The 142,654-nt window shown below is 47.0% G+C and overlaps 1 protein-coding gene across 1 annotated transcript; it reads right to left on the bottom strand.

Annotated features, from left to right (window-relative positions):
* Positions 1–26,015: 26,015 nt before the first annotated feature.
* Positions 26,016–138,469, bottom strand: LOC115466378 (zinc finger protein 82 homolog). Its single transcript, XM_030197575.1, has 8 exons — positions 138,398–138,469; positions 115,646–115,748; positions 93,631–93,757; positions 67,435–67,545; positions 55,030–55,131; positions 47,810–47,923; positions 28,412–28,507; positions 26,016–27,915 (listed from the first exon to the last, which is right to left on the bottom strand). The coding sequence occupies exons 2-8, from the start codon at positions 115,724–115,726 to the stop codon at positions 26,804–26,806; spliced, it is 1,743 nt and encodes a 580-aa protein (XP_030053435.1). The 5' UTR covers positions 115,727–115,748; positions 138,398–138,469; the 3' UTR covers positions 26,016–26,803.
* Positions 138,470–142,654: the final 4,185 nt, after the last annotated feature.

Here is a 142,654-nt window from a genome sequence, read left to right as displayed (position 1 = left end):
CGATACTATAACCAGTTCCCAATCCATTTCCACAATTGACCTTGCCGCAAGGGTTTGCCATCAGCAGTGCGGAATCCATTACGAGATCACTGATCCAGCCATCCTGAACAGGCCTGTACTACATAAGCACTGTCACTGTATATCATTAAAGGAGGCACTTATGACATGTCTATATGTACTTCTACTTATCATTTCTATAGTGCTACTAGATGTACGCAGCGCTGTACACTTGAACATGAAGAGACAGTCCCTGCTCGACAGAGCTTACAATCTAATTAGGACGGACAAACGGAACAAACGAGATAAGGGAATATTAAGGTGAGGATGATAAAATAAGGGTTCTGAACAAGTGAATAAGGGTTAGGAGTTAAAAGCAGCATCAAAAAGGTGGGCTTTTAGCTTAGATTTGAAGACGGCCAGAGATGGAGCTTGACGTACCAGCTCAGGAAGTCTACTCCAGGCACATGGTGCAGCAAGATAAAAGGAACAGAGTCTGGAGTTAGCGGTGGAGGAGAAGGGTGCAGATAAGAGAGATTTACCCAGTGAATGGAGTTCCCGGGGAGCAATGTAGGGAGAGATGAGAGCGGAGAGGTAGTGAGGAGCTGCAGAGTGAATGCACTTATAGGTCAATAAGAGAACTTTGAACTGTATGTGGAAACGGATAGGAAGCCAGTGAAGTGACTTGAGGGGAGGGCTAATATGAGCATAACGACCCTGGCAGAATATTAGTCGTGCAGCAGAATTTTGAACAGATTGAAGAGGAGAGAGATGGCTAAGTGGGAGACCTGTGAGAAGCAAGTTGCAATAGTCTAAGCGAGAGGTGATAAGAGCGTGGATGAGGGTTTTGGTAGTGTGCTCAGAAAGGAAAGGGCGAATTTTGCTGATATTATAGAGAAAGAAATGACAGGTTTTAGCAGTCTGTTGAATATGTGCAGAGAAAGAGAGGGAGGAGTCGAAGATGACCCCAAGGTTACGAGCTGATGAGACAGGAAGGATGAGAGTGTTATCCACAGAAATAGAGAATGGAGGAAGAGGAGAGTTTGGTTTAGGGGGAAGATAAGAAGCTCAGTCTTGGTCATGTTTAGTTTTAGATGGCGCTGAGACATCCAGGCAGCAATGTCAGACAGGCAGGCTGATACTTTGGCCTGGGTTTCGGCTGAGATTTCTGGTGTGGAGAGGTAGATCTGGGAGTCATCAGCGTAAAGATGATACCGAAAACCATGGGAACAGATCAGAGTACCAAGGGAAGATGTACAGATGGAGAAGAGAAGAGGTCCCAGGACAGATCCCTGAGGTACACCAACTGATAGTGGGATAGAAGTAGAAGTGGATCCATTATACACTAAAGGTACGCTGGGAGAGATAAGAAGAAAACCAGGAAAGAACAGAGCCCTGAAATCCAAGTGAGGACAGCGTATCAAGGAGTAGGCTGTGATCAACAGTGTCAAAAGCAGCAGATAGATTGAGAAGGATGAGGATAGAATAGAGACCTTTGGATCTGGCTAGGAACAGATCATTGGAGACTTTAGCAAGCGTTGTTTCAGTTGAATGTGGACATATGTGTTGTAACACAACCTGAACAGCTAGTACTTCTGCTTTCTGGACTGAGGCCGATAGTAAACCAAGTGTTTCTAGATGGAACTAAAGTCTTAGCCTCCTCTAATGGTGGTGCTGAGGGACACTGCAAAGGAGAGAGTGCTGATACTCTTGATAAGTCAGATGTAGTTGGACCCCGTTTCAATTAGGGCATGGGCTTTTACTGATATCAGAATGGACTTTTTTGTTCAGTACAACTAGAGTCCATTTGGGCCAGTCTTGTGTTTGAAATGTGTGAGCCAGTAAAGGCACCGGAAATGATATACTTGAGAGGCATGTGACCTGAACAAATAGAGATTTTTGGGCATCTCCACAGAGATACTAGAATGTCTGAACTGCCCAAACAGCAGCTAGGCACATTCAGTATATCTGCTCTCCACATCAGTCAGTTTACGTGATTTATAGGCTACAGGGCAAAGTTTTCCCTGTTGGTTACGCTGGAGAAGGACAGCTGCTAAGGTGGCTAACTTAATGGTAAAGCTTTTAGCAGGATCTGGATACATTAATGCTGGCGCTTGTGCTGAAGCATTTTTCAACTGAGACAATGCTTCATCATGTTCTTCAGTCTATTCCCAGTGATTTTTCTTTTCAGAAGCTTATACAGGGGGATTGCAATATCAGTATATTGATAAATGTAGGAATGGAGGAAACTGAAAAACTAATAAGATCTATAAGGAATGGACAATGTGGGGAGCTGGTGCCTCCAGTAAGGCCTTATGGGTATCAGCTTGCCTCCCACTGGTCCCAACTATAGTTCCCAGATGTTGAACGTATTGTTGGACCAATTGAGCTTTATCAAGATTTACCTTTAAACCTGTTTCCTGAATTAATGCAAGGACCCTTTCTGTGCGACTCTGAACTTCCTCTCTAGTCAATCACACAATCAGAATGTCATTCACATATGAATGAATGTATCTTCTATCCTGCACCTCCAACCTGTCTTGTATTTGAGTAACATGAAGGTAGCACAGGGTAGGAGAATTATGAAAGACTTGAGGAAGGCGGTTAAACATATATTGTTTATCCTGGAATATAAAAGCAAATCTGTCTTGGCTTTCTGGATGAAGTTGTATAGCAATTTACCAAGTCAATTACAGAAAACCATGCACTCTCTGGAGATAATTTATTAAACTGGAAGCAAGCAAGAGTCGGGAGACGGAACGTCGTAGAAGAGATTTTTAGATTTTGCTTTAAAATCCTCCGGGGCCGACGTGGCGTCACCCACTTGTGAGAATATCAGCCTGCTTGTCTTTGGAGAAAGAGTAGTTACTTACCTGTAACAGGTGTTCTCCGAAGACAGCAGGCTGCATATTCTCACAAGTGGGTGACGCCACGTCGGCCCTGGAGGATTTTAAAGCAAAATCTAAAAATCTCTTCGACGGCGTTCCGTTGCACGAGCGATCACACTGCGCATGTGCGCACACCTCTTCCCGCTCGCTGTGCAGACACGCCCCTCAGTTAAATCCAAAAGATGGAGGAGACAACTCCAAAAGGGGAGGTGGGTTTGTGAGAATATGCAGCCTGCTGTCTTCGGAGAATACCTGTTACAGGTAAGTAACTACTCTTTCTCCAAAGACAAGCAGGCTGATATTCTCACAAGTGGGGTATCCCTAGCTTCCAGGCTTACACAACACAACAAACAATGGTCAATTGAGTCTCGCAACGGCGAGGCCAGAATAAAAATTGACCTGAAAAGAAGAAACATCTAAATGAGTGTAGCCTGGAACAGAACAAAAATGGGCTTAGGAGGGTTGGAGTTGGATTCTAAACCCCAAAGAAGTTCTGCAGCCCCGACTGCCCAAACCGACTGACGCGTCGGCTATCCTGCTGAAGGCAGTAGTGAGATGTGAATGTGTGGACTGATGACCACGCCGCAGTTTTGCAGATCTCTTCAATAGTGACTGATCTTAGATGAGCCACCGACTCAGCCATGGCTCTAATTTTGTGAGCCGTGACATGGCCCTCTAGAGTCAGTCCAGCTTGGACAAAAATGAAGGAGATGCAATCTGCTAGCCAAGAAGAAATGATGCGGTTTCCGACAGCAACTGGCATTAAAAGAAATAAATAACTGGGCGGACCATCCGAGGGAGCTCGTCTGCTCCACGCAAAAAGTGCGCAGCTTGCTTTCGCCAGGGCTTGTAAGATGAGGGAGAAAGAATGTTGGCAAGACAATTGACTGGATCAGCTGGTACTCCGATACCAGCGCCAGTAAGATCTGCATGCGGAGAACTACTCTGTTAAGATGAGAAGTAAGGTAAGGCGCTTGAGCTACTGGAGTCTGAAGCTCACCGACCTTACGAGTTGAAGGAACAGCCACTAAGGAAAACGACCTTCCAGGTCCAATACTTCAGATGGCAGGAATCCAGAGGCCCGAATTGAGCTTGCAGCAGCTGGATGAAAACGACATTGAGACCCCAAGATACTGAATAAGGAGTGATAGGGGCTCTGACCGAAGCAGAAGAGCCAACTGTCAAAATTACTGGGGGTGCTAAGTCCAACAGAAAGAATCCCCCCTAGACACATACAAGGAATTCTCTCAATATTGGGGGAGAAATAAACCTGTCATGAAGTGGACAGCTAAAGGCTGACCTTTTACACGTTGATGATAAGCTCTTATTGCACGAAGATGAATACTGACAGAGTTGGTCTTGAGACCAGACTCAGACAGGTGTAGAAAGAACTCAAGCAAGGTCTGTATAAGACAAGAGGCAGGATCTAGGGCCTTGCTGTCACACCAGACGGCAAACCTCTTCCATGAAAAAGAATAACACCTCTTTGTGAAATCTTTTCTGGAAGCAAGCAAGAGTCGGGAGACACTCTCTGGAAAACTCAACGAAACCCACACTCTCAACATCCAGACCGTGTGAGCCAGAGATTGGAGGTTGGGATGTAGAAGTGCCCCCTCGTTCTGCGTAAAGAGTGCTGGAAAACATTCCAACTCCAGAAGAAGAGGGAATCCTATCTGACGCAGCTAGAAAGGAGCAATCAGAATCATGGCTCCACAATCTTGCTTGAGAATCAGCAAAGTCTTTTCCACCAGATGTATGGGAGGATACGCATACAGAAAGCCTGTCCCCCAAAGAAGGAGAAAGGCATCCGATGGTAGCCTGCCGTGAACCTGCAGCCTGAAACAGAACTGAGGGACTTTGCGATTGGACTAAGTAGCAAAAAGATCCACTGAGGGGGTATCTCACTTCCGGAAGATCTATCGAAACTATAGGCATGCTCAACAACCATGACTGTAGCATTATCCTGCTCAGCCTGTCGGCCAGACTGCTGTTTACGCCAATTAGATAAGTGGCTTGGAGAAAACATGCCGCGTTGCGGGCCCACCGCTACATCTGCATGGCATCCTGACTCAGAGGGCAAGATCCAGTACTCCTTTGTTATCGAGTACATCACAACCCGATTGTTTGGTTGAATTAAAATAATTTGGTTGGATAGCCAGGAGGGATGCAACCTTCGTCAGCAGCTTTTGACTGAGTAAGGTGGACGGGACGCCTCAGAATCAAAATGGAGAGAATTAACCACCTCTGAGGGGAATTCCGAAGACTGGTGAACAGTTGGGTTACATCCTCTAGATACCCCAAACTTGATACCACTGGGAAGCTAGGATGCACTGAACGGATGTCATGTGCAAAAGTGCCATGGGAGTTACGTGAACTGTGGAAGCCATGTGTCTAGAAGTCTCAATATTTACTGTGCTGTAATCTGTTGAGACGGGTAAACATCGTGTTAAGGGAACACATGCACTCCCAGTCCATGAAGATATGCCGCAACAACAGCCAGGCACTAGGAAAAACATACTCTGGATGCAAAGAGAGTGTAAGTATTCTGTAAGTCCAGAGAGCATAACCAATCGTTTTCCTGAAGTATGGGAAGAAGGATGCCCAGGGAAAGCATCCTGAACCAAAATCTGTTTAGGCCCCTTATGTCTATGATGGGACGCAACCCACAAGGAAGGACCTGGAATAGAATCTCAACCCTTCTTGCCCTGGTGGAACGGGCTCGACTGCATTGGCACTGAGAAAGGCAGAGAGTTCCTCTGCAAGTACTCAGTTTTGATGGAAGCTAAAGGATTAAGCTCCCAATGAACAATGTGGAGGGTTTGATTCCAGATTGAGAATGTATCCTAACCGGACTATTTGAAAAAACCCACCGGTTGGAGGATAAAAGAAGTCACCTTTGGTGGAGAAAATTTAAACTCCCCCCCCCCCCCCCCCCCCGACAGGCAGATTGGCCGGTACGGACATTTTTTTTTTTTTTTTTTATAGTGGCTATGCTGAATTGGAGCCAGTCAAAAACCCCTCTCTGGTTCCTGCGGAATAGCTGCAGGGGCCTGATTAGGTGCACGCCGCTGACTAGAACGAGCGTGCTGAGGCATAGCCTGAACCGGCTGTCGAGAAGTAGGAGTACAGGTACGACCCCTTAAGGCACAAGGAAAACTACTCTTCTCTCTAAAGAACTTCCGAGATGAGGAAGTGTATGCACAGCATATCTACAATTTTCTGCTGAGTCTCCTCCTCCAGGTGAGAGGCACACAGTCATGAGAGTCTGCGCATCACTGTACCTAGAGCAGAAATCTAGGTGTTACATTACAAGTGTCGAAAATGCCCTTGGACAGGAACCTGCGACACACCGTGTGCTACCTGACCACTTGGTGAAAAGGTTTAGCCTACTCCGGTGGGAATGCTCGTAAAGATCTGGCAGGACTTGATTGTGGACGCGATCATGCCAGCCTGGTACGCCATTCTCCAAAAGAGGCTAAGGATGTATGCTCTGGCTCCGGGGGCGCCGAAGCAAGTTCTTAGAACTCCTATCTGTTCTGAGTGGCAGAAGACTCAGGTGAAGATGGTAGTCCAGGACCTCGAGCATCTGGGCATTGGGCTGATTCACAATCTCCACTGTAATGTCAAGACAGATAGAAGATCTAGAGGATTCTCAGCAGAGAAAACCCCATGACCTTCATGTTCATCAGATGAACCATCATTGAACTGAGCTAACTACTCAAACCGAGCAGCTCAGATCCCAACGCGTCCGATATGGAGGCGCGGTAAGTTCTACGACGGGGTCGAGAAGTTGCCCCAGTAGGCCGCGAACACCCCTACCAGAGGCAGCATCGGTGAAGGAGACCAGGTGAAAAGCTAGATGCCGCAGGAGGCGGTAGCACCCATGGCATCCAATGGTATCCATGGTCCTGAAGCCAAAAACAAAATCTGGAAATGCAAGGGAATCGAAACCAGACTGCCAGATGATTTCCATAACAGAGATGTGACCGATGGTACCGATAGTACCCATGGCATCGACGGTACCGATGATACACATGGTACCGATGACCCCCAGTACCAATGGTACCCATGGTACTTGGTACCGATGATAGTCATGATATCTGGTATCGATGGTACCCATGACATGTGGCACCGATGGTACCCATGATATCCGGCACCAACAGCACCGATGGTACCGATGGTACACATGGTACCGACGGTGCTCATGACACCCGGTACCAATGGCACCCATGGCACTGATGGTACCTGGTCATGATATCTGGTATCGATGGTACTCATGTACCGACGGTATCCATGATACCTGATACCCATGGTATCCATGGTACCGACGATACCCGATACCGATGGTACCCATGGTACTCGGTACCGATGGTCGTGGTGCCCATGATACCTGGTGCCGATGGTGCCCATGATACCTGGTACCGACGGCACCCATGCCCCGATGACATTCGGTACCCATGGTACCGATGATACCCGGTGCCGACGGGACCCATGGTACCGATGATACCCGGTACCGACGGGACCCATGGCACCGACCATGGTACCAATGTTCCTGGTACCGATACTCCTCGGTACCGACACACCGATGATATTCGGCACCGACGGTACCCATGGCACCGATGGTACTCGGTACCGACGGCACCCATGGTACCGATGATACTCGGTACCGACGGTACCCATGACACCCGGTACCGATGGTATCCACGGCACCGATGATACCCGGTACCGATGGCACCGTTGATACCTGGTACCGGTGCATCGACGTCCAATGCCAGGATACCTCCATAACAGAGGGAGCAACGCTCTCGGCACCGACTGATGTCTGAAGCCCGGATACCTCCATAACAGAGGGAGCAAAGCTCTGGGCACCGATGGTACCGGCACCCGCTGATGCGCCCGAATGACCTGCCAAGCAGGAGGCGCCGAGGCAGGTGGAGACCTACTCGATGCATAACTATACCCAGCGTGCATCGGTCTCTGTCAGACTCCAGAAATTGATCTCCTTCGGGCATCCCTGACAAGTAGCATACGTCTCGTCTTTGAGACACTACTTGCGCTTCACAGGGAGATGATCCGGCCCAAGACACATCCGCCGATGCGCCCGAATGACCTGCAGAGCAGGAGACGCCGAGGCGGGTGGAGACTCACTTCAAAGGTTACACCACTGATTTTGTGTCACCAGGTTGCCCATTCAGTGGCTGACCAGGGTTGCACCTACTTAGGCTCCTGCTTTTCTCCTGTGACATACACCTTCACCACTTGTGAGGTTTAAAGACAGTGGTGTGCTGAAGCAGGCTCTCACAGCTCTCGAGAACCATTTGTTAAGTTTTAATAAATGGATTTCTAAAAATGTGGGCTTGTTTTATTTGCTGGCGAGAGAGAGCCCACAGATAACAATATACCAGCACTTTTATAAGAAAAAAGAAAAAGAGAAGCTTAAATGCTTTGTTTTCATTTCAGGCACAGCCCCTTGTGACTCTGGCAATTACTTAACTTTTCCTTGCCTCAGGTACAAAAAGTACCTGTATATATAAGCCACAATGAGCCTGCCATTGAAAAAGTACAAATGAAAAAATAAAAAAAGAAATTTTACTCCGAGGACCTGAAGAGCCGTCCGAGAATCCAGCAGAGCTCCTATGAATTCGAGTTTCTGCACTGGGAGAAGATGGGACTTTGGATAATTTATCACAAACCCCAGTAGCTCCAGGAGGCGAATAGTCATCTGCATGGAGATATGGGAACACGTGCACCCCCAGCCTGCGAAGTGCCGCTGCTACTACAGCCAAGCACTTTGTGAACACCCTGGGCGCAGAAGCGAGCCCAAAGGGTAGCACACAGTACTGGAAGTGACGTGTGCCCAGCTGAAATCGCAGATACTGCCTGTGAGCTGGCAGTATCGGGATGTGTGTGTAGGCATCCTTTAAGTCCAGAGAGCATAGCCAATCGTTTTCCTGAATCATGGGAAGAAGGGTGCCCAGGGAAAGCATCCTGAACTTTTCTTTGACCAGATATTTGTTCAGGGCCCTTAGGTCTAGGATGGGGACGCATCCCCCCTGTTTTCTTTTCCACAAGGAAGTACCTGGAATAGAATCCCAGCCCTTCTTGCCCGGATGGCACGGGCTCGACCGCATTGGCGCTGAGAGGGCGGAGAGTTCCTCTGCAAGTACCTGCTTGTGCTGGAAGCTGTAAGATTGAGCTCCCGGTGGACAATTTGGAGGTTTTGAGGCCAAATTGAGGGTGTATCCTTGCCGGACTATTTGGAGAACCCACTGATCGGAGGTTATGAGAGGCCACCTTTGGTGAAAAGCTTCAACCTCCCTCCGACTGGCAGGTCGCCCGGCACTGACACTTGGATGTCGGCTATGCTCTGCTGGAGCCAGTCAAAAGCTCGTCCCTTGCTTTTGCTGGGGAGCCGAGGGGCCTTGCTGAGGCGCACGCTGCTGACGAGAGCGAGCGCGCTGGGGCTTAGCCTGGGCCGCAGGCTGTCGAGAAGGAGGATTGTACCTACGCTTGCCAGAAGAGTAGGGAACAGTCTTCCTTCCCCCGAAAAATCTTCTACCTGTAGAGGTAGACGCTGAAGGCTGCCGGCGGGAGAACTTGTTGAATGCGGTGTCCCGCTGGTGGAGCTGCTCTACCACCTGTTCAACTTTCTCTCCAAAAATATTATCCGTACGGCAAGGCGAGTCCGCAATCCGCTGCTGGATTCTATTCTCCAGGTCGGAGGCACGCAGCCATGAGAGTCTGCGCATCACCACACCTTGAGCAGCGGCCCTGGACGCAACATCAAAGGTGTCATACACCCCTCTGGCCAGGAATTTTCTGCACGCCTTCAGCTGCCTGACCACCTCCTGAAAAGGCTTGGCTTGCTCAGGGGGGAGCGCATCCACCAAGCCCGCCAACTGCCGCACATTGTTCCGCATGTGTATACTCGTGTAGAGCTGGTAGGACTGAATTTTGGCCACGAGCATAGAAGAATGGTAGGCCTTCCTCCCAAAGGAGTCTAAGGTTCTAGAGTCCTTGCCCGGGGGCGCCGAAGCATGCTCCCTAGAACTCTTAGCCTTCTTTAGGGCCAAATCCACAACTCCAGAGTCATGAGGCAACTGAGTGCGCATCAGCTCTGGGTCCCCATGGATCCGGTACTGGGACTCGATCTTCTTGGGAATGTGGGGATTAGTTAGAGGCTTGGTCCAGTTCGCCAGCAATGTCTTTTTTAAGACATGGTGCATGGGTACAGTGGATGCTTCCTTAGGTGGAGAAGGATAGTCCAGGAGCTCAAACATTTCAGCCCTGGGCTCGTCCTCCACAACCACCGGGAAGGGGATGGCCGTAGACATCTCCCGGACAAAGGAAGCAAAAGACAGACTCTCGGGAGGAGAAAGCTGTCTCTCAGGAGAGGGAGTGGGATCGGAAGGAAGACCTTCAGACTCCTCGTCAGAGAAATATCTGGGGTCTTCTTCCTCTTCCCACGAGGCCTCACCCTCGGTGTCAGACACAAGTTCACGGACCTGTGTCTGCAACCTCGCCCGACTCGACTCCATGGAGCCACGTCCACGATGGGGGCATCGAAAGGTAGACTCCCTCGCCCGCATCGGCGAAGCTCCCTCCGCCGACGTAGTCGGGGAGCCTTCCTGGGAGGCGACGGCAGCCGGTACCCGCACGCGGCACCGACGCCGGAGACCTCACCTCGGGCGATGGGCCAGCCGGCGCCACGCTCGACGGTACCGGTGGCGCAAGCACCGCCGGTACCGGAGGGGTAGGGCGCAACAGCTCTCCCAGAATCTCTGGGAGAACGGCCCGGAGGCTCTCGTTCAGAGCGGCTGCAGAGAAAGGCATGGATGTCGATGCAGGCGTCGACGTCAGAACCTGTTCCGGGCGTGGAGGCTGTTCCGGGCTGTCCAGAGCGGAGCGCATCGACACCTCCTGGACAGAGGGTGAGCGGTCCTCTCGGTGCCGATGCCTACTGGGTGCCGACTCCCTCGGCGACCCAGAGCTCTCGGTGCCGACACGGGAAGGAGACCGATGACGATGCTTCTTCGACTTCTTGGAACGAAGCATGTCACCGGAGCTTCCCGGCACCGACGAGGAGGACGTAGAATCCAACCGTCGCTTCCTCGGGGCCGAGGCCGAAGGAGGTCGGTCTCGGGGGGGCTGTACCGCAGGAGCCCTCAGGGTAGGGGGAGACCCACCCGAAGGCTCACCGCCACCAGCAGGGGAATGGACAGCCCTCACCTGCACTCCAGACGAAGCACCACCGTCCGACATTAGCCGACGAGGTCCCGGTACCACCGACGTCGATGCAGCTGTCCAATGTCTCAGCGCCGATGCAGAGGGCCGATGCCTCGATGCACTCGATGCACTGGCGGCCGAGGATGAAGTTCTGGACGCTGAAGACGTCGATGCACTCGATACCCCCCCCCCCGGTGCCGATGTCGACGAAGAGCCCGAGAACAAAACGTTCCACTGGGCCAATCTCGCTACCTGAGTCCGCTTTTGCAAAAGGGAACACAGACTACAGGCCTGCGGGCGGTGCCCAGCCCCCAAGCACTGAAGACACGACGCGTGCCTGTCAGTGAGCGAGATGACCCGGGCGCACTGGGTGCACTTCTTGAAGCCACTGGGAGACTTCGATGTCATGGGCGGAAAAATCACGCCGGCGAGATCAAAAGTCGAAATGGCGGAAAAGGCACCCGAAAAACAAGGGGAAGAAAACTTCGACTCGAGGCCTAAAAGCGGCCTACCCCGACGACGAAAGAAAACTTACCGGGGCGAAAAAGCTGGAAATAGCGGAGTCTCTTTCCACACACAGAATGTTTTTTTTTTTTTTTTAAACAACACGAAGAACGCGCGAGGTCGACTTTGCAGGGCACGACACGGTGAAAACACGACCGTACCGAGCGCGGACAAAAGAAGACTGACGAACACGAGCCGGTTCGGGCGGGAAGACGGCCGCGCATGCGCGGTGCGCATGAGCGCGCGAGGACTAGCAAAGGCCTTTGCTAGTAAAGTGTTCCGATTGGAGGGGCTGCCGTGGACGTCACCCATCAGTGAGAACAAGCAGCCTGCTTGTCCTCGGAGAATGCATAGAATGTGGTCAGTTTTGGTAATTTTGCAGTATCAGACATATCCAAGACTGACTGGCATTGCATTTGAAATATGGGTCCTAGTGGTTTGGGTCCTGAGACCTCTGGCTGGGACAGAAATTATCCTCGCATCCACAGGGAAGGATTTAGCCGTAGTACTCTAGGTGTCTACGGCTTGAACGACCAGGACAGCATGCTGCCGTCAAAGTGTCCGGCTGAATTTTTCCAAGAAAGGCGACCCCTTGTAACCTCAGACTGGTGGGTTGTCCAAGAGGGGCATTTTCAAAAGGGACGTCCAAGGTTTGATTTGGACATCCTCGCAAAACGTCCCAATCCAGGAGCGGAGAAACCCATATTCTCGAAGCAAGATGGACGTCCATCTTTTGTTTCGAAAATACCATCAGGGACGTCCAAATCCTTAAATTTGGTCGTCCCTAGACATGGATGTTTCTGATTTTCGGCGATTTTCGAAACCAAGAATGTCCATCTCAGAAACCATTTGGTCATGGGAGGAGGCAGCATTTGTAGTGCACTGGTCCCTCTGACATGCCAGGACACCAACTTAGCACCCTAGGGGGCACTGCAGTGGACTTCATAAATTGCTCCCTTACCTTGTGTGTGCTGAGCCGCACAAAACCCACTACCCCCAACTGTACACCACTACCATAGCCCTTACGGGTGAAGGGGGGTACCTAGATGTGGGTACAGTGGGCTTGTGGCTGGCTTTGGAGAGTTCACTGTTTCATCCACAAACGTAAGAGGTAGGGGGGGATGGGGCTGGGTCCGCCTGTCTGAAGTGAACTGCACCCACTAAAACTGCTCCAGGGACCTGAGTATGGCATCTGAGGCTGGCACAAAATATTTTGAAAGATGTTTTTTGAGGGTGTGGGAGTAACGGGAGGTCATCCCCGATTCTCTCCAGTGGTCATCTGGTCATTTCGGGCACCTTTTTGTGCCTTAGTCGTATGAAAAATAGGTCCGGGTGAAAACGTCCAAGTGTTTGTCAGGGACGTCCTTCTTTTTTTCCATTAAGGGTCAAGGATGTCCAAGTCCCGCATTCCCTATGCCTCCGACACGCCCCCTTCAACTTTGGCCGTCCCTGCGACGGACTGCAGTTGGGGATGTCCAAAATCAGCTTTTGATTATACCGATTAGGACGTTTCTGTGAGAAGGACAGCCATCTTCCGATTTGTGTCGAAAGATGGGCGTCCTCTTTCGAAAATGAGCCCGCAAATAATCTGGATGTGATATATCCTTAATTGGCAAAAGAGACCTCCAAATTGTTCTCCATGGGCATCATTCCTCAGTGCCCTGCCTTCTCCAGGCCCATGTGGTGAAGCCTGTGGTCTTAAGGGCCATGTCAAGGTTCACAATGTCAGAGCCACGGCTGCATCAGTAGCCCACCTGGGGTCAATCTGCATTGAGGAGATATGCAAGGCTGCAATGTGATCATTCACATCTCATTGCCTTAAGCAAAATACCTGCCACGAGTTGGTTCAAGTAGATAATCCTGATAATCCAGCAAAATTTGGTGTCTAGAATCCAACTTCACCCTCCTAGAGCCCCATTTCCAGGCTGCACCACCTCCACAACCACTTTATATATCAGTTAATGTTAACTGGATTCAAGGTAGTCTTGCCATTTTCCAAATGAGGAAAATTTTAAACTTTGTCTTTGAATTTAGGAATGCTGTTCTCATGTAGCACTTTACAGATTTGGTTTATACATTTTCAGCTGAAGTGCAGTGGTTTTTTTAAGATGTTGAGTTTTTGAACTATGGGTGCTTCCATCATATTTTCAGGAGAGTGGTGGATGTAATGTCAGCCTATTATGAAAAAAGTCAGTTTGGATTTGGTCTGTTGAGTTTGTCAGCTCAGTCTGAGCAGATTTTTTTTAAGTTCTTTTTTTAAAGAATTAGTTCTTCCCTCATCTTTTACAGCTGATTGGGGAGTACAGGAAGTAATCTCATCTTATTCAGAAGACGTAAAATTTGAGCTTTGTCTTTTGAACATCTGAAAGCTGAACCCATGTAGCTCTTTACAGGTGTAGATGGATTTAATGCTCTTGTGTCATTAGGATGATGTGGCTTTCTAGAAAGATTTTGTTTGTTTTTAAACCTATGAGGCCTTCTTTCGTCATTTTCAGGTAACATTATGCAATCTCAGTCTATTCCAAAGAGGTGCATTTAGGACATTATCTTTTGAACTTATGAATGCTGTCCTTTCAGGAGTGAGAAAGCAGCAAGGCAGGCGGTCCACTAAATCCAATGTAGAAGAGAGAAAGGAGAAACAGACCTTGTGAAGAACAGTCTATTGATATTTAAAGGCTGCCAGGAATTAAAACACATATGCCTGACATGGCTATGTTTCACCAAAAACCGTCTGCATCAGGGGCAGAGTTACTAGCTGGTGTAAAACTTCAAACTTCACCACAACTGGTCCAACAGATAAAAGGTCAGAAAGCTGTGTTCCTTCTTCCTGGGTGCGTTTGTGGTGAAACATGGCCACATTGGGCATATGTGTTTGAATTCCTGGGAGCCTTTAAATATCAATAAAGATGGTTTGTTCTTCACAAGGTCTGCTTCTCCTTTCTATCTGTCACGGTCGTGCCCAGGTTTCAGGCTCTGTCATCTCACCCCCTGGTGGACAGACCTGGTGACTGCATTGGCTTGTCTGTGTGCTGTTTCCCGTTCCAGACTTCAGCCCAGTCCAGTCCGGATCTTCCGGCCTGCCAGACTTGCTTGTCTTGTTTGAGCCTGCACAGCACCCATAGCTGCCTTGTGATTGCTGCAGCTGAATCTCAGCTGCTGCTGGGCTTATTAGCCATTTGGAAACTCTCTGCTTTGCCTCGCCTAAGGTCCCTGGTATGCTGGTGTGCTCTGTGCACTTCTGCCTAGTCCAGTTTATTGTCTGAGATTCTTGCCTGATTTTAGTTTAGTCTTTGTGTAGTTTATCTTGTACTGTATTGCTTGTTTCCCAGTCTTGTTTCTTGGTTGTATGTCTTTGTCTAGTTCTAGGTTGTCTGTGTTTCTTGTTCAGTGGCTGCCTGGCAGCTTTCAGTCCTGTCCCTTATCTATCAGTATTTGTTCCCTCTTTCAGTGGCTGCTTGCAGCTTTCAGCTCTGTCCCTTGTCTGTCTGAGAGTCCTAGTCTAGTATTCTGCCTAACCTCCCTGCGTGTTCTAGTCCCTGTGTGTATCCTGCTGGTATCCAGTTCCGGCCCTGTCCGGTAAGTCCTGCCGGCCACCTGCACTCAGGGGCTCAACTCCTGAGGAACGGTGGTCAAGTGCAGGTGAAGTCTAGCTGGCCTGTCAGAGTTCTGCCTTATCCCTGTGTGGGGTGGTTCTGCCTGCCGCTGCCACTCCTCGGCAGTGGTCCAAGGGCTCACAAACCTAGTTTCTGCTTTTTGAAAACATGACACTATCTTTTTTTTTTAAGATGTTGATTTTTTTTTTTTTTTTTTTTAACTATGGGTGCTTCTATCATCATTTTCAAGAGAATAGGGAATGGAGGAAGCAATGTCAGGTTATTCTGAAGCAAATCAGTTTGGACTTTTGTGTATATTTTTCTTATGAAGGCCATTAGTATGTAGCTCTGACTTTTGTTAGCTTAGTTAGAGAAGTTCTTTTTAAACTTATTTTTTGAACAATTTAGTTCTTCCATAGTTTTTTTTTAGGTGAACATCAAGTAATTTATACAAGCTCTGCCTATTCCAAAGAGATGAATTTGGACTTTGTCCTTTGAAGTTATGAATGCTATGTGGCCATAGATCTTCACATGTTTAGATGGCTTATATGTTCACAAGCTCAATTGGGAGAGTTTTATTTTTTACCTATAAAATTGCTTCCTTCATTATTTTCAGGTAGACGGGTATGTCAACCTATTTGAAAGAGGTAAATGTTGAGGAGGAAGTGAAGTCACCTGGGAGATGGATGCATGGGCCATTGAGCTCCTCCATATCCTTTTTTTTTTTTTTTTTTTGCATGGTTGGTGGGTGAGCATGCACATGGCAAAATAGTAACCCTACATAAGGCTCTGGAGGGGGAGATTGTCAACCATGGCGCTGATTCAGGCACAGGTGGGGACGCCAGGCCAGCCAGTCAGGCTGAGCTGCGAAGGGATCGAGGATCTAAAAACCATCATTATGACTACAACAGGAACTCCACAACATGGTGAAAGACATGGGTCAGCAGCTTAACTAATTTGAGGACTACATTATTGACCATGATGAAGACATTGGGACTTTAGAAAAATGTTGTGAGACCTTGGAAAATAAGCATGAAGACCTGCTATCTACACTGGAAGATGACAAAAAAAACAGGTATGCCACAACAATTTGAGAGCCCATAGGGTTCCTGAGGGCCAAGGGGAGAAGTCTGCAGAAGTTCTGATGCTATCTATATGCCAGCAATTTGTCAAGGCCACTGACCTTGAAGCTGAACTGCCTATTATTGACTTTGTGTGAGTTCAAAGAGCTTTAGGTTCTCAAGCCTTCTGACTGGCCCTGGGATATTGTGGCCCATTTCTTGTAGTTCCCAATGAATGAGTGTACTATGTGATGCAAGGCAGGTGGACCATTGTATATCAGAGAGGCCATGGAAAGGTGCAAACCATACATATTTCTAGTATTTATTTTAATATAGCTATTTTGCTTTTTTTTCAGCTGGGAACAGACTTAAAGGTTGCAAGACATCTATAAATGAGTTTTTTTTTAATGAAAACTACCCTTCTAAGGCTGTGATTTGACATTTGGCCCATGCTAACTTGTGATAAGTTGCTGGTCAACAACTAAGAGCCAGAGACTCCTATGGCTAAGGACATCTGCAGTATCCAGATAAACAATCAAAAGGAGAAGCGGGTAACAGTTGTCTAGGGGGAGGGGTATGCCAATACTACAAGCATAGTGCATAGCTAGTCTTGCCACCAAAAACCTGGGGCAGGTTGCCAAAAAGCATGCAGATCTGTCTGCTTCAGGTAAGAAAGGAGGTGGAACTGCAAAGAAAATAGTAGGAGAGCCTGCCATTTTGCTTCAAGGCAGTGGAAGACTGCTTTTTGAAAAATCACCATGTCGTGGAAGGGTCTTTTTTCCAGGAAGGCACAGCCTCTGCAGCAAGAAAAAACAGATAAGGAAATAACAAATTTTGACTTCTTCTACCTACATAGTTTTCACTATAAGAATTCTTATATTAAATACATATAAAAAATATATATATATATATTTTTTGTTTATTAACTTTAAAACCAATCCTATTGTGTATCACGGCTCTGGAAGTTAATGAAAATAACAATAATAACAGTAATGCAATTGTATTTACTATAACACTAACACTTAAATCTCTATACTTCTATCAGATCTCTTGATCCCTAAAGTTATTTAGTTTGCACAATTTATAATACATTTCTTCCTATAGTACGAACATACATCTAGAAACGGTACATATCCATTGTGTTTCCCAAATCACCATGTCGTGGAAGGGTCTTTTTCCAGTCAGGCATAGCCTCTGCAGCAAGAAAAAACAGATAAGGAAATAACAAATTTTAACTATTCTTCTACCTACATAGTTTTCACTGTAAGAATTCTTATATTAAATATTATATATATATATATATTGTTTATTAACTTTAAAACCAATCCTATTGTGTATCATGGCTCTGGAAGTTAATGAACTTAACAATAATAACAGTAATGCAATTGTATTTACTATAACACTAACACTTAAATCTCTATACTTCTATCAGATCTCTTGATCCCTAAAGTTATTTAGTTTGCACAATTTATAATACATTTCATCCTATAGTATGAACATACATCTAGAAACTGAATCACATTCCCCCATAAACCCTACACAGTATAAACGCTTGAAGATCCATCTCAGACGGTCATGGCTACTCACAGTACATATCCATTGTGTTTCCCAAAACAAACTGTCCTTATGCAACAGAGTTCTCCTGTGGTATCATCCACTGATATTGAAATATTTAAGTTCATTTAGCATAATTCATATGAACAGCTCATTAGGAGCCGTTCACAATGCTGCTCACAAACAGCCATTGATACCTGCCAAGTATACACAGAAATGTATATATCTAACCCCTTGAATGTCAATACTATATAACTTTATTAATAAAATCACTACTTACAAATATTTGTCATCAAAACGTTTTGTGGCGATCCTCAAAAGGAACATCTGCATGGGCTATAACTTTTTAAAGAAAATATGTGCATCCTCAATGACACTGCAATGCACATTGCAAATGCTATTTCATCTATAATATAAACTATCCTGATTTAAATGACCTCTCTCTCGCCATGAATAAATAACCTTTTGCTTTAAGTGAACTAAAATTTGCAAAGCATTACTCCCTCTAGTGGATTTTGCCTGTATCAGCACTGCAAATCTCTATTCTACTAAATGTTGTTGCTCTATCACTACAAGCAATGCCTCTAAATGTTTCCTGCGAATATTGCTAAGATGTTCTGCTATGTTTAATTTTCGATATAGTTTGTCCTGCATACCACTTCTGGCGAGGACATATTACCGCATATACAACTCCTGAATTACAATCAAAACTCCCCTTCAGATAAAAAAAATTTTTTGAACAGCATGATTGTATATTCTATCCTTATTTAATGTACATTGACAATAAATGCATCCATTACAGGCCCAGAACTGTAAGAAATGTATAAAGATATGGCATTTTCATTTAATATATAATAGGCCCTAGCTAAGATGTCGTCTCTAAAAGAAAGCATTTTACTATATCATAGCTGTTTTAAATCATTGCACAAAGGAATCTGTAATAAGCAGAAGAAGGGGGGGAGGCTTGTAGACACTTCACATCTGCAAGATAACTATGAACAAAGAAACTACAGAGAGGAAGAAAGTGAGAAGTCCCAACTACTAATTTGTTAAGCAAACTTTCATAGGAGGTCAGAGATACAGACTTGTTCTATGGAAGTATGCACAGAGAAACGAAGGCGAAGGGGGGTGGGAGAAAGGTACATGCGGGGCTGGTGGTTGGGAGGCGGGGATAGTGCTGGGCAGACTTATACGGTCTGTGCCAGAGCCAGTGGTGGGAAGCGGGACTGGTGGTTAGGAGGTGGGGATAGTGCTGGGCAGACTTATACGGTCTGTGCCAGAGCCGGTGGTTGGGAGGCGGGGATAGTGCTGGGCAGACTTATACAGTCTGTGCCCTGAAGAACACAGGTACAAATCAAAGTAGGGTATACACAAAATTAGCACATATGAGTTATCTTGTTGGGCAGACTGGATGGACCGTGCAGGTCTTTTTCTGCTGTCATCTACTATGTTACTATGTGTCCAATGAGACAACTCAAAGGGTAGGCAAAGAAAGTACGCTGTATATAATCAAGCTGCTGTAGAAGTTGGGGGTGTGTGTATGTGAGCAAGCTCCCAGTTCAGAGCAGCTGGAACACAACCCATGCTTGCAAGGATGGCTCATTTTTTATTTTTAATAATAAATTGCTTAATTAAACTTTGGTTCATCAATCTGATTTTATGAGTCCTATTTTTGTATAGGTTCTCAGGTTATCTGGGGGCTATTTATAACAAGAACCCAGTATGTATGAGTTGCTGATCTAATCAAACATTTGTGACCGATACTATTTCTACTAAATTTCTACCGTGGCTATAGGCGAATTTGGGAACTTCCTGAAACTCCGAATGTACTTTCAATATATCCCAATATTTCAAGACCGCCTTACGTAGAGCCATAGCCTGTGGAGAATATGATAAAACACAAACCATGCTGTTAACATCTTTGAATATGCTTCACTCGCTTATAAGCCTTATTTATGAGTAGCTTAGGATAATTTCGTTCTAGAAATCGTTGTACCATCACCTGGCATGGTACTTAAAATCCCTGCATGTCTGAGCATAATCGTTTTAACTCTGAGAAATTGGCCAGTGGGTATACTGTCTCTAAGGCTCCTTGGGTGATAACCTGAATAATGCAAAAAGTTGGGATCAGTGGGTTTTCTAAACAATGAAGTTGTAAATTGTCCTGCCTCCAAGGAAATAAATATGTCCAACAAATGTATCTGTGATACTCAAAGATGTGATTCAATTAACATGGTTTGTGTTTTATCATATTCTCCACAGGCTATAGCCCTACGTACAGTAACTATATAACTTCTCTCTCTCTATCTATATCTATATCTATATCTATATATATATATATATATATATATATATATATATATATATATATAATTTCTGTGTATACCCAGCAGGTTTCAAGGGCTGCTTGTGAGCAGCATTATGAATGGCTCCTCATGATGCCTGTCAGTAAAACACAGTCTTATGTTGTGTTGAGCTGTTTATATGAATTACGCTAAATGGACTTCAACAAATATTTCAATATCAGTGAATGATACCATAGGAGAACTAAGTTGCATGAGGACAGTTTGTTTTGGGAAACACAATGGACATATAGTGTGTAACCAAGATAGTCTGAGATGGATCTTCAAGCATTTTTATTTGATTTTACTGTGTTGGGACACTTTATTTAGTGTTTATGGGAGAATGTGATTCCGTTTCTGGATGTATTTGCATACTATAGGAAGAAATGTATTGTAAGTTGTGTGAACTAAATAACTTTAGGGGTCAAGAGATCTGATAGAAGTATGGAGGTTTAAGTGTTACAGTGAATACAATTGCATTATTGTTATTAAGTTCATTAAATTCCAGAGACGTGATACACAACAGGAGCTTTTAAAGTTTAATATGATATTTATCTAAGTATTCTTGTAGTGAAAATTATATAGCCTCTGCAGCAACACGGTGGGAATTTTTCTGTGGAATTTATTCTTTTACACAGTTTCCTTTTGTGTCAGTTGCAAGGGTCTCTGGCTACTTCTGGGTTTGAACACCAGAACTACTTGAAATGGCAAAGTAATTGGACATCCATTCTGATACGTCCAGTGATATCTGGTTGTTGGAGTGTGATCACTGGCGTAGTAAAAGGAAGGACAAGCTCTCTCTCTGGCTGAATGGGATGATCCTACCGTAGTTTGGCTCTTCTGGAGGGAAGAACATGTGGAGATGATGTCTCAAGTGCTACAAGCATTAATTACTGAAGAACCCGACTCAAAGCTACCCTGTGGATTTTATCTTAGATTGGATGTGCAAGCCCACTAAAGCCTTCCCTATTCATCAAGTGACTCATGCCCTCATCTTGGCCAGAATCTAAGAGTGTGTGGGATGATCTGTGACTAAGCTTTACTTACTACTCTTTAAAAATAAGGAAAAATTAAAAATGATCAAAATGAATGCCTTAGTAATGGCTATCACAGAGACAATAACCACACTTTGGAAGGTTGAACAGCTCTTAAGATAGGAAGATGGAATAATTGCTTAAAAACCCTTTGGTTCTTCAATTGGAATTCGTTGCCAGAGAATGTGGTAAAGGCGGTTAGCTTAGCGGGTTGTGACCTGGATTGGCCACTGTTAGAAACAGGATGCTGGGCTTGATGGACCTTTGGTCTTTCCCAGTATGGCAATACTTATGTAGTATGTATAGCTTATATTTCTAGGTCATACTTGCTCTGGATACAGCAGGCCAGACAGGTGTCAAAGAGAATTTTAAAGATATAAACCCACCTGGATCCAGCATGGCATATGTAGTGAATGCCTCACACATTCTCATCTGAAGTTTTACCAGGTTGATGGCAAGTGTCTGTTTTGATGAGGAGGTTACTGTGGTTACATTTAACTGGTCAGCAACTAAAAGCCTCATCCTAGTAGGCTTCCCATCCAAGGGAAGCTGTTATTCAGAAATGTATAGATGATTGTGAAAGACCTTGGGGAGGCAAGCTGAGCCTCAAAGGCTACTAAGACAAGTCAAAATGTTCTGCTTGGTAAGTCCAAGGCATAAAGTTCAGGAAGAAAACGGTTACCATCAAGGTAAGGGAGTTTCTGCCAAGTATTCAAGGCTGAGCAACTTCCTTTTGGTTCAACCATAAAAAAAGGGTTACCAGGGTGAATGACCCACAGGAAATGAGAGAACGGCAATGAAAGAGGTAGGGTTTGTTTGTTTTTTGAGTGAACCCACATCACATCTTACAAAGGGGCCCTGGAGGTGGTGAGAAGAGGTTACAGACTAAAGTTTTCCCACCTCACAGATACATATATACCTTCCCTTGTGTCATACTCTGGCAAAGAGGAATGATAGTCATTCCCCACCAACAGTATATAAAAGGACAGTATTCCATGTACTTTGTATTCCCAAATAAAGAAGGTTCTTTTTCTACCCATTCTTGATTTGAATGGGGTAAACCAAACTCTCACATCCAAAACCAAACACTTCTACAGTGATATTCTGTATCAGAGGAATTGCCACAAAAATCTAAAGTAGAGAAAAAAAGACCTCAGTGGAAATGGAGTCACATCTAATTGTAAGGCAAGCCTACATTATATGGCTCACAAAAACTCCACTTACATATGAACCCCAAAATGGTCCTTCAAAAACAGAAAACAAATGGCAAAAACCCATTTTTAATGACTGATGATTATAGTTAGCCATCAATATAACGTAGGCTTGCCTTACAATTAGGTGTGTCTCCTTTTCCACTGAGGTGACTGCATCAGACAGCGCCAGCTCTGCTGCCCTTCTAGGCACTGGAATACTGCCTGACAGGCAAAGCATGGGCCTCCAGAACAGGCTGGAGCATCTCCAGAGTCAACGCAGGTGCTCTCAATATGTTGGCACCATGTGAGCCCAGGAGATGCCCCAACTCCTCCTGGAGTAAGGCCCAGATCTGTTCCTTAAGGTCAGGCACTGGTAAAGGCGAAGGGAGCACTGGTGTGGCCACAGCCTGTGAAGGTGTCTGTGTTGGATTGAGAGTGAGGTCACAGCCTCGGAGAAACTGGCAGGTCACTACCACAATGGGGGAGCAGTCCTCATGGCACCGATGCTTCTCAGGGTCAATGATCCAGATGCCCCAGAGCTCCTGCCACTGTGCATCAAGGATGACTGATGCCAATGCTTCTTCACCTTTACTCAGGGCTTGGCATCAGGGTCCTTTGGTGCAAAAGAGGACAACACTGAATCCAGGTGGGTCTGAACTCAAACTGTGGGCCCACTACTGGCGCTCGACATCAAGGTGGGCAGAGACCTGATCGATGCCGAAGTGTCACCAGTATCCAGTGCAGTTCCAGAGACTATAGGGACCGATGTGCTCGATGTTGATGTCAATGAATCAAACTTGTTGAGGGCAAACAGCCTCTCACAGACCACTTCTCTGGATTTCACGGTCCTCTTCTGCATTTAGCACAAAAAAAGGATAAGTTAATGATCCATGACCTCTCCCCAGACACTAACTTGTCATGGGGGTCAGTGACTGACATGGTCCAATTACATGGGCAATACTTCTTAAATCCACTGGCAGATTCCTTGGACAGCATGGGGAAGATAGCCAAAGCAAAATCAAACAACTCAATGATTAAAAAATAAATAAATACTGAGAAGAAAAGCACGCAACTGGGAACCCAGGCCCAAAATGGCCCTGGCAGGCAGGAAGGAACTTGCACTTGTACGATGTGGGCCTACCAAAAGCTTCTGTGATAGGAATGCTGGGTAGTGTCAGCCCAGGGGCTCAGGGATGTCACCCACATGTCCTTGTCCTCAGAAAATACCAAGATTCCTCTATTCTTCAGCTGGAAGAAGGAACAAGTGTGTCGTATGCTTTCTCCTACTTGGCCTCTGTTAGGTAGGTGACATCTCATTCAGGGTTGGTGATTCTGGTGGCTCCAAGCACTTTTAGAATGCGGACCTGGTTAGCCTGCAGGTAGGGGATAGATCTTCTTTAGCAAGGGCTGGTGAACATGAACGACCCATTTCGTTTTTGTCATATGGTCTGGCCCTTGACTGGATATGTCAGAGGCAAAACGTTATGTGGACACAGTGATTACAACTTTCGTTCAGGCAAAGATCTACCTTGTTGGCCTATGCTAGGATCTGGAGAATCTTTGAAGCATAGGGGAATTTCTCCTTCTTCAGCATTGGTAGCCCAGACTTTGTTGTTTTTGCAAGAAAGGGATTAGCTTTGGCTTCCATGATGATTCAAGAGTCTATTTGTTACCACAGTTGTTTGAAAGAAGTGATGGGTTAATTGAATTCCCATTTGGATTTGGTCATTTTCTCAGGGGTGTGGCATATTTGCATCTACCAGTTCAATATTTGGTTCTGGCATGGAATCTCAATTCGGAGGGATTTTGAGCCTCTGAAGAGAGCTTCCTTTATTTATTTATTTATTTTATTTGTTACATTTGTATCCTACAGCAATATATAAGTGAATCTAATTATATGCAATGTGCAGGAGATAAAAATTTTTTTAGAGGGGAGAAAGACCTCAGAAAGGTGACAAACAGCAAGACTGCTGGAATTTCTCAAAAAGAGTCACCGTGCTTTCTTCAATCATCGGTCTTAATACCCACCTCCTCCATTTGTGTAAAAATGTATTTTTTTACCCAAAATATAAGGGATATACTCAATCCGCTGTGTACTTTGAGTCTCTACAATTTTGGCATGCACAGCGGATGACTGAAGAAAGCATCCGCTGAAGTTAAAGTGAATCCCCCCTTTTTTGTGTTGTTACATTTGTATCCCACATTTTCCCACCTATTTGCAGGCTCAATGTGGCTTACATAGTGCTGGAGATGCGTTCGCAGACTCCGGTGTTAACAAATACAGAGTGATGTTGAGCTAAGAAAAAGCTCATGTGATACAGCCACATAAGGTCATCGTGCAGCGGGAGAATTGTGTTTTGTCCATTCCATATTTTAGTTTTGTTGTGTTGCAGAGATCATGCATTTATGTTGGGTTGGTAGGGTATGCCTTTTTAAAAAGATATGTTTTTAGTGTTCTCCGGAAGTGTAGGTGGTCATACGTAGTTTTCAAGGCTTTTGGTAATGTGTTCCACAATTGAGTGCTTATGTAGGAAAAATTGGATGCGTAAGTTGATTTGTATTTGAGTCCTTTGCAGCTTGGGTAGTGCAGGTTTAGGTACGTTTGTGTTGATTCGGATGTGTTTCTCATTTGTAGGTCGATCAAGTCTGTCATGTAACCTGGGCCTTCACCGTAGATAATCTTGTGGACCAGTGTGCATTTCTTAAAAACAATGCGTTCTTTAATTGGGAGCCAATGTAGTTTTTCGCGGAGGGGTTTTGCGCTATGAAATCAGGTTTTTCCGAAGATAAGTCTGGCTGCCGTATTCTGAGTGGTCTGAAGTTAGAAGACATTACCTTGAAGACAGTATTTTAGATAGCAGTATCTTTAATGAGAAGAGCTCTATCCTGTAAAGATCCCTTTTGCATTTCACAGAGGCAGAAGTTTAGGTTAGGACACTATCGATCCTCTGGAAGGATTCTATGGTTTCTAGATGTGCATATGGCACTTGGAAATCATTAATAGTCATTAATAGGTTGGACTGCCTTTGTTTTATTTGGCAGAACTAAGAAAGGTGAGGCAGCTACAAAGGCAACTACAGCAGGTTGATTGAAACAAACAGCCATTTCTGTTTGTTTTCTCAAGGATCAAGAGCCCCCTCTAGGGCTCATTCAACCAGGGGTATATCAGCATCTTGAGTGGAGACTCATAGAGCTGCTGCTTTTGGTGCCAGAGTCCTGATGGGACTGATCTGATGGGATGCTGCCTTTGGTGCTAGAAGTCCTGGTGGGACTGATCCGATGGGACGCAAAAAGGGGGGCGGGGAATCTGGTCCAGATTCCCATCCTGGTGGCTAAGGTCTTTTGCTTGTTACCATTTAATATTTCTTCTCAACCATGAATCTAAGCTCAGGTCGCTGCAGCTCTGAAGGGATCCTCGAGTGACTCCATCTATGGTGAAAATCCCTAGGTTTCCTACTCCGATAAGTTGAGGTTGGGAAGTACGTGGGGGGGGGGGGGGGGGGGGGGGGGAGACAATGACTCAATATTTGTTTTGTTACAGGAATATTGATGAGCTGTGGTTACACAGTGCCAGTTATAGGGAAGAGCTCTTAATTATGTCTCCATGTGCTATCTGATGGGTCATAACCCATGCATTCTGAACTGGTTTGGCTGGACTCAAGGAAACAAAATTAATCGAGACACCCAATTTTTCTATACTGTAGTCTCACATGTTCCTTTTGTAAAGTGTGTTCTATCATGTGTCACTACTCAAGTACAGTTTTGGTGGTAGTCTACATATCTAGTTTTGACAATATTCATGAGGTACAGCTGCATGTATCAATTAGGAACTAATCATATTTTCATAATTATGCTACATAAAAAACAGGCATCTGAAGAACTGGTGTCAAACTTGATACATATTGCCCTACAACTGTCTGTTTTATCATATACAGTCTGCATACATTATTGTAATAACAACTTTATTAGGTATTAAGAGATGCATCTCTGCTTAACATCTATATCCTCTACAAATCAACTTAGGAAGGAAGTCAATGTTAATAGCTTCAGAGAACTATTTTACAATGAAATAACCAGATACCAAGGATGCCTTCAGATTTGCTGAGAATTTGATTAACATTGGATCCAGTAGTTCAGATGCAGTGAGAACCTAATGAAATGGTGCTGATCCAAATGAGGCCCAGCGAGACTGATTGAAAGATGGGTGATCAGGATGAGATGTCCTAGGATGTAACCCACTCATTATGTTCTCATCTTCCAGCAGTTAGTCCATAATTGGAAAATCTTTCCTAGTAATGTAGTAAGCAAGTTTTCTAATTGGTCTTTTTATATCACAAAGCATAATGCTAGTTCATGTCTAAATGTCTCCAAATTTGGGATATTTTTCCTATCCAAACCATGGAAATGAACTTCATTCTTTAGCTGGACTCCTTCCTTGGTGGGTTTTCTGGTGCTTAGCAAGATGGGAATTCTGAGTGAAGCTCTTCTTACATGTAAGACATTGATAAGGTCTCACGCCCGAGTGTATCCTATGATGTTTGTTAAGAGCGGATTTCTCACGAAAGTCTTTTCCGCAATCGGCACATTTATATGGCTTCTCTCCTGTGTGCACTCTCTGATGCTGGACAAGTGCAGATTTACAGATAAAGGCTTTTCCACAGTCTGCACACTTGCATGGTTTTTCACCTGTGTGCAGTCGTTGGTGTAGCACAAGACCAGCCTTATGGAGCAAGTATTTTCCACATTCATGACACCTATACAGCTTCTGTACATGCGTTCCTGTGTTCCGGGTCTGTTTCTGGGGTCTGTCACTTTTGTGAGTTTGCAGATGGCCCTTGAGATGATGTGAATTTCGAAACCGCTTTTCACATTCTGTACACTGATATGGTTTCTCTCCACTGTGCGTCCTTCTGTGAACGTCAAGATCAGATACCTTCCTAAAGCTTTTATCACACTCACCACAGGCATATGGCCTTTCACCCGTATGAATCCGCTGGTGGATAGTCAAGTTCGAGACATGAGCAAAGGTCTTGCCACATGCTGCACAAGCATATGGCTTCTCTCCTGTGTGGGTTCGGTAGTGACCGGTGAGGTGGTGTAAAATTTTGAAGGCTTTCCCACACCGCAAACACTTGTATGGTCTCTCCCCAGTGTGCATTCTCTGGTGAATTGTTAGCTGTTGTGAATTTTTACAGCTCTTTCCACACTCTGCACACCGATTTAAGTTCTTCCGCTTGGCAAGTACCTTCTTCTGGAGGTTGGTTGTAGAAACAAAACTATTTTGATCTTTGCTGTGGCTCCCACTGTCTTTCTTCTGTGGAACACGCTTTGCTGGTCTGTCATATCCTCCCTTTTTTCTGGGACGCTTGCTCATTTTTTCATTTCCTTTTGTTTTGGGTATGCTTGATGCCTTTTTACACTCAGAAGACTGGATACAGCGTTGTATGTCTGGTACTTTGTTTCTGGGGGTCAGGCATCTTGCGCGTTTCATAAAGTGCTTGCGCTCTTTTAGGCCACTCTTTACTAAAATGAAACAAATAAAGAGTTTGCCATTAATCTCTGCCAAAATTGTTGTAACAAGCAATAATGGTGAGACACCCATCCAACCCAACTCACTACTTTATCCAAGGGCTGGACCAATGTGTGTATTTCCAGATGGATGTTAGAAGTGTCTGTCTGACCTCAAAGGCTTCAGCACTGGGACAATATACTTCTCCTGTGACAGACACCACCTTCCTAGATAACTTGTTGAAGTGGTTGGCTATACTCAGACTTAAAGTTCTTCCTAATATCAAACCTAAAACTCCCTGCTGTAAATTTAAGCTAGGTACAAATTCTAAGTGGAGATGGAAAAAAGACTATAAAAATATTTACATAAAAAGTGAAATTAAATCAAACCAACTCTCATTCTCCCAGCTCCTAGGGTGCAGATTTTTCTGGCTCTTCTTTTGAATTCCCCCAAACTCTCTGCTTCCTTAATATAGTGCTGGCTCCCCAACAGAATTTGTCCAGGTTTTACCTGGTGTGGAAGCACAAATTGTCTCAAGCTGAATCTTACAGGGTGATTCCTCCTCTTCCTTAATCCTGATGGTCTCAGGAGCGAATGACGGCAATCCTGAGATTAAGATATGGAGAATACGTGATGCGGTTTCTATTAAGTCACAATTGCTTATTTGGCATCTTGTTCTCCCTGTTTGTATTAAATCCCTTTTCTCAGGAACAGAATAAATTAATAGGTCTAAAAGCAGAGCAAGGACTAGGGAAGGAAAATAACTGTCATTATTGGGTCAGGAATTTGATTCATGCAGGCTTTTTTGTTTGTTTTTTAAAGACTTCAACATTTATTTAAAATGAAACTCACTGTAACTACTATATTCAAAAGCACAGACAGTAAAAATCAATTTACCTATTTTCCACTGAGAAGTAGGACTGAATCAGGCACACAAGGGGGTGATGTAATTCAATGCTGCCAGGACAGAACACATCTCCTAGAGCTCAAAGCTATTTAATATTAATGCACACATCTCTTTGTGCATGCATTCCCCTCAGATGTTTCCTGTTCTTCCAAATGGATGTGTAAACATGGCACTCCTAGAATATTTTGCTTTTCTCACCATTTATTTTGCAATATCTTTAGTTTCTTTAAAAAAGAATTCGTTTTGTGACATGGAGCCATAACACAGGCCAAACCAAGCTTCAAGCCTTAGCTGCTATTCTTGTGCAAGATGGACAATAATGCCAATAAACTCATTAGCTTAAGGCCCACTCACAAGTAGGAAAATTTATGGGTGCTACACAATGTCCACAAAAGCCAGGAAACAGCTACAGAAACACTACAAGGAGGTAAAGAAGTTCCTAAAGGCCAAGTTATCGTCTTCAGCACAGCTGGCTCTGCTCAATCCAGCAGATCTCTTCCTTCTATCCACTTCTGCAGTGCTTTTAAAAGTCTAGTTGTGAAGAAACGGGAGTGCCATACCTTCAGAGAAGGCACAGGTCTTGGCAAAGACTTTCCAACCTAACGCACAAAAGTCTTTGTCACAAACCAGATTTGAGCAGCAGCAACATCCCAAAGCTTTAAAGTTTACCTCTAAGTGAAATATAGGTCAATAGCCTTTGTGCATATCCTAAGCACAGAGAACGAGGAAGCTTCAGCATAGTGATCTGCATGTAAGAAGATTCATTATCCTTTTAGCACATTAAAGGTTAATGCTCCATCTTTGGTGCCAGACCTCTCTCAGCTATCTATAGCCTGTTTGCCTGCATAGAAATCAGTTCAGCACAGAGATTCTTCAAGTATAACCCAGGCACACAAATTTCATTTTTCTGCAGAAAGCACTATGCTTTCATTCTCTGACTGATGTAGTGTTTCGTACAGGAGAATTCCACAGTCCAAACTTCATTAAGAAGTGTCAACATCAATTTTGAATACAGTGGCAGTCACCAATATCCTCTCTTCTACTAGAATGCATATATTCACAGATTTTGTGAAAGACTACTGGAAGAAAACTCCAGAAGTTATCAAAGTCCAGCTAGCTGAGCACCTTGTGAGTGAGATTAGTTGCCAGTCCCAGGCCCAGATGAAGTGAGGAGGGGTTGGCAGGACTGCATTAAAAATGCAAAAGAAGACAAGTGGAAGGGGAGATCAAAGAAGGACACACTGGCTCGGTTGTCACCTGGGTCAACAAGCACTGTGCTTGAGCCTTGGGGACTAGGAGTTATAGTGAAAGTATATTACTGAGCCCCCAGTTAAGAAGGGGAGAAGCCAAGAATGAAAGCAAGAAAAGGAGGAATCACCATTGGAGAAAGTGAAGTTATTTACCTGTAGAAGCAGGACAGGTATCTTTACATTTGGGTGACATCATCCCAACGGAGCCCAGTGCAGATGCTGCCCAGCACTCTGTATCTTTAAGAGGCTTTTGGCAGTGGCCCCACCGCGCTTGGGTGAGTGCCTTCCCACCCAAAATTAAAGCGTGGGACCCTCAGTAACATAAAATAACTAAAAAAGAATTCAACTCCAAGGAGGAAAGGGTGTAAGGATACCCGTCCTGCTGTCCTTGGAGAACACCTGCTACAGGTAAGTAACTTTGCTTTCTCCGAGAACAAACAGGACAGTAGTATCCTTACACATGGGAATCCCTGGCTATTAGCTACCAGGCTCACTGAAAACAACGCTAGGCCAATAGGGTCTCGCAATAGCAAGACAAACAAATTTAATTAACCTTAAACTTATATACAAGCTGGTTGTGGAGGTGCAGCCTGGCCAGAATAAATGAGGCCTGAAGAGAGTGGAGCTGGATTCTAAACACCAAAAATTCTGCAGGACTGTCTGGCCATTTAATTGACTGTTGTGTTAGGCATTCTGCTCAAGGCAGTAATGAGATATGAATGTGTGAACTGAAGGCACCACAGCTTTGCACATCTCCTCAATGGCTCTAATACTGAGAGCTGTGATATGGCCATCAAGAGTCAGCTCAGCCCAAGTATAAGAACAGGAGATGCAATCTTGGCCCTGGGCTCATCCTCCACTTCCAAAGGAAATGGAATGACATCAGCAATTCCTTTACAAAAGATGGAAATGAAAGGCTCTCCGGAGGAGAATTTCTCCTTTCAGGTGGAGGGGAGGGTTCAGAGGGAATTCCATAGGACTTGTCCGAGGAAAAAATACCTTAGATCCTCCTCTGAATCCCATGTACGGAGGGGGAAAAGTCCTCCCAGCACCGACGCTTCTTGGGTGCTGAATCCATTGACGCCCAGCACCATGCATCAAGAGGGACCAACGATGGCCTTCGCCCGAAGCGGCTCCTCAGTTTCGATAAGGATGTTGAATCCACACATCGCCTCGGGTCTGACGATGGACGGTCCCAGGGGTCCTGCACAGCAGGAGGCCTCGAGGCAGGTGGAGACCCACTTGATGCTTCACTGTTCCCAGTGTCTAAGGGTCTAGCAGCAGTCATGCTTACTGATGCTTCCAATGATGGTGCAACACTATACATCGATGCCGAGAAACTGGACTTGGCACCAAAAATCCTCTCTCACTGAGCCTCTTTTTCATGCGAAGACAGAGAACACAGTTATTGGAACTATGGTCGGGCCCAAGACACTGCAGACACCAAGAATGGGTGTCTTTTCCAGAGGTTGTCCAATTGCACCGGGTACAGCATTTGAAGCCATTAGGAACATTCGTGGACATGGAAGGAAAAACTTTGTTGGCTAAATTAAACTACATTATGGTGCCTGAAAAATGGGCAAGACACGGAAAAAGAAAGGGAAAGTTCTCGACCAAAGTCAAGGCCTAAAAGCGGCTTGATGACGACAGAAAATAAAAGGGAACTTAACCGGACAAAATCACAAAAAAATTAAAGGTTCCACCAAAAGGAACACAATAACTGAAGAAAAACAGCTGAAAGGCACAAAAAAAGCTCTCTAGGACCGAGCAATGTAAGGTTAAAAAATCATGCCCTCTCCTCACCGCGGAAAAAGAACTGAGGAGACCGCTTTCTCACGGAGGGCACGGTGGAGAACATCTGGCGCTCCACAAAGCTCTCATTTAGCTTTCGTAAACTCCAGACCAGGTGACGTGAGTTGGCGTCACCCACTTGTGAGAATTATAAGCCTGCTTGTCCTTGAAGGATCTGTTTTACTCTTTTAGGATCTTGCCAGGTACTTGCAACCTGGATTGGCCACTGTTGGAAACAGGATCCTGGGCTTTATGAACCTCTGGTCTGTCCCAGTACAACAATGTTTATGTTCTTATGTTCTGATTTTTAAAAAGGGTTCTACAGGTGATCTGGGAAATTTTAGACCAGCAAGCCTGACGTCGGTGCCGGGCAAAATAGTGGAAACTATTATAAAGCATAAAATTACAGAACACAGACAAGCATGGTTTAATGGGACAGAGTAAACATGGGTTCAACCAAAGGAAGTCTCGCCTCACCAATTTGCTTCACTTCTTTGAAGGCGTGAATAAACATGTGGATAAAGGTGAGCTGGTTGATGTAGTGTACCTAGATTTTCAGAAAGCTTTCGATAAAGTTCCTCATGAGAGACTCCTGAGAAAAGTAAAGAGTCATGGGATAGAAGGCAAGGTTCTGGTGTGGATTAGGAATTGGTTATTGGACAGAAATCAGAGGGTAGGGTCAAATGGTCATTTCTCTCAATGGAGGAGGGTGAACAGTGGAGTGCTGCAGGGATCTGTACTGTATATTTAAATCTGAATGACAAGTGATGCTAGGGTCCATCTTGGGGATCAGCGCTCAAGAAACGATCTGGGTGTCGTTGAAGACATTATGCTGAAATCTTCTGCTCAGTATGCAGTGGTGGCCAAAAAAGCAAACAGGATGCTAGGAATTATTAGGAAAGGGAGGGGGAATAAGATCAAAAACACTATAAAGCCTTTGTATCATTCCATGGTGCGCCCACACCTTGAGTATTGTGTTCAATTCTGGTTGCCGTATCTCAAAAAAGAAATAGCAGAATTAGAAAAGATTCAAAGAAGAGTGACTAAAATGATAAAGGGGGTGGAACTCCTCGTACATGGAAATACTTTTAAAACAAATAGGAGGAAAATGAAGATACATATCTGTAGCAGGTATTCTCCAAGGACAGCAGGCTGAATATTATCACGTATGGGTCGTCGTCCTCGACGGCCCAGGAGACCGGAGCACTTGCAAAGCAAAAAAAAAAAAAAATCAAAGTCTTCTAGAACGCAGCGTCGCGCGGGACCAACACACCGTGCATGCACAAGCGACTTACTACTACTACTACTACTACTTAACATTTCTAAAGCGCTACTAGGGTTACGCAGCGCTGTACAAGTTAACAATAAGGACGGTCCCTGCTCGGAAGAGCTTACAATCTAAAGGACGAAATGTCAAGTTGGGGTAAATAAGTTTTCTGAGAAGAGGTGTAGTGATCAGGTGCCGAAGGCGACATTGAAGAGGTGGGCTTTGAGCATTGATTTGAAGATGGGTAGGGAGGGGGCACGGCGTATGGGCTCAGGGAGTTTGTTCCAGGCATGGGGTGAGGCGAGACAGAAGGGACGGAGCCTGGAGTTGGAGGTGGTGGAGAAGGGTACTGAAAGGAGGGATTTGTCTTGAGAGCGGAGGTTACGGGTAGGGACGTAAGGGGAGATGAGGGTAGAGAGGTACGGAGGGGCCGCAGATAGAGTGCATTTGTAGGTGAGTAGGAGAAGCTTGAACTGTATGCGGTATCTGATTGGGAGCCAGTGAAGTGACTTGAGGAGAGGGGTGATATGAGTATATCGGTTAAGGCGGAAGATAAGACGTGCGGCAGAGTTCTGGATGGACTGAAGGGGGAGTAGATGGCTATGTGGGAGGCCGGTCAGGAGTAGGTTGCAGTAGTCAAGGCGAGAGGTAATGAGAGAGTGGATGAGAGTTCGGGTGGTGTGCTCGGAGAGGAAGGGGCGAATTTTGCTGATGTTATAGAGGAAGAAGCGACAGGTCTTGGCTATATGCTGGATGTGCGCAGAAAAGGAGAGGGAGGAGTCGAAGATAACACCGAGGTTGCGGGCAGATGAGACGGGGACGATGAGGGTGTTCTCAACTGAGATAGAGAGTGAAGGGAGAGGGGAAGTGGGTTTGGGTGGGAAGACAATAAGTTCAGTCTTAGACATATTCAGTTTCAGGTGGCGGTTGGACATCCAGGCAGCAATGTCGGATAAGCAGGCCGAGACTTTGGCCTGGGTATCCGCAGTGATTTCTGGTGTGGAGAGATACAGCTGGGTGTCGTCGGCATAAAGGTGATAGTGGAAACCATGAGAAGAAATCAGGGAGCCTAAGGAAGAGGTGTAGATTGAAAAAAGAAGGGGCCCAAGGACAGATCCCTGAGGAACTCCAACAGAGAGCGGGATAGGGGAGGAGGACAACCATGAGAGTGTACTCTGAAGGTACGATGGGAGAGATAAGATGAGAACCAGGAGAGGACAGAGCCCTGGAACCCAAGGGAGGACAGTGTGTCAAGAAGTAGGTTGTGATTGACAGTGTCAAAAGCGGCGGAGAGGTCGAGGAGGATGAGGATGGAGTAGTGACCTTTGGATTTGGCGAGGAATAGGTCATTGCAGACTTTAGATAGTGCCATTTCTGTTGAGTGTAGGGGGCGAAAGCCGGATTGGAGCGGATCGAGGATGGCATGAGAGGAGAGAAAATCAATACAGCGGCTGTGAACGGCGCGTTCAAGTATCTTGGAGCGGAAGGGTAGGAGGGAAATGGGGCGGTAGTTGAAGGGACAGGTAGGGTCAAGTGATGGTTTTTTGAGGAGTGGAGTGACCACAGCATGTTTGAAGGTGTCCGGGACAGATGCAGTGAAGAGAGAGAGGTTAAGTATATGACAGATGGTGGGGGTGATGGTAGGTGTGATGGTGTTAAGTAGGTTGGTGGGGATGGGGTCAGAGGAACAGGTGGTGGCTTTCGAGGAGGAGAGGAGATGGGCGATTTCCTCTTCGGTGATAGCAGGAAAGGAGGAGGAGGAGGGCTGGGTAGGTTGGATGAGAGAGTGAGATATAGGCTGAAGAGGAGGAGAGGGAGTAGTGGTGAATTCGAGGTTGATCTTCTGGACCTTGTCACGGAAGTAGTGGGCCAGAGATTGAGGAGAGAGTGAAGGGGGGGTGGGAGCAGAGGGCACTTTGAGGAGGGAGTTGAGGGTGACGAATAGACGACGAGGGTTAGAGCTAAGGGAATTAGTCAATTGGATATAATAGTCCTGCTTAGCGAGGAATAGGGAGGATTGGAAGGAGGATAGCATGAATTTGAAGTGAATGAAGTCAGTAAGGGTGCGAGATTTCCTCCAGAGGCGTTCAGCCGAACGGGCACAGGAGCGAAGGTATCGGGTGCAAGGGGTCAGCCAGGGCTGGGGATTGGTACGTCTTGTGGGCCGGGAGGTGGACGGTGCAAGGGTGTCTAGAGAGGAAAGAGTGGCATTGTAAGTGGAGACAGCTTTGTCAACGGATGTGGAGGATAAGATGGAAGGGAGGAGATCAGAGATAGTAGAGGATAAGGTGGAGGGGTCAACAGCCTGGAGATTTCTGGACGTAGTAGTTAGTGTTGGGCGAGAGTGAGGGGGAGGGTGCTGAAGTGTGAATGTGATAAGGTGGTGGTCGGAGAGAGGAAGAGGTGAAACGCAGAAAGTGGAGGGTGAGCAAGAAGAAGAGAGGACGAGATCAAGACAGTGGCCAGATTTGTGAGTAGGGGTGGTGGGGCTCAGTTGGAGGTTGAAGGAGGAGGTAAGAGTGAGGAACTGAGCAACATATGAATCGGAAGGGTTATCAGTGTGGATGTTGAAGTCACCGAGAATGAGGGATGGGGATGAGGGCTCAAGAAAGACGGAGAGCCAGGCATCGAAGTCGGTAAGGAAGGATGGGAGGGATTTATCAGGGGGGCAGTAAATGACTGCAACTCTGAGTGGCAGTGGGTGGAATAGACGGATGGAGTGAACTTCAAAGGATGAGAAGCTGTGAGACTGAGGTAGGTGGAGAGGTTGGAAGCTGCAGGCGGGCGAAAGTAGTAGTCCGACGCCGCCACCGCGGCCGACTGGGCGGGGCGAATGGGAGAAAAGATAACCTCCGTGGCATAGGGCTGCGATTGAGGCAGAGTTGTCCGGGGTGAGCCAGGTTTCAGTTAGGGCGAGCAGATGAAGGGAATGGGAGATGAAGAGATCGTGGGTGAAGGGAAGTTTGTTGCAGATTGAGTGGGCGTTCCACAGGGCACATGAGAAGGGGAGGGAGGAGGGGGGGAGGAGGGGAATAGGGATGAGATTGGAGATATCGCGGGATCGTTTGCATAATTGAGATGAGGACGAGGACAGGTGTGGGGGACCTGGGTTGGGATTGATGTCACCCGCGGATAGCAGGAGAAGGAGCAAGAGAGTGCGGAGAAGGGTGGGTGAGGAAGGGCGACGAAGGCGACGAAGACGGGATGCGCTTAGGAGGAAAGGGGAAGGGTTCATGGCAGGAAGGAGGTGTTGAAGGTTGAGAGCTAGGAAGGAGGAGGAAGACAGTAGGGATGGAGAGGTGGGGGGGGGACAGGGGTAGGTAGGGGAGGGCGGAAGAGGACAGGGATAGGTAGTGAGATCGTGTGGAAGACAGCGGTGAGAGGGAGAAAAGATTAGGGAGGGACAGGGCAAGGAATAGGATGTGAATGGGGGCCATGGGTAGTGACTGAGGTGTTCAAAGGGAAGGTAGGTGGGCTGGGAGACAGGCAGGTGAGGGTAAGCAGTCGGGCAGGAGAGTGATGAGCTGGTAGGATGATGGGCTGGGAGGCAGGCGGGTTTCAGGGTGGGTGGTAGACAGTCAGGTGATTGGTGGTAAGTCAATGATTGGCTAGTAGTCAGGTTGAGTGGCAGGCTGGAGTGGTTTGAAGCAGGAGCTGGCGGACTAGGACAAGCTGATGCAGACAGACTGGAACAGGCTGGGACAAGCTGAAGCAGACGGACTGGAACAGGCTGTATCAGGCAGACTGGAGTAAGCTGGCTGGAGGAGAGGGCCTGGAGTAAGGGAGTAGCTGGAGCAGGCAGGCTGTAACACGCTGGATCAAGTAGACTGGAACAGGTTGAGGCAGATGGACTTCTCGCCCGCAACGCGAACGTGCTACCTCAGTTTGATAGAAAGCAAAAATATATAACAGGAACAACTCCAAAGGAGAGGAGGGTGGGTTGTGATAATATTCAGCCTGCTGTCCTCGGAGATCACCTGCAACAGGTATGTATCTTCATTTTCTCCCAGGACAAGCAGGCTGATATTACCACGTATGGGGTATCCCTAGCCCCCAGGCTCACTCAAAACAATGAGCACTGGTCAATTGGGCCTCGCAACGGCGAGGACATAACATAAATTGATCTAACAAGAAAGACAACTAAGTGAGAGTGAATCCTGGACCATAACATAAATGGGCATAGAAAGGTGGAGTTGGATTCTAAACCCCGAACAGATTCTGCAGCACTGACTGCCCAAACTGACTGTCGCGTCGGGTATTCTGCTGAAGGCAGTAGTGAGATGTGAATGTGTGGACAGATGACCACGTCGCAGCCTTGCAGATCTCCTTCAATGGAGGCTGACTTCAAGTGAGCCACTGACGCAGCCATGACTCTGACATTATGAGCCGTGACATGGCCCTCTAGAGTCAGCCCAACTTGGGCGTAAATGAAGAAAATGCAATCTGCTAGCCAACTGGAGATGCTGCGTTTTCCGATGGCGACTCCCCTCCTGTTGGGATTAAAAGAAACAAACAACTGAGCGGACTGACGATAGGGCTTTGTCCGCTCCACGTAAAAGGTCAATGCTCTCTTACAGTCCCAGGTGTGCAACTTGTCTTCACCAGGGCGGGTATGTGGACGGGGAAAAATGTTGGTAAGACAATTGACTGGTTCAGATGGAACTCCGACACCACCATTGGCAAGAACTTAGCGTGAGTGCGGAGGACTACTCTGTTATGATGAAATTTAATATAAGCTGCATGCACTACCAGGGCTTGGCGCTCATTGACTCTACGAGCTGAAGTAGCAGCCACCAAGAAAATGACCTTCCAGGTCAAGTACTTCAGATGGCAGGAATTCAGTGACTCAAAAGGAGCTTTTCATCAGCTGGGTGAGAACGACGTTGAGATCCCATGACACTGGTGGAGATCTGACATGGGGCTTTGACAAAAGCAAACCTCTCATGAATCGAACAACTAAAGGCTGTCCAGAGATAGGCTTACCCTCTACATGGTGGTGATAAGAACTAATTGCACTAAGGTGAACCCTTACAGAGTTGGTCTTGAGACCAGACTCTGATAAGTGTAGAAGCTATTCAAGCAGGGTCCGTGTAGGACAAGAAAAGGGATCTAGGGCCTTGCTGTCACACCAGACGGCAAACCTCCTCCATTCAAAAGAAAAACACTTTTTCGTGGAATCTTTCCTGGAAGCAATTAAGACTCGGGAGACACCCTCCGAAAGGCCTAAAGAGACAACTTCTAAGTTCTCAACATCCAGGCCTTGAGATCCAGAGACTGGAGGTTGGGATGTAGAAGCAACCCCTCGTTCTGGGTGATGATGGTCAGAAAACAGTCCAATCTCCACGGTTCTTCAGAGGACAACTCCAGAAGAGGAGGAAACCAGATCTGACGGGGCCAGAAAGGTGCAATCAGAATCATGGTTCAGCGGTCTTGCCTGAGTTTCAGCAGAGTTTTCCCTACTAGAGGTATGGGAGGATATGCATACAGAAGGCCTGTCCCCCAATGCAGGAGAAAAGCATCTGACGCTAGTCTGTCGTAAGCCTGGAGTCCAGAACAGAACTGAGGGACTTTGTGATTGAACTGAGTGGCAAAAAGATCCACCGAGGGGGTGCCCCATGCTCGGAAGATCTTTCGAACAACATCCATGTTTAGTGACCACTCGTGAGGTTGCATTATCCTGCTCAGTCTGTCGGCCAGATTGTTGTTTACACTTACCAGATATGTGGCCTGGAGAAACATACCGTGATGGTGGGCCCAAAGCCACATCCTGACGGCTTCCTGACAGAGAGGACGAGATCCGGTGCCCCCCTGCTTGTTGGTGTAATACATAGGAACCTGATTGTCTGTCTGAATTAGGATGATCTGGTTGGACAGCCAATCTCTGAAAGCCTTGAGAGCGCTCCAGATCGCTCGCAATTCCAGGAGGTTGAACACCCTTTTCCTGAAAGGACCAAACTCCTTGAGTGTGAAGTCCATCTACATGAGCTCCCCACCCCAGAAGGGATGCATCCGTCGTCAGCACTTTTTGTGGCTCAGGAATTTAAAATGGACGTCCCAAGGTCAGATTGGATCGAATGGTCCACCACTGAAGGGATCTACAAAACTCGGTGGAGAGATAGATTACATCCTCTAGATTCCCTGTGGCCTGGCACCACTGGGAAGCTAGGGCCCACTGAGCTGATCTCATATGTAGGCGTGCCATGGGAGTCACATGAACTGTGGAGACCATGTGCCCTAAAAGTCTCAACATCTGCCGAGCTGTGATCTGTTGACACGCTCGAGCCAAGGACACTAGGGCCAGAAGATTGTCTGCCCTTGCCTGGGGAAGATAAGCTCGAGACGTCTGTGTATCCAACAGAGCTCCAATGAACTCCAATTTCTGCACTGGAACAAGATGGGACTTGGGATAATTTATTACAAACCCCAGTAGCTCCAGCAGTTGAATAGTCATCTGCATGGACCGTAGAGCCCCGGCCTCCGAAGTGTTCTTCACCAGCCAATCGTCGAGATAAGGGAACACATGCACTCACAGTCTGCGTAGTGATGGTACAACAACTGCCAAGCACTTTATGAAGACCCTGGGCGCAGATGCTAGGCCAAAGGGCAATACACAGTACTGAATGTGCTGAGTTCCCAGTCGAAATTGAAGGTACTTCCTGTGAGTTGGGAGCACCGAGATGAGTATAGGCATCCTTTAAGTCCAGAGAGCATAGCCAATCATTTTCCTGAATCATGGGAAGAAGGGTGCCCAGGGAAACCATCCTGAACGTTTCTCGGACTAGGAATTTGTTCAGGGCCCTTGGGTCTAGGATGGGACGCATCCCCCCTTTTTTCTTTTGCACAAGGAAGTACCTGGAATAGAATCCCAGCCCTTCTTCCCCTGGTGGATCAGGTTCAACCGCACTGGCCTTTAGAAGGGCGGAGAGTTCCTCTGCAAGTACCTGCTTGTGCTGGGAGCTGAAGGATTGAGCTCCCGGTGGGCAATTTGGAGGCTTGGATGCCGGATTGAGTGTGTATCCTAACCGGACTATTTGAAGAACCCACTTGTCGGAGGTTATAGGAGGCCACCTTTGGTGAAAAAATATCAACCTCCCCGACAGGTGGCTTTTCTCCCAGTTGATGATCCACCTCAGGGAGCAATCACCCGGTCTGAAGCTCTGCCGCACTCTGCATAAGAGGGGGCTCGGATCAACCAGTCGTCCAGATAAGGATGGACTTGTACTCCTTTCTTGCGTAGGAAGGTCGCGATGACCACCATAACTTGGAGAAGGTTCACGGAGCAGTAGCCAACCCGAAAGGGAGGGCTCTGAACTGGGAGTGTCCTCAGAACTGCAAAACGCGGAAAGCGTTGATGAGGAGGCCAGATGGGAATATGCAAGTAAGCTTCCTTGATGTCCAAGGATGCCAGGAACTCCCCTGCCTGCACTGCCGCTATAACAGAGCGGAGAGTCTCCATCCGGAAGTGCAGAACTTTCAAGGCCCGATTGACCCCTTTGAGGTCGAGGATAGGCCGGACAAAACCTCCTTTCTTAGGTACCACAAAGTAAATGGAGTAGTCCCTTGCCAGGGTGATCTTCTGGCACCGGAACGATCGCACCCAGGCGGATCAGATTGTCCAAAGTCTGCTGCACTGCCACAGCTTGACCGGAGACTTGCAGGGAGAGTGCACAAACCCGATTCTTAAGGGTCGGCAGAACTCTAGCTTGTAGCCGTCTCTGATGATTTCCAGCACTCAAGCGTCTGAAGTTACCCTGGTCCACTCGCCCAGAAACGAGGATAGGCGTCCTCCAATCTGCTCTGGGCCATGGACCAGCGCCCTGTCAATGGGAACGAGACCCTGGGGGAGGACCGGAGGAGGCACCTCCGGGACGGCGGTCTCTGCGAAAGGAATGCTGCTTGGGGGAGAAATTCCTTTTGATGGAAGAGGGGGCAGAGGAGCTCGACTTGCCCAGGCAATACCGACGGGCTTCCTGAAACCGTCCTTTGGAGGAACCGGGGCGGGCACCATTGGCCCGAGCCCTGACCTCCAGTAACCTCTTGCCCTTAGACGTGCCGAGATCAGCCACAATCTTGTCCAGTTTGACCCCAAAGAGCAGCTTGCCTTTAAAAGGCAACTTAGCCACGCGAGACTTAGAGGCGTGGTCAGCAGACCAATGCTTCAGCCAAAGCCACCGCCGTGCAGAGACTGTCTGAGCCATACCTTTAGCGGAGGCTCTCAAGACATCATACAGCCAGCCTGCCAAGTAGGCCAAGCCCGATTCCAGGGCTGGCCAATCAGCCCTCAAGGAAGGATCCGAGGGGGAAGCCCGCTGCGCAAGCGACAGGCACGCCCTGGCCACTTAGGAACCACAAATTGAGGCCTGTAAACTTAAAGCAGTCGCCTCGAAGGACGACTTTAAAGCCGCCTCCAAACTCCTGTCTTGGGCGTCCTTTAGGGCCGTGCCACCTTCCACCGGCAACGCCGTTTTCTTAGTCACCGCAGTGATTAAAGAATCCACGGTAGGCCCAAGAAAGGCCTCCCGTTCACCTTCAGGCAGAGGATAGAGGCGGGACATAGCCCTAGCCACTTTAAGGCTCGCTTCTGGGAAATCCCATTGAGCCGAAATCAAGGTGTGTATTCATGCACGTGGAAGATTCTAGGCGGGCGCTTAGTCTCCCGCATAATGGCAGGGCCAACAGAGGCTGAGGGAGAGATGTCCTCCGGAGAGGAACTCTTCAAAATGCACATGGCCTGCACTAACAGGTTAGGCAAATCCTCTGAGCGAAATATCCGTGCTGCAGAGGGGTCATCCGCTCCATCCGAGCGGGAATCCGTCTCCTCCAAGGAATCCCCAAAGGACCGTTGGGAGAACTCAGATACGCTGCCCTCATCTACATCAGAGGAGACCGAGTCCTCTAGGGCCTGGAAGTCCACCCGAGGGTGTTTGCTTCCGGAGGCCTCAGCCCCTTGATCAGAGGGGGGAGCCAGGACAGCGTTTATCATAAGAAAAGCCTGATGCAGCAGCAAAATGAACTCAGGGAAGAAACCCCCTAGACTGTGCACTTCTGCCGCCTGGGCCACGGCCCTAGGCGCACCCTCAACCGGCGCTCGCAAGAGCGGGGGAGAAACATGCTGCGCATCCAAAATGGCGTCCGGCGCGAAACTCCGAGGAGCCGCGTGGGAAGAACGGCGCTTAACTTTGGCCGCTTTCTTGCCGTCGCCCGAATCAAGGGCGACCATAGCATTAACGTCGCCGAGCTCGAGGGCGGCCCAAGAAGAAGCCGTCTGAGCAGAGTGGACGGCCAACATGGAGTGGGCGAGCAGCAGGGGATGGGCGCTTATGGCGGGGAAAACCGCCACACCAGAGGAAGAACCGGGACACTGACCGGACTCCAAACTGATGCCCAACAAAGGCGATTCAGGCTTTGAAAACCCCCGCATCCCCGCTAGACGCACACACGCGGTCCGGGGAGCGAATCTTTGCGCCCTCGCCCTCCGACGCCATAAGCCACGTGGAGACAGAACGGGGAACCCCCTGCCCGCTATAAAAAGGTAAAATTACCTGCTTCTCGCTCCGAGCTGTAACGAACTGGTGTCCCAGTGAGCAGCTGCAACAAACGCTGATATAAACGTTGAAATAAACGCCCTTAAAGGACATCCAAAATTTTTTTTTTTTTTTTAATGGAGCCAGCGGTGGGGGGGGGGGGGGGGGGGAAGGAGGGACCTGGCACCACCACAAGACTGAGATGGAAAGGATAAACTACTTTTCGGCAAAAAAAAAAAAAAAAAACCACATACACAGGACCAATTTCTCCTTGGAAAAAAAGGAAAGACAACAGACATGAGAGAGCCTGCAGTTCCGAAATACACCTAGATGAAGTAATCGTGACCATTAACACTACTTTTAGGGAAACTGTATTAAATCTTAGACCACACTTCAGGAGGATTGTGCTACACTGGGCCTTGAACTTGGTATTGTCGGCCTTATTTTCATGGAAAGATCCAAAGTTTTGGCTTGCCTCAGGGGCTCAATCCTCTTGAAGGGTGGTCCGAGATGCATGACACATCAGGATGTAGCAACGGATGGCGCTGCACTGGACTGACCTTGTAATGAGATGATTGCTGACAATCACACCCTCAGGGAAAACAGCCAAACCCTTATCTATTCCATCCTGAAGATCTCCGCCACATAAGCTTGGAGCACGGCAATAGCCTTGTCAAAACACCATCCTTAATGATTTTCCAAACTCTAACATAAGCTAGGGAGATAGACATCTTTCTGGAACTCAGCAAGGTTTTAATTGGTCTGGAAAAAAAAAGAACCAAGCCATAAGAGAAAAACAAACATGACAATTGGTCCCTGAGAGAATAGGGAGGGGAAAGAGGAGAGTATGAGGATCCTCAATCTGATCCAAGCCAGGTCCTCGTACCACAGTCACCTGGGTCAATCCAAACCTATCAGAATTGCTCTAACCCGAAGGCTTTCGATCCGCTGAAACACTCAATCTATTAACAGCCACGGCGGGAAAACGTACTTCTCCTCCACAGGGGAGGGGGGCATGCTTGCAACATATCTATGCTTGTGATTAACAGCTCCCTAGTGAAACTGAAGAATTGTGGCCATGAGATCTATAACTGAGAAGCCCCATCTCTGAACAATAGTCTGGAAGGCATCCTGCGACAGATACCAGATCCAGAACATTCTTGCTGAAGAAGTCAGCTGCCATGCTGCTGGACCCTGCCATGTATGCCATGGAGAGAGAAAGAAGACATCTTTTTGCCTAGACCATGAGCTCGGCCATTTCCTGAACCAGTGGAAAGATACTTGGTGCCTCCTCACAGCTGTCACACTGTTGGACAAGATGCTGGAATGCCAGAAGAGCCAGCCGAATGGCTCTAGTCTCCAACCGATTTATCAGGATGACTCCACTGTGGACCAGAGACCCTGCGCCTCTTGACAACAGACTGGTATCTGTTGTAATTAAAATCCACTGTGGGGTCTCTAAATCTATGCCTCACTGCAAATGAGGACTGCACAACCACCAAGTCAGACTGTGGTGAACTGAGCGCTACAGCTGTAGCTAGCAAGTCTGTCCGACTGCAGGGGCGCATAAGAGCTCTCACCCAGGGTACCCCCTCAATGGTGGCTACCATGGATCCCAAAACCTACAGCACCTCCCAAACTGATGATCTGAAGAGCTTGAACGACTTGGGAAATCAGCCCAGGGAACTTGCGTCACCAAAAAATTTGGACCACGAAAGTGTTCTCACCTGAATGAAGAGCACTCATCCTGCAGGTACTTGTCCCAAAATTCTGCTCCAAGGGTGGCAGCAAACCTAGATTCCACTTCTTCCACATTCTGCAGAGTAGACAAATGGAGCCATTTGGCTTTCGAAGACCCTTCTAACTCCCAGAACCCAGAGAGCTCTGGCTGGGCAGGAACTGGCAAAAACTGCTTTAAGCAAAAACATTTATATAAGAACAAACTCCAGCGAAAAAGGAGACTGAGAAACCACTGTTCTTATCTGGAAAACCACAGGAGCTCTTCCTTCTGTGCCTGAACCAAAGCCTCCAAAATGGTAGAGTTTCCCACCACTGTAAGTGGTAAAGAACAGCCCGAGTTGGACTCCTCCACCGCTGGCTACTCATCCAGAAATGACTGCTTACCACACAAGAAGTCCAAAGGTACTCTGAAGCCCAGAATCCCTGAATGCAGACTCAGCCCAGGAGCAGCAAAGGCAGCTAACCGAAGACAAAATACACCACTGTTGCGCAACCAGCACAGCATTGCAGCTTCCCTGACCCCATGGCACTCTAATAGCTCCACATGCTTCCCATCACTCACACCCCCACCAGGTCAAACACTCTTGTCAGTGTCCCTGAGGCACCAAAGCCCCTAATTGGCTAGTTTTCTTTTTAAGTTATTTCCTTCTTTCCATAGAAGGCACTAAAGGAACCCCTCCTAAAGGGCAGGGGGTGGGGACCAACGCACAGGCACACTCTAGAGGAGGGCAGTGGGGGGAGGGAAGCGATCCAAGAAATGAAGTGTGCACCTCTTGGGGCAGAAAATCACCAAGTAGCCGGGCCTCGAATCAGTCTGTTGTCATTCCTAAGGTTTTATTTTTTTATTTATTTTAATGGCGCCAAAGTGGTGCACCCACCAGAAGGACTACTACTGGCACAGGCACTCACTCATCTCTGCTGGGAGACTGAGAAGTACTGGCTAATCCAGAGCTGCACAGTCCCTTATAGGATTACATCAATCAGTTGTTCTCAGTCTCCCTCTGCTGGTAGGGAGTACATACACTCACTCGTCAAGTCAGGAATCAGCTTTTCTGCTGCTGCATTGGATTCTTTTTATTTTTTTTTTAAAGAGAAAGTAGACTGTAGCAAAGCAGGCTATAGTCGGGGGGGGGGGGGGGGGGGGGGCTAGGTGTACCCTCAAGAGGCAGCCAAGGGAAAGGGACAGGGGATAGTGCCTTTCTGTGGTTACAATCAAAGCAGTTTACAAATTACATACAGATACTTATTTTGTACCTAGGGCAATGGAGGGTTAAGTGACAAGGAGCTGCAGTGAGAACTGAAGCTGGTTCCCTTGGTTCTCAGGCCACTGCACTTACTATTAGGCTACTCCTCCACTATAAGCCTCCCAAGCTCAACCAGGGCCACTAGCCCACGAGCAGGAATTCAGCACAGATGCTGCCAAGGGAGCCTTCTTTCACTTACTGCAGAAAGAATACTGAATTAGGATAGTGGCTTCTGTCACAGATCTCAATTCTGTGTTCTCTATCTCCACCTGCTGGTAGAGGGTCATAACTCACTTGTCTGGACTGATCTGTTAAGGAGAGCTATATACTCATTTTCATTACAAAAAGTCTTGCAATTACTCTAGAATACGGCTGCTAGATTGATATTTGGTGTACCCCGGTTCGAGCATATGTCCTCATTGTTGAGAGAGTTACATTGGTTGCTGGTGAATTGAAGAATGTGTTTTAAAATTGCATCTATAGTACAAAAGTCAATAACTGGGATGTCTCCAGAAAGTATTTCAAATCTACTGAACATCCCAATTTTTTGATCTAATTCACAGTTTTATCGGTTTTTTAAAATAAGGTTTCTCTCACTGCATAATGCAATTTCTAAATCTATGCTACAATTTACTTTTTCTTATCAAAGTGCCAAAATTTGGAACAGTCTACCATAAATCCAAGACAGATCACGGACCACCTTATATTCTATCCTATTTATTTTCAAATTAGGACAACCTGGGAAGTAACAAAATGATCTTGTGTTGTTTTATTTACTGTATTTCTTTCTTTCATTTATTTATTGCATTTATTCCCCACATTTTCCTTCCGAGTGGTAGGTTCAATGTGGCTTACAGTTATTAACAAGAATAGCAGTTTGCAGGTTCAAAGGCATAGATGGAAAAGATAAGACGTGTTTTCTTTAGGGTGATTAAGTGTTTTGATCTGTTTTTATGTATAATCTTCTAAACTGTAACCTGTACTTTGAAGTTAATTGGTAATAAGGCAGACAATAAAAATACTAATATAGTATAGTATAGTAAGTCACATACCCTTCCCTGTCAATGGAGAGACAGTGTTGCCTAATTTCTGTTCTAAGCCTCATAAGGGCCACCACAGGAAAGCTCTCCACACCATGTACTATACATGAGCTCTATAAAGAATAGAATCTATCAGGAAATTTTACAGCTTAGTCTCCTTTAATCTTAAACTTGGTGCTCCAGTAGCAATAAAATAACCCTTGCTAGCTGGCTAAATTATCTATCCATTTCTTTTACAATCAAACCAAACCAAATCAGAGCTACTGCTACCACCACAGTTCTGAAATCTGGATCTCTAGACCAGTTGCAAAACACCAACCTGGACCTTGCTCCGTATACAGATTACTGTTGGAAGAGGTCTTGCATTAAGCAGTATAAAGCAATCTGTCCATATTTAAAAATTCAACCCTTGCAAGCTTATGTGAGAAGAATACTCTTTAACAGTGGGGCACTCTCATACAATTGGAGCAACATTGAGTTTAAGGGTCACCTACTTGTGTGCCTGATATTACTCATCGACAGAAAGAACAAAACTGCTCACCTGTGACAGGTCTTCTCTGTAGGACTGAACAGGCACAAAATACCATCCATCTCTTTGAAAGCTGAATCAAAGCTTTAAAACAAATACCCGAGTGGTCTGTTGCATGGAGAAGGGAGAGATGTTCCATCCCTGTGCTGGATGATGTTACCTATTTGTGCAACTGATTTAATCCTACTTTCAATGGAGAACGTCTGTTATAGGTAAGCAGCTTTGCTGTTTACCCTAGTCATGCCATCATATACCCTCTCCTCTACTACCCATATCTGTGATTACTTTTCCATTAGCCTCCCTCAATATTACATATAAAATCTTTTACTCATTATACAGCAGTACCCACTCAGTCACCCTCCTTTTCAACAATAGAACAGCATTTCCTTACTCATGTACTCCTGCTCACCCCCCCCCCCCCCCCCCCACAACAGGCATGTAATTTTTCACTTGCCCAGGTCTATTACTCTCCACCCTGATAGCAGGTTTAGGTTTAATTAATCTGATACCACTATACATAACCATTCTAATAAATCAAAAGCATAAGAAGCACTTTTTCACTCATCCACATAGCTATTCCTCACCTTGATACTAGAGGAATTTTCAACACACTTACCTATGTTAGAATTATTTATACTGTCATTTTCATTAGAGTCAGTGTGGTCACTATAATCTGGGCCATTCACTTCTTTAATCCACAGAGAAACATCTGGGTTATAGACCACATCACCTATTATAAATGAATAACAGGTCAAAAACCATAAATATCAACTCTGTATATATGATGCAGGGAGTAAAAAGAATAATCTGACAATAGGGAAAGCAGGGCAGGCCTGTGTGGGATGCAAGTTGACATGGGACAAAAGGACTATGTAGGGAAAAATGACATAGAAGAGTGAAGCAGGTGAGCAACAGCAGGACTGGGCTGATGGAGGGGAGCAAAGCATGAAGGAAATGGTGGGGCAACAGGAGAAAGGAATGACAGGGCCACAGGAGGCAATAGGGGAAAAGCAAAAGCCAAAGGGAAATAACAGTCACTCGAGTAATGAAGGGTAAGGGCAGTGGCAGTCATGAGGGGAGCACAATGACAGAGAAGCAATTAATGGCAGAGACCCTCTGCTCTAAGATCCTGGGGCCACAGACACACTGCTCCAAGACTCCTTGGCCATGCATACTCGTCTGCTCTGCCTCCAAATTTCAATCTGACTTTCCTTCATGGTGCAGCCACTCATCCTCCCACTTCCAACTTTGAAAATGACCCATAGCCCCACTGCTCCTCTTCTTCTCAAGAGCAATAATGGTCCTACTGGGACAAGAGTGGAGCACATACCCACCTTATATAAGAACATAAGAGCTGCCATACTGGTACAGACAAAATGGTCAATCAAGCCCAGCATCCTATTTCCAACAGTGTCCAATCTAGGTTACAAGTACCTGGCAAGATCCCAAAACAGTACATTTTATGCTGCTTATCCTAGAAATAAGCAGATTTTCCCCAAGTCCATTTTAATAACAGCTTATAGACTTTTCTATTAGGAAGTTATCCAAACCTTTTTTTAAACCCCACTAAGCTAACTGCTTTTACCACATTCTCTGGCAACAAATTCCAGAGTTTAATTACACAGAGTGAAGAAATATTTTCTCCAATTTGTTTTAAATTTACTACTTTGTAGCTTTATTGTATGCCCCCTAGTCCTTTACATTTTCCACGTTTAGAAACAGTAAACAAGCGATTCACCTCTACCCCTTTCACTCCACTCACATTATTTTATAGATCTCTATGATATTTCTCCTCATAGGGAAGTCGTCCCATCCTCTTGATCATTTTCATCTCCCTTCTCTGTATCTTTTCTAATTCCACTATATCTTTTTTCAGATGCAGTTACCAGAAATGCACACAGTATTTGAGGTGCGGTTTAGCGATACAAAGGCATTATTATGTCCTCATTTTTGTTTTCAGTTCATTTCCTAATAATACCTAACGTTGTATTTGCTTTCTTAGCCGCCACCGCATACTGAGCAGAGGTGTTTCAATGTATCATCAACGATGACACCTAGATCCCTTTCCTGGAGCACAAAGTTTAAGATCAAAGGAGACTAAAAGCTGTAAAAATTTCCTGACAAGATTCTATCCTTTATAGAGCTCATGTACAGTACATGGTATGGACAGCTTTCCTGTGACAGCGCTTATGAGGCTTAGAATAGAAATTCTGGTCCTCTTGTAAATTTTCACAAACCTCTCGCGATTTAACAACCTTAAATAACTTTGTGTCATCAGTAAATTTAATTACCTCACTACCATCTCTAGATCACTTATAAACAGACTCCTGGGGAACCCCACTATCTACCCTTCTCCACTGAGAATATTGACCCTATTAACCCTACTCTCTGTTTTCTATCTTTTAACCACTTTTTAATCCACAATAGAATATTATCTTCTATCCCTTGACTCTCCAATTTCCTCTGGAGTCCATCATGAGGGACTTTGGAAATGCCTTTTGAAAATCCAGATGCACAATACCAACTGGCTCTCTTTTACCCATGTTTGTTCACCCCTTCAAGGAAATGTAGTAGACTGGTAAGGCAAGATTTCCCTTCACTAAATCCATGTTGACTTTGTCTCATTGAACCTTGCTTACAATTATGCTCTGTAATTCTGTTCTTTATAATAGTCTCTACCATTTTGCCCGGCACCAACAACAGGCTCACCGGTCTATAATTTCCCGGATCACCTCTGGAACCTTTTCTATAAAATCGGCGTTACATTGGCCACCCTCCATGCTTGATTTTAAAGATAAATTACATATTACTAACAACAGTTCTGTAAGTTCATTTTTCAATTCTACCAGTACTCTAGGATGAATACCATCTAGTCCAGGCGATTTGCTACTCTTTAATTTGTCAAATTTCTCCATTACATCTTCCAGGTTTACAGAGATTTGATTCAGTTTCTCTGACTTGTCAGCTTTGAATACCATTTCTGGCACCTGTATATTTCCCAAATCTTCCTCAGTGAAGACCAAAGCAAAGAATTCATTTAATCTCTCCGCTATGGCTTTGTCTTCCTTGAGTGCCCCTTTTACTCCTTGGTCATCTAGCAGTCCAACTGATTCTTTTGCCGGCTTCTTGCATCTAATATACCTTAAAAAGTTTTTGCCATGTATTTGCCTCTAATGCAATCATTTTTTTCAAAGTCTCTCTTTGCCTTCCTTATCAGCGCTTTGCATTTGACTTGACATTCCTTATGCTGTTTCTTATTATTTTCAGTTGGATCCTTCTTCCATTTTCTGAAGGATTTTCTTTTCCTTCACTTTAACCATGCCAGCTCAGGGTCACGTCACATCACGTCATGACCGAAGGAAGACGCTAGGCAGAGCTCCTCCAGACCCTTAAGCTTTTTCCAGCAATTTTACATAGACACCCGACGAGGTTAACCTCAAATTCGATTACAAGAGGCACCCAGGATACCCCTAGCTTACCTTGAATAAGTCGCGAGAGGGAAATGGCGGTGAAAACAGCGCATAGAGAGAAGGCACGAGATAAAGAAAGTGGAGACAAAATGGTGGCGTCTTCCAGTCCCGCGGGCCCTTCAGTTTCATCACAGTGGGTCGTGGAGATAATGGCAGAAATGAGGACGTCCTGGAGGACTTGCTGGAACAACACCTCTCTCCTACAGTTGCTAAGTTAGAACGCCTGCAATCTCAGTTGGAGGAAATCTCCCGCGACTGTGTATCTTTCCAGACCTGCTCGAGTGCAATGGAGGATAGGGTCACGGAGGTGGAGGGGTCGCAAACTCTAATGCACAAAAAGGTGACAGCACTAGAAGCAAAACTGGAGGACCTTGAGAACAGATCAAGAAGGAATAATCTGCAACTAGTGGGCCTGCCGGAGACCATGGCTTACTAAAGAACTGCAGTTGTCAGGGCGCAGGAGCCTGCTACGCATAGAACGTGCGCACCGAGTAGGCCCTCGTCAGGGCTACTACTACTACTTATCATTTCTATAGCGCTATTAGACGTACCCAGCGCTGTACACTCTTCAAATAGACCAAAGGTGGTCATCCTGCGGGTACTGGATTTCATGCACAAGCAAGCTTGTGCATACGGGGAAATCGCTGACTTGCGTATGACACTCGAATTGAGCGACCACTCGCGAGGTTGCATTATCCTGCTCAGTCTGTCGGCCAGACTGTTGTTTACGCCTGCCAGATAAGTGGCTTGGAAAAACATGCCATAACAGCGAGCCCAAAGCCACATCTGGACGGCTTCCCGACACAGGGGGCGAGATCCGGTGCCCCCCTGCTTGTTGATGCAGAACATGGCAACCTGATTGTCTGTCTGAATTTGGATAATTTGATTGGACAGCCAATCTCTGAAAGCCTTTAGAGCATTCCAGACCGCTCGCAACTCCAGGAGATTGATCTGAAGACTTGTTTCCTGGAGGGACCAAACTCTTTGAGTGTGAAACCCATCGACATGAGCTCCCCACCCCAGGAGGGATGCATCCGTTGTCAGCACTTTTTGAGGCTGAGGAATTTGAAAGGGACGTCCCAAGGTCAAATTGGATCAAATTGTCCACCACAGAAGAGAACTGTGAGAATCAGTGGACAGCTAGATTGCATCCTCTAGATCCCCTGCAGCTTGATACCACTGAGAAGCTAGGGTCCATTGAGCTGATCTCATGTGAAGACGGGCCATGGGTGTCACATGAACTGTGGAGGCCTAGAAGTCTCAACATCTGTGATCTGCTGAGACGTTCTGGCCATGGAAACTAGAGATAGAAGATTGTCCGCTCTCGCTTCTGGAAGATAGGCACGAGCCGTCCTTGAGTCCAGCAGAGCTCCTATAAATTCCAGTTTCTGAACAGGGAAAAGATGGGACTTAGGGTAATTTATAACAAACCCGAGTAGCTCCAGCAGTTGAATAGACATCTACGTGGACTGTAGAGCTCCTGCCTCTGAGGTGTTCTTCACCAGCCAATCGTCGAGATAAGGGAACACATGCACTCCCAGTCTGCGTAGCGACGCTGCAACTACTGCCAGGCATTTCTTAAAGACTCTGGGCGCAGATGCCAGACCAAAGGGCAGCACACAATACTGGAAGTGCTGCGCTTCCAGACAGAATCAAAGATACCTCCTGTGAGCTGGAAGTATCGGGATGTGTGTATAAGTATCCTTTAAGTCCAGAGAGTATTGCCAATCGTTTTCCTGAATCATGAGAAGAAGGGTGCCCAGGGAAACCATCCTGAACTTTTCTCAGACTAGGAATTTGTTCAGGGCCCTTAGGTCTAGGATGGGACACATCCCTCCTGTTTTCTTTTGCACAAGAAAGTACCTGGAATAGAATCCCAGCCCTTCTTGCCCTGATGGAACGGGCTCGACCGCATTGGCGCTGAGAAGGGCGCAGAGTTCCTCTGCAAGTACCTGCCTGTGCTGGAAGCTGAAGGATTGAGCTTCTGGTGGGCAATTTGGAGGTCTGGATTTCAAATTGAGGGAGTATCCTAACTGGACTATTTGAAGAACCCACCGATCGGAGGTTGTAAGAGGTCACCTTTGGTGAAAACGTTTTAAACCTCCCTCCGACCGGTAAGTCGTCCGGCACGGACACTTTTACAGCGGCTATGCTCAACTGGAGCCAGTCAAAAGCCTGTCCTTTGCTTTTGCTGGAGAGCCACAGGGGCCTGCCTTGGCGCACACTGTTCACGAGAACAAGTGCACTGGAGATGAGCCTGAGAAGGCTGTAGAGAAGGAGGATTGTACCTGCACTTGTTATAAGCATAGGGAGCATTCTTCCTTCCCCGGAAAAATTGTCTACCTGATGAGGTAGTAGCAGAAGGCGCCCAGTGGGAGTGATTGTCCATAGCGGTTTCCCGCTGAGTGATCTGAACAACCGGGCCGTCTCGACGCCGATGGCGATGTCGAGAAGTTGACTCCCATGCCGGCAGCGATGAAGCTCCCTTCAGCGATGTCGACGGGGAGTCAACCTGGGTGGCAGCCGACGTCAATGCCACAGGCGGCACTGGCGTCGGAGACCTCACCATAGGCATAGAGCCAGCTGCCACTTCCATCGACGGTACAGAGGGCGCAAGCACCCCCGGTACTGGAGCAGACTGACGCAACCCCTCCAGAAGAATGGCTCGGATGCGCTCGTCTAGAGTCACTGTCGAGCAAGGCTGCAGGGTCGGTGCAAGAATCGGCGTCAGAATCTGTGGAGGTCGAGGAGGTGGTACCGGGCTGTCCCAAGACCGACACGTTTTGAATGGAGGGTGAGCGGTCCTCCCGGCGTCGGCGCTTCACAGGTGCCGAATCCTTCGATGCCGCAGAGCTCCCGGTACTGTCCTTGGAAGGAGACTGATGACAATGCTTCTTCGCCTTCGCTCAATGCACGTCATCGATACTCCTCGATACCGACGAGAATGTGGAATCCACACGCCTCCTTGGGGTTGGGTCCGAGAGAGGTTGGTCCCGGGGGGGCCTGCACAGCAGGAGACTTCGAGGTAGGTGGAGACCCACTCGACAGCTCACTGCTCCCAGCGTGTGGTGGTCTCCGGACAGCTCCTGAAGTCCATGCCTTCTTCAGTGCCGATATCAACGACGCCAACCTCGGTACCACTGTCGACATCGAAGAACCGGTCGAAGCTCCAAAAATATGGTCCTGAAAAGCTTTTCTCGACACTTGTGTCCGCCTTTTAAGGCTAAGACACAATTTACATGCGTCTGGGCGATGGTCGGGCCCAAGGCACTGAAGACACCACGCGTGGGGATCGGTACCTGAGATCAACCGGTTGCACCGAGTACACTTCTTGAAGCCGCTGGGAGTCTTCGATGACATAGATGGAAAAATAGCGGAGGCGAAGTCAAAATTCTCAATTGTGCCAATTAAAAAGGCACAAAAATGAGAAGCGCTTACGCACGGCCTAAGAGAGCCGCAACGAAAATGAAAGGAAACTTAAAGGGGCCAAACTAAGAAATAAGTGCCTTTTTTTTTTTCCTTTTAAGTTTTGTATACAGGGTAAAGAAAATAAAACTAAAGAGGGCGAAAAACTCTGAAAAAGTCGACAAAAACGAAGGCTCTTTCTCTGGGCTGAAGAGAGAGACCGACGAAGCAGCCACTCTCCACCGCGGAAAAAGAAAAAACTGAGCGGGACTCTCGCGCGACAGACAGAGGAGTGATTAGGGTGGTGGACTCTGGTCCTGGGGAACTGAGTTCGATTCCCACTTTAGGCACGGGCGGCTCCTTGTGACTCTGGGCAAGTCACTTAACCCTCCATTGCCCCAGGTACAAATAAGTACCTGTATATGTAAGCCGCATTGAGCCTGCCATGAGTGGGAAAGTGCAGGGTACAAATGTAACAAAAATAAAAAAATAAATAAAATACTATCCTCATTTCCAACAGAAGGTTGTCCCATGCATCAACCGCCCTTTCTGTAAACAAATATTTCCTTAGATTATTCCAGAGTCTCATCCTCATTTTACAAACCCTCATCCCAAAGCTCCTTTACCATTTACAGAGGTCCATGTCCTGTGATTCACAACTTAAGGCATTTAAACATCTCTATCGTATCTCACTTATCCTGCTTTTTCTCCAGGGTATACATATTTAGGGTTAAGGCTGGAGTAGATAGCTGGCTATGAGGGGTATGACCAGGATATGAAGCAGGCTATGCTGCGGTTCACTCACTAGTGTGCCTAATATTGCTTGCTGAAGGAAAAAGTAAAGCTCTCTGAAGACTGCAGAATTAAACATGCACAAAAATCCACCCAACTCCCTGAAAGTTGACTGAATTTTAAATTAAAACTGATGGGATTGCTCTGCACGGAGAGAGTTCTCACTCACCGGTTATTAGCTTGTCTCGATTCTCCCTCTCAGAGTGAGCGGGTTCCATTTTCAGACAGTGTTGAACCTTCAGCAGGACATCAGGTTCAGTTAGGGAACTCTCTGTAAAATAAAAGGAATAATATCTAGTAAATTAAGCCTAGTTACAAATGTGCCATATTACTTCTGATACTTGGTCTCTGGCAAAGTTGCCCTGACCAATTGTGTATGACCCAGATTTTTTGATAACCAGTATTACAGCCTGCTAATCAACAAAGATTATCTATTTATAATGATAGATATTAAGTTTCTGGACATCTAAAGAAGGTTTTCTTAAGATCGCATGCACGAAAATGTCTGTATACAATTTTTATGTAGATTTGATAGCAGGTATCACAATCTGCATAAAATCTAACTCTGCGCTATAACCTAACAAATGTCAGCTTTAGCTACCTCAAAATGTAACCACTGGTAATTGGTGATTAAACAAGCCACTTCTATCGTGCCTCAGTGCTCCTATTTACCCCCTTCTAATACAGAGCACATTGTATTGCTACGTATCTGATGATAATTATTAAATGTGATGATGGATAAGTAATGAACAGTATCCAGAAAGTAGATAGATTCAGAAAACCAAAGCATCAGAATCTGCCCATGTTTCTGCTAACCCAGTGATGAACACGCCATCTCTCCCTTACAATACAGGTTCCTCATGGGACCCAGCAGGTCTCGAGCCTTTTGTCATGCAGCAGTTGTATCTAGCTGTGAAGAACAGTGCTCCAGCCTCAAGTCTATCTGGGTTACTGTCCTTTCCTAAGTATTCATAGATGTCTCAGACCAAGAACGAATCCCATCCCTTTAACTAAAATCTGAACAAACTGAAAAAGCACTTTATTTAAATAGTGGACAATGTTCAGTGAAAGGGAAAGTCCTGGCAAAGTAAGAAGCCTTAATATACAAATGGAGTTTTGACGCAGCCTCACCCCACTCATTTGAAGCTCCTCTACCAGTTACACTCATTATACAGCTTTTATCTCCCATACCCTCTTTTCATGTCCTATCACAGGTTGGTAGATCTTCTGATATGTAGCTAGATCAATAATAGCTGAGCTTATAAATATTAAGAACTACTGGGGAACCAACAGTGTTAAACATACACAGCAAAAACAAAAACCTAAGAGTGCGTGTGTAGGGGGAGGGGGTGAGAGCAATTACCATCCTTATCGTGGCAGAACTAGGAGGATTAGAGAATGTGTGCAAGAAGTAGAAATACACATCCAACTTGCAGTTGGGAGCTCAAGGCAAAAGGACGTGGGTGAGCGGAGCCTCGCATTCCTTTTCTCCCAAAAACACTGACCATTGATTTACCTTTGCTCCCGGAGTATCTAGTTTACAACTGAAGCCTTGGACAATGCCAAAGATGGTGAAGGGGAAAGCCCTGAAAACAATTAAAGACAAGTACTACTACTACTACTACTTAACATTTCTAGAGCGCTACTAGGGTTACGCTGCGCTGTACAAATTAACAATTAAGGACGGTCCCTGCTCGGAAGAGCTTACAATCTAAAGGACGAAATGTCAAGTTGGGGTAGATAAGTTTTCTGAGAAGAGGTGTAGTGATTAGGAGCCAAAGGCGACATTGAAGAGGTGGGCTTTGAGCATTGATTTGAAGATGGGTAGGGAGGGGGCACGGCAAGTACGCTGTAAAAACTAATCAGAGTGGTGGCAGGCGACTAGGCCAGAGAGCCTGGGATCTTGAGGGAGACAGAAAGGATATAGAGAACAGGTCCAAATGTGAAGATGGATTCAGCATTGTACTAAAGGAGATCAGAGAGTTGAAGGAGGAGCTACTGCAAAAGGTGCTGGAGAAATTCAGCAAAATCTTTTGAGTGTCTGGTTGTCCGTTGCAGAGGCAGAATAGCAGGTCTACGTGCTTGAAGACTGGATGAAAACAGAGTTCCTCAATCCAAATCCTGCACACGCAAGTACGATTGCTGACAGGAGCAACAGAACCATAGTCGGCTCTTAAACCTCAAGGTATTTGGTGCGACTATAGGTCTGGAGGGGAATGATCCCTGGAAGTTTGTGAGAGAAAGTTTGAAAGAGTGAAAGCTGGAGGAAGCTTACAGTTGAGGGCAAAACCAGGTCCAAATGCTCCCCTGAGAGCACTTATAATTAAACTGCTTAGATATGAGGAAGTTTAGCATGTGCTTCAGGCCACCCGTCACCATCATGTGGTGGAATACAGAAGCATGAAAATAAGATTATTCCCTGATTTGGTACGTGGAAATATAAGGAGATGTTGAAGTGGAAGGAAGCCGTGCAAAAACCGGGCTTCAGAGCTGGTATCCTGCCAAGCTATTATTATCAATATATATAAAAGGCGAGTGTCGTACTCACTCGCAAATGCGCAGTAGAGACCTTCTCTGCCCCGCCCCCGCGTCAATACGTGATGACGGGGGGCAGAACAGAGAGGGTCTGTACTGCGCATTTCTGAGGGAGGGACACCGCCGTCTAACGCTCCCCCCACCCGAGTCGCCGCCGCCACCCACCTTCTACGCGGTCAGGCCCTCGCTCCACTATTGAAACAGCGAGGGTCCGGGAACGCAGCACTGAGCTCTGCTGAGCTGCCGACATCGTCCTTCCTTCTTCTTCTCTGCCTCTGTCCCGCCCTCGACGACGTTACGTCACACGAGGATGGGACAGGCAGAGAAGAAGAACGAAGGCCGACGTCGGCAGCTCAGCAGAGCTCAGTGCTGCGTTCCTGGACCCTCGCTGTTTCAATAGCGGCGCGAGGGCCCGGCCGGGTGGAAGGTGGGTGGTGATGGCTCGGGGGGGGGGGGGGGGGCGCGAATTCGGAGGGGGAGGGGCAGCGGCGAACTCGGCGGCAGGCCTTTCAACCCCCCCCCCTCCTAAAATAGCCCGTTTTTACGGGCTCAAAGGCTAGTTAACTAGTATAAAAGGCCCGTTTCGGTAGGCAATAAAACGGGCGCTAGCAAGGTAATTCCCCCCCCCCCCCGCAGCGTTCCTCCTGCCTCCCCTGCAGCCACCCATCTAGGCTCAGGGCCCTCCCCTCCCCCCTCAGCGCATCACCCAAGCCCCTACCCCCTCCCCTCGGGCACATCAACCCCCTCGCCACCCGCAGCCGCCAATACTAACGTTGTCTGGCCACTGCTGCGTCTCCTGTTGAGCAGCAGCGGCCGGTAGAAAAAGAAAAAAGCCAAAAAAAGATTTTAAACCTGAAACACGGCTCCGTAGACAGCCATCTGGCATTGGCTGTCATCTCTGCAGCCGCTCCTCCTCTCCCCTCTGACGTCGCTGCGCTCCTCCAGGGTCTTCCTGCAGGGGCAGTGACGTGGAGGGGAGAGGAGGAGCGGCTGCAGTGACGACAGCCAATGCCAGATGGCTGTCTACGGAGCCACGTTTCAGGTTAAAAATCTTTTTTTGGCTTTTTTCTTTTTGTACCGGCCGCTGCTGCTCCAAGGAGAAGCAGCAGCGGCTGGACAGCGTTAGTATTGGCGGCTGCAGGTGGCGAGGGAGTTGATGTGCCCGAGAGGGGGGGGGGGGGGGATAGGGGCTTTGGTGATGCGCCAGGGGAAGGGTCCTGGGTGATGCGTCGAGGGGGGATAGGGGCTTGGGTGCTGTGCCGAGGGGGGGGCACTGAGAGCTGATTGGAAGGCAGGGGGAGGAGTCCTCCCCTTGCCTTGGAATCAACTGTCAGTGACATCACTGACGTCACTGCATTCTAAGCTGCCTAGCAGACCACCTCCGAGGGAGCCACGGTCCCAAGCACATTAGAACGTTGGAGGTGAGAATTTTTATATAGGATAGGGTTAGAAGTTTTTCAATATCCCTGGACTGGCAGTAAAGTTTGTGAATAGCACCAACAGTCTGGAATGGCATCGGAGACATTTGGGGAAGTCAGCAGTGCCCCATGGAGACTACTAAAGCACAGGATGCTCCAATGGCCAACCCCACCAGGGCTGCACAAGATGCCGGTGGAGATGGCCTGATGGAACAAGAACAGTCATACCCGGGCAGTGGCAGGCAAGAGAGTAACCTGGAGCCTTAATGTCAAGCAGAACGCTCCAGTGGTGGCTGCACAAGTTTCAGGATGGACAAAATTAATGTCTGCAGGACTGGAATATTCAGTCGTTAAGAAGATTGTGATAGACCCTTTTTGTTAATGTTTGTGATGGGGATTTTGGATGAAGGGGAGGGTAGGGTGGGCCATATGTGTTTGGTGACTAGAAGTGTGCTGTGTGAGGGTGGGAGTGGGTTCAAGTTTATACAACACTGTAATAAGAGGATTTATTTGGATGGATGCAGGGTTTTATTGTGAGATGCATGCAAAAGTGGGAGCGGAGGGGAGTTTCTCTAATGCAGCACTCAACTTGGAGGGGGGGAGGGGAGGGTTTAGTTTGCATGCTCATGTGCGTTCAGGAATAGGTGATGTATGCAGATGATATGATTGTTATGAGACGGCCAGAGGGTTCTTTGCCTTACTTATTGCAGAAAATTTACCCTAAGTTGTCAGGTGAATATTAACAAGACAAAGGCCATCAGATTGGAAGAGCAGCTTTTAAACTAGAAACAGGGGGAAGGCCGACAGTCGCTCAAAAGCACGTTTCGGGATAAGGTATCTTCCAAAGATATCACCAAAACAGGGAAGATAGGGTATCCTGATAGTGAGGTTGCAAAAGAGACCATAGTAGATCAGGTGTCCTTAAATAAAAATCAGATAAAAGATTGCAAATTAATACTGCCAAGTACTGAGCATGATGTAAATAGGAACAACATAGTTTGAAATGTCTATATGCGAATGCCAGGAGCCTAAGAAATAAGATGGGAGAGTTAGAATATATTGCACTAAATGAAAAATTAGATATAATAGGCATCTCTGAAACCTGGTGGAAGGAGGATAACCAGTAGGACGCTGTCATACCGGGATACAAATTATATTGTAGTGATAGGGTGCATCGAATTGGTGGAGGGGTAGCCTTGTATATTAAGGAGAGCCTTGAATCAAATAGACTGAAAATTCTGCAGGAAACAAAACACTTCTTGGAATCACTGTGGATTGAAATTCCATGTGTATTTTTAAATGTTTTTATTAGGCAATAATGCTGTCAAGCAAACAAAACATATTTCACATAGGTAATAGAGTGATCAGATATAATTGCCATTTTTAACTATTCCTAACTTCTGCAGGCAAATTCTAGAAAATGCGATCTATGTTCAAATAACCACTTCAAACTCCCTCACCTAATACAAAACAGCCTCTCTATCTTTGATGTCTTAAGTCTGCTATGACTAAACAATTCCAAACTTCAGAAATTCCATGTGTAAAGGGGAAAAGGATAGTGATAGGAGTGTACTACCGTCCGACTGGCCAGGATGAACAGACGGATGCAGAAATGTAAAAGGAAATTAGGGATGCAAACAAACTGGGCAACACAATAATAATGGGTGATTTCAATTACCCAAAAAATAAAGGAAAGTAGAAACTATATCACTAATAGTACTTATACTTAATTTTCTACTCTAGACAACCCTGTATTGCAGGTGCCAGTGCACATGTATGTATGAAAAAATACGTGGAGAAAAAAAGACTTCAGAGCCCTCAGGAATAATTCTCTTTACAATGATGTGTTTCAAACCAAGAGAACTCCTTACTTCAATCATTAGTCTTCACAAAAAAAACTCCACTCTTCTAATTCACAAAATACTAGTGCATGCACTTCAAACAATACAAAAGGTAGAGGCCGTTTTTCCCGCCATAAAGCCGGTGAACACTATCAAAAATATAACTTAGCTTGTGTCTTTCAAATGTCCATTCTCTTCCAGAATATCAGCTACAAAAACGCCCAACAGGAGAACCCTGTTTCGCCGCCACCGGGCTATTTCAAGGGCTAGTATTCGCTTTCTTCACACAATATTATTCCACCACTGCTTTGCCCCTTAATGGCGTCTTTAAACTTCGAATGGCTTCCTTACTCATTATATAGCTGATTATCCCCCGTCACTTCCTCTGACGTCATATCCTTCTTGACATCCAATGCTTACCAGGATCCCCTTAACCCGTCACAACAGGTCAGGAGTGCATCATAAAAAGGCTTTCCATTCTATCGATATATTTAATCCCTTAGGGATCACAGTTTGTAAAGAAAAAATCCATCGTTGTTCTTTTTGTCTAAGCATTTTTCTCACATCTCCTCTCCTCTCAGTCACAACAATCTGTTCCAACACAATACAACGTAATTCTGAAAATTCATGATTTTTCAGTAAACAATGAGAAACCAAGGGTTCATATGTTTTTCTGGCTTGTATGCAGTGACGATGTTCAATCAACCTTGTCTTCAACATTCGAGACGTTTGCCCCACATAATACAATTCACAAGGACATTTCAATAGATAAATCACATTTTTTGATTGACAATCTGTGATAGCTTTCAGCATGATTTTCCTGCTGGTATGAATGTCTTCAAAATCATGCTCCTTCAACATATTTGAACATACTGAACAATGGCCACACTCCCCATGATAGCCTATAATTCTGTCCCTCCCACTCTGTCTGTTCCATGTATCCGCTCGACACAAAACATCTTTTAAATTACTCTGTCTTTGATATGAAAACATAACCTGAAGATCCTGAAAACAAGGGTAAATCCTCAATATATGCATGTGTTTCTTAATTAATTTCACCATCTGGTTAGAATGTATGTTATATTTCATAACACATGTGACAACTTCTTCTTGCTCGTTATCCTGTCTCTTAGGTTGCAATAACCACTCTCTATGATTAAACAAGGCACGTTTCCTTGCCTTGCTAACCAGTTTATCAGGATATCCTCTGTCCATCAATTTTTGTTGAAGATGAAATGTCTGATGATGATACATGTCAGTGGAGGAACAAATTCTACGGTACCTCAAAAATTGAGCAAAAGGAATGTTAGTTTTGCAGTGACTCGGGTGCATGCTTCGAAAATGCAACGTGGTGTTACGATCAGTAGCTTTAACATGTACAGATGTTTGCCATTGATTTTCTATCTTCGTCAATTGTACATCTAAAAAAGAAATAGCTACAGCACTACTACAATGTTCAAATTTAATGTTGGCATGACACCCATTTAAATATGCCACAAAAGCTTGTAATTGCAAAATTGTACCGTCCCATAACATAAAAATATCATCTATGTACCTCCACCAACTTTTAATGTATCTCTTCCAAATAGATTCATATACCCATTGAGTTTCATAGGCTTCCATAAATAAATTAGCTATCGTGGGTGAACATGCTGCACCCATTGAAATCCCCGTTTTTTGTATGTAGTATTTTTTGTTAAACGTGAAATAATTTCTTGTTAATGTGATCTGAATCAGATCCAATATGAACCTAGTGGGGATCATATGAGGACGTGCCCTACTTTCTAAAATCTGTTCCAATATTTGAATGGCCTCGTTCTGGGGAATTGACGTATATAGCGCCACCACATCTAAAGTCACTATCAATGTGGTACTACTTATTTCTGTTTTTTTCTGTTCAAATAGCCTTAAAAAATGAGAACCATCTTGGATGTAAGATCGAATGTTCTGCAAAAATGGTTGCAATATCTTATCTATGTACTGTGCGGGACGCTCCAACAATGAGCCTCTTGCTGCCACAATGGGTCGCCCAGGATTTCAATTACCCCAATACTGACTGGATAAATGTAACATCGGGGCACACTAGGGAGGTAAAATTCCTTGATGAAATCAAGGACAGCTTTATGGAGCAGCCGGTACAGGAGCAGACAAGAGAAGGAAAAATTCTAGACCTAGTCCTTAGTGGAGCACATCATCTGGTGCGGGAGGTAATGGTGCTGGGGCCACTTGATAACAGTGATCATAATATGATCGGATTTGATATTAGCTTTGAAGTAAGTATACAAAGGAAATCAAATACGTTAACGTTTAACTTTAAAAAAGGAGACTATGATAAAATGAGAAGAACGGTGAAAAAAAACCCTAGAGGAATGACTGCGAGGGTCAAAAATTTACATCAAGCGTGGATGCTGTTCAAAAACACCATCCTGGAAGCCCAGGCCAAATATATTCCGCGTATTAAAAAAGGAGGATGGAAGACCAAACGACAGCCGGCGTGGTTAAAAAGTGAGGTGAAGGAAGCTATAAGAGCTAAAAGAAAATCCTTCAGAAAATGGAAGAAGGAACCGACTGAAAATAATAAGAAACAGCATAAGGAATGTCAAGTCAAATGCAAAGCGCTGATAAGGAAGGCTAAGAGGGACTTGGAAAAAAAGATTGCGTTGGAGGCAAAAACACATAGTAAAAATTTTTTTTAGGTATATTAAAAGCAGAAAGCCAGCAAAAGAATCGGTTGGACCGCTAGATGACCGAAGAGTAAAAGGGACGATCAGGAAAGACAAAGCCGTAGCGGAGAGGTTAAATGAATTCTTTGCTTCGGTCTTCACCGAGGAAGATTTGGGTCAAATACCGGGGCCGGAAATAGTATTCGAAGCTGACGAGTCGGAAAAACTTAATAAATTCTCTCTAAACCTGGAGGATGTAATGGGGCAGTACAAATTGAAGAGTAGCAAATCTCCTGGACTGGATGGTATTCATCCCAGAGTACTGATAGAACTGAAAAATGAGCTTGCGGAGCTACTGTTAGAAATATGTAATTTATCCTTAAAATCAAGCATGGTACCGGAAGATTGGAGGGTGGCCAATGTAATGCCGATTTTTAAAAAAGAATCCAGAGGAGACCAGTGAGTCTGATGTCGGTGCCGGACAAAATGGTAGAGACTATTATTAAGAACAAAATTACAGAGCATATTCAAAAGCATGGAGACAAAGTCAACATGGATTTAGTGAAGGGAAATCTTGCCTCACCAATCTACTACATTTCTTGGAAGGGGTGAACAAACATGTGGATAAAGGTGAGCTGGTTGTGTAAAGTGATGCATGTGGGAAAGAGGAACCCAAATTATAGCTACGTCATGCAAGGTTCCACATTAGGAGTCACGGACCAAGAAAGGGATCTAGGTGTCGTCGTTGATGATACGTTGAAACCTTCTGCTCAGTGTGCTGCTGCGACTAAGAAAGCAAATAGAATGTTAGGTATTATTAGGAAAAGAATGGAAAACAAAAATGAGGATGTTATAATGCCTTTGTATCGCTCTATGGTGTGACCGCACCTCGAATATTGTGTTCAATTCTGGTCGCCGCATCTCAAAAAAGATATAGTGGAATTAGAAAAGGTGCAGAGAAGGGTGACAAAAATGATAAAGGGGATGGGACGACTTTTTTTTTTTGTTACATTTGTACCCCGCGCTTTCCCACTCATGGCAGGGGAGGAAAGGCTAAAGCAGCTAGGGCTCTTCAGCTTGGAGAAAAGGCGGCTGAGGTGAGATATGATAGAGGTCTATAAAATAATGAGTGGAGTTGAACGGGTAGATGTGAAGCGTCTGTTTATGATTTCCAAAAATACTTGGACCAGGGGGCATGCGATGAAGCTACAATGTAGTAAATTTAAAATGAATCGGAGAAAATGTTTCTTCACTCAACGTGTAATTAAACTCTGGAATTCGTTGCCAGAGAATGTGGTAAAGGTGGTTAGCTTAGCAGAGTTTTAAAAAGGTTTGGACGGCTTCCTAAAGGAAAAGTCTATAGACCATTATTAAATGGAGTTGGGGAAAACCCACTATTTCTGGGGTAATCAGTATTAAATGTTTTGTACTTTTTTGGGATCTTGCCAAGTATTTGTAACCTGGATTGGCCACTGTTGGAAACAGGATGCTGGGCTTGATGGACCTTTGGTCTTTCCCAGTATGGCAATACTTATGTACTTATGAGAGTCTGCGCATTGCTATACTTTGAGCAGAGATCCTGGATGCCACATCAAAAGTGTTGACACGCCTTCTGCTCCTTGACCAACTGGCAAAAAGGCTTGGTCTGCTCCGGAGGGAGTGTACAGTCCACGTCTGACAGCTGTTGTACCATGTTCTACATGTAAATGCTCATCTCCCGTATATTGAGACCTGATACATCTTTCTCCCAGAAGAATCCTGGGTTCTACCTTCTCTGCCTGGGGGAGCCGAGGCATAGTCCCTAGTGATCCTGGATCTTTTGAGAGTGGAGGCCTCACAAACCCAGGTTCACCGTGGATCCAATACTGGGTGTCAACCTTCTTGGGTTCAACAGGGACTGACAGAGGGGATGCCCAGTTTCTGAGTACTGCCTTGAATACCTTGTGGAGAGGAGCCGTCACAGCCTCTTTAGGAAAAGATGTATAGTCCAGAATCTCGAGCCATCTTGGCCCTGGGCTCATCCTCCACTTCTACAGGAATGGAATGGCATCAGCCATTTCCGTCACAAAAGATGAAAAGGAGAGGCTCTCCGTCTCCTCTCAGGTAGTAGGGAGGGCTCAAAAGGAATCCCATAAGACTCGTCTGAGGAAAAGTATCTAGCATCCTCCTCCGATTCCCATGAGTGCTCCTCCCCGGTGTTGGACAGGATCTCCCTATAGGATGTCTACTAAATGAGATTGACTAGGTTTTAGAGGTTACCAAATATTTGCTATGTCCACCATAAAGTAACCACTATTTCAGTATTATAATCAAAAATATTATGTTTTTTATTTTCTCATATGCTTTTAACACATCTTATAAATTTTCACCATGAGCAATATCAACTCTTATTTCTCTCTAATATATTAACATTCATACACTCAATCATACTATACCTATCCACAGTTTACCACACCACACTTATTCACTCCAAATACAAGACCATAGCATAGACATGAAATAACAATCTGTTCCTTCATTATAACCAGATGGTATCATGGTCTCTTTATCAATGATGAAATATATTCCCTTGGCCACTATGGTTATTTCCAATAATTATTTTTCTTATAAACAAAAATTTTACTTACAAGTAAAGGGTGTGGCTACAGTCGCACCTACAGTAGCATGCCTCTATATGGCCGCATTTGAGTCTGCATATATAGCAAATAGTATATACAGCCCCTATATAATAGCATGGCGTAGATATATTGGCAATGTTTTGTTGATCTGGAAGGGAGATCAAATCAAGTTACAAGAATTCATATCTTATTTAAATCAAGTAGACAATAATGTATCGTTCACAGGTCATGTAGGGGGTAATGAGGTACACTTCCTGGATTTACAAAATAATTGCACACATGGTAGGTTTTTTTACTAAAACTTATAGGAAACCTACAGATCAGAATTCCTTACTTCATTATGAGAGTTCTCATCCGCAAGCGTTAAAAAACAGCTTCTCGGGTGCCAAATCCCTCGGCGCCCTGGAACTCATGGCACTATGTATCGAGGACAATTGACGACGATACTTCTTGGCCTTCACCCGAAGCACATCACCCTTGCTCCTCGGTGCCAATGAGGACAACATCAAATCCTCACATTGCCTCAAGGTCAGATCCGATGATGGACGGTCCTGGAAGGCCGCACAGCAAGAGGCCTCGAGACAGGTGGAGACATACTCGATGCCTCACTGCTCCCAGTGTCTTCAGGTCTCTAAGCAGCCATGCTTACGGATGCCAGTCTGACACTCGACATCGAGGATCCAGACCTGGCTCGAACAATCTTTTCACGTTAAGACTCCCTAGAAACCTGGGTCCTCTTTTTAATACGAAGACAGAGAATGCAGTTAGCAGGGCTAGGGTCGGGCCTAAGATACTGCAGACACCAAGAATGGGTGTCCTTTCCTGAAATGGTCCAGTTGCACTGGGTACAATGCTTGAAGCCACTGGGAATCTTCGTGAACATGAATGGGAAGACCTCACCAGCCAAATCAAATGACTCGATGGTGCTGAACCGTGTGAAGAGAGATCAAAAAGCGCAGTTTCTCTTCAAGCAGAAAAAAATGAAACCGAGACTGTGTTCTTGCGGCGGGTGGAAAGGCACTCGCATATGCGCAGTGGAGCACAACTCACGCTTCACAAAGCTCCATTTTTTCTTTTTTTTTTACTTTGGCAGCAGATTGACGTCTACCCATGTGTGACAATATGCAAGCCTGCTTTTCCTCGAGGAAGTAAAAAATACATAGATTCCTATAGAAGTATATACCTGTATAAGTGTTTACTGTTCTGTGAGACTTGTTAAGAACAGTAAGAAATTTGCACTTCGATTATTATTGCAAACACCTCTGAATGCCTATAGTTTTCCTACAATGATAGTGAGTGTGTGTATACACACACACACACATATATATATATATATATATATATATATATATATACACACACACACACACACACCATGTGGTGATGGATCTTCCACCTTAGCTCTGATTTCTGTTTGGCTGTGCCAAGCGTGGTTGCTGTTTTAAATATGCTCAATAAAAACTGAATGTACCAATCCAACGGCAACCCTTTTTCCTTACTTCTGCCAGCAGCGTTCTGGTGTTTGTTGCCCCTAGAAGCTCCAGCAACTTTCCAACATGGTTCCTCTTCTGCAATCTTCACTAACACAGAAGGGTTTGTGATTCTATGCCCTGTAATTGGAAAAACAAATGAGACATTTTACACCCATCATGTGGTTATTATACACTTTAACATGCTCACAAGACTTCAGCGTACAGCAAGACCACTCTAGCAGAGTTAATGGTAAGGATAAAAATAAAAGCAATGCCATAATGGTTCAGACCAATGGTCTATCAAACCCAGCATTCTGTCTTCTATAGTAACCAATCCGAGTCACATGGAAGATCATTAATATCTCATAAACGACAAAACTAGGCTATCTTATACCTTGTGGGTATGTGGGTTCCTACAATAGAAGAAAGAGAGCTAAAGATTCCCAAAGCCCTTGAGAGTTCTAGACTCCCACACTAATGCAGAAAGGTATCGTGGGTTGCAGTGCACAGTTATTAATGAGTGGTTTACTGACTCAAAAATGGCTGCTGTATGTAACAAACAAAAAAAAAAAGTTTCTACGCGGAAGATAAATTCTCATGCTAGACATCAGTGCACTGTAAGAGATACAATGATGACACCCGAAAAGGATGGACTGGATTTATTGACTTTATATACCACACTTTACAATAAGTAACTAACACAATAGACATGTAGATGACACAACTTCTAAGGAGAGACACAAATAACTCCCAAGATCCAAAAATCCCTTGTTACGGTAAAAGTATGCCTTACCTGATAATTTTCTTTCCTTTAGTTGCAGCAGATGAATCCAGAAACCAGTGGGTTTTATACATCTACCAGCAAGTGGCGATAGAGACCTAAATTGAAGGGAGGCATACTATAGCCAGCCAGCCCCTTATCTCTCTAGTATATGTCCCAGCACAAAGCCATAAACAGGCAATAAATGCAAACAAAACTGCCAACTTCCTCACAAACCACGAACCATAACAGTGTAGTCCGTCCAAATATATAACTATAACAAGACGTCTCAAGTCTAAGAGACACAAGGTGCCCAAAGCGCACCTTCCACTGTTCGTAGCTGTACTGAAAAACAATCTTCTCTTCTTTCTGTTTTGTTTGTTTTTTTTAAAAACAGGAATTCCAATCTGAAAGGAAATCACGTGGCAATCCCGACACCGGGAGCCATAGCAGAAAAGTTTGCGACTGAAAATAAGGGTGGGATCCTGGATTCATCTGCTGCTGACACTATGGAAGGTAAAATTATGCCTTACCTGATAATTTTCTTTCCTTTAGTCACAGCAGATGAATCCAGAAACCAGTGGGATGTACAAAAGCACTCCCTACATAGGATGGGAAGCCGCGGCTCCCTGCGTCAACACAAGTCGTACCAAACCTCGCATCCGCGCGAGCAGCAATGTCTCTTCTGTAATGCTTAGAAAAACAATGCAAGGACGCCCACGTAGCTGCCCTACAAATTTCTTCCAACAACAAAGTACCCGCCTCAGCCCATGAGGTAGCCTGAGCTCAGGTTGAATGAGCATGAAGACCCGTCGGAGGAGAACGACCTACCAAGATATATGCTGATGAAATGGTATCCTTGATCCATCTAGCAATAGTGGGCTTTGAGGCGGCCTCCCCGCAGCAAGGGCCCGCTAGAAGAATAAACAGGACACTTGCAAGTACCGGATCAGAACCCTTCAAAGATCCAGAAACCGGAGAGAAGCAAACTGAGTTGGATAGTCTTCCTGACGAAAGGAAGACAAAAAAAAAAAAAAGATCCTGATTAATATGGAATGCTGATACCACTTTAGATAGAAAAGAAGGGACCAGTCGCAAAGTAACACCGGCCTCCGAAAACCAAAGAAATGGCTCCCGACACGACAAAGCCTGTATCTCTGAGACCCTGCGAGCAGACACCAGGGCCACCAAAAACTCCGCCTTAAGTGTTAAGTCCTTCTCTGACGCCTTGTGCAGCGGCTCAAAAGGGGCTTGGCCCAGTACCCGGAGTACCAAATTTAGGCTCCAGTTAGGACACGGATGGAGACAAGGGGGCCTAAGATGGAGATCCCCCCGCAAGAAACGGGAGACATCCGGATGGGCCGCAAAGGAACACCCGGAAATAAGACCTCTGCAGCAGGAAAGCGCTGCCAGCTGAACTCTGAGGGAATTATAAGCCAAACCCTTCTGAAGTCCCTCCTGCAAAAAATCTAGCATTTGGGAAATGGAAGTCCGAGCGGGTTCCCCTCCCCGAAGGGCGCACCAACAAAGGTGTGCCATTCTCGAGCATAAGCCGTCGTCGTGGACCACTTACAGGCCCACAACTAAGTAGCTATCACAGTGTCCGAATAGCCTTTCTTCCTCAATTTCGACATCTCAAAGGCCAGGCCGTAAGACCAAAGTGGGAGGGATCCTCCATTCGCACTGGACCCTAATGAAGGAGGTCCGGCAACGGAGGAAGGCGAAGAGGAGTCTCCGCCAACAACCAGATCAAGTCCGCATACCACGGACGTCAAGGCCAGTCCAAAGCCACCAGAATCACTAACCTTTGGTGACTGCTGACCCTGCGCCGCACTCGGCCGAAAAGAGGCCAAGTAGGAAATGCATAGAGCAGACTCACCTGCGGCCACGGCTGGAGAAGCATGTCAATATCTTTGGAGCCGACCTTCTTGCAACTGCTGAAGAACCTCGCTACCTTGGCATTCTGACGTGACACCATAAGGTCGACTTCCGGCAAGCCCTAGCGACAATAAATCTGTCAAAACGCACTGCTTGACAGCTCCCATTCCGCTACATCGAGCAGCTGCCGACTGAGGAAATCCGCTTGAACATTGTCTTGACCTGCAATGTGGACCGCCGACAGAAGTCGAACATAATTCTCTGCCCAAGCTAGAATCCTGCTTGCCTCGGCTTGCAAAGCTCGACTCTCAGTTCTGCCTTGCCGATTGATATAGGCCACTGCTGTCGTGTTATCCAAGAAAACTCTCACTGGAGACCCTTTCAGAAAGCTCTGAAACGTCACCAGGGCGTTCATCACCGCTCTCAGCTCCAACAGATTGATGGGCCAGGTGGCTTCCTCCATCAACCAGCACCCCTGCGCCACACGAGAGAGGCAGTGAGCTCCCCATCCGTACAGACTTGCGTATGTCACCACAACCACCCACTGCGGGGATGCCAAAGGCATCCCCTTTCTCAAGTGGGGGGGAAGAAGCCACCAGGCTATACTGCCTTGAGCCTGCGGTAACCAAGGGAGATGCCTCGAGTAATCCTGAGACATGGGAGCCAGCGGCTCAAAAGGGCCAGCTGTAACGGTCGCATGTGCGCTCTGGCGCATAGCACCACTTCGAGCATGGCTGCCATCGACCCTAGCACTTGAACTTAGTCCCACACTCAGGGGCTCGGTAGTCACAGGAGACTCCTCACCTAAGCGAGCAACTTGCGCCTCCTGCCCTCCGACAGAAAGACCAACCTTTGGGATGTATCGAACCGGACCCCCAGGTATTCCAGCGTCTGGGACGGGATCAGATGACTCTTGGAGAAGTTGATTATCCAGTCAAGGGATTGAAGAACCCTGAGCTGCCAAGTGGCTTTTGGATTCAGAAAATGCCCGAATGAGCCAGTCGTCCAGATAGGAATGAACTCGAATCCCCTCCTTGTGCAGATAAGCTGCCACTACCACCATCGCCTTGGAAAAGGTGCGTGGCACCATGGCCAGCCCAAAGGGCAACGCTCAAAATTGAAAATGCTGACCCAACACTGCGAATCGCAAGAATCTCTGATGAGGCCAGGTCGGAATGTGCAGATAAGCCTCCTTAAGGTCCAGCACTGTTAGAAACTCCTGAGGTTGGACTGCCTTGATCACCACCCTTAGAGTTTCCATGCAGAAATGGCAAACCCTGAGAAACTGGTTCTCTTTCCGGAGGTCGAGAATGGGCCTGAAGGAACCTCCGGGACCACGAAAAATATGGAATAGCAACCTGTGCGAGTTTCTGGAGTCGGCACCTGCACAACAGCTCCGATGTCCAGAAGATTTCTTAAAGCAGTTAACACCACTTCTCGCCTGACAGAAGTAGCGCACCGGGACTCCAAGAAAGAATCTCCGACCTGTGCTGCAAACTATTTTGTAGCCTTCTCTGATTACCTCGAGAACCCACTGATCTGAGGTGATCTTGGCCCATTCCTGGAAATAATGGGTCAGCCGACCCCCTATTTTGAACTCCAAAGAGTGGACCGGTGCCCCATCATTGGGTAGGGCGAGCGGCTGCTCCTTGCTGGGAAGCAGTCCCTGAACCTCTTCTGTTGCCACGAAAGGAAGCTCGCTGCTGAAATCGAAGATGTTGAAAGGACGAAGGTCTACCCAGTCGATAGCGTCTAGCCTCTCGAAACAGAGGTCTTGCAGTGCCGGCCCGAGGCGAAGATTTGGGCCTGTCTTCCGGCAGCCACTGAGATCTGGAATCTCCCAAGTCCTTGACAATCTTCTCCAAATAAGTTTACCCCAAAAGGGCAATTTGGTAATGCGTTGCTTAGACGCCATACCCGCAGCCCAACGTCGAAGCCACAGCAATCTCCGAGAAGTGACTGCCAAGGCTTAGTCAAAGTACGCACCAAATCATACGATGCGTCCGCTAGGTATGCCACAGCCGGCTCCATCTTAGGGATGGCCACTAAGGGACCGGAAGCCGTCTCCTCTTCCTGATCTGCAGACAGTTGAAGCCAATCCATAGAAGCCAGAGCTGCATAACAGCTGCAAATGGAAGCTTTAAGGGCCAACGCTGAAACCTCAAAGGCGCGCTTCAACGTGGCTTCCAGCCAGCAATCCTGCATATCCTTTAATGTGACTCCCCCTTCTATAGGAAGGGTAGTTTTCTTGGTGACCGCCGTCACCAAGGAATCAACGTGGCAAGTTCAAACTTCTCTGCTTGACTGCCTTGTACTGGGTAAATATGGCCCATAGCCTTGGCCACCCTAAGGGGCGCGCCCGGCTCCGATAACTGCGCCATGATCATCTCCTGGATGGCCTTGTGTATCGGAAAGGCTTTAGAAGGCCTCCTCAGGCTCCTCAATGTGCAAAACTTCCAAGGCACAAGAAATGAGAGATCAGCTCTTCCCTGTGGAAAATACAGACCGCAGAAGGATCATCTGGTTCCTCCGAGCCCGTGGTCCTAAATGAACCCCCGGAGCACCCAGGCAGAGAAGGGGCGAGAGACATCGGCCCAACTGAAAGTCTGTTGGACCCAGAATCCAGGCGCCTGCGCTTGTGAGCCTGAGTTAGAGGGACTGGCAATAAAATTTTACCCATCCCCTGCGGGGCAGCCCTGGAATCCCCCTGCAGAGAAGAAGTGGGGAGGGAGCACTTCATCAGAAAAGCCTGATTAAGGAGCAAAATAAACTCAGGGGAGAATCCTTCCCCTGCATCTGCTAGGCCCGCACACAGTAGTGCTGGAAGAGCAGCCGACATCCCCGTCCCCCTAGAAGCCTCGGGGGGGGGGGGTCAAATCCAGCCAAGTATCGCCGTTTGGACACAGCGGGGGAAGGATTCAGAAGCCGCGAGTCTGACAGCGGAGCCCCGGCGAAATCCAAGATGGGTGCCTGTCTCAGTGGTCCCCGCACAGGAAACCACCGCACCAGAAAAAGTACTCCCCTCATCCCCTCCCGATTCAGCGCAGCCCACGCTACAGAGCCCCACTGCCGACCTGCGCTTCCCACAACGGGAACAGCGCTTCACTGTTTCAGCTGCCATACCAGAAACGTGCCCAGAAATGAACGGGGGGGGGGGGGGGGGGGGGGGGAGAAACACTTCACTCACCAGAGCACTGAGGAGACAAAACTCCCTATCACATGCAGTCACTGACTCCCCGGTCCAGAAAACTGCTACCACCTTTCTCAGAAGGGAACTCCCGTCCTACAAAGGCTTGCTTAATCAAGCACTGCCTGGCTGAACTCAGTGTTTGATTTTTTTTTTTTTTTTTTTTACAGGAAGTTAGCAGCAGAGCAGCAAAGGAACAGGGAGAAAAATCTTCGTAGGGTGACGCAGGGACAGCCAAGCAGTATACTTCTAAAGGGGGTCAGAGACCACACACACACCCCTAGCCTCAACTGGCCAACAGCCCAAAAGACTCCAAAGGCCCTGTGAATCCAGGAGCTGGGACAGATCCGTCCACCACCTGCTGGAGATAGAGATATACTACAGAGATAAGGGGCTGGCAGGCTAGTATGCCTCCCTTCAATTTAGTTCTCTATCTCCACCTGCTGGTAGACGGATAAAACCCACTGGTTTCTGGATTCATCTGCTGCTGACGCTATGGAACTACTGATAAGAACCCGATGCAAAGAGCTCCTAGCTCTCAGAAAACAGATCTAGAGTAACTAGACTTGGGCTACAGTAGCAAACTTGGAGGATCTGAGGGAGACAGAAAGGGTTCATAGAGGAGACCTACAGGGACGTTGTAGAGAAGTCCCACCTCCAGTTTGGCAGCCCCTGTGCTGCCTTGGAGGTTTCCTAGGAGAGCATTACCCTGGTGAAGTAGAAATACTCCTGTAGCTAGGACCTGCCCACTAGGGGATGCATTATCCTCTCACACCGAGGATGTCTCTCCAAGAACTTCTGCCCAGCTGCTGTAGTTCGCGATTCGATCATTAGGCATGTAGATAGTTGAGTGGCTGGTGAGCGTGAGGATCGCCTGGTCACTGCCCTGCAGACCTCAAGCATCACCAAGACAGGATCTTAGATAGTGCTGGGAAGGAACCGGCTGTCTTGGTACATGTTAGCTGCGCGGGAACAGGGATAGCAGGAATCCCCTGGGGATCCGCTCCAGAACTGCAGGGATGGACCGAAGTCCACGGGGATCTCACGGGATGGATCCGGGTCTGGCGGGGTTTCCACCGAACCATAAAACTAACAAAGCTTTGCCATCCCTCCCCGCACGTACCTCAGATTACCCATCCTTTCCTGCCCACTACCACTGACACTCTCGCCGCAGTTTGTTTAAAATGGCCACAGATACTTCCGTTTATCCAGTCCTTACATGCACATGGCTTTGCTTTTTAATCCCAAAGGAGAGTCCTAAGGGTGGTTGAAAAATTTAAGTATAAACTGTGTGTTGTTTCTGACTTTACTTGCTCAAGCATGAAATTGCTGATCTGATGCTAATAATATGGAACCTGTCTTTAAATCATCTTTAGAACCTGAAGATTGGAGGATGGCCAATGTGACATCGATTTTTAAAAAGGGTACCAGGGGTGATCCAGGAACTTACAGATCGGTAAGCCTGACATCAGTCAGAGAATGAGACTGGGTGAAGACACAGGGGGCTGGGAGAGAGAGAGAGAGAGAGACTGGGTGAAGACACAGGGGGCTGGGAGAGAGAGAGAGAGAGAGACTGGGTGAAGATACAGGGGGCTGGGAGAGAGAGAGAGAGAGAGAGACTGGGTGAAGATACAGGGGGCTCAGAGAGAGAGAGAGAGAGACTGGGTGAAGATACAGGGGGCTCAGAGAGAGAGAGAGAGACTGGGTGAAGATACAGGGGGCTCAGAGAGAGAGAGAGAGAGACTGGGTGAAGATACAGGGGGCTCAGAGAGAGAGAGAGAGACTGGGTGAAGATACAGGGGGCTCAGAGAGAGAGAGAGACTGGGTGAAGATACAGGGGGCTCAGAGAGAGAGAGAGAGACTGGGTGAAGATACAGGGGGCTCAGAGAGAGAGAGAGACTGGGTGAAGATACAGGGGGCTCAGAGAGAGAGAGAGAGACTGGGTGAAGATACAGGGGGCTCAGAGAGAGAGAGAGAGACTGGGTGAAGATACAGGGGGCTCAGAGAGAGAGAGAGAGACTGGGTGAAGATACAGGGGGCTCAGAGAGAGAGAGAGAGACTGGGTGAAGATACAGGGGGCTCAGAGAGAGAGAGAGAGACAGGGTGAAGATACAGGGGGCTCAGAGAGAGAGAGAGAGACAGGGTGAAGATACAGGGGGCTCAGAGAGAGAGAGAGAGACAGGGTGAAGATACAGGGGGCTGAGAGAGAGAGAGAGACAGGGTGAAGATACAGGGGGCTGAGAGAGAGAGAGAGACAGGGTGAAGATACAGGGGGCTGAGAGAGAGAGAGAGACAGGGTGAAGATACAGGGGGCTGAGAGAGAGAGAGAGACAGGGTGAAGATACAGGGGGCTGAGAGAGAGAGAGAGACAGGGTGAAGATACAGGGGGCTGAGAGAGAGAGAGAGAGACAGGGTGAAGATACAGGGGGCTGAGAGAGAGAGAGAGACAGGGTGAAGATACAGGGGGCTGAGAGAGAGAGAGAGACAGGGTGAAGATACAGGGGGCTGAGAGAGAGAGAGAGACAGGGTGAAGATACAGGGGGCTGAGAGAGAGAGAGACAGGGTGAAGATACAGGGGGCTGAGAGAGAGAGACTGGGTGAAGATACAGGGGGCTGAGAGAGAGAGAGAGACTGGGTGAAGATACAGGGGGCTGAGAGAGAGAGAGAGACTGGGTGAAGATACAGGGGGCTGAGAGAGAGAGAGAGACTGGGTGAAGATACAGGGGGCTGAGAGAGAGAGAGAGACTGGGTGAAGATACAGGGGGCTGAGAGAGAAAGAGAGAGAGAGAGACTGGGTGAAGATACAGGGGGCTGAGAGAGAGAGAGAGACTGGGTGAAGATACAGGGGGCTGAGAGAGAAAGAGAGAGAGAGAGACTGGGTGAAGATACAGGGGGCTGAGAGACAGAGAGAGACTGGGTGAAGATACATGGGGCTGAGAGAGAAAGAGAGAGAGAGAGACTGGGTGAAGATACAGGGGGCTGAGAGACAGAGAGAGACTGGGTGAAGATACATGGGGCTGAGAGACAGAGAGAGACTGGGTGAAGATACAGGGGGCTGAGAGACAGAGAGAGACTGGGTGAAGATACAGGGGGCTGAGAGAGAGAGACTGGGTGAAGATACAGGGGGCTGAGAGAGAGAGAGAGAGACTGGGTGAAGATACAGGGGGCTGAGAGAGAGACTGGGTGAAGATACAGGGGGCTGAGAGAGAGAGAGAGAGACTGGGTGAAGATACAGGGGGCTGAGAGAGAGAGAGAGAGAGAGACTGGGTGAAGATACAGGGGGCTGAGAGAGAGAGAGAGACTGGGTGAAGATACAGGGGGCTGAGAGAGAAAGAGAGAGAGAGAGACTGGGTGAAGATACATGGGGCTGAGAGACAGAGAGAGACTGGGTGAAGATACAGGGGGCTGAGAGACAGAGAGAGACTGGGTGAAGATACAGGGGGCTGAGAGACAGAGAGAGACTGGGTGAAGATACAGGGGGCTGAGAGACAGAGAGAGACTGGGTGAAGATACAGGGGGCTGAGAGACAGAGAGAGACTGGGTGAAGATACAGGGGGCTGAGAGACAGAGAAAGAGACTAGGTGAAGATACAGGGGGCTGAGAGAGAGAGAGAGAGAGAGAGAGAGAGAGAGAGAGAGAGAGAGAGAGAGACTGGGTGAAGATACAGGGGGCTAAAGAAATTTTCTTAAGAAATGGAATTATAGTCCACTAATGTAAAATGGTGGATTCAAGACGGTATAAAGCCAAAGGAAGTTAGCATAAAAAATAAGTGAATTGAAGTATACTAGCAGCGGTTCTTTAAATATTTTTGGGACTTGATATTTGGGTTAAGGCCTGGTTCCTCTTCATATCAAGGAAAGACCGCAATTGTTCAGGTTCAAAAAATATATATTTTTTCTCCTTAAATATCAACATGCATTTACACGGAAATCGTAACTGGAATATCGCCCCAATTGTAAGAGATTCCTGTTTCATGTCCAGAAATTTTTTTCGCCTCTGTTGTATCCATCGTGCAATATCTGGAAATATAGAGACCTTGCTTCCTTTAAAATCCGGATGAATATTTTTAAAGTAAAGTCTCATTAAAGATTCTTTATCCTGTAGGAAAACAAATGTTACAATTAAGGTTGCTCTAGTCTCTGTATTGTCCATTGATTGCTCTAGAAAATTTGTTAAGTCCAATTTCTCAGGTAAATCAGGTTTAGGAATATCTTTTTGTGGGGAAATCTTCATTTCCAGATAATAGATTTTTTGAAGTGGAGGTAATGATTGTTCGGGGTATTTGAATACCTCTTTCAAAAATTTTTCAAACATATCCTTGGGAGTGACAAACTTAGTTTTTGGAAAATTTAACAATCTTAAGTTCAGGTTTCTTGATTGATTTTCAAGATTCTCTAATTTCCTGTGAGTTAGTATTTGGTCCCCTGAAATCGATGATTGTTGAGAAATTTTTTCTAATTGTCCTTCCAAGTCCGTTTGTTTTTTCAACAACCCTTCAGACTGGCTTTTTAAGAAGTTTATCTGCGTTGAATTATTCAAGGAGACAGTAATGAATGAGGTACAAACCTTGTGGAGAGATTCTAAAGCCGTCCAAATCGTCTCCAGCGAGACCTCGTGGGGTTTTACCAGGGGCTGCATCGCCAAGACACGGGAGGTAATTTCCTCCTGTGTTGCTGTTGTCGGCGGTTCCTCCATGGTCTCCCCCACCGTTATCCCGGGCGATCGCTGGGCTCCCTGCGCCGATCCTGGAGTCGAATTTGGCGTCGCTGTTGCCTCCGGAGCGCGCCACTCCTTCGACCCCGTACTGTCTTCGGCGGTCGGTACAACGCTTCCGGGTGCACGCGGCGTCGGCGTCGGGGTCAATGGTCCCAACAGGCTGAGCGATAGATCGCTCTCCTGAGCAGGGCTCTTCCTTTCCCCGCTAGTGGAAACGCCCGATACCGGAGTAGAAACCAGAAATGCAGACAAAGACTGCTGCCCAGGCAAGGAAGGGATCTGCTTCAGGAGAGGTGGGCCCCTCGGCTTCCCTTTCCTTTTTGGCATGGTTGAACAGGAAAAAGTCCGTTGTAGAGGTAATTTTTGGGAGCGTCTTAGTCGCATGTCCTGCTATATCGCCATCTTTGATCCTGACCAGACCAGGGTGTTTCAGTCCATTTAATATCTGTTATTATTAAGTTTTGGTCTGTTGAGAGTTTCTAAGAGATGAGATCCAGTGTGTGCCCTTTGATGTGGGTTGTTTGCATTTGTGACCAATTGAGATCACATAGGTAAAGGAAATCCTTACATTCTCATGTGTTGATTGAGTTTGGGTCTTCTAAGTGAAGGTTGATGTCTCCTAGTACTAGTACATTGGAGTCAGATACACATGTGTTTGAAATGAAGTCCATGAAGTTGGTCTGGCCTGGAGGGCACAGGTCTGGGATTATGGGGTCCTTTTGGTCGTGGATCCAGGTTTCGTTGATGAAGAGTAGGTCCAGGTTTTCTGTCGTGATCCAGACTGTCAGTATTGCTGTTTTGTTTACCGCAGATCTGGCGTTGATGTAGCCCACTTGGATTGCTTCGAATGGGACTTCTGCGTTTGGTGTTGTGTGGACTTTTATTAGTTGTCATTTCTTTGTTGTGGTGAGTTTATTTGGACCCTTCTTTGCATTCTGTAGAGGTTGTCCGTATGTTGTTGTTTTTCCTTTAAGTTGTTGTTAGTTTGATGAGGTGTGGTGTATCTGGTCAGTCTTTGGTGATTGTACAGTATGCGTATAGTGTTGCTTTCTGTGAGAGGGGTGGTTAGTGTGAAGTGGATCAGCGTTAAGAAGTAGATTATTAGGAGTAGTTTGAAGGTATTCATTTTGGTTTCTATTTACTGTGGGCTACTAATAAGACTGTGTTCTGATGACTGGATGTGTGATACGGCTTTTGTTTTTTGGGGTGATGTGTGATAGGCTTTTCTTCTTTGGGTTAGTTGGTCTGGTGTTGTGGTCTTGTGTATTATTTCAGCTTGTCTTTCAAGTTGTTGAGGTCCCAAGCAGAGACACTTGATACCCTTTCCCTTCTGTTTTGCTCTGTTCACACTGATCTGCCTCCTCACCAGTCCAATTTTCAGGTTTGATCAGATGCAGTGCAGAGGACTCCTCCAAGGCATGCTTGTTCTGCTGAAGGTAACCCTCCTCTCCCTCAGTACCTATTTAGACTCTGCATTGGTTTTTTACTGTCAGGTCTCTCAAGACCCGCCAATGCAACGTCTTGATATCTTGGGGTATTACCCTGTGGCACCAGCAGACAACCGAAGTCTCCCTATTCTTTGACGTTACCATCGCTGAGCGGCCACCTGTGACCCTGTCACAGTTAGGTGTTCCTAGGGCACAGAGCCTCGGGCCGCTCCCCGAGTGGACGTGGCTGCTCCTACCACGGCGGATGGCATGTGGGAAGCGGGACAGCTTGGTCTGGCCACAAGCTGCTCAGATCCCACGCGACACGCCCCAGGGACGCTGCCAAAGGTTGCTCCTCGCCTGTCCTCCTCAGCTCCGTAGCCATGTGAGCGGCACTCTCCTCTCTCTTCCTCTCCCTGCTGCCCTGGGCGGGCATCCGGTCAGCCGGCGCTCCCCACGGTGTGCGGCTGAGGTTGCTCCCTATCTGACCTCCTCAGTTCTATAGCCGCGTGAGCAGCGCTTCCTGCTCTCCTCCTCTCCCTGCCGCCCTGGGCGGGCGATCAGCCAGCCGGCGCTCCTCACAGTATGCCGCGGAGGGTGGGGGCGCCGCTGTCCAGTTGGCAATGCAGAGGTGCAGATGGGTGCTGAGGCCCCACAGGGCAGTGTTGCCTTTTCCAGACAGAGAGGAAGCCGCGGTCGGCTCTCAGTGGCCCGTCCAGAGAGGATGTACCCGAGATAGGTCAGCTCAGCAGCTCTTTCCACTCTGCTTCCCGGTGAGTCCGTCAGTTCCTAGCTGATTCCCAGCCAGGGTCACTGGATTTCCAGCCAGAGTTGTTGGAGCTAGCTGCTCTCTTGACAGACACATACAGGGCCTCCCACACTGCCAACATCAAGCGAACATCTCTCTATATAAAACACACCTCCAACGTTCTACTGAAGCCTCCACAAGTCCCAACATTCTAACTGCATGGTGGTGAAACCACAATTTGCCCAGCCCTCACGTCAAATGTGATGACGTTGAGGGTGGAGCAAATACACTCAACAAGAGTACACCCAATCTAAATTCAATTTAAGACCCACCTCCTGCTCACAGTGCCTCTCCTTTCACCAGCCATTCAAAGCCCTCACCGAGTCATCTTCCCTCCCACTTTTGGCGTGAGTCAAATTCACAAGTCAACCAAAAGCCAAAGGGTAGAGGTTCGGGCGACGCGATGCTCTCTTTAGCGGAAAAAAGTTGCCAATCACTCCTGACCCTATCTCTCTCTTTGCTCTTTAACGATCTCCGCCAGCTGGCTCACATTACTCACACACACGATATCCATATCATTTAAAAACCCTCTACCTCCCCCCCCCCTCACACACACACACTGTCCCCAACCACCAACAAAAAACATAAGCCAAGGTCGCCTACATTATTAGATTGACAGCAACAAAAATCGGCGGGGGACTTTATAAAAAAAAAAAAAAAAAAAAAAAACTATGAGATGGAGGCAGTCTTACCAGCAACAGCACACAATGCAGATCACCAGGTTCCCCGACTTTCTCCTCCCCCCCCACCCAACAAATAACACAACTTTAATAGAAATAAAGAGAACTGCTAGCGAGTTGCAACATTAATGCCCTCTGCCAAGAGTAAAGCATTTTCAAGAAGCTGTCCAGACCAGTGCTTCAAGGAAAAAGGCACAGCTCAGGTTTCGTTTTCTGGCGGGGAGAGGTGAATGCAGGGAGGACTGGAGGTGCTATGTTATGTATGTTAGCTGAGGCAGGCACTAGGACCTAGAGGGCAGTGTTTGAGACCCGCGGTCGAGACCAGAAAATTGCATATGGAGGGAGGGAGCTGGGAGGGGGGGAGGGGAGGGAAGACAGGGGGGAGGTGGAAGGAGGGCGGGAGACGGAGGGGGGGCCCCTGCCACACACTCTCACACAGACAGCCTCACTCTATGTCACACACACACTCGCACATTCACTCTGTCTCTCTCTCTCACACAGTCAGTCACTCTCATACACACTCTCTCAAACATACACACTACGATGAAAACCTTGCTAGCGCCCGTTTCATTGGTCTCAGAAACGGGCCTTCTTTACTAGTAAGAACATAAGCATTGCCATACTTGAACAGGCCAAAGGTCCATCAAGCTCAGCATACTGTTACCAACATTGGCCAATCCAGGTCACAAGTACCTGGCAAGATCCCAGAACAGCAAAACAGATTTTATGCTGCTTATCCTAGAATATACAATGGATTTTCCCAAGTCCATCTTAATAATGGCCTATGGATTTTTCTTTTAGGAAACTATCCAAACCTTTTTTTTTAAACCCTGCTTTACCACATTCTCTGGCAAAATTCCACAGTTTAATTACTCGTTGAGTGAAGAAATATTTTCTCCAATTGGTTTTAAATTTACTACTTAGTAGCTTCTTTGTTTGTCCCCTAATCCTAGTATTTTTGGGAACAGTCAACAAGCAATTCACATCTACCTGTTCCACTCCACTCAATATTTTATAAACCTCTATCATATCCCCCCTCAGCTGTCTCTTCTCCAAGCTGAAGAGCACTAGCCGCTTTAGCCTTTCCTCATAGGGAAGTTGTCCCATCCCCTTTATCATTTTTGTTGCCCTTCTCTGCACCTTTTCTAATTCCACTATATCTTTGTTGAGATGCAGTGACCATTATAATATTCTCGGTTTTGTTTTCCGTTCTTTTCCTAATAATTCTTAACATTCTATTTGCTTTCTTAACCACCACTGCACACTGAGCAGAGGGTTTCAACGTATCATCAACGATGACACCTAGATCCTTTTCCTAAGCGGTGACTCCTAATATGGAACTTTGCATCACATAACTATAGTTTAGGTTCCTCTTTCCCACATGCATCACCTGTGTGCATCGCTTTGCACTTGCTCACATTAAAAGTCATCTGCCATTTGGATGCCCAGTCTCCCAGTCTCATAAGGTCCTCTTGCAATTTTTCACAATCCTCTTGCGATTTAACAACTTTGAATAACTTTGTATCATCAGCAAATTTAATTTTATCAGCAAATTTAAACTTTATTCCCATTTCTAGATCATTTATAAATATGTTAAAATGCAGTGGTCGCAGCACAGACCCCTGGGGAACCCCACTACCTAAACTTCTACATTGAGAATACCAACCATTTAATCCTACTCTGCTTTCTGTCTTTTAACCATGACTTTCTAATTTCCTCAGGAGTATTTCTTGAGGTACTTTGTCAAATGCCTCTTGAAAATCCAGATACACAATATCAGCTCACCTTTAAACACATGCTTACTCACCCTTCAAAGAAATGTAGTAGATTGGTGAGGCAAGATTTCCCTTGACTAAATATCATTAATCCAGAGGTGATACAGGAAATTGACTGGTGAGCCTGACATTGGTACAGGGCAAAATGGTAGAGACTATTATAAAGAATAAAATTACAGAACAGGTAGACAAGCATGGTTTAGTGGGATAGAGTAAGCATCGATTCAGCCAAGGGAGGTCTTGCCTCACCAATCTGGTTCAATTCTTTGAAGGTGTGAACATACATGTTGATAAAGCTTTTGACAAAACGTTCCTCATGAGAGACTCCTGAGAAAATCATGGGACAGGAGGCAATGTTTTTCTGTGGATTAAGAACTGGCTAATGGACAGAAAACAGATAGGAGGCAATGTTTTTCTATGGATTAAGAACTGTCTAATGGACAGAAAACAGAGGGTAGGGTTAAAAGGCCATTTTTCTCAATGGAGGAGGGTGAATAGTGGAGTGTCGCAGGGATCTGTACTGGGACTGGTGCTATTTAAGATTTATAAACGATCTGAAAATCGGAACGAGTGGAGGCAATTAAATTTGCAGATAACACAAAACTATTCAAAGTTGTCAAAATGCATGCGGATTGTGAAAAATTGCAGAAGGACCTTAGGAAACTGGAAGGATGGGCATCCAAATGGCAGATGAAATTTAATGTGGACAAATGCAAAGTGATGCACATTGGGAAGACTAATTCGAATCATAGCTATCTGATGCTAGGGTCCACTTTAGGAGTCAGAACTCAAGAAAAAGACCTAGGTGTCATTGTAGACAATATAATGAAATCTTCTGCCCAGTGTGTGGTGGCGACCAAAAAAAACCAAACAGGATGCTAAGAATAATTAGGAGAGGGATGCAAAATAAGACCAAAAATATATATAATGCCTATGTATCACTCCATGTGCAAACCTCACCTGAGTATTGCATTCAATTCTGGTCACCATATCTCAGAAAAGATATAGTGGAATTAGAAAAGTTTCAAAGAAGAGCAACCAAAACGATAGAGGGGATGGAACTGCTCCCATACAAAAGGCTAAAGCAGGTAGGGCTCTTCAGCTTGGAAAAGAGATGGCTGAGGGGGAATATGATTGAGGGCTACAAAATACTGAGTGGTGTGAAGCAGGTGGAGGTGAATATGCATGGAAATACTTTTAAAACAAATAAGATGAAATATTTTTTCATTAAAAGAATAAAGCTCTGAAACTCATTGCCGGATGATGTGGTAATGGCGATTAGAGTATCTGGTTTAAAAAAAAAAAAAAAAAAAAAGGTTTGGACAAGTTCCTGGAGGAAAAGTCCATAGTTTGTTACCGAGATGGACATGGGAGAAGCCACTGCTTGCCCTGGGATTGGTAGCATGGAATGTTACTAATTGGGTTTCTGCCAGGTACTTGTGATTTGGATTGGCCACTGCTGGAAGCAGGATACTGGGCTAGGTGAATCATTGGTCTGACCCAGTATGGCTTAGGATAAGCGGGCAAGGCGGAGTGGGGTCCCATAGGACCAAGCCAGAAGCCTCCTCTGATGAACGCTAAGAGATATAACCAGGGGGAAGGGGAGCAGTGAAGCCCAGCTCTGTGCTCAATCAGGTCCAGTCCAGGTACTGGATAACCTGGGATCGGCCCTGAGGCTCAACCAAGTTGTGTGGCTGCAGTCAGCAGTGCAGGGAGCTAAGCCACAGACCAGGAGCACCAGACAGCATGACCTACCATCTGCTAAGGTAGAGAAAATATTGGATCTTTGCAGGGAGCACCATCAACTAATACCAGTGGTCACTGGTAAAGCTCAGCTTTTTTTTTTTTTTCTCTACCGCATCTGCTGGTCTTTAGAGAAATTTGGAATGGTAAAATTATGTTCTTTCCTTTAGCTGCAGCAGATGAATCCATCAACTGGTGGGTTGTATCCATCTACCAGCAGGTGGAGATAGAGATCACTGACTTCAGTGAGTGGTATTGGACAACCAGCCCCTCTGCCCGTTAGTATGTCTCATCACAAAGCAAAAATAACTCCCCATGAATAGGAAAAACCATCTTCCTCACCAGAAGGAAACTTTTAACAGAACAATAGCATTATAAATTGAAAATGCAACTCTGTCAAATACATTGAAATCCCTGTGTTAAACTGCAAGAAACAAAACAGAACAACAAACTGACAGATTGAATAGAATCAAAAGGCGACGGTAAGCTAGGGAGGGATGCTGGATTCATCTGCTGCAGCTAAAGGAAAGAAAATTATCAGGTGAGAACATAATTTTACCTTCCTTAGCGCAGGTAGCAGATGAATCCATCAACTGGTGGGATGTACCAAAGCAGTCTCTAAACAGGGAGGGAACCCGTTGCCCCTACTACTACTACTTATCATTTCTATAGCGCTACAAGGCATACGCAGCGCTGTACATCATACACAAAAGACAGTCCCTGCTTAAAGAGCGTACAATCTAGATAAGACAGGTAAACAGACAGAACAATTAAGGGTAAGGGAATGAAGAGGCTGTCGACCCTCCCACCTTATCCTCTAGTATCTCTAATCTCCTCCCGTCCATCATGTCCTCCGAGTCTGTTGACAAGGCTGTCTCTACTTACAATGCCACTCTCTCCTTGCTCTGGACAACCCTTGCACCATCCATCTCCGTCCCACAAGGCGTACTAATCCCAGCCCTGGCTGACCCCTTGCATCCGATACCTTCGCTCCTGCGCTCGATTTGCTGAACGCCTCTGGAGGAAATCTGGCACCCATAGCGACTTCATTCATTACAAATTCATGCTATCCTCCTTCCAGTCCTCCCTATTCCTTGTCAAACAGGACTATTACACCCAATTGACTAATTCTCTCGGCTCCAACCCTCGTCGTCTCTTCGCCACCCTTAACTCCCTCCTCAAAGTGCTCTCCGCTCCCACCCCACCCCACCCCCACTCTCTCCTCAATCACTGTCTGACTACTTCCGTGACAAGGTGCAGAAGATCAACCTCGAATTCACTACCAAGCCACCTCTTCCTCTTCACCCTTAACCCACTCCCTCAACCAACCAACCCAGGCCTCCTTCTCCTCTTTTCCTGATATCACCAAGGAGGAAACCGCCCACCTTCTTTCCTCCTCGAAATGCACCACCTGTTCCTCTGATCCCATCCCCACTAACTTACTAAACACCATCTCTCCTACTGTCACTCCCCCCCATCTGTCATATCCTCTCTCTCCACTGCAACTGTCCCTGACTCCTTCAAGCATGCTGTAGTCACACCACTCCTCAAAAAACCATCACTAGACCCTACCTGCCCTTCCAACTACTGCCCCATCTCCCTCCTACCCTTCCTCTCCAAGATACTTGAACGTGCCGTTCACAACCGCTGCCTTGATTTTCTCGCCTCATGCCATCCTCAATCCGCTTCAATCCAGTTTTTGCCCTCTACACTCGACAGAAACGGCACTCACTAAAGTCTGTAATGACCTGTTCCTTGCCAAATCCAAAGGTCACTACTCCATCCTCATCCTCCTTGACCTATCCGCCGCTTTTGACACTGTCAATCATAATTTACTTCTTGCTACACTATCCTCATTTGCGTTCCAGGGCTCTGTCCTCTCCTGGTTCTCCTCTTCTCTCTCTCACCGTACCTTCAGAGTACATTCTCATGGATCTTCCTCCACCCCCATCCCGCTCTCTGTTGGAGTTCCTCAGGGATCTGTCCTTGGACCCCTTCTTTTTTCAATCTACACCTCTTCCCTGGGCTCGCTGACCTCATCTCATGGTTTCCAATATCATCTTTATGCTGACGACACCCAGCTTTATCTCTTCACACCAGACATCACTGCGGAAACACAGGCCAAAGTATCGGCCTGCTTATCCGACATTGCTGCCTGGATGTCCAACCACCACCTGAAACTGAACATGGCCAAAACAGAGCTCATTGTCTTTCCACCCAAACCCACTTCTCCTCTCCCTCCACTCTCTATTTCAGTCGATAACACTCTCATCCTCCCCGTCTCATCTGCCCACAACCTTGGAGTCATCTTCAACTCCTCCCTCTCCTTCTCTGCCCATATCCAGCAGACAGCCAAGACCTGTCGTTTCTCTCTCTATAACATCAGCAAAATTCGCCCTTTTCTCTCTGAGCACACCACCGGAACTCTTATCCACTCTCTCATTACCTCTCGCCTTGACTACTGCAACCTACTCCTCACTGGCCTTCCACTTAACCATCTATCCCCCCTTCAATCCGTTCAGAATTCTGCTGTGCGTCTTATCTTCCGCCTAGACCGATATGCTCATATCACCCCTCTCCTCAAGTCACTTCACTGGCTTCCGATCAGGTACCGCATACAGTTCAAGCTTCTCCTACTAACCTACAAATGCACTCAATCTGCAGCCCCTCACTACCTCACGCTCCTACCTATAACCTCCGCTCACAGGACAAAACCCTCCTCTCAGTACCTTTCTCCACCATCGCCAACTCCAGACTTCACCCTTTCTGCCTCGCCTCACCCTATGCTTGGAATAAACTCTCTGAGCCCATACGCCAAGCCCCCTCCCTACCCATCTTCAAATCCTTGCTCAAAGCCCACCTCTTCAATGTCGCTTTCGGCACCTAACCATTGTACCTCTATCCAGGAAATCTAGACTGCCTCAATCCTGATTGACTGCACTTTTTGTCCTTTAGATTGTAAGCTCCTTTGAGCAGGGACTGTCCTTCTTTGTTAATTGTACAGTGCTGCGCAACCCTGATAGCACTTTAGAAATGTTAAATACTAGTAGTAGTAAGTGAGTTAGGAGTCAAATGCAGTGGTAAAGAGGTGGGTTTTGAGTTTGGACATGAAAACGGCTAAAGACAGGGCTAGACGTATATGCTCGGGAAGTCTATTCCAGGCGTGAAGTGCAGCGAGATAAAAGAAACGGAGTCTTGAATTAGCAGTAGAGGAGAAAGGGACAGATAAGAGAGATTTATCTACAGAACGGAGTACTCAAGGGGGGGGCGTAGGGAGAGACAAGAGTGGAGAGGTACTGGGGAGCGGCAGAGTGAATGCACTTATAGGTCAGTAGGAGAAGTTTGAATTGAATACGGAAACAGATAGGGAGCCAGTGAAGTGACATAAGGAGAGGGCTAATGTGGGCATAGCGACTTTGGTGGAAGATGAGTCGCGCAGCAGAGTTTTGGATTGATTGAAGAGGAGAAAGATGGCTAAGAGGGAGGCCGGCGAAAAGTAGGTTACAATAATCAAGACGAGAGGTGATAGGAGTGTGGATAAGGGTTCTGGTGGAATACTCAGAGATGAAGGGACGGATTTTGCAAATGTTGTAGAGAAAGAAAACGACAGGTTTTGGCAATCTGCTGAATGTGAGTAGAGAAGGAGAGAGAGGAGTCAAAGATGACCCCCCTCTAGTCAAGACCGCCGTACCAAAAGAAGCATCAGATCTGGCTGCAACGTCCACTCTATAATGTTTGGAAAAAGAGTGTACGGAAGCCCAAGTAGCCGCTGAACAAATCTCTTGCAAGGACAAAACTGAAGACTCCGCCCACAATGTCGATTGTGCCCTAGTGGAATGAGCACGCAACGGTTCCGGAGCTACTCGACCAGCCAATAAATACGCTGCAGAAATAGTCTCTTTAATCCATCTCGCAATTGTCGGTTTAGAAGCAGCCTGACCACAACGAGAACCTGAAAAAAGTACAAATAAGTGGACTGTCTGACGAAAGTCATTCGACATCTCCAAATAGCGAAAGAGGACACGACGTACATCTAAAAGGTGAAGACCACGAAAAGTCTCAGGAAAATCCTGCTTCCAAAAAGACGGAAGAAACAATGGCTGATTAAGATGAAAAAACGAAATCATCTTTGGTAGAAAGGATGGAACTGTGCGCAACGTGACCCCCACTTCCGAGAACTGCAAAAAAGGGATCCCGACAAGAAAGGGCTTGAATCTGAGATTCTACGCACTGAAGCAATAGCCACCAAAAATACAGTGTTCAGAGTGAGATCTTTTTCCGAAGCCTCTAGTAAAGGCTCAAAAGGAGTAGCTTGCAACGCCTTAAGAACCAGATTAAGATTCCAAGACGGACAAGGTCGCTGAAAAGGAGGACGAAGATGAAGCGCCACCCGCAAAAACTGGACTATGTCTGGATGTGCCGCCAAAGGAGATCCTGACACTCTTCCCCGAAAGCACGCCAGGGCTGCTACCTGGACTCGAAGAGACTTATAGGCCAAACCCTTCTGCAAGCCGTCCTGCAGAAAAGCCAACAACTGAGCCACAGAAGCCTGAAAAGGAGACCATGCATGGGCATCACACCAAACCACAAACGTACGCCAAACCCGGGCGTACGCAGTCAAAGTAGATTGCTTACACGCATGCAAAAGAGTAGCTATAACAACATCAGAATAGCCTTTCTTTCTCAAATGTAACTTCTCAATAGCCAGGCCATAAGACCAAAGAGGGAGGGATCTTCCATATTTACCGGACCCTGATGAAGGAGATTGACCTGAACAGGTAGCCGAAAGGGCGACTCCACTAGAAGACGCAGTAGATCCGCATACCAGGGCCGCCGAGGCCAATCTGGAGCCACCAGAATGACTCGACCCGGATGCCGAGCAATCCTGAGAAGAACCCGCCCTATCAAGGGCCAGGGAGGAAACACATAAAGAAGAGCGTTTACCTGCCACAGCTGAAGAAGAGCGTCTAGACCTGCCGACTTTGGCTCCTTTCTTCTGCTAAAGAACACGGACACCTTGGCGTTTCTTTGGTTTACCATGAGATCCATCTTCGGACTTCCCCACTTCTGACAGATCAAATGAAATACCTCCTCAGACAACTCCCACTCGGCCGGGTCTAAAGTGTGTCGATTGAGATAGTCCTCTTGGATATTGTTGGTACCCGCAATGAACGCCGCCGACAGGGATTCCAGATGAAGTTCCGCCCACCGAAGGAGATGATTCGCTTCCTTCGCCAGGACTGAACTCCGAGTGCCGCCCTGACGGTTGATATAGGCTGCTGCCGTCGTGTTGTCCGAGAAAACACGTATCTCTTTCCCCTCCAACAGAGACTGAAACTGAAGGAGGGCACTGAACACCGCTCTGAGCTCGAGACGATTGATCGGCCAACTGGCTTCGGACGCCGACCAAGTTCCTTGGGCATACCGTTGCATACAATGAGCTCCCCAACCTGACAGGCTGGCATTTGTTACAAGAACTAGCCACTGTGGAATCGCCAGAGAAATTCCAATCCGTAAGTGGGGACCGTGAAGCCACCAAGACAGGCTGCGCTTCGCCGTGGCAATCCAAGGAAGCCTGCGTTGATAATCCTGAGAGATCAGAGACCATCTGCATAGAAGCGACAACTGCAGAGGTCTCATGTGAGCTCTGGCCCAAGGCACCACCTCCAAAGTCGCTGCCATTGAACCTAGAACTTGCACATAGTCCCAAGCTCGAGAACTGGACATCCGACGAAGATGGGAAATCTGAGCCTGAAGCTTCAGCACCCGCTCTTCTGGAAGAAAAACTCGTCCCCTCGCACTGTCGAATCGAACTCCCAGGTAATCCACCTGCTGAGACGGAACCAGATGACTCTTGGACAAATTGACCACCCATCCCAACGACTGAAGCAGACAAATGACTGGGTCGGTCACCCGACGGCTCTCCAGAACCAAACCTGCCCGAATCAACCAGTCATCGAGGTAGGGATGAACTCTGATTCCTTCCTTCTGCAAAAACGCTGCCACCACCACCATGATCTTTGAAAACATCCGAGGAGCTGTAGCGAGACCAAAGGGAAGCACCCGAAATTGGAAATGACGCCCAAGAACGGCAAAACGTAGAAAACGCTGATGTGGCTGCCAAATGGGAATATGAAGATATGCCTCTTTGAGATCTAAAGTGGTGAGGAACTCTCCTGGGTGAACCGCCGTCACCACGGACCACAAAGTCTCCATATGAAAATGCCGAACTCTCAGGAACTGATTTACCTTGCGTAGATCGAGAATGGGCCGAAAGGAGCCTCCTTTTCGAGGTACCACAAAATAAATGGAATACTGGCCCTTCCATATTTCTGCAGGAGGAAGAGGCACCACAGCTCCGATCTGCACGAGGGACCGCACAGTAGTCTGGACAACTACCCTCTTGGCGGGAGAACCACAGCGAGATTCCAAAAAGATGTCGCCTACGGGCGAAGAAAACTCTAGCTTGTAACCTTCTCTGATAATATCCAGTACCCATTGGTCTGAAATAATGTTGGCCCACTCTTCAAAAAACAGGTCAGCCGACCACCAATTTCGGGCACAGAAGAGTGGACCTGCGCCCCATCATTGCGAAGAACGTCCTGAAGCCCCAGGGCGAGAGAGGGGGCTGCAGAACGTTTATCGTTCCGAAAGGAAGCTCACTGCTGGAAGCGGTTGCGCTGAAAGTTAGGAACAGAGCGGCCCGGGCGATAACGCCGTGCCTCTCTGAAATGGGGACGAGAAAAAGAAACCGCAGAAGCCCTCTGCATCGGCCGACTCCTGTCTTGTGGAAGGCGTTGACCCTTAGAGTCACCCAAATCCTTGACAATTCTTTCCAAATCTTCCCCAAAGAAAAGTCTGCCTCGGAAAGGAAGCCGAGTGAATCTCTGCTTGGAGGCCAAATCTGCCACCCAATGGCGCAACCACAACAAACGACGAGAAGAAACCGAGAGGGCCATAAGCTTAGCAGAAGAGCGCACAAGATCACAAAGAGCATCAGCTAAATAAGCTAAGCCTGATTCCAGAAAAACGGAGACAGATTGCAAGCGGAGACCATCATCCGGATCTTGCTCCTGTGCTTGATGAAGCCAACTAAGACACGCTCTAGCCAAGTAGGAACTACAAATGGACGCTTGCAAAGCCAAGGCTGAAACTTCAAATGAACGCTTCAGAGAGGCCTCTAGGCGACAATCTTGCATGTCTTTGAGTGCTACTCCACCTTCTACAGGGAGAGTAGTCTTTTTGGTAACCGCCGTTACCAATGCATCCGCAGTGGGGAAAGTATGCTTGTCCGCTTGATCCAAACCTACTGGATAAAGCCGCGACATTGCCTTGGCAACCTTAAAACTCCCCTCGGGATCAGATCACTGAGCCGAAATGAGCTCTTGAATGGCTTCATGCACAGGAAAAGCCTTAGAAGGCTTTCTTGTACTGGTCATCTTAAGATTGACCAAGGCAACCTGAGGCTCTGGATCTGAAATGTCCAAAGCTGCCAAAGCATTAGAAATCAAAGAAGCAAGTTCTTCTTTGTGGAAAACCCTCACCGCAGTAGGGTCATCTGGCTCTTCCTGCTTAACATCCCCGTCGTCAAAATTCTCAGTCCTAGAAAACCGGAGAGAATCTCCTGAGAAACCAGCCAAGGAAGGCAAGTGAGACCTATGGCCCAAAGAAACGCCCTCAGAAAATGAGGCAATTCTCCTTCTTTTAGGAACATCAGAAGCAGTAGAAAAATTCTGATCTCCTTCTGGCAAATTAGAAGAGGAAGGCAGCAAAGGGCCCTGAAAAGCCTGCTGAGGAGACTTTTTCAAAAGAAACGCCTGGTGTAGTAAAAGAATAAATTCTGGGGATAATGCAGCCTCAGAATCCCCAGGCAGCAAGAGAGGGTCTCCTGACAGGCGAACTGATGCGGCAGACAAGCGGTCCGAATCTGCTACAGTTAAAGGCTCCTAAACCGCCATCAGCTGACTGGCGGGAGCCAACTCGGGGGAGGTCAAAATGGCACAGGGAGAAATGCCCAGAGCGCGGGAAACCGCAGATTCCTCAGCTTAGTGCAGCCCGCTACACATACTCCCGCTGCAGATCTCTTCTTATCGCAGCGGGAGCAACGCTTTACTAATTCCGCCGCCATCACAAACGAGCCCCGCCAAAAGAAACAAATGAGCTACTCACCCCGCAGCCAACTTCAACAAAACAAATCCCCACAATAGCGAGTCTGAAGGCTTGCTCCCAGAAGGACAGCTGACTGCCCTGTGTCTGCTTCGTTTCTCTGTTTCCTTTTTTTTTTTTTTTTTTTTTTAAATAGACAAGCTGGAAATAAAAAACCTGAAACTGTGTCTTCTTTTTTTTTTTTTTTTTTTTTTTACAACTGGTGAGGAAGGAGACAGCTACCAGGAAAGGAAACTAGAGGGGGACACAGGGTGAGGCAGGGACCCCTGAGGAAGTATGCCTCTAAGGATGGCAAACAAGCCAAACGCCTCCACACTCAACTGGCTAGCCAAAACTAGCCCAGGAGGAGTCCCAGGGAGCTGAATGCAGGAGCTGGTAAGGATATGTCCATCACCTGCTAGAGATAGAGATATACTAACGTGCAGAGGAGCTGGTTGTCCAATACCACTCACTAAAGTCAATGATCTCTATCTCCACCTGCTGGTAGATGGATACAACCCACCAGTTGATGGATTCATCTGCTGCCTGCGCTAAGGAAACATTACTTCTAATACTACGGAAATAAAGAAACGACATGTGATTTTTTTTGCCATTTATTAAAAACTTGGTTATTCCAGAAGTACCATCAAGATAATTGATCATGGTACCATCTGCTTATTGTTCTGCATATTTAGTGCTGTTGGCACTTCTCTGCACTTTGTAATTTTTTTTTAGGATGTATTAATATGATTATCAACCTTGAGCTATCACATTAGTTAAGTGGAATATAAATGTAAGATTAAATTAAAAATAATTAGAACAAAGTTTTGACCATAAACAGTAGTTGATGACTGATCAGCTCCACAGAAAAACCAAAGGTTAAGGTGATCCCCACAGCAACAAGTCAAACTGATATGCATGGGTGGTTGAGGCCTCTCAAAAACTTCTAAAGAACGTGGAAGCCTTTTCCTGCTCTAGGCTATCCTGCTTGTGCTTGGAAAATGGTGCTTGTAGACCACCTAGTATAGCCATGGTCCTAAGACTGGCCAAATATCTGGTTATACTACTATCATCTCAAAGTGTGCAACAGCACAATGCCCCTACCGAGAGAGATGAGGGCTGCATGGATCTCCTTCATCACCTTCTGGTAATTCTTCTTCTGCCATTCTTCTAAAACCTTCCATTCTTCCTCCAAGAAACAGGCCGCCACATCACTAAATGTCACTGGTACCTGCAACAAAAAAATAAATGATACACTTGGTATCTTCTTCTGCACCCTGGCTGGAAAGGATTTAGGGCCTCTCATTACTCTTTATAAGGGTAATTTTATAAGCTATTTGAGCATGTAGAACAGGGTTTACATACTCAAGTAGGAGGCTTATAAAATTACCTTGAGCTTAACTGCTGCTGAACAGGGTGGAACAGAATTCCAGAACTTCGTAAGGCTCAAGAAGGAAGCAGCATAATGATTCCCCGTCCCCTAAAAGGCAGGGCAGAGCCTATAGATTTCTGTTTCGTCAGCTGGGTCTCCTGCTACAGCCACCACCAGAGTAGAAAGTGAATTTATGTTACCTCCCCCTCTCCTCCCCTGCACAACCGTGACCACAGCAACTAGCCATTTTTACCAGGGCTTCAAATGCTATGTCCCCACTGCAACAGTTGGTGTCGGTATTGGCTGCCACACACAAACTGGGGCTGCTAGTTCTGCTGGGAGCTAAACTGCAGGGCCTGAGGAGAGAGGTATAGGCGGAGTGATTACTAAGCCAGCCAGGTTTGGAGAGGTGGGGGAGAAGAGAAGTGGAAAGAAAATGAATGTGTTAGGAGGGCAAAAGCAGGGAAAAGAGAAATGTGTGTGCTGGGAGGGGCAAGGAGAAATACTGCTTGTGGAGGGAGGGGCATTTTTTGTGCACAGCTCACCCCCCCCCCCCCCCCCCCCCCCCCGCATAAGACCTGGCTTTTTACTGCCTCAGGCCTGACATCTTCCCAGCTTTTTCCCTTGTTCGGCTATCTTTTCTCAAACTTCAGCTTAATTTCCCTCCTCCTGCAAGCTAAAGCCTCCTGCTTTTTCTGCCTCCTCCCCACTTTCAGGCTAATCATTCCACACTTACTCTCTCCCCACGCCATGTTCTCTCTGCCCTCCATCCCCATCCCCTGAAAGATGACCATTTGTTTTCTCCACCCTCCCATCAAGACCCTAGCTCTTTATGCTCTCCAAGCCTTTTCCCTCAATGCACACATACACCCGGAACAGAGCAGGTCTGGCTGCCTTCTGGTAACTTCTAGGTTAGCAAATTACAGTTATTTGGAAAAATTACCTAATTTTCTTTCCTTTAGTGCCAAAGGATCAGTCCACACAAATGGATTGTGACCATCCGCTAGCAGGTGGAGAGAGAACACGCTAATGAGTTATGCCTCATAAGCTCCTGCACTTAGCAACTAAGCCAGTATTTAATAACAAAGCAGTGAAAGAGATTGACTTCCAGAGAAAAAAAAACTCCAGCCTCTAGATAGAAAAAGAACTATGAAATAAAGAAAACTCATGCCTTAGAAATAATGGAACCAGAATACAAACACCCAAAATTACATAGAACCCTGAAAAACCGAAACCAAAGAAGGGTGGGCTCTGGACTGATCCTTCGGGACTAAAGGAAAGAAAATTATTAAGTAATTAATTTTACAATCTATTACATCCCAAAGCAGTCCAGATAAACGGGATGTACAAAACCAAGAGGGGACGGACTGATATCCCTGCAGCGAGAACAGTGCTCTCGGACAATGTCGGAGCCTTGCAAATCTCCTCTATAGTGGCTGACTTCAAGTGGGCCACTGACGCTGCCATGGCTCGAACACTATGAGCCGTGACATGACCCTCAAGAGTCAGCCCAGCTTGGGCGTAAGTGAAGGATATGCAATCTGCTAGCCAATTTGAAATGGTGTGTTTCCCGACAGCCACTCCCCTTCTGTTGGGATCAAAAGAAACAAACATTTGGGCGGACTGTCTGAAGGGGCTTGTCCGCTCCAGATAGAAGGCCAATGCTCTTTTGCAGTCCAATGTGTGCAACTGACATTCAGCGGGGCGGGTATGAGGATGGGGAAAGAATGTTGGCAAGACAATTGACTGGTTCAGATGGAACGCCGACAACACCTTGGGCAAGAACTTAGGATGAGTGCGGAGGACTACTCTGATGATGAAATTTAGTATATGGAGCATGGGCTACCAAGGCTTGGAGCTCACTGACTCTACGAGCTGAAGTAACAGCCACCAAGAAAATGACCTTCCAGGTCAAGTACTGCAGATGGCAGGAATTCAGTGGCTCCAAAGGAGGTTTCATCAGCTGGGTGAGAACGACATTGAGATCCCATGATACTGTAGGAGGTTTGACAGGGGGCTTTGACCAAAGCAAACCTCTCATGAAGAGAACAACTAAAGGCTGTCCAGAGATAGGTTTACCTTCTACACGGTAATGATAAGCACTAATTGCACTAAGATGAACTCTTATGGAGTTGGTCTTAAGACCAGACTCAGACAAGGGCAGAAGGTATTCAAGCAGGATCTGTATAGGACAAGAGCGAGGGTCTAGGGCCCTGCTGTCACACCAGATTGCAAACCTCCTCCATTTAAAAGAGGATCTCTTTTTAGTGGAATCTTTCCTGGAAGCAAGCAGGAGTCTCGGGAGACACCCTCCGACAGACCCAAGGAGGCAAAGTGTATGCTCTCAACATCCAGGCCACGAGAGCCAGGAACCGGAGGTTCGGATGCAGAAGCACCTCCTCATTACTACTACTACTTAACATTTCTAGAGCGCTACTAGGGTTACGCAGCGCTGTACAGTTTAACAAAGGACAGTCCCTGCTCGAAGGAGCTTACAATCTAAAGGACGAAATGTCAAGTTGGGGCAGTCAAGATTTTCTGAATAGAGGTGTAGTGGTTAGGTGCCGAAGGCAACATTGAAGAGGTGGGCATTGAGCAAGGATTTGAAGATGGGTAGGGAGGGGGCCTGGCGTATGGGCTCAGGGAGTTTATTCCAAGCATGGGGTGAGGCGAGGCAGAAAGTGCGGAGCCTGGAGTTGGCGGTGGTGGAGAAGGGTACTGAGAGGAGGGATTTGTCTTGAGAGCGGAGGTTACGGGTAGGAACGTAAGGGGAGATGAGGGTAGAGAGGTAAGGAGGGGCTGCAGATTGAGTGCATTTGTAGGTTAGTAGGAGAAGCTTGAACTGTATGCGGTACCTGATCGGAAGCCAGTGAAGTGACTTGAGGAGAGGGGTGATATATCGGTCCAGGCGGAAGATAAGACGTACAGCCGAGTTCTGAACGGACTGAAGGCTGGAAAACACTCCAATCTCCACGGTTCTTCGGAGGACAACTCCAGAAGCAGCGGGAACCAAATCTGACGCAGCCAGAAAGGAGCGATCAGAATCATGGTTCCATGATCCTGCTTGAGTTTCAGCAAAGTCTTCCCCACCAAAGGTATGGGAGGATATGCATACAGGAGGACCTTGTGGAACACAAACAAGCAGATCAGTATAATATCCAAAAAAAAACTTTATTGAAGATACAGTGTTTTTTTTGGCTATTATACTGATCTGCTTGTTTGTTTTCCACGTTGGATTTTGCAGATCGGTTGCCTTACTGTTTTCTGGGATACAGGAGGCCCTTGCCCCAATGTAGGAGAAAGGCATCCGACGCTAGCCTGCCATGGGCCTGAAGTCTGGAACAGAACTGAGGGGCCTTGTGATTGATCTGAGTGGCAAAAAGATCCACCGAGGGGGTGCCCCACGCTCGGAAGATCTTGCGTACCACACCCGAGCTGAGTGACCACTCATGAGGTTGCATTATCCTGCTCAATCGGTCGGCCAGACTGTTGTTTACGCCTGCCAGATAAGTGGCTTGGAGAAACATGCCATGCCAGCGAGCCCAAAGCCACATCTGAACGGTTTCCTGACACAGGGGGCGAGATCCGGTGCCCCCCTGCTTGTTGATGTAGTACATGGCAACCTGATTGTCTGTCTGAATTTGAATGATTTGATTGGACATCCGATCTCTGAAAGCCTTTAGCACGTTCCAGACCGCTCTCAACTCCAGGAGGTTGATCTGAAGACCGGTTTCCTGGAGGGACCAAACTCCTTGAGTGTGGAGCCCATCGACATGAGCTCCCCACCCCAGAAGAGATGCATCCGTCGTCAGCACCTTTTGTGGCTGAGGAATTTGAAAGGGACGTCCCACGGTCAAATTGGATCGAATTATCCACCAATAGAGGGAATTGAGAAACTCTGTGGACAGCTGGATAACATCCTCTAGATCCCCCGCAGCCTGATACCACTGGGAAGCTAGGGTCCATTGAGCTGATCTCATGAGAAGGCGGGCCATGGGAGTCACATGAACTGTGGAGGCCAGATGGCCCAACAATCTCAACATCTGCCGAGCTGTGATCTGCTGAGATGCTCTGACCCAAGAAACGAGGGACAGAAGATTGTCTGCCCTTGCTTCGGGGAGGTAGGCGTGAGACGTCTTGGAGTCCAGCAGAGCTCCTATGAATTCTAGTTGTTGGACTGGAAGAAGATGGGACTTTGGATAATTGATAACAAACCCGAGTAGCTCCAGGAGTTTGAGAGTCATCTGCATGGACTGCTGAGCTCATGCCTCGGAAGTGCTCTTCACCAGCCAATCATCGAGATAAGGGAAGACAGGCACTCCCAGCTTGCGTAGAGACAGGCTTGCGTAGAGACGCTGCCACTACCGCCAGGCATTTGGTGAACACCCGGGGCGTGGAGGCGAGACCAAAGGGCGGTACACAATACTGAAAGAGCTGTGTTCCCAGACGGAATCGAACATACTGCCTGTGAGCTGGCAGTATCGGAATATGTATATAAGCATCCTTCAAGTCCAGAGAGCATAGCCAATCGTTTTCCTGAATCATGGGAAGAAGGGTGCCCAAGGAAAGCATCCTGAACTTTACTCAAATCAGATATTTGTTCAGGGCCCTTAGGTCTAGGATGGGACGCATCCCCCCTGTTTTCTTTTGCACAAGGAAGTACCTGGAATAGAATCCCAGCCCTTCTTGCCCTGGTGGAACGGGCTCGACTACATTGGCGCTGAGAAGGGCGGAGAGTTCCTCTGCAAGTACCTGCCTGTGCTGGAAGCTGAAGGACTGAGCTCCCGGTGGGCAATTTGGAGGTTTGGACATCAAATTGAGGGAATATCCTAGCTGGACTATTTGGAGAACCCGCTGATCGGAGGTTACAAGAGGCCACCTCTGGTGAAAAAATTTTAACCTCCCTCCGACCGGTAGATCATCCGGCACAGACACTTTTAAGTCGGCTATGCTCGCCTGGAGCCAGTCAAAAGTCCGTCCCTTGCTTTTGCTGGGGAGCTGCAGGGGCCTGTTGAGGCGCACGCAGTTGACGTGAACGAGCGCACTGGTGCTTAGCCTGAGCAGGCTGGCGGGAAGGAGGATTGTACCTGCGCTTATTGTAAGCATATGGGAGTATTCCTCTGACCCCCATAAAAACGTCTACCTGAAGAGGTAGATGCTGAAAGCGTCCGGTGGGAGAGTTTGTCGAATGCGGTTTCCAGCTGATTGAGCTGTTCTACCACCTGTTCGACCTTCTCGGCAAAAATATTATCCCCCCGGCAAGGAGCGTCTGCAATCCGCTGCTGGACATGACTGTCCAGGTCAGAGGCACGCAGCCATGAGAGTCTGCGCATCACTATACCTTGAGCAGCGGCCCTAGACGCAACATCAAAAGTGTCACAAGCACCCCTGGACAGGAATTCACAACACGCCTTCAGCTGCCTGACCACCTCCTGAAAAGCTCCCTTCGGAGCAGGCCAAGTCCGCCAGTTGCTTCACATTATTCCACATATGGATGCTCGTGTACTGCTGGCAGGACTGGATCTTGGCCGCGAGCATAAAGAAATGATAGGCCTTCCTCCTAAAAGAGTCCAGAGTTCTAGACTCCCGCCCCGGGGGCGCCGAGGCATAATCCCTAGAACTCCTGGCTCTCTTGAGAGCGGAATCCACAACTCCAGAGTCATGAGCCAACTGGGTCTTCATCAACTCCGGGTCCCCGTGAATCCGGTACTGGGACTCAATTTTCTTAGGGATGGTGGGATTAGTTAGTGGTTTCATCCAGTTTGCCATCAATGTCTGCTTAAGGACATTATGTAGGGGAACAGTGGATGACTCCTTAGGTGGTGAAGGATAGTCCAGGACCTCGAACATCTCAGCCCTGGGCTCATCCTCAGTGACCACTGGGAAGGGAATGGCAGTAGATATTTCCCGGACAAAAGATGAGAAAGACAAACTCTCGAGAGGAGAAAGCTTTCTCTCTGGTGAAGAAGTAGGATCAGAAGGAAGACCACAAGACTCCTCATCCGAGAAATATCTTGGATCCTTCTCTGCCTCCCACGAGGCCTCTCCCTCAGTATCAGACACAATCTCTCTGACCGCAGTCTGAAGCCGGGCCCGTCTCGACGCCGAGGAGCGATATCCTCGATGACAGTGTCGAGAAGTAGACTCCCGTGCCAACGGCAATGAAGCTCCCTCCACCGACGTCGACGGGGAAACCACTTGGGTGGCAGCCGACGCCTGCACCGCAAGTGGCACCGACACCAAAGGCGCACCACGGACGGGGAGCCAGCCGGCACATCTATCGACAGTACCGTAAGCGCAAGCACCGCCGGTACCGGAACAGACGATCACAGCAGCCTTTCCAGGATCCCTGGAACAATAGCCTCGAGGCGCTCGTCAAGAGTGGCTGTAGAAAAAGGTTGGGGAGTCGGTGCAGGAGTCAAAGCCCGAATCTGCTGAGGAGGCAGAGGCGGTACCGGGCTGTCCGGAGAAGTGCGCATCGACACCTCCTGAATGGAGGGTGAGCGGTCTTCCCGGTGTCGACGCTTCACGGGTGCCGAATCCCTCGGCGTCCCGGAGCTCTCGGTACCGTGACGGGAGGGCGACCGATGACAGTGCTTCTTCGCCTTCGCTCGCACGGTCTCGGTACCCCCCCCCCCCCCCGGTACCAACGAGACAGACGTGGAATCCAAACATCTCCTCGGGGTCGGGTCCAAAGAGGGTCGGTCTCGATGGGCCTGCACCGCAGGAGCCCTCGAGGCAGGTGGAGACCCACTCAATGGCCCACTGCTGCCAGCGTGAGATGGTCTCTGGACAGCCATTACCAGCACTCCGGCCGTCGATGAACTCTCCAGTGCCGACATCAACACCGCCACCGACGATCTCGGTACCGCTGCCAACGTCGAAGAACCGGGCGAAGCGTGGAACAGGCGCTCCCACTGAGCTAATTTCGACGCTTGAGTCCACAGCAAAGTACAAGCGTCGGGGCGATGACTCACCCCAAGACACTGAATACATGAAGCGTGTGGATCAGTGACCGAGATTGCCCGGCTGCACCGAGTGCACTTCTTGAAGCCGCTGGCAATCTTCGATGACATCAACGGAAAAATCGCGGCGGCAAAATCAAAAGACGCAATGGCACCAAAAAAGGGGAAAAAAACAAAACCCCGTACGGGCGGCTAACAGGGCCGCACACAAAACGAAAACAAAAAAAAACTTCCGACAAACTAGAAAAGGAAGGAAAGTTGACTAACTTTTTTATTTTTTTTTTTTGAAAGAACAAGTGAGCGTACTCGCAAAAACAAGAGAAACGATGGCGAAAAATCGCAAGAGCTCTCTCCTGAGGCGCAGAGCGACCATAAAACAGCCGCCCTGACCGCAGAAAAAAAAAAGAGACTGAGGGGCATGTTCACACGACGGGCGGGAAGATGGCCACGCATATGCGGTGTGCGCACTCGTGCACACCAGGGCTCTAGCAAACTTTGTTGCTAGGAAGAATTCCGGTCCTGCGGCTGCCGTTGGACGTCAACCCATCAGTGACAACAAGCAGCCTGCTTGTCCTTGGAGAAACTGGAGACCGCTCTATCACCCTGCTCCGGGGCTCCCCAGAGAACCCGCTGGGCCAAGTGCGGACGCTTCCCCTCCTAAAAAAGTTTGAAACAAGAAGAGCAACCGTGGTAACACATTCATCTTCACCACCGCAATATGTCCCCACCAAGACAGCCTTTCCAGCGCCCCAAGTCTGTATGAATAGAAGATAAAATCTTATCATAATTAAGAGCATATAACTACCACAAGTCACAGGGCATACAAATACTGAGATATCAAAAAAGCTTGGCATAACTGATCCTCGTCCGCTCTCAAGGTAGAGATGCCCAACAGCTCACTTTTATCCATATTGACCTTCAAACCCACAACACATTCATACTTCTGAAATATCTCCAGAACAATAGAAGAGTCAAAATCAGAGTCCCTAATATACAATAGAACATCATCCACATATAGAGCAATATGGTGTTCCACACCACCCACCCAGACCCCATGAAAGTCCAGATGAGCACGTAGCTAAGGGTTCAATATAAAGTGCAGAGAGAAAAGAGGCGACAGAGGGCACTTCTGTCACATCTTCCGTCCAACACAAAAAAAAAAAAAAAAAAGAAGATGTGGAAGACCAATTAATGCAGAGACATGTCATACGGGCCACATAGAAAGTCGCTACCCACGCACAAAAATTAGCACCGAATCCCATTCTTTCCATCACCACGCGCAAAAAGGTCCCACTTACCCTATCAAATGCCTTCTTGGCACCCAGGAACGCAACCTACTCAGGAGATTGCTGGGTCTCCTAAATCAAGTGAAGGGTCCACTAAATACTGTCACTCACCTGCTGGCTGGGTATGAACCCCATTTGATGCAGCAGAACCCTAAGCATCCACATTAAGGGAGACAGGTCTAAATGCCGCGAATGTGGAGAAATCTTACTTGGTTTCGGCAACACGGTCACACCTGCCTCAGCCATAGAAGGGGGCAGCAATTGCTCTTCCAGCACCCAATTACCCACCCATACAAGCAATTCTCAACACCTCCCCCAGCCCAAGAGGCTCCCCGAGTTAAGTATGCTTGGCCTAAGTCGAAGGAGTGTAACAGAATCCAAATACTGCTCTATAACAGAGGCTCTCCACTAGCCCCTCTATATGACTTGATAATATTGAAGAAAACAATTTGAATGCCAGAATCTATATAGCGCCAGTTCCCATCACGTCCCTTAATCTTTTGAATATTAGTACTAACTCGCTTAGCCCTAAGATAGTGTGCTATTGGCCTAGATTTATTAGCAAACAAAAAAACACCGATGAAGGTTAGTGCAAAAAAAGTCTACCTCTGCCATCTGAAGTTGAGAGAGCTCCCAGTGAACATCCCAGAGCTCCCACAAAAGCTGGGGATCAAGAGATCTCTTATGCTGGTGCTCCAGGTCTAGCAAACATCGCCACGACCGTAAGGAGTGCTCACCCCTCCTCCATTACCAAATAGCCACACTCCCACCCCAAGTACCCCTCCAACACAAAGTTCAAGTTGCAGAGAAAAAGAGCAAATATAACTAAGAACATCTTTTGCAACTTCTTTCCACAGCCCACTACCACCTGCTACGCCGAATCCATGCGGGGTTTAGTCTCCGAAGGCGCAGATTTCTTAGAGGCAGGGATGTTGTTGCAGCCAAGTGCCTGCGATGCTATCTATGCTTCCTTGACGGTCTTCACTCTCCAAGATTTCCCCTCTACAGTAAGCCAGACAGCAAAAGAAAAGAGCCAGCAATAACAGTATCCACGAGCTCGCAGAAACTGGGTTACTTCCCAGAAGAAGTGGTACTTCAATCTCAGGAATTCCCTTAAACCGCAGGCTGCAACACCTGGACCTATTTTCAAGTTTCTCCAGTTGTTCCTGCTCCTCCTGAATAGCCACACTTTCCTTAGAGAGGGAGCCTTTAACAGTAGTCACTTCACCCTGCAGCGACTCCACAGACTCCTCCATCATTGATACATAGGTGTCCAACTCTCCGATTTCTACCTCAATGTCCTTCAAGGTGTCCTGCACATCACTATGGACTCCCGCTATATCAGCTTTTAATTCCTGAAAACCCACGATATCATTCTTGGTAATATCCACCAGTTTTGCAGGGGCTGGCATTTGGTCATCTTCCTCTGAATCAGAAGGGCTTGTCGCCATCTTCTTCGGGCTTGCCACTGGTTCTGCCGACTCCAACCTCTGTTTTTCACTCTGCTCTGCCCAACAGGCTTTTTCTGGGCGACATACCACTCCCTACAGACACACCGAAAAGGCACTATCTTGTAGTGTAAAAAGACAAGAATTGCTCTTGTATGCTGAAGTCCCAGTGGAGCTTCCAAATTATGCTGCCATTCTATAAAATGATGACACTGCCGCTACCTATTTCTGAAACTTTCAGGTGTAGACAGTGCATGATAAATAAGGACCCACAACTCATCATTGTGGAATATGTGTCCCACTGTGATAGCTTCTCCTGGGAGTACTTCATCTTCTGGCACTCATCCCATCTTGCCTCAGGATCCATCTGGCTATCCCCATGGTCCCCTTCTTCAAGCTGAGGAAGCCCCCACTCCCCCCCACACACTAAATCTAGCTCTCCCTGATCCACCGCCAAGCTAACCTTGAGCACAGGTGTCGCTATGGAGTGGCAAGTGCCACCACCCAAAAATGTTTTGCCACCCCAGTTTCAGTACGAAATGTACTTTGGAAAGGGGGGAGAAGCAGAAGGGGACATTACCTCTGCCCCCTTCCCCATATGAGGTCCAGTATCTTTCTTGCCCTTCCCTTCTCCCCCTCAGCAGTCCTTCACTGTTCCTGAGGCTGCTGGCAGCATTAGCAAGAAAAGCAGGCTGCCTCTCGTTGGCTCTGGAAATGGTCCCTCTACTGTGCTCCACAGAAAGTTGTGTCAGAGGAGGCGGAGCACAGCAGAGGGAGAACTTATGGGGCCAACCAGAGCAGCCTGCTTTTCTCACTGGTGGCCAAAGGAACAGTGAAGGACCACTGAGGGGGAGGATGGAAGAGCGAGAGATACCGGACAGGAGAAAGAGGAAGAAATACTGGACCACATGGGCTGGTGGGGGAGAGGAAGAAAATATGTCAGACCACAGGGAAAAGGAGAGAGATTCCAGAATTCAGGGAAGATGGGAGAGGGACAGAGATGGCAGAACATTGGGGGGGGGGGGGGGGGGGTACTGATGCTGGACTGAAGAGGGAGTGGAAGGAAGAGAAAACTTCAAAGCAGTGGGAAAGGGGGTATGCAGTACCATGAGGGAAGAGAGAGGAAAAGATGTTTGTTGGCTATGGAGTTTGGAATGTAGCAAAAAGGGGGGAAAAAAAAGAAGCTATACATGGGGAGGAACTGGGTCAAGAAGAGGTCATGCTGGGGATGAGGATACAAGATGCTAAACAGGGGGAAGGCATAGAGAGGGGAAACAATGTCAAATGAACAGGAAACCCTACAAAAACCACAAGACAGATGGGACTAGGGATGGGGGGAAGGGAATTTAGCATAAAATGGATGGGATTAGAGGGGGTAGAAGGGGGAACAGAGCACAAGATGGATGGGACTGGGAGGGGGAGAACAGAGCAGATCGCCAGGACTTGATATTCAAGTGGGAAAGCGTTGGGGGTAGAACAGGGAATTATGGACAAGAGAAATGGAATGGGAATTTTGAGGGGATACTGAGGACTTGGCAATTGATAGGTATGTGTGGGTAGGGTGTTGATGGATTAGGGGAATGATTAAGGGTATAAAATGGGGGGGGGGGTTAAGAGAGATAAGTTAGGGGAAAGGTTGAGACATGATGCAAATGACTTGGAAGACTGGACAAGATTGAAAAGGAATGGGGTACTAGGGAGGGGTATGAGAGGAAGGGGATGTATCTCTGAAGGGGTTAAGCGAGGATGAAAATGGTGAAAGAGGCAATAAGATGGGATAGAGGGTTAAGAGATGGAAAAATAGTCTGGAGGCAAAGGGAAAGAAGGAGAAACAGGAATGGAACTAGACCTGCTGAGAAGCAGTAGAGAACAGCTGAGGGCTGTGAAGGCGAGTACAGAGGAGGCGAGTTAAAGATAAGGGGGGGGATAAGACATTGGGCAAGGACAGAGGCATCAATGGGAATATTGAAGAGGGACTAGAAGGAGATGGGAAAGTTGGTGAGTTAGATGAGAGGTGAAAAGTAAACTAAGGACTAGAGGGTGAGAAAAAGTAGGAGAGTAAAAGCAAATAGATATAAACGCTGAGAAAGTGGGAAAAAAACAAAAAGGAAAGATCAGTGGTAGACATGTGGAGAAGGAAAGGAAGAACAAGAGTAGTAAAAAGAAATGGAAACAGGCCAAAGCAACAACCTTAAATTTTGCCAATCCTTTAAGGCTTGCCTGGAGAAACACTAGGATGTGCGCGATCTGAGCAAAGAAGGGAGACAGTCTACACTCAGAACACTAGCCCTCAAACGTCCTCCAACCCTCACATACACCATGCATGTAGAGCTTTTCCAGCCAGAAGCAAGATAGGAAAGACCAAAACAGAATAAAACCTTTTTTGTCTCAACCAAGCCCTTTCAATGACCAAGCATTAAGACCAAAGGGATACAGCCAGCTTCAATAATAAACCAGATAAAGATTTTAAAGATTGAAAAACCTTGCACTTATCATATAAGCTCGGCGTCGGTTACCACAGATGCTGAGGGCTCCATAGACGTAATCTCTTGACGCTCATGCAGAAAGACTGCTCTCCCCTGGATATCAAAATTCACCTGACACCACAGGTTTCAGACCAACTTTCCTCAGGGTTAGGGCTGTCTCTTCCCCGGATTTGCCACCAGCTGATAAAAACTTTATTGCTATAGTACTTATAACAGCTCCAATGGAGGTGAGCTACCACAATAGTGGTCTTGAAAGACTACCACATGGGTGCTTATTTATCTGAGAGTGCTCCTCTTAAATCAATAGTGATTTTTGCATTAGTACATTTTCCTGGTTTTTTGTTTATTCCATTTAGGTTTCTACCAGTGAAATTAGGGATTTGTTGTTTTAATTCCACGAGAGCAAAAGACATATTGTGGACCGCAACCCTAACACATCATAAATAGCATCTGCCAAGTAGGCCAACCCCACTTCCAGCTGGGTTGCAGACTGCTGATGCCACTTCAGGCAAGCTCCTGCCACAAACAAGCTGAACACCATCACTTCAAGGCCCAAAGAGGCCACTTCAAAAGGCTTGTTTCCGTGAGCCTTCTAGCTTCCTATCTTGTAAGTCTTTTGGGGAAATGCCCCCTTCCGCCAGCAAGGTGGTCATTTTATTTCCCGCAGTTACCATGGAGTCCACTCTGGGAAGCTGCAATTTATCTTTCTCCTAGTCCATTGGTCTGACCCACTATAGCTATTCTTATGTTCTTTAAAAATACCATCATGGAAGCCCAGACCAGATGCATTCCATGTATTAAAAAAAGGTGGAAAGAGGAGCAAACAGAATAGTTAAAAGGTGAAGTGAAAGAGGCTATTAGAGCTAAAAGAACATCCTTCAAAGAAAGGAAAAAAGGATCCAAATGAAGAAAATAAGAAGCAACATAAGCAGTATCAAGATAGATAAAAAGCACCAGTAAAGAAGACTAAAAGAGAATATGAAAGCATGCCATAGAGACAAAAAAAAAACTCACATTAACACCTTTTTTCAGGTATATTAGAAGCAGAGAACCTTGAGGTTCAGTGCTGTGGAAAAGTGAATGATACATACCTGTAGCAGGTGTTCTCCGAGGACAGCAGGCTGATTTTTCTCACGACTGGGTGACGTCCGCGTCAGCCCCCACCAACCGGAACAAAACTTTGCGGGCGGTCCCGCATGCAGGGCACACCCACCGCGCATGCGCAGCCGTCTTCCTGCCCGTGCGCGACCGTTCCGCCAGTTGAATGACAAGCAAAAATGATGAAACGCAACTCCAAAGGGGAGGAGGGAGGGTAGGTGAGAACAATCAGCCTGCTGTCCTCGGAGAACACCTGCTACAGGTATGTATCATTCACTTTCTCCAAGGACAAGCAGGCTGCTTGTTCTCACAACTGGGGTATCCCTAGCTCTCAGGCTCACTCAAAACAAGAACCCAGGTCAATTGAACCTCGCAACGGCGAGGGTACAACAGAAAATTGACCTACGAAGAACAACTAACTGAGAGTGCAGCCTGACCAGAATAAATTCGGGTCCTGGAGGGTGGAGTTGGATTTACACCCCAAACAGATTCTGCAGCACCGACTGCCCGAACTGACTGTCGCGTTGGGTATCCTGCTGGAGGCAGTAATGTGATGTGAATGTGTGGACAGATGACCACGTCGCAGCCTTGCAAATCTCTTCAATAGTAGCTGACATCAAGTGAGCCACTGACGCTACCATGGCTCTGACACTATGAGCCGTGACATGACCCTCTAGAGTCAGCCCAGCCTGGGCATAAGTGAAGGAAATGCAATCTGCTAGCCAATTGGAGATGGTGCGTTTCCCGACAGCGACCCCTAGCCTGTTAGGGTCGAAAGAAACAAACAATTGGGCGGACTGTCTGTGGGGCTGTGTCCGCTCCAAGTAGAAGGCCAATGCTCTCTTGCAGTCCAATGTGTGCAACTGACGTTCAGCAGGGCGGGTATGCGGTCTGGGGAAGAATGTTGGCAAGACAATTGACTGGTTAAGATGGAACTCCGACACCACCTTCGGCAGGAACTTTGGGTGGGTGCGGAGCACTACTCTGTTGTGATGAAATTTGGTATACGGAGCATGAGCTACCAGGGCCTGAAGCTCACTGACCCTATGAGCTGAAGTAACTGCCACCAAGAAAATGACCTTCCAGGTCAAGTACTTCAGATGGCAAGAATTCAGTGGCTCAAAAGGAGGTTTCATCAGCTGGGTGAGGACGACGTTGAGATCCCATGACACCGCAGGAGGCTTGATAGGGGGCTTTGACAAAAGCAGGCCTCTCATGAATCGAACGACTAAAGGCTCTCCAGAGATGGCTTTACCTTCCACATGATAATGGTAAGCACTAATCGCACTAAGGTGATTCCTTACTGAGTTGGTCTTGAGGCCAGACTCTGATAAGTGCAGAAGGTACTCAAGCAGGTTCCGTGCAGGGCAAGAACGAGGTTCTAGGGCCTTGCTCTCACACCAAACGACAAACCTCCTCCACTTGAAAAAGTAACTCTTTTTAGTGGAATCCTTCCTAGAGGCAAGCAAGACACGGGAGACACCCTCAGACAGACCCAACGCAGTGAAGTCTACGCCCTCAACATCCAGGCCGTGAGAGCCAGAGACTGAAGGTTGGGGTGCAGCAACGCTCCGTCGTTCTGCGAAATGAGAGTCGGGAAAACACTCCAATCTCCACGGTTCTTCGGAGGACAACTCCAGAAGAAGAGGGAACCAGATCTGACGGGGCCAAAAGGGCACGATCAGAATCATGGTGCCGCGGTCTTGCTTGAGCTTCAGTAAGGTCTTCCCCACCAAAGGTATGGGAGGATAAGCATACAGGAGGCCGGTCCCCCAATGAAGGAGAAAGGCATCCGACGCTAGCCTGCCGTGTGTCTGAAGTCTGGAACAGAACAGAGGCAGCTTGTGGTTGGTCTGAGAGGCGAAAAGGTCCACCGAGAGGGTGCCCCACTCTCGGAAGACCTTGCGTACCACTCTGGAATGGAGCGACCACTCGTGCGGTTGCATGACTCTGCTCAGTCTGTCGGCCAGACTGTTGTTTACGCCTGCCAGGTATGTGGCTTGGAGGAGCATGCCGAGCTGGCAAGCCCAACGCCACATCCAGACGGCTTCCTGACACAGGGGGCGAGATCCGGTGCCCCCCTGCTTGTTGATGTAATACATTGCAACCTGATTGTCTGTCCGAATTTGGATAATTTGACAGGACAGCCGATCTCTGAAAGCCTTCAGTGCGTTCCAGATCGCTCGGAGCTCCAGGAGGTTGATCTGAAGATCCTTTTCCTGGAGGGACCACAGTCCCTGGGTGTGAAGCCATCAACATGAGCTCCCCACCCCAGGCGAGATGCATCCGTCGTCAGCACTTTCGTGGCCTGTGGAATTTGGAATGGACGCCCCAAGGTCAAATTGGTCCGAATGGTCCACCAGTGCAGTGAAGTGCAGCAACTGGTGGAGAGGCGGATGACATCTGCTAGATTCCCGGTGGCTTGAAACCACTGGGAAGCTAGGGTCCATTGAGCAGATCTCATGTGAAGACGAGCCATGGGAGTCACATGAACTGTGGAGGCCATATGACCCAAAAGTCTCAACATCTGCCGAGCTGTGATCTGCTGAGACGCTCTGGTCTGGGAAGCCAGGGACAGGAGGTTGTTGGCCCTCGTTTCGGGAAGGAAGGCCTGAGCCATCTGGGTATTCAGCAGAGCTCCTATGAATTCCAGAGACTGGGTTGGCTGGAGATGGGACTTTGGGTAATTTATCACAAACCCCAGCAGCTCCAGGAGTTGAATAGTGCACTGCATGGACCGGAGAGCTCCTGCCTCCGAGGTGTTCTTGACCAGCCAATCGTCGAGATATGGGAACACGTGCACTCCCAGCTTGCGGAGATACGCCGCTACCACCACGAGGCACTTTGTAAACACCCGTGGGGCAGAGGCGAGGCCAAAGGGCAGCACACAATATTGAAAGTGCCGTGCGCCCAGGCGGAATCTGAGATACTGTCTGTGAGCTGGCAGTATCGGGATGTGAGTGTAAGCGTCCTTTAAATCCAGGGAACCTAGCCAATCGTTTTTCTGAATCATTGGCAGAAGGGTGCCCAAGGAAAGCATCCTGAACTTTTCTTTGACCAGGAATTTGTTCAGGCCTCTCAGGTCTAGGATGGGACGCATCCCCCCTGTTTTCTTTTCCACAAGGAAGTACCTGGAATAGAATCCCTGCCCTTCCTGCCCGGGTGGTACGGGCTCGACCGCATTGGCGCTGAGAAGGGCGGAGAGTTCCTCTGCAAGTACCTGCTTGTGATGGGAGCTGAAGGATTGAGCTCCCGGAGGACAATTTGGTGGCAGGGAGGCCAAATTCAGGGCGTATCCGCACCGCACTATTTGGAGAACCCACTGGTCGGAGGTTATGAGAGGCCGCCTTTGGTGAAAAAATTTTAACCTCCCTCCGACCGGCAGACCGTCCGGGTATGGACACTTTGAGGGCGGCTATGTTCCCGTGGATCCAGTCAAAAGCCCGTCCCCGGCTTCTGCTGTGGAGGCGCAGGGGGCTGCTTAGGCGCACGCTGTTGACGAGAACGAGCGCGCTGGGGCTGTCCCTGTGCCTGACGAGGCCTTCGGGCCGGCTGGTTGTACCTACGCTTGGTAAAGGCATAGGGTGCAGCCTGCCGGGCCCGGGAAAAACGTCCACCAGCTGAGGTGGATGCTGAAGGCGCCCGGTGGGAGAGCTTGTCGAGGGCGGTTTCCCGCTGATGCAGTTGGTCCACCAGCTGCTCGACCTTCTCACCAAAAATATTATCCCCCCGGCAAGGGACGTCGGCCAGTCTCTGCTGGGTGCGGTTGTCCAGGTCAGAGGCACGCAGCCATGAGAGCCTGCGCATCACTATACCTTGGGCCGCAGCACGAGATGCCACGTCACAGGTGTCATATATACCCCTGGACAGGAACTTTCTGCACGCCTTCAGCTGCCTGACCACCTCCTGAAAAGGCCTGGACTGCTCCGGCGGGAGCTTGTCAACCAGGTCCGCCAATTGCTTCACATTATTCCGCATGTGTTTGCTCGTGTAGAGCTGGTAAGACTGGATGCGGGTCACGAGCATGGAAGATTGGTAGGCCTTCCTCCCAAACGAGTCCAGAGTGCGAGACTCCCGCCCCGGGGGCGCCGAGGCGGTATCCCTCGAACTCCGTGCCCTCTTGAGAGCAGAGTCCACGACCGCTGAGCCATGAGGCAATTGGGGCCGCATTAACTCTGGATCCGAGTGGATTCTGTATTGGGACTCTGCTTTCTTAGGGATGGTGGGATTAGATAATGGTCTCATCCAGTTCCGAAGCAGTGTCTCTTTAAGGACATTGTGCAACGGTACCGTGGAGGACTCTCTAGGTGGTGATGGATAAATCGAGGACCTCGAGCATCTCAGCCATCGGCTCATCCACAGAGACCACGGGGAAGGGAATGCAGATAGACATATCCCTGACAAAGGAGGCAAAGGAGAGGCTCTCAAGAGGGGAGAGCTTTCTCTCTGGTGAAGGCGTGGGGTCGGAGGGAAGGCCCACAGACTCCTCTGAGGAGAAATATCTGGGGTCCTCCTCCTCCCCCCACGAGGCCTCTTCCTCGAGTGTCGGACATAAGCTCATGCTAGCTGAGTCCTCAACCGGGCCCGGCTCGACGTCGAGGCACCGAGGGCCTCGGTGTCGTAGAGCGGTGGACTCCCTCGCCGGCGGGGACGAAGCTCCCTCCATCGACGCGACGGGGACTCCACCTGCGTGGCCGGTCGAGACCGGCGCCGCAAGCCGGCGTCGGCGGCCTCGGCACCGGGCTAGAGCTCGCCGGCGCCACGGGTCAACGGCGCCGAGGGCGCAAGCACCCCCGGCGCCGGCACAGTCTGGCGCATCAGCCCTTCCAGGATCCCCGGAAGGATGGCTCGGAGGCACTCATCCAGGCCCGCTGCCGGGAAAGACGGGGGGGGACCGGTAGAGGCATCGGTGCCAGAAGCTGCTCAGGTCCAGGAGACTGCACCGAAGTGCTGGGACCCTGACGCAGTGGTACCTCTACTACAGAGGGGGACCTCTCCTCTCGACGAGGACGCTTCCTCGGCGTCGACTCCTCTCCGGCACCGAGGGCCGGATGCATCGATGGCGACCGATGACGGTGCTTCTTGGATTTCTTGCGATGCCCGTCATCAGCGCTAGGTGGGATGGAGGAGGAGGAGGTCGATCCCCCTCGGCCTCGAGGGACCGGGTCCAACAGGGTTCGGTCCCGAGGGCCCTGGGTAGAGGGAGTGACCGGGGCCGACTGCCCACGGGCCTCTCACCCCTGCCGTCACCAGAGGACCGGCGGGCCCTTTGCTCTTGGGGTCGATGCCATCGGTGCCGATTTCGTCGACATCGATACCGGTACCGAAGAACCGGCCGTCGATACCGATGCCGTCGAAGTCGACATCGAGGGGCCGGCGCAAGTTCCAAAAAGACGGTCCCGAAGAACTTGCCTCGCTACCTGAGTCCGTTTCCAGAGACCAAGACACAAAGTACACGACTTGGAATCGTGCTCCGGCCCGAGGCACTGGAGGCACCAAGCGTAAGTGTCGGTCTGCGAGATAGGCCGGCCGCACCGACCACACTTCTTAAATCCACTCGGGACCGCCCGCGAAGTTTTGTTCCGGTTGGTGGGGGCTGACGCAGACGTCACCCAGTCGTGAGAACAAGCAGCCTGCTTGTCCTCGGAGAACTAAATATAAAGAATAAACTTACGAACACAGAAACATGGTTTAATGGGACAGAGTCAGCATGGTTTCAGCCAAGGGAAGTCTTGCCTCACCAATCTGATTCATTTCTTTGAAGGCGTAAATAACAGGTGGATGACGGTGAGCCGGTTGATGTAGAGTAGCTGGATTTTCAGAAAGCTTTGACAAAGTTCCTCATGAGATATTCCTGAGAAAATTAAAGTCATGGGATAGGAGGTAATGTCCTTCTGTGGATTAAGAATGGGTTATTAGACAGAAAACAGAGGGTAGGGTTAAAATGTCCATTTTTCTCAATGGAGGAGGGTGAATACTGGAGTGCTGCAGGGATCTGTACTGGGACCAGTGCTATTTAACATACTTATAAATGATCTGGAAAACAGAACGATGAGTGAGTTGATTAAGTTTGCAGATAACACAAAAACTATTCAAAGTTGTCAAAACACATAATTGATTGTGAAAAATTGAAGGGAAGACCATAGCAAACTGAAAGATTGGGCATCCAAACGACAAATTAAATTTAATGTGGACAAATGCAAGGTGATGCACATTGGGAATAATTACCTGATGCTAGGGTCCACCTTGGGGGTTAGCACCAAGAAAAAGATCTAGGTGTCATTATAGACAATATATGATGAAATCTTCTGCCCAGAATGTGGTGGCAACCAAAAAGCAAACAGGATGCTAAGAATAATTAGGAGAGGGATGCAAAATAAGACTAAAAATATTATAATGCCTCTGTATCACTCCATGGTGTGACCTCACCTTGAGGAAATATTTTTTCACTCAAAGAAGTTAAACTCTGGAACTCGCTGCTGGAGGAAAGTCCGTAGTCTGTTATTGAGTTGGACATGGGGGAAGCCACTGCTTGCCCCAGTATTTGTAGCATGGAATGTTGCTACTAATCGGGTTTCTGCCAGGTAATTGTGACCTGGATTGGCCACTGTTGGAAGGAGGATACTGAGATAGATGGACCATTGATCTGGCACAGTAAGGCTATTCTTATGTTTTTAACTAACAGGTAGAGGCGAACCAACGCTCTTTCTGCTTTCAGCCCTGCATCTGATGAGACCCATTCTGCTGTAATCAGGTCCTGAATATCTGGATCATCGAGAATGCCTTAGAAGTACTTAAGTCCCCTCATGATCGACGAAGATGGAACTCCTGACGCAGAAGCAGAAGGTTCCTCAATGGAAAGGACCTCAGTACTTTCGGATCATCTCCCTCCTCCTCCTTCAACGATGGCTCCTCTGAATTGACTGAGGCCACATTCGACGAGGAAGAACAGAGATAGCCTTATCTGCCCACTCCTGGAGGAACTCTTAAGAATGGGCCTTCATGGTCTCTTAGTGCTTCACACAGCAGCACTAGCTGGCCCATAACCAATTGTTTGGAGAATAGTTGCCTTTCAGTAGGAACCCAATATTGAAAAGAACTAGATATAAAACTTGAGAGTCAAATAGATCTTCCAAAAGAAAATTTTTCCCCTGCCGAGCACCTAAATTTAGGTTCCTAGAAAGAGGGCAGTGCAAGATGAAGTTAAACACAAATTTAGAGGCCTTAGTTTTAAGCACATAAACATACATTTACATGCTTATTTTCAGACCATGATCAGCTGAAACAGGCTCCCAATTTAGGTATCTAAAGTGGCATGTTCCACATCTTTGCATAGTGCTCTAAATAAACAAATTCTGAGTCACTAAAACAAGAAGTGGTACAACCCAATGGATCACCTACTTGTCTGAAGCAGTGGCATAGCCACAGGTGGGTATAGGCCCACTCACTTTAGACTCAAACCCACCCAGCATGTGGCTGGCAGGGATCCCGAAGCTCTGCCAGATGAAGAAGCCTCGCATCTCTCCCTCCAGAAGAGTCACTTAACTCTACTCCTCCTCCAATCCTCCCCCCCCCCCCCCCCCCCAAGGTATCTGCAACATTCATTCAAGTACTTATATACCACTTAGATCTAAGCGATTTACAGGGTAGGTTTTTTTTTTTTTTTTTTTTGCTTAGTTTTTTTTACACAGGTACTGAGTCTGTCCCTAGTGGGATCACAATCTAAGTAGTACATTTACTGTTGTACCTGGGTCAAGGGAGGGTTAAGTGACATGCTCATGGTCACACGGAGCTGGAGAGGAAATTGAACCTGGTTCCACAAGATCTCAAACCCAATGTGATCTAAGTGGAGGAGTGGCCTAGTGGTTAGGGTGGTGGACTTTGGTCCTGGGGAACTGAGTTTGATTCCCGGCACAGGCAGCTCCTTGTGACTCTGGGCAAGTCACTTAACCCTCCATTGCCTGCCGCATTGAGCCTGCCATGAGTGGGAAAGCGCGGGGTACAAATGTAACAAAAAAAAAAAAATGCCAACCATCAGGCAGTATCGGGAATCAAATCTAGTTCCCCAAGTCCGAACCCACTACACTAACCATTAGGCCACTCCTCCCTCCATATTCCCCCTGCTCACGTCAGCCCGAGCCTTCCCTCTGAGGCAACTTCCTGTTCACAAGACCAGGAAGTTGCATCAAAGGGAAGGCTGGGAACTTGTGAGAGCAAGGGGAATGAGTTGTTGCTCGCTGCTGGTTAAGATCTAAAGGATTCAGAGGTGCTGAGAGAGTCGTGAGACTGGAGTTGTGACCCCCCCCCCCCCCAATCACCGGGGGGGAGGGGGGAGAAGGCGGGGAGAGAGAGATGCCAGGCAAGGGGAAGTCGTGCCCACCCACTTTGGGCTCAACCACCCAAAATGGGTGTCTTGCTACGCCCCTGGAAGTGGAGGATCTCCAGCAGAAAAATGCTTGCTCACCACTGTATATTCCTCCGAGTATGTGTTCTGGTTTGAAATCCAGGCCAGTGTTGTTGGAGGAAGCAAACCAGTCTCTGGCATCTCGGTTTCTGAAGCAGGAAACCTGAAGGGAAGTATTCAGAATAAAATGTATTTAGACAAAAGGATATGACACATTGATAAACACACAAAAAAATACATAGTCATGACATAAACTGCAGATTTATTAAGAGATTTATAAAACAGCCTTCCCAGCCCCAAAAAAGGTCACCCAAGCAGTGTACAGGACAAACAAAATAAAACAAAGAGCTTAAAATAAATTCAGTACAATAAAAAAAAATTATACAAAAGTTTGTTGTGGTCAAAAAACAGATAGCCATCTAATGATGTACACATTTATCCCAATTCCATTCCATTTATATTCCGCAACTATGGAATCAAAATGGGTTACATAAAAAAAAAAAAGGATATATATCATTTAAACAGAGCCTAGATATTTGCCAAACAAATAAAACTTCAGAGCTTTTCTAAACATAGGAATAATCTGGACAGAAACTGCTACTATGTTCTAGATCTTACAAGACTGATAAGCAAACGAACTGTCATGAACAAGCTTAAGAAATACATTCTTAACTGAAGGAAAACCTAGCCTCAACAAAGAACTAAATCAGGCCATTGCTCTACTAGAAGGGAAAGTTAATATTTGAGCATGAGGAACAGGGCAGCTGCTGGTATGCCATCGTAAAAGTCCACCCAAGTTCTAACAGGCAACCGATGAAGTTCCTTCAATGGGGGGGGGGGGGGGGGGGGGGAGGGGTGCCTGATTAAACTCCCTACATCTATATATCAATTTTGCTGCAGTGTTCTGCATCAGCTGGAGCCTATTCAAAAGCTTTTGAAATATACCAACATACAGAACACTGCAATAATCAATCTGAGAGAGGATTATCATTTGGGCAATTATACAAAACTGTTCTGGCAAGAAACATGACCATACTGCCCTCAATTGATGTAGTTTGAAAAATACATTCTTACTCAAGCTATCTGATGTTCCATGGTCAATTGGGAATCAAGAATACCCTTGATGAAGTTTCAAAATTAAGTGCCTCTCCAGAACTTAAAGAAATTGATCTGGGAATATCCACCAGAGAATCACAGAAATAAAAGTAATTTAGTTTTAGCTCTATTAAGCTTTAAATAATTGTTGTATGCCCAGTTATGAGTCCTATTAATACAGTTCAGTATTAACCTATAACCCTCTTCACATCCAGAAGTAATTGAAACCAATATAAAAATGTCATCCGTATAGGAAGAAATATGATGTATGGATTCACCTTTGCAGGACCCAAAGAACTCAAAAATGTTAAACAAAAATAGAGAAAATGGTGACCCCTGAGGAGCACCATAACAGGGTGAACAGCCCTTTGAAAAATCTTTATTTACCCCACCACCACCACCACACATATTCAAAAGGTGAAATATGGTCTTACCTGATAATTTCTTTTCCTCGATTGCTCTAGTCCAGTTCAGATCTATGGGTTATGTACCCTTTCCAGCAGATGGGGGCAGAGCCATTGAAGATTCTAGTGATACCACCAACATAAGAAGCGGTGCAGAGCTATGTATAGACAGGCAACAGTCCCAAGTATCCTCCAAATCCTTCAGGAGTCAAGGAAAGGACACGAAAATTATCACATAAAAACAAATTTCTGTCTAGATCCATGGGATGTACCAAAGTTTTAATCTCAGAGCACGGGAGAAAATTGGAGATACTACCCTTTATGCAGCCTGCAACCTGGTTGCAGTGGACCTGAAGGCCTTGAGGAACCTCTTTCTTCTTGAGAACATTTAGCCAACTCAATCAACAACCCACTATGCAAAGATTCTGAGGATGCCTGTCTTTTGCGTGGACCACAAAATAGCACAAAGATTATCTGAAATCTGAACAGGGTCAGTAGCCTTCAAGTAATATAGCAGCATTGTAAATATCCAACTTATAAAGTACCTGGGACCTACCCTACACCATGGATTCTCAAAAAGGCTGGAAGAGAAACCACCTGGTTCATATGAATGCTAAAGACCACCTTCAGTAAAAAAGGAAGGAACAGTGCTGTCTGAAATCCTCCAAGCTGAATAGCCAGACACAAGGAACACTAACTTCAGAATAAGACCTCTCAAGCAGGAGCACAGACTTGGCTCTCTCCATCTACAGCTTTTTCAGTTCCCTTCAAAATACATTTTTTGGGAACCAAGACATCCTTCCAGCTACGCTTCCTGGGTCAGGCCGTCTTCCAGTCCCACACTCAAAGAAAAAAGGGCTCCATCCAAATTGTATTACTGATACTGATGTCCCTCCCGACACAGGCGTTCTGCCGAAACACAGCCCGTGTCAGGTCCCTCATTAAAAGTTGGATACAAACCCACTCTTGGAGGCCCATTGTGCTTTTTTTTTTTGTTTGTTTTACTTAGCATCAGGGGTGTGCTGGTAAATTGTTAACAGGGGGCTCTCTCTCGCCAGCAAAGTAAAAGAGAATTCAGGAGGGGTCCAAGCCCACATTTTGGGATCCATTTGTTAAAGTAGCCATGGAGAACCGGCTCCCAAAATTCTTAAAAACTTAACAAACGGCTCTCGAGAGCCTGTGAGAGCCTGCTCCAGCACATCACTGCTTAGCATCATCATCATCTGTGCTTTGCATTCCCTTTCCTTTGTTATCTATGCTGCTATGCACAAAAATAACCTATTTAGAGACATTGCCCCAGACACTTTCTTAAGTAAGACAAAATCCTGCAAATTTCTCAGAACCTATACAGCAAACCTTAACAGCACCAGCTCCCAAGACACAAATGTCAACCATACTTTTTTTATGTTTAAATCTTTTTATTAATTGGAACCATACAATGCAAAAAACCAACTGCAATGTAATCCATAATCTGTGATACTTTCAGGGGCATTTTCGAAAGAGAAGGGCGCCCATCTTCCAACACAAATCGGGAGACAGGCGTCCTTCTCTCAGGGTTGCCCAAATCGGTATAATCGAAAGCCGATTTTGGGTACCTTCAACTGCATTCCGTCGCGGGGACGACCAAAGTTCCCGGGGGCATGTCGGCAGCGTACCGAAGGCGGGACGGGGGCATGCTTAAGAGATGGGCATCCTTGGCCGATAATGGAAAAAAGAAGGGCGTCCCTGACGAGCATTTGGTTGATTTCACTTGGTCCATTTTTTTTTCACGACCAAGCCTCAAAAAGGTGCCCGAACTGACCAGATGACCAGGAGGGAATCGGGGATCACCTCCCCTTACTCCCCCAGTGGTCACCAACCCCCTCCCACCCCCCCCCCCCCCCCCCAAAAAAAAAAAAAATTAAAAAACATTTTTTCCAGCCTCTATGCCAGCCTCAAATGTCATACCCAGCTACATCACAGCAGTATGCAGGTCCCTGGAGCAGTTTTTAGTGGGTGCAGTGCACTTCAGGCAGGCGGACCCAGACCCCCCCCCTACCTGTTACACTTGTGGTGGTAAATGGGAGCCCTCCAAAACCCACCACTAACCCACTGTACCCACATGTAGGTGCCCCCCTTCATCCCTAAGGGCTATGGTAGTGGTTGTGGGTTTTGGGGGGCTCAGAACCCAAGATAAGGGAGCTATGCACCTGGAAGCAATGTCTGAAGTCCACTGCAGTGCCCCCTAGGGTGCCCGGCTGGTGTCCTGGCATGCCAGGGGGACCAGCGCACTATGAATACAGGCTCCTCCCATGCCCAAATGCCTTGGATTTGGTAGTTTTTGAGATGGGCGTCCTCGGTTTCCATTATCAGTGAAAACAGAGGTCGCCGATTTCTAAGGTCGACCTAAATGTGGAGATTTGGGCGTCCCCAACCATATTATCGAAACGAAAGATGGACACCCATCTTGTTTCGATAATACGGGATTCCCCGCCCCTTCGTCGGGACGTCCTTAGAGGTGGGCGCCCTTGTTCGATTATGCCCCTCCACATTGACTAGAAAAGAATGTATCAAGGAATACAAACTGCTATGGCTCAAATGCATGTTTGAACCATGATAATATGCAAAGGACTGATTTGATGTCTATGTATAAAATTTAACATATATAAAAAAAATATCACATCAGCAAAGAAGAAAGCAAATAGAATGTTAGGTATTATTAGAAAAGGAATGAAAAACAGAAACAATGACGTTATAATGCTTTTATATTGCTCCATGGTGCGACCAAACCTTGAATATTGTGTTCAATTCTGGTCATCACATCTGATATAGTGGAATTATTTGGGGGTTTTTTGTTTGTTACATTTATATCCCACATATTCCCACCTGTTTGCAGGCTCAATGTGGCTTACGTAGTACCGGAGAGGTGTTACAGACTCTGGTGTAAACAAATACAAAGTGATGCTGTGGTAACAAAGTTCCACACTAGGGAATCGTACAACGGAAGAATTGTATTATGTCTATTACGTTCTTTAGTTTTGTTGTGTTGCAGAGATCAGGCATTTAAGTTGGATCGGTAGGGTATGCCTTTTTAAACATGTTAGTGTTTAGCGTTTTCTGGAAGTTTAGGTGGTTGTTCGTAGTTTTCAAGGCTTTTGGTAATGCGTTCCACAGTTGTGTGCTTATGTAGGAAAAACTGGACGCGTAAGTTGATTTGTATTTGAGTCCTTTGCAGCTTGGGTAGTGCAGATTTAGGTACGTTCGTGTTGATTTGGATATGTTTCTAGTTGGTAGGTCAATCAAGCTTCACCGTAGATAATTTTGTGAACCAGAGTGCAGATTTTGAAAGCAATGCGTTCTTTGATTGGGAGCCAGTGTAGTTTTTCACGAAGGGGCTTTGCACTTTCAAATCGCGTTTTTCCTAAGACAAGCCTGGCTGCCGTGTTTTGAGCGGTCTGAAGTTTAAGGTTTGTTCTTTGCATCCTTCATAAATTCCATTGCAATAGTCTACATGGCTTAGTACCATTGATTATATCATGTTGCAAAATATTACCCTCTGGAAGAATTGTTTCACACGTTTGAGATTCCACATTGAGTGGAACATTTTCTTTGTTGTGGATATCACTTTGCTCTCTAGTGTTAAGTTGTGGTCCACTGTAACGCCGAGGATTTTCAGACTGTCTGAGATAGGGAGGGTGTAATCTGGGGTTATCCGTGCTGTATAGGGATGAGAGGATGAGACTGATTTTTCTTTATTTAGTTTTAGTTGAAATGCATTTGCCCAAGAGTCCATGATGTTCAAGCTGATCTTGATTTCGTTGGTGATTTGTCAGTTTAGATTTGTAAGGAATGAATATTGTGACATCATTTGCATAAATGAAAGGGTTCAGGCCTTGGTTGGATAAGGACTTGGCTAGTGGGGTCATCATTAGGTTGAAGAGTATCAGTGATAGTGGTGATCTTTGAGGTACTCCGCAGTCTGCTTTCCATGGTGATGATAGTTTTGAGTTTGATTTTACTTGATATGTTCTTGAGGTTAGGAAACCCTTGATCCAGCTAAGTATGTTTCCCCCAATCCCGAACTTATCTAGTAGTCTTATTTATATTTATTGGTTTACCATGTTGCATGCACTAGACATGTCGAATTGGAGGAGAATGCTTTTGCCTATTGCCATTTCCTGCTTGAATTTGGCTAGGAGAGTGAGTAGTACTGTTTCTGTGCTGTGGAGTGGGCAAAAACCCGACTGTGATTCGTGTAATATTGAGAAGTTGTGTATATAATCTGTAAGTTGTTTGGCTGCCATATTTTCCATCAGTTTGACTGACAACGGAATGGATGCTACTGGACGGTAGTTAGTGATTTCATTTGGGATTTTTTCTTGGTGTCTTTTGTTATCGGAGTGTGTAGGATATTGCCATTTTCCTTAGGGAAGAGACCTTGCTGAAGCATGTAGTTTAGGTGGGATGTGAGATCTACTATGAAGCTGTCGGGGGTGGACTTCATTAGGTAGTTGGAACAGGTATCTAGTTTACAGTGAGTGTTTGATCGCCTGTGCAACTGCATTGACGGTAAGGAGGACGAATTTTAACCAGGTTCGGTCGGCCGGATATTCTCCAGTGGTTGGGTCCAACTCATTAAGGAAGATTTCGATGTCAGTGTTGTCCTGAGGTAGTGTGTTGCGTGGGTTTGCAATTGTTTCATTGAAATACTTAGCAAGTTTGTCTGCAGATGGGATGTCTGTATTCGATGTAGTGACCAAGTTGGTGTCTAGGAGTTTGTTCACAAGTTAGTTTAATTTCTTCGTGTCTTTGTAATCTGTCCCTATTTTAGTTTCATAGTATGATCTTTTGGTTTATTGCGTATTTGTATTTTCTTTGTGATTGTTTCCACGTGTTCAGTATGTGTTCATCTTTTGTTTTTCTCCATGCTCATTCGAGTTTCCTGGATTGTGTTTTTAGCTTTTTCAGTTCATCATTGAACCATGTTATCAAGTTATGCTTACGTGAAGTTCTTGTTCGTAAGGGTGCTATTTCATCTAGTATGCTTTTGCATCTTTTATCCCATTCCTCAAGGTAATATATGGAGTCTGTTTGTGCTGTCCATTCATTGTTGTATATCTGTTGCCAGAATGTTTTTGTGTCTACTTGACCTCTTGTGCTGTAGGATGTGTGTTCTTGTATTTGGTGTAATCCCTTCTTCTGCCAGTGTAGGGATAAGTTTAATTTGTAGTGATCAGACCAGGGTGTTTCTGTCCACTATTATTAGGTTCTGGTCTGTTGACAGTTTGTGTGAGATAAGATCAAGTGTGCGCTCTTTGGCGTGGGTTGCTTGCATTTGTGGCCATTTGAGATCCCATAGGTGGAGGAATTCCTTACATTCACATTCGTTGGGTTTGGGTCTTCTAGGTGAAGGTTGATGTCTCCTAATACTAATACATTGGAGTTGGTTACACATGTTTGAAATGAAGTCCATGAAGTTAGTCTGGCCTTTGTTCCAATTACCTGGAGCTCTGTAAAACAAGACACAATTCAAGTGATCACACAGAGTTTTGTTGTGGATTCTGATTGAGGCAATTTCAAGTTGAGGTGTCATGGACTCGGCAATGGTTTCAGTAGTAAAGTGGGATTGATAGATTAGTGCTATGCCTCCGCCTCTCTTTTCCTTTCTGGTCCAGTGGGTGATTTTGTAGCCTGGAGGGCACTGGTCTAGGATTATGGGGTCCTTTTGGTCGTGGATCCAGGTTTCAGTGATGAAGAGTAGGTCAAGGTCTTCTGCCATGATACAGTCTTAGTATTGCTGTTTTGTTTACTACGGATCTGACGTTGATTTAGCCCACTTGGATTGTTTGGAATGGGTCTTCAGCATCTGGTGTTGTGTGGACTTTTATTAGTTGTCATTTATTTGTTGAGGTGAGTTTGTTTGGACCCTTCTTTGCATTCTGTGGTGGTTGTCCGCATGTTGGTGTTCTTCCTTCGTTTACGTTGTTGTCAGTTTGATGAGGTGTGGTGTATCTGATCAATCTTTGATGATTGTATAGTATGCGTATAACGTTACTTTTTGCAAGAGGGGTGGTTAGTGTTAAGCGGATCAGTGTTAAGGAGTAGATTATTAGGAGTAGTTTGAAGGTATTCATTTTTTTTTTTGTTACATTTGTACCCCGCACTTCCTCACTCATGGCAGGCTCAATGCGGCTTACATGGGGCAATGGAGGGTTAAGTGACTTGCCCAGAGTCAAAAGGAGCTGCCTGTGCCTGAAGTGGGAATCGAACTCAGTTCCTCAGTTCCCCAGGACCAAAGTCCACCACCCTAACCACTAGGTCACTCCTCCTCTTTTCGCTGTGGGCTACTAATAAGACCGAGTTCTGATGACTGGATGCATGATAAGGCTTTTTTTCTTTGGTGTGGAGTCTGGTGTTCTGGTCTTGTGTGTTATTTCAGGCTTCCCTCTCTTACTGACTTAAGAAGAGGGTCTGCCTTTCAGCTGTTGAGATCAGTACTGGATCAGGTTTCAGTGATGAGATAATGAGCAGAGGAGGAGGGAGAGTAGATCTGAGTCAGGGTCCTCCCTCAATCAGTCTCTTAGCAACTAATTGCTTCCCACCCTCCTTGCCCAGGAGATCTTCAGGGCTCAGATTTCTGACTTTGGCTGGAGGAAGAGGGAGGGGAACTTCAGAGCACCTTCAAGATAATTAGCACAGAGATGTGACAAATGCAACACAAGGAACTCAAGTTGGAAGATTATGTCTCACTCTGATATCCTGCTTCAAAGTTTCTGATCCATTAACACTTTAAGCTAATTTCATTTCTTAATCCTTTTTATGCTTGCTTAAAATGTTAAAATCTTCATAGATTTGCCAATTTAAAAAAAAAACAGTTTTCCTCCTGACTTCTCTGGCTGCCTTTGACTACTAAGGACCCAGAGGGGAGGGGTTGCTCTTGAGCAGGGAAAGGTGCCTGAAAGACAAAAGGAAGGTACTTGACTTAATTGCTCTTAGGAATGTGATCAGTGCTAGCACAGTCTCTCAGAGATTCTGGTGTTGAACTTCCACAAATCTGTTTTTTCATAATCTTAACATTTCTGATAAATGCACTTAAACAATCCTGAACATTGCTTTTCTTAGCTACAAGTTCACTTGAATGCAGATCAGTTACCATCCAGAATAATACAAGCAAAGTTACTTGATTCACTTTTCCTTTCTGGTTTGATTAACTCACACAAATCTGCCTCTTCACAAACTTAACTCTTCTGACAAATGCACTTAGACCGCTCCAAACATCGCTTGTGTGCAGACCGGTTAACATCCAGAACATTTGGTTTATATGTGATTCACCCTTTCATTTCTGGTTTGATTAACTTACATGAATCTGCCTCTTCACAAGCTTAACTTTCCTGGGTTAGATTAAATGCAGTACAGATGGCTCTTTTAAAGGCACGCTTGTGACTTGTCTGCAAAGATTCAGTTCTAACCTCAGTTGAAAATGGAAAGTTTTACCTGCGTGCAGGACTTTGTGCTGGTCAGGAACAATCAACAACCATCTACCATTCATAAAAATGTTGAAGACCCATCTCTTCAAGAAAGCTTACCCAACTTAACTTTTTAAGCCCACCCACATGATTCCTGCCCCGATTATTATACCTTTGACCATGTCTCACAATCTCCTTATGCTCATTCCTCAATCTCTTCCTCTCCATCCTTCCTACTCCTTACCCCCTCCCAATCTCTTCTCCTTTTGCTCATCCTATCTTTGTTTAGCTCTCCATGCTCAATTTACATATCCTCAAAACCCCACTACTACTACGTTTACTACAACTTGTAACATTCTCCTTCAAGACTTTGTAATTCTATTTACTATGTAAGCTGCATTGAACCTGCTATGTGTGGGAAAGCGCGGGGTACAAATGTAATTAATAATAATAAGACAGAGTCTGAGGAAAGCGAGGTTTTTGAGCGGAAGCACTACCTCGTCTACACCCTCACGCTTCTCGAAAATGAGACTCAGCTGCCCAGAGATGAGACTTAGGCTTGTCCTCAGGTAGCCGCTGCACCCTAGAATCTTCCAGGTCTTTAAAAATTGGGAAGAGATGTGAATCAGGTCATCCATTACGGCTGCCACAAAGGCAGCTCCCAAACACCAGGGGTGCTACTTTGAATGATGGAGGAAGCTGTCCAGGCCATGTAACCACTACAAACTGCTGCTTGTACTACCAAAGCCAAATATGCAAAGAGCTGCTTAAGAATCAAATCAACCTTATCCTTGTGGGCTTTCTTTAAAGAGCTGAACTGCCTTCCACTAGAAAGGTAACCAGCCCCTCCCCCCAGGATCCAATAGCTGAGTAAGCTCCCCCCCCCCCCCATTCAACGTGCCCCTGGAACCCTGACAAGGCCAGTCAGAGGCATTCTGTGAGGACTATGGAAAATGACGCCATAAAGGCCCATCCACCTTACAATCCCAAGTCTTGTGAAGGGGGAGGAACACTAGCTGCCCCACCCACACCCAAGGAGGAGGGAGCATGATCATCTGAGACCATGTCTAAAGTATGGTCCAGGAACAAAATGGCTGCCATGGTGTGAACAGAGGCCTCAATCTCTTGCTCTGGCCCCCGGGTCACTATCCCAAGCTTCCCCTGCATCCTTTTGAGCTCCCTATCACATATGGGGCAAAAAGAGCCTGCTGCCATTTTCTAGCTTGAGGACAAACAGGCCCCACAGAGCCAGCCAGCATGCGAAGAACACCAGACTATACCAGCCATGGCATGCAAACCATTCTCCCCAACCAGACTGGATGTCCTGTGTCCTGCTCAGACTGTCCAGCCATTAGCTATAAATAAGGATGGACAAAACTCCTTACCCTCAGCCTGCTTCTCTGTCCCTGATAGCTATTTCCTCTTTTTTTAATTTGGTAAAGCTGCACTCCCTCCGCAGGGAGAAGCTGTTTTCTCTTTTCTTGACTCCTCTCTAGAAGCTGGGGGAGGGGATGACTTAAACCTGCTGATGTGGCCTCACTGCAGAAAGTCTCTCGCAATGAAGGCCCAAGGATAACGCTCCAGATGACAAAACAAAAAGATGGCCACCAACAACCCTCCACCTCAATCAGGAACTGAATCATGACTCAGACAATGGGAGGGAGTCCTCTAGTGAGGCTGTGATCACAAGACCAAAGGGCCATAACCTTAGGCTTGAGGAATGAGGCCTACTACATAAGAATAGTCATACTAGGTCAGATCAATGGTCCATCTAGCTCAGTATCCTGCTTCCGACAGTGACCAATCCAGGTCACAAGTTCCTGGCAGAAACCCAATTAGTAGCAACATTCCCCCTGTCCATCTCAATAACAGACTATGGACTTTTCCTCCAAGAACTTGTCCAAACATTTTTTAAACCCAGATATGCTAACCACATCCTCCGGCAGCGAGTTCCAGATCTGAATTATTTGTTGAATGAAAATATTTCCTCTTATTTATTTTAAAAGTATTAACAATGTAATTTCATTCAGTGTTCCCTGGTCTTTGTACTTTTTTAAAAGAGTGAAAAATTGATTCACTTCTACCCTTTCTACTCCACTCAGGATTTTATAGACCTCAATCATATCCCCCTTCAGCCATCTCTTTTCCAAGTTGAAGAGCCCTAACCTCTTTAGCCTTTTCTCATACGGGAAGTGTTCCACCTTCTTTATCATTCTGGTTACTCTTTGATCCTTTTCTAATTCCACTATATCTCTTTTGAGATATGGTGACCAGAATTGAGTACATTACTCAAGGTGAGGTCGCACCATGGAGCGATACAAAGGCATTATAATATTCTTGGTCTTATTTTGCATCCCTTTCCTAATAATTCCTAGCATCCTGTTTGCTTTTTTGGCCCCCGCCACACACTGGGCAGAAGATTTCAGTGTATTGTTTACAATGACACCTAGATCTTCTTGATGGAGATGGACCCCAGCATCAGTTAACTATGATTCAGATTATTCTTTCTAATGTACATCACATTTGTATAGAGCTGTTTGGTTTTTCAGATCAGTCAGCTTTGTATAACATTCCCTTTTTTTTTTTTTTTATCTAATAGGGCGATTAGCTAGTTTGTGTCTTGGTTTTCTCACAGACCACAGACAGGCTTGCTTAGGCCTAGTAATGGGCCACAAACTTTAACAAGTGTCTGTTTGTTTGCTTCAAACAGACTCTGAATTAACAGAGCCATTTTCAATGAAGGACCAGAATGAGTGATAGGTATTCAAGGGAGAAAGATTACAAACGGCAAATGATGAATATTTGAGAAAAATACCAAAGAAACAGAATTATGTGAAGGTGACCTTAGAGGTCAGAGTTGAAGAATACCAGATAAGTAAGAGAGAAAATATAAGGCATTGTGTTTGGACAAAATTAAGCTTCAGTATTCAGTCTGAGTACATCTTGTTCTAGAACAGAATCTGACAGCTTCCAAAGGAAAGAGAGAGAATTTTATTTTCCTTAGACTGAAATTTGGACTGATATAAATAAGAATTCAATTTTCTGTACTACTGGGATAAAATAATTTTTATTGTAACCATTTATTTACTCTAATAAATGTTAGCATTATTATAAAAGAGAAAAACTGTACTCAAATGTTTTTCCTTTGCCAGAAGGGCTTGCTTTTTTTTTAGACTCTTCTGTTCAGCTCCCTTTTCGAGGCAAAAAGGGAGTGCCCTATATACACTTTGCATTTGTAATGTGCATCACTTTGCATTTGTCCACATTAAATTTCTACTTCCATTTGGATGCCCAGTCTTTCAATTTCCTAGGGTCTTCCTGCAATTTTTCACAATCAATAATGCGTTTTGACAACTTTGAACAGTTTTGGGTCATCTGCAAATATCACCTCACTCATCAAGAAGAGGAACACAGAGAGGAATACTGTATGAAACTGAAAGAAGCCAAGAGAGAGATACGTCTGGCAGAAGAACAAATGGCTAGAAACATAAGGAGGGGTGACAAACATTTCTTCGGGTATTATTAGTGAAAGGAGGAAGACTAAAAATGGAATTGTGAGATTGAAAGATGTTGCAAACCGCTATGTGGATAATGATGAAGAAAAAGCATTAGCTAAACAAATACTTCTGTTCTGTTTTTGTTTTGTTTTTTTACATTTTCTTTATTGTTTTTTTTTACAATAAACTGGGTACATCCATGACCAATCGGTCTGAAAAGCCTTAATTGCAACAACATTGCTTAACTTATCATAACAATGCAAACACTATAGTTTTCCACTCTTACGTCCCTTCTAACCTTCCCATCCCATCTCCCCCACTCCCACCCTTTCCACCCCCTGACGGCAGCCAGATTACCTCCCGTTTCTGTTCGTATGGCTCCCAGATTTTCTGGAATACCACAAGTAAACCTTTCCTCATCGCAGTCAGCTTGGACATCTGATATCTATATTCTACTTTGTATCCTACTCTTTGTATAGAAGGTGCTTCTACTCTGCATTTTGGCCGCAGCAAAAATTTGGATCACTAACTTATGTTCCTGTACCCGGGTCTTTTTGGGGCGGACATGAAGTAGGCAATATTCTATCTGTCGTGTGTAACCCCCCCTTACCCAGGCTGTTGACCACTGTCACAATCTGTTCCCAGAATGTGCACACCTTGGGACATTCCCACCATCTAATATAATAAAACGCACCGTGAACGTTCTAATGAGGACAACGTTCTGAAGCCATCTGACGTCACTCCCTGAGTCCCTGGTTCGTGGGGTTCGTGGCGTTCGTGGTGTGAAGCCATCCAGCCGTCTCTGCCCCGCCCTCGCGCCTAAACAAACAAATACGGAAGCGAAGCGTCAGGGAAGGAGGCGGCGCTCCCGACGTCTAGCCTTCCCTTCGCTGTGTTCCGCCTTCAAAACAAGGCGGAACACAGCGAAGGGAAAGCTAGACGTCGGGAGCGCCGCCTCCTTCCCTGACGCTTCGCTGCACGAACCGCCACGGAGGTAAAGTTAAAAAGAATAAAAAAAAAAAAAAAGGGATGCATGGATGCGAAGGGGGGGGGCATGGATGCGAAGGGGGGGGGGGAGAAGAGGGTGGGCCAGGCTGGGACATGGGAGAGAGAGTAGCATGGATGCGAGGGGGGGGGTCATGGAAGGGCGAGAGGGGACTTGCTGGAAAAGGATGAATGGAGGCGGCAGGGGACAGAGGAGCATGGATGGGTATGGATTAGGAGGGCAGGGCACAGGGAGAGAGGGGAATTACTGGAAATGGATGAATGGAGGGGGCAGGGGACAGAGGAGCATGGATGGGCATGGATTGGGAGGGCAGGACTCAGGGAGAGAGGGAAATTGCTGGATAGGGAAAAATGGAGGGGCCAGGTGACAGATGAGCATGGATGGGCATGGATTGGAAGGGCAGGACTCAGGGAGAGAGGGAAATTGCTGGATAGGGAAAAATGGAGGGGCCAGGTGACAGATGAGCATGGATGGGCATGGATTGGAAGGGCAGGACTCAGGGAGAGGGGAATTGCTGGATAGGGATGAATGGAGGGGACAGATGGGCATGGATGGATATGGATTGCAGAGCAGGCCTCAGGCAGAGAGGGGAAATGCTGGATAGGGAAAAATGGAGGGGCCAGGTGACAGATGAGCATGGATGGGCATGGATTGGAAGGGCAGGACTCAGGGAGAGGGGAATTGCTGGATAGGGATGAATGGAGGGGACAGATGGGCATGGATGGATATGGATTGCAGAGCAGGCCTCAGGCAGAGAGGGGAAATGCTGGATAGGGAAAAATGGAGGGGCCAGGTGACAGAGGAGCATGGATGGGCATGGATTGGAATGGCAGGACTCAGGGAGAGGGGAATTGCTGCATAGGGATGAATGGCGGGGACAGATGGGCATGGATGGATATGGATTGCAGGGCAGGCCTCAGGCAGAGAGGGGAAATACTGGATAGGGATGAATGGAGGGGGCAGGTGACAGACAAACATGGATGGCCATGGATTGGGAGGGCAGGGCTCAGGGACAGAGGGGAATTGCTGGAAAAGGATGAATGGAGGGGGCAGGGGACAGATGGCCATGGATTGGGAGGGCACGGCTCACACTGTCTCTCTCATATACAATGTCTTTCTGACTCTCACTCTCACACACTGTCTCACACAGTATCACATTCACTCTCTATGTGCCACACAGTCACTCACACACTCGCTTGGTGTCATACACTCACTCTCACAGAGAATCTGTGTCTCACACACACTCTGTCTCTTGCCCACACACACACACTCTCTCTCACACTGTGTCTCACAAACACACTTGCACACACTCTCATTCTCACACACACTCTCTCACAAACACACTCACACCCAGAGTCACTCTCTCTCTCACACACTCACACTTTCACTCTGACTCTCAAACACTCACTCTCACATACACTCTCCCAAACATACACACTCCAAGGAAAACCTTGCTAGCGCCCGTTTCATTTGTGTCAGAAACGGGCCTTTTTTACTAGTATATGCATAAAAGTTCCTCTCCCCCCACATTCTCTCCAACAGTTCATTGAGACATTCAAATAGATCTTATGAAGTCGCACTGGCGTATAATACCACCAATACAGAATCTTATATCCGTTTTCAACCAGTGGCTGGGTGATTGATGATTTTAACAAAAACCGAAAACTATTGGCCCACCATCTCGTGGAGAAATTCTTTTGTACTGCTTTTTCCCATCTATCTGTATAAAATTCTAGTGGTGAGGTCAGGAGCAATAGTGCTCTATATATTCTTGTTATACATCCTTTTCCCCCACCTTCTCTTAGTGCCCATTCTATGCCCATCTCCACTAGATTGAGCTCATCCCTTGCCCTCCTCTGAATAAAATTCCTCAAACACTGATAAAAAACGAGGTCCTTGTCATCCAGATCATAATCCTCTTTCACTGTCTCAAAACCTTTGATTTCTCCCTCTTCCCATAGTTGTCCCAGCATATATAGCCCTTTATTAGCCCATATCTGGAAGGGTTTTTTCCTCTGCCCCTAGTGGGAAGCCTGGAGCCCCGCATATGTCTGTTTGTAAAAAATAGTCGCTCACGGAACACTTTAGATCTAATTTGTAGCCTTGTGGTAAGTAGATGGGCCATCCCCACAGGCAATCTACGTGCTGCCGCCAGAATCTGCGTTTTCGGCTGCCATAGTACATTGCCCAAGTACCTAGTGCCCATCCAAACCCTTTCCCAATGAAGCCACTTCTTGTTATTACTTGGCGCCCATTCAGCCAATATTTTTAGCTGGACCGCTTGATAGTATAAGTAAAAGTCCGGGACTCCCATCCCCCCCCCCACTGCTGATGACTGATGCATCGCTCCCCTGCGGACCCTCGGCGGTTTCTTTTTCCAAATATAGGCAAACACTTTTCTGTGTAGGTGCTGGAAGAAGGAGTGTGGTATCAGCACCGGAAGGGCCATAAACAGATATAAGAGCTTGGGCAATATTATCATTTTTATTGCATTAATTCTACCTGTCCACGACACCGTCATGCTTCCCATCTGTCCAGTTCTATAAAAGGTTCTTTAACTTTATGGGGATAGTTACTACTACTACTACTATTTAGCATTTCTATAGTGCTACAAGGCATACGCAGCGCTGCACAAACATAGAAGAAAGACAGTCCCTGCTCAAAGAGCTTACAATCTAATAGTTAGCCTAATAGAGCTGCTCCACTTTGGTAGTTATCTGAACCCCCAGATATTTGATAGATTTTTGTGCCCAGAGAAATGGATATCGTACTTGTATCTCCTGTACTTCTCCCTGGGAAACTGACAGGTTAAGGATTTCCGATTTTGCTAGATTGATTTTGAAGCCTGACATCTGCCCATACTGTGCAAGCACTTTCATCACCCCTTGTAATGATTGGATCGGATGTGAGAAAGTCAGTAAAATATCATCAGCAAAAAGCATTATCTTGTGTTCGCGTTTGCCCCTAGTCACTCCTCTAATACCTGAATGTTCCCTCATTTTCCGGGCTAGGGGTTCTATAGTCAGCGCAAAAAACAAGGGGGAAGAGAGCACAGCCCTGTCTCGTGCCTCTACAAAGTCTGACCGGCCTAGACTGTCCTCCATTAATTTTTATTCTGTTCTGTTTTCACTGAAGAAAATCCTACAGAAGGACCACGATTGACTGGCAAAAGTACATATGAGAATGAAGCGGATGTAGCACCGTTCACAGAAGAGAGTGTGTATGAACAATTTAAAAATCTAAAGGTGGACAAAGCCATGGGACTGGACAGGATCCACCCCAGGATATTGAGGGAGCTCAGAGAGGTTCTGGCGGGTCCTCTTAAAGATTTAATAAATCCATGGAGACGGGAGTGGTTCCGTGGGATTGGAGAACAGCGGACGTGGTCCCTCTTCACAAAAGTGGTGATAAGGAAGAAGCTGGAAACAACAGGCCAGTAAGCCTCACGTCAGTTATTGGAAAAGTAATGGAAGCGATGCTGAAGGAAAGGATAGTGAATTTCCTGGAAGCCAATAAGTTGCAAGATCTGAGACAACATGGTTTTACCAAAGGTAAATCGTGCCAAACGAATCTCATTGAACTCTATCTGGGTGACCAGAGAACTGAATCAAGGATGTGCTATAGATGTAATCTACTTAGATTTTAGCAAAGCTTTTGACACGGTTCCCCACAGGAGGCTCTTAAATAAACTTGACAGGCTGAAGATAGGACCCAATGTGGTGAACAGGAACTAGTGGTTAATAGAATTCACTCGGATGAGGAAAACGTGAGTAGTGGAGTGCCTCAGGGATCGGTGCTGGGGCCGATTCTGTTCAATATATTTGTGAGTGACATTGCCGAAGGGTTAGAAGGTAAAGTTTACCTTTTTGCGGATTATACCAAGATTTGTAACAGAGTGGACACCCCGAAAAAGGATCTGCAGAAGCAAGAAGAATGGTCTAATTCAATGCAAAGGAATGCAAAGTGATGCACTTAGGGAGTAGAATGCGGTGAGAGTGATACATACATAGAGGGAGAGAGATCTTGGGGTTGATAGTATCTGAGGATGTGAAGGCGATGAAACAGTGTGAGAAGGCGGTGGCCATAGCCAGGTTGCTAGGCAGTAGAGAGAGAGGTGTGACCAGCAAAAGAAAGGTAAAATTATGTCTTACCTGATAATTTTCTTTCCTTTAACGCAGCAGATGAATCCAGCAACTAGGGTTAAGTCCGCCTCAGCAGGTGGAGATAGAGATAAACAAAGTAAAGGCAGTGATGCCAAACGGCCAGCTCCTTCTTTAGTTATGTCATTCGTAAGCATTTGCCAAGGCCAAAAATATTAAACCAACAACAACTAGAAACCATCCTCACTATGAAAAACAGAGAACCAAATAAGAACTTCGAAATAACTGCAACTTGATCCAGAAATCGGAATCCTTTCAGTGTTCCCATATCTGTCTGAACTCTGCGAAAGAGAACCCGGAAGGAAAAAATAGCCACACTGCGCGGAAAATGAAAAAAACATTGGCTGAACTAGGGAGGGATCCTGGATTCATCTGCTGAGTTAAAGGAAAGAAAATTAATCAGCTAAGACATAATTTTACCTTCCTTGTCACTTGCTGCAGATGAATCCAAGAACTAGTGGGATGTACCAAAGCATTTCTTAAGTAGGGCTGGAAGCCGACGCTCCCCACGCCAAAACTCCCGCCCCAAAACTCACATCCTCCCGAGCAGACACGTCTACCTGTAATGCTTCGCAAAACTATGACTGGACGCCCAAGAAGTCACCCAATAAATCTCTTCCAGAGGTAAGGCCGACGCCTCCGCCGAAGAAGCTGCCTGTGCCCGAGTAGAATGCGCCTTCAGGGCCACTAAAGACGCCCACCCTTGTAGCAGATACACCGCTCCAATGGCTTCCCTAATCCAGCGAGCAATGGAAGTCTTAGAAGCCGTCTCACCTCTTTTCGATCCCAACAAGAGCACCAAGAGATGATCCGAGTGTTGGTACTCGTTAGAGATCTGCAAGTACCGAAATAAGGCTCTCCGCACGTCCAGGAAACGTAGTAAGGCAAACTCCCCCGGATAATCCTCTCTTCAAAAAGACGGAAGATGGAAAGCAGAAACCACTTTAGGTAGAAACGACGGCACTGTCCGGATCGACACCCCTGCTTCAGAAAACTGCAAAAAAAAGGATCTCTACAAGACAAAGTCTAAATGTCAGAAATCCTCCTAGCCGAAGCAATGGCCAACAAAAACACTGTCTTAAGTGTTAGATCCTTCTCAGAAACCTTATTCAATGGCTCAAACGGTGGGGCCTGGAGGGCTCGCAGTACCACATTCAAATGCTACTCCGGGCACGGCTGCCACAGAGAAAGCCGAAGCCAAAGAGCCCCGCGTAGGAAACAGACCACATCAGAGTGAGCTGCTAAAGAGGAACCGTCCAGTTTGCCCCTAAAACAAGCTAGCATGGCCACCTGCACTCGAAGGGAATTATATGCCAATCCCTTGCTGAAGGAACTCCAGAATAACCGGAATGTCCACCCGAAAAGGTGATTCAGCACGAAAAGTACACCACGACGAGAAAGCTTTCCACACTCGCGCGTATGCTGCTGAAGTAGACTGTTTCCGTGCCCCCAAAAGAGTGGCAATGACTGGTCCTGAAAATCCCTTCTTCCTCAACCGCTGCCTCAATAGCCAGGCCGTAAAACCAAAGCGGGAGAGATTTTCCATCTGAGCTGGCCCTTATGGAAAATCCTCACGGCGGAAGAGCCCTCCGGTTGGGCAGCGAGGTCACCATCCTCCACGTCCTCTACCCCCGTCTGCTCCGAGAGAGCCACCACGGAGGGAGCTGTAGGCGACTGTATGCAGGACCCCTCCTCAGACCCCCAAAAAAGCCTGGGCTTTTTAAAGGAGGAGAACTCCTCTGGGGAAAAACCCAAAATCTCTTGGTTACCCCCAGACCACCTGAGAGGATCAAAGGCCGAAGCTGTCGCTGCCGCATGAGGGGGGGGGGGGGCAAGGCCCTTTTCAATAAAAACGCCTGATAGCAAAATAAACTCTGGTGAAAACCCCTCCCCCACAACAGAGGCGGTCGTAGCCATGGCACCTGCAACACCGCCCACAGTGCCTGACGCCCCCCCAGAGTGTACACTAAATGTGCGAAACGAGGGGTAGAAGGAGAACCATGAAAGAACAGAGCCCTGGAATCCAAATGAAGACAGCGTATCAAGGAGTAGACTATAATCAACAGTGTCAAAAGCGGCGGATAGATCAAGAAGGATGAGGATAGAGACCTTTGGATTTGGCCAGGAACAGGTCATTGGAAACTTTTGTAAGTGCAGTTTCAATTGAATGAAGAGGGCGAAAGCCAGATTGGAGTGGATCAAGAACAGCTTGAGATGAGAGAAAGTCAAGAAAGCGGCGGTGAACAGCGCGTTCAAGTAATTTGAAAAGGAAGGGGAGGAGGGAGATAGGTCGATAGTTGGAAGGACAGGTAGGATCAAGTGAAGGCTTCTTCAGGAGCGGAGTGACCACAGCATGTTTGAAGGCATCAGGAACGGTCGCAGTGGAAAGAGAGAGATTGAGGATATGACAAATAGAAGGGGTGAGAGTAGGAGAGATGGTGTTAAGAAGGTGGGTAGGAATGGGATCAGAGGAACAGGTAGTTCGTTTTGAGGAGGAGAGAAGATGTGATGTTTCTTCATCAGTGACTTCAGGAAAGGAGGAAAAGGACGGAGGGGTTGAGGAAATAGGGGAACAAACAAGGGGAGGAGCAAGGGGAGGGAGAGGTGGGGGTGGTTTTGTGGAGAATTTGAGGTTTATCTTCTGAACCTTGTCATGGAAGAACTCAGCTAGGTTCTGGGGAGATAGTGAGGGGGGAGTTAGGGGTGGAGGCACCTTGAGGAGAGAGTTTAGCATGGCGAAGAGAAGTCGAGGGTTTGAGCTCCCAAACCGAACCTGCAAAAGAAAATGTAGATGCCAAGGCATAAGCAAGTCTTTGCTCCCATTTGCTTTGTGTAAATTGATTGGGGCCTAATATCCACTCCCTAAGATGTCACAACAAGCATGCATAATTATACCATTTAAGGGAAAGCTAACCCAAATTTCCCTAAGACCAATGACCATACAGATACTCCACCCTCATGTTGAATTCCCCACCCCCTCCCTCCAGTAAAATCGTCTGCACACCCTGTCTGTCCAAGAGTTGCAGATATTTTCTTAAAAAGACGTGGTAGCATCTGCAAATCATATAGAGGCGTATTTTCAAAGCACTTAGCCTTACATAGGTTACTATGGAACTTTGTAAGGCTAAGTGCTTTGAAAATGAGCCAGACAGCCAACCAGGAAACAATTCCATTTTAAAGAGACTAATTCTGCCCGTGAGAGGTAACGGTAAATATCTCTACTTTTCCAGATGAAGTTTAGTGTCTTAAAAGCTTGTCAACATTCAACCAGTATAAACGATGTACATCCATGAATAACAGAGCCCCCAGATATCTGAAAGAATTTCCTGTCCATTTCAGTCTCTACTCTGTTCCAACCATAGCTTTTGATTTCTCCAGGTTCAATTTAAACCCGGAGCAATCTCTATATTTAGTCATACTTTCCAATGGAAAAACAAAAAAAGAAATCCTGAAGTGCCAGATTACTTGCACCATCTGCTGAGGGCAGAGACATAATGGAAGTTTTCCAGCTGTATCACTCCTAATGTCTCCAGAATACATGCTTGACCTGATAAATCGCCAAGAAACACATGCCCCGAAACTAGAGCTTACCTACTTCTCCACCTACCCAAATGCAGAAACACAATCTACAAAACCATCAAATGGCAGGATTTAGCTACCTGGGCTCCAGATGGTGGAATTCAATACCCAAAGCCATAAGAACCATCACTATCTCCGGTTCAGAAAAGAGCTGAAGACCTACCTATACAAAAAGTTCTAACACTAACCACACAAACTACAGATGTTCTACAATACATCCTAACCGAAAAACACTACTGTGATCTACCCCTAACTGCAAACTGTAAGCCACTTTGAACCAAAACTCATTTATGGAAAATAGTGGGATATAAGAATGCATAAATAAAATACATCTGGACTTGTCTAGCAAGATAAAAAAAATTCCATTTTCTTGAATTCTGACAAGTGTGTCATGTGAGCCAACCAGCAAACAGAGGCAGAGAAAGCAAAGTTACTCACCATAGCATAAGAATGCATAAATAAAATACATCTGGATTTGTCTGGCAAGATAAGACATTCCATTTTCTTGAATTCTGCTAGACTAGTCCAGACAAGTGTGTCATGTGACCCAACCAGCAGATGGAGGCAGAGAAAGCAAAGTTACTTACCATAGCAAGTGTTCTCCGAGGACAACAGGGCACATTACCACATATGGGTGGTGTCATCTGACAGCCCCAGCACGAACACTACCCAGTGTTCAAAAATTATAGAAGCCTTTGGCAGCGCTGATAGTGCATGCACGCCCACCTTCTAGACACCTGCATGGGAACGGGGTTCCCGCAGGGATGGAAGCAGCTTTGTGGAGTTCCCGCAGGGATGGAAGCAGTTCCTGCAGGATTCCCACAGGGGTGTAAGCTGCACCCATGTCAGCCTCTCACCTACCGAGTACCAAGTTCTTTGAGTGCTGTCTCCTCCTCCTTGCTTTAACAGCACAGATGTGGAAAGTCTTCCATTAAGGAGGTGATAAGCGACACAAATAGTGATGGAATTCAAAAAACTGCACGAGATGAACACAGAGGATCTCCAATTAGAAAATGGAAGTTATAAAAAAACCTAAGCTTAAATGGCTGCATGCGTGTGGGTGTGTCGAGTGACGCTTAGATGGCGATTCCAGCTGTGATGAACAAGGGCCGATACCAGACACCCTCGTATGGTCTGTGTCTCATATATGGCAATCTGGTTTAGGACGGGCTGGAAAGGTCTTAGACAGCAACTTGAGAGGCTGGAACATGAGGACAATGCTGAACAGACTTTTACGGTCTGTATCCTGCAAATTAGAAGACGAATAGGAATGGAGTGGGCTTTGACAGCAACTCCAGCAGTTGGAACTTAAGGATAGGGCCAGGCGGACTTCTATGGTCTATGTCTCAGAAATGCCAAAGAGACCATAATCACGTATATATCACGTTCACTGTTGATTTAATCATGAATTGATAACGAGTGTGACTATTGGGCAGAATAGATGGACCATTCAAGTCTTTATCTGCCATCACTTACTATGTTACTATTAATCCTCTCTGCTCCCAGGCTGATATGCAGACCTCAACTCTCACACAAGTACAAGCATCCAATGTCACCTGACCTACTAGCATATGTATGTGGCAACCTCTCAGCACACAGCTGAAGTGAATCAGAGACGAGCCTTACCTGTTCACACCAGAGTGTTTCAAGTTCCAACTTCTGTTCTTTCTTTGCCTGCAGTGCTGCAGCTCGAACCCAGAGAGAGACCAAGAGAACCAACTGGAATTTTTTTTTTTATGTACCATTAAATTCTTGCAGGACTGGATGAGGACAGGTTAAATTCTTGCGGGGATGGGTGGGAACGGGTAAGATTTCAGTCCCCGTGCAACTACCACCTTCCCACCAATCTCAGGCCCAGATGCATCAACCAAACGTTAAAAAATAAGAATCGTAAAAGTGCTTAACGATTTTTGAAAAACGAGGCATGCACTACAAAAACACTCCAGAAATGTTCGGATCGGTAATGCAAAGTAGGATGTATCACAGAATCGTTAAACTCGTCGTTAATCAGCACCTAAAGCATGCGCAGAGCAGCCCAAGAGTTATGCTGGCTGCTCTGCGCATGCCACAAAGGCCCAGCTGTCAAAACAAACAAAAAAAAAAACCCCACAAACACGTGTGTTTCGGGAGGGGGCAAAGGCACTCGTCATGAACGTCCTGCATGGACGCCTTGCCCCCCCCCCCCCCGCTGCTCCCCGCTTCCCCCACCGCACGAAAAATCTCCAATTTTAGCAGCCCCGGGCCGGCCCTCCTCTCTTCCTGTATTCTCCCACACTAGCTCCGCCTCCTGCCATGCTCCGGTCCCGTGCCCCGCCCCTTTGGTCGTGGCTGCCGCTCGCCCCGTCCAACGACCCCCCCCCCCTTTGCCTTACCGGCCCATGCAGCGCCTGTCACCTCTGCTGCACGGGCAAGAACAGCTGATCAGCGCGTCAGAAGGCCTCCTCAGACGTCCCTTCTTTCTTCCTGGGCCCGCCCTCCTCTGACGTATATTTCTTCAGGTATATTAGTGAAAGGAGAATGACTAAAAAGGGAATTGTGAGACTAAAAGATACTGCAAACTGCTATGTAGATAGTGATGAAGAAAAAGCAAATTTGCTAAATAGATACTTTTGTTCTGTTTTCACAGAAGAAAATCCTGGAGCAGGACCGCGATGGACTGGAAAAAGTACAAATGAAAATGGAGCGGATACAGCATCATTTACAGAAGAGAGTGTGTATGAACAACTTGTAAAGCTAAAAGTGGACAAAGCCATGGGACCGGACGGGATCCACCCCAGGATATTGAGGGAGCTCAGAGAGGTTCTGGCGGGTCCTCTTAAAGATTTGTTTAATAAATCCTTGGAAACGGGAGAGGTTCCGAGGAATTGGAGAACGGCGGAGGTGGTCCCTCTTCACAAAAGTGGTGATAAGGAAGAAGCTGGAAACTACAGGCCGGTAAGCCTCACTTCGGTTATTGGAAAAGTAATGGAAGCGATGCTGAAGGGATAGTGAATTTCTTGGAAGCCAACATGGTTTCACCAAAGGAAAATCATGCCAAACGAATCTCATTGAGTTCTTTGATTGGGTGACAGGAGAATTGAATCAGGGACGAGTTATAGACGTAATCTACTTAGATTTCAGCAAAGCTTTTGACACGGTTCCCCACAGGAGGCTCTTAAATAAACTGGATGGGCTGAAGATAGGACCCAAAGTGGTGAACTGGATTAGGAACTGGTTGACGGACAGAAGCCAGAGGGTGGTGGTAAATGGAGTTCGCTCGGAGGACGGAAAGGTGAGTAGTGGAGTGCCTCAAGGATCGGTGCTGGGGCCGATTCTGTTCAATATATTTGTGAGTGACCTTGCCGAAGGGTTAGAAGGTAAAGTTTGCCTATTTGCGGATGATACTAAGATCTGTAACAGAGTGGACACCCCGGAGGGAGTGGAAAACATGAAAAAGGATCTGAAGAAGCTAGAAGAATGGTCTAAGGTTTGGCAATTAAAATTCAATGCGAAGAAATGCAAAGTGATGCACTTAGGGAATAGAAATCCACGGGAGACATATGTGTTAGGCGGCGAGAGTCTGATAGGTACGGACGGGGAGAGAGATCTTGGAGTGATAGTATCTGAGGATTTGAAGGCGACGAAACAGTGTGACAAGGCGGTGGCTGTATCTAGAAGGTTGTTGGGCTGTATAGAGAGAGGTGTGACCAGCAGAAGAAAGGGAGTGTTGATGCCCCTGTATAAGTCGTTGGTGAGGCCCCATCTAGAGTATTGTGTTCAGTTTTGGAGGCCGTATCTTGCTAAGGATGTAAAAAGAATCGAAGCGGTGCAAATAAAAGCTACGAGAATGATATGAGATTTGAGTTACAAGACGTACGAGGAGAGACTTGCTGACCTAAACATGTATACCCTGAAGGAAAGGAGAAACAGGGGTGATATGATACAGACGTTCAAATATCTGAAAGGTATTAATCCGCAAACGAAACTTTTCCGGAGATACGAAGGCGGTAGAACCAGAGGACATGAAATGAGATTGAAGGGGGGCAGACTCAAGAAAAATGTCAGAAAGTATTTTTTCACGGAGAGAGTGGTGGATACTTGGAATGCCTTCCAGCGGGAGGTGGTGGAGATGAAAACGGTAACGGAATTCAAACATACGTGGGATAAACAAAGGAATCCTGTTCAGAAGAAATGGATCCTCAGGAGCTTAGCCGAGATTGGATAACAGAGCCGGTGGTGGGAGGCGGGGATAGTGCTGGGCAGACTTATACGGTCTGTGCCAGAGCCGATGGTGGGAGGCAGGGATAGTGCTGGGCAGACTTGTACGGTCTGTGCCCTGAAAAAGACAGGTACAAATCAAGGTAAGGTATACACAAAAAAGTGGCACAGTGGGAGGCGGGGCTGGTGGTTAGGAGGCGGGGATAGTGCTGGGCAGACTTATGCGGTCTGTGCCAGAGCCGATGGTGGGAGGCGGGGATAGTGCTGGGCAGACTTGTACGGTCTGAGCCCTGAAAAAGACAGGTACAAAACTAGGTAAGGTATACACAAAAAAGTGGCACATTTCTTGGGCAGACTGGATGGAGCGTGCAAGTCTTTTTCTGCCGTCATCTACTATGTTACTATGTAAGTCGACCATTGGGCTGGGGAGGCTAAGCCTCTTATACGGGGCACCTATGATCCCGACGAATGTAAGAAAACATTACAAAGAATAGGAGACAACGGCAATCTGAATGTGTGGACTGATGACCACATTATAGCATTGCAAATCTCCTCAATGAAGGCTGATCTCAAGTGGTCTACTGACACAACCACAGCTCTCACACTGAGTCATGACATGACCCTCCAGAGTCAGCCCAGTCTGGGCATAAGGAGATGCAGTCTGCTACCCAACTTAGGATGTATGCAGAGAACTACTCGGTTATAATAAACTAGTAAAAAATACCCGTTTCCCACACAAATGAAACAGACGCTAGCAGAGTTATCCTCCGAGTTCCAGCTTGGCCCTTCCCAGAGTCCCACCCACCCACCTACCTACCTACCTCTCCTCGAGTTCCAGGCCAGGCTCTCTCCCACCGAGTTCCAGCTCCTCCCCCTCCCTCCCAGTTCCAAGCCTCATCTCCTCCCCTCCGAGTTCCAGGCCCTCCCCCTCCGTCTGAGGGATGCGCAGGGATCTGGAATTCGGAGGAGAAAAAGGGAAGAGAGCGATTCTATACTCACCTCTAAGCTCTAACGTTTTGTGGCTGGCTGGATGGCTGGTACTGCTGGCTTCCCTTCTTGCTCACTGATCCGCCCTCTGACGTCATCACGTTTAGACGCGAGGGCGGACCAATGAGAAAAAGGCTAACAAATTATTTCCATTTGTAAGTTTCTTATTAAATTAAAATTTAATAAAGAGAATCAAGATTTTAAAAGTTAACAAATGAATCAAACTGATAAAAGACGTGTTAACACCCAAAACCTATTACTCAGATTTTACCAAGAGAATTACAAGTCCTAGAATGCTAAGGAATCCCACCCCACCGGTCATGACATCAGGACGAGAAAAGTCCCACCCACCCATCACAACACGCGCCTGCGCGTTTTCTTCCTGGCCATCCCATTCCTGCTCTTGCGTCATGACTCATTGCCCATTCAACCACTATTTCGAGCGGGACCGTACCAAGTGCTAAGCCAAGGCTAGGGGACGACGGACACCGGCAGCGATTTTTTTCCCAACTTCCTTTCATACTTACTCTGCCCCTCCGGAATTTTAAAAAATTCGCTCGTTCCGTTTCTTTTTTTATTTACAATCACTCAATTGCAGCCAGCGGGCGTGTATCTGTTTTGCCGTCACCCTCTCCTCCCCCGCCCCGTCTGCGCCCTCTCTCCATTGGTAGAGCCCAAGCCCCATCCTTCCTCCCGTAA

Source organism: Microcaecilia unicolor, chromosome 3 (genome assembly GCF_901765095.1).
Source record: "Microcaecilia unicolor chromosome 3, aMicUni1.1, whole genome shotgun sequence".
NCBI lineage: Eukaryota > Metazoa > Chordata > Amphibia > Gymnophiona > Siphonopidae > Microcaecilia > Microcaecilia unicolor.
The sequence above is the reverse complement of the archived record's forward strand: the minus strand, read 5'-3'. Positions and strand labels throughout refer to the sequence as shown.

Bases quoted from the DNA above. Each gene is read 5' to 3' on its own strand.
- LOC115466378 (XM_030197575.1), bottom strand. From the start codon at position 115,726: ATGCCAGAGACTGGTTTGCTTCCTCCAACAACACTGGCCTGGATTTCA. The intron at 93,758-115,645 runs GTGAGCAAGCAT...TTTTTGTTGCAG, and splicing joins ACTCGGAGGAATATACAGTG to GTACCAGTGACATTTAGTGA. The intron at 55,132-67,434 runs GTAAGGAAAAAG...TTTATTTTACAG, and splicing joins CCAGAACGCTGCTGGCAGAA to AGAGTTCCCTAACTGAACCT.